The sequence below is a fragment of the Equus asinus genome, chromosome 2, assembly GCF_041296235.1.
Source record: "Equus asinus isolate D_3611 breed Donkey chromosome 2, EquAss-T2T_v2, whole genome shotgun sequence".
NCBI lineage: Eukaryota > Metazoa > Chordata > Mammalia > Perissodactyla > Equidae > Equus > Equus asinus.
The window spans coordinates 41,397,167-41,541,345 of NC_091791.1; the positions used below are offsets into that span (position 1 = coordinate 41,397,167).

Below are 144,179 nucleotides of genomic sequence, written 5' to 3' on the forward strand. Positions count from 1 at the left end.
CCTTAGGCAAATCTCTTTACTTCTGTTGGCGTCTGTTCCCTTATCTGTAAATAGGAATCTTAACATGTACGTTCTGGGATTGTTCTAAGAAGCCTGTGAAAATGCTATGGAAGTTGGTAAGTGAAATGGCTGTAGGTTATGTCCTTAGGCAAATCTCACATTTATGGGCCTCCGTTTCCTTATCTGTACAATAATGGAGATGCTGAAATAGATGCATTTTGAGTTCCCATCCCAGTTTTCACTAAACAGCACACTGTGGCAACAGTGGCCAAACTGACAGACATAGGGCCCTTCGCAATACTGACCTGATCATCAGGAATTCTAAACTGGGTGGCTTTCTTAGCGTCTGATTTGTGTCAGCCTTGGTAAATGGATTTGTTTTAATAGGCACAAATTCTGAGACATGCTGTGAGGTAGACAAGTCACAGACACTTTCATGTACCTGGTGTTTCTGTTTATTAAACTTACTTCCTTCACTCTGTTGGAGCTGTAAGCTTTTTCTTTGGTGGTTTACCTTGAATATCCAAAGACCTGGTACTTTATATAATTCTTTTTATGATCGTAGAATAGGATGGGGTAATACAACCTCTTTAGTGGTTGATGGAATTCATTTCTTCCATAACTAGGTTCTCCTTAGCAGATATATTTATAGGGGCAATCTTAACTAGTTTAAAATACCAGATCAGTATTGGAGTTCTTTACGTGAAAGCAGTCCATTATTATGACAACCTGTGCTCAACTGAACTGTACCTCTGAGCTATTTATGGAAAGCAGGCTTATGCAATAAACATAAATCAAGATTTTTCTTTACCTGGAAGTTTGTGTAATATATTACACTTTATAAGAAATTTCACTTACATGATTTTAGTAAAATAGGTGCAGAGCAGGTTTAAGCTTCTGAAACAAACCAACTATATTTAGGAACTTTACCAAATGAAGTGTGTATTAGTGATGCCAGCAATTACAAACATATATTATGACATTAAAAGAGCTGTGCCCATCAGTTGTTGCTTATTTATTTGAAGGTGATAAAACTGTATTACTTTTTAAAACATTCTATAATTTAGATTTCTTACTCCTTTAGACAGGTGTTCCCTCCAATAAATCCAAATCAGAAGGTCTGTGAAAAGGGTAATAGGCTTGGGGGCTGGGGGGAAGCACCTCGATTACAAAAGATAAGCCATTGAAAACCTACCAGGGCTCACCTCTGAAAGGCTTCTTTCTGAGTTCAAGACTTCCTTGCACCCACCATTCTTTGCTAGCCCTATGGAAAAGTCTTATTTTTATTTTGTCTAGGTTTTTCTGTATCCAACTAAAATGTCCAAACTCTAGCCAGTGCCCCATTTGTTTTTAGTAAAAATTTCAACAAAACTATAAGCAAAACAATTAGGCAGCCCTTTGGAGTGTATATTAGTGAATTGCTTGTATATCACATTTGATGAATGTGTATGATGAGTGGCCCAATAATAGTTAAAATTGACCAAAGAATTAAATGCATCCTGGGGGAAGACAAAAATAAGTGGTTACTCTTTCGATAGCTATAGTCGATTCTTGATAATTTATGCAAGGGGATATTAGGGGATATGCCTGAATAATAGAAACCTGTATCATTCAACTTCATAGGCAAAACCTGCACTATTGTTCCATCAATGCTTTAGACATGAGAACAGTTGATTGATCTGGTGCCCATCTAATTTCTGATAACCAATCGGGAAAGTCTATTGAAGATCAGTGCTAGACCTAAAAGTCAGGTAATAGGAAGATGAGGAAAAAGCAAAAACCAACTTGCTGTTCTCAAGTAACCAAGATATGTTTCTTCTTGCAGGGAATAGGGGTTGGAAAGAAATCTTGTGGCTGACATAAGTGTTGATATATTTGTAAGTCTGCTGTTATCTGACCCAATGATTTACATATGCCTTTCCAGGATTCTCTCACACTGCCCCGTACAGTTTGGCATGCTCCCTCAGCACCACTTACGTCTTCATAGGACTTACACATTTCCTGCCCTTTTTTTGTCCTGCTAATTGTCACTAGGAGCCAGCAAGCCTCTGGGGAGAAAGAGGGAGGGGCAACAAGTGGTGGCTGTGAGTTGGCTATTATACAAGTTTTATTTGAAGTGAGGACCAATAGAAAAACTTCCATGAAGCCTTTAGGACAAAAAGGAGGCAGGCACTCACGGAGGAAAAAACCCAAAACTGCAGGCCTGCCTGAAAGCATGGGTGGAAACAGGTTAGATCCTTTCTGCATAGAAAAGTAGCAACTGCAGAGATTAGCGGAGGTACAGAAGTTGCTGTGGGGCAAAAAACACAACTGCTCCCAACGCTGCTGGTGCAACTCCTTGGGGTCACTGAGAAAAGGGGAACAAGTTAGAAAAAAGAAAAAACGACAGGTCAGATCCTCATGCAGTGAAATCCTGGGGTGAGGTCCTTGAGGACCCCCAGCAACTCTGAAAATATCACTGTAGTGCTTGGCTGAGGCCACGTGTCACTCACACCTACAGCACAGTTTGAAAAATGACACAAACAAGGGCAACAGCCTCTTAATTACGGTCAAAGAAAGCTACTGCTGTTTCTCTCCAATTATACAAAGTCACAAAGCCCTCAACAGTCATGTGGTCAACCCACACTCAGTGTGACAGGCAGAAACGACTCAGCCTTTGTTTTGAGAAATTTATTAAAATAAGAACAAGCATCGGTTGTACATAGAGATGATCATTTGTCATTAAGTGTGGTCCTAGAGCAGAACAGTTTTAAATATATTAAAAAATCACTAAATATATTGGTTAAGGCACTGCATCTCATGTTTTCAATAAATACGCTGTTTTAAAAAAAGGCAGTAATGAGTACCTCCGATCAAATGAATACAGGCACTAAGCTATTAAAGACAGTTAGACTTTGCTGTGGCCATTGTATGTAATTTATTCTCAAAAGAACTTTCATTGGCTAAGATTAGCGTTTTTTTAAAAAAACTGAGAATACGAAAAAAATCACAGTTTTCTCTTTTCAGTTTGTCTCTTCCAGAGAGATCTATGTACAAAAGGTACTGTTTCTTCATATATTCCTTAGCAACAAGGAATTATGCATGAAGTACAAAAGATTGCCTCCCAGGAAGTAAAGTCATCAGAGGTTGGATGTTTCGGAACAGCATGAGTCTTTGGAACAATATTTTTTTCAACTGCAGTAAAATCAGCTGGGTTTAGAAAACTCGGGACCTTTCAGCATCCACTTACTGCTTTGTAAGTTCCATCTGTTCAAGGAGATTTGTTCAGCAGTTGAGGGGAATCAGACCCAGCTCCTGTATTGTACAGTGTAGACAGGGCACTGGACAGGGAGTCAAGTGGCCTGGATGCTCTTGTAGTGCCACCTGTACTTCCTAATAATGCCAGTTTTGCATTTTGTTATAGTGCTCAGCAGCTCACGAAGCACGTGCTTGTGCATCGTCTTAGTTTGGTCACCTGTAAGATGAAAGGGTTGGATTCCATGTTTTCTGCAGTCTTTTCCAGTTCCAGCAGCTCGCTAGTCTGCTAATGTGAATTGTCTTTGGTTACAGCAGACACTGCTGCAGTCAACAGGCACAGCCTCTCCATGGGACCCAATGACCACAGCAAAGAGGAGAAAAATCAACTTTCCACAACATTGCCAGATTGTCTAGCCCTGGGTGCAAATCTTTTCATCAAAGCACTCTATGCTATTTAATTAAAAGTTGCCAATTAACTGGAGTTATCTTATTCACAGAAGGGCATTGACTTATTTTCTTATCAGACAATATAACTTTCACGGCAGAACTAGGTTGCATAGATCTGAGATTAAATTCACATTTTCACACATTTGGTTTCTCCAGTCAAGTCATACTTCAGCACAGAAGAGATTGGCAGTAAGGCTGTATACAGGCAAGGGGTGAAATGTTAGCAAGAATCTTGACGTGTCAAGACACTTCATTTAGGGTGAGAAATCTTTTTTTTTTTTTTTTTTGGTCAGATGTATAGAAAAGCCTCCTCATCTGACTTACTTTATTACTGGTGTACAACATTGGGTGAGTGCTGGTGGGCAAGCTTTTAGCTGGAAAATATGCTTTACTTTTTGGCAAGTAAACTAGACACAAGGTCAAAGCTTTAAGAAATCTGGGACCTTCCTGCTCAGATGCAGTAGAGAATGCAACTAATTTCATCCTGAAATGATGATAATATTGCTTTTATCTGCTAAGATTTGGTCTTCAGTTTGATTTTATATATATATATATATATATTTTGAAGTTGACTTTAAATTGTAAACACAATTTTTCCCTCATTATAAAACACTAAAATCAGTCATTGAGAAGCAATTGGATACAAAGCATCTAATCACAAAAATAGAGAAAGGAATCAAAGAGCACTTCAGAAAGAAACTCTGGAGCCGAAGGGCATTTAGTTGTCCTTCTCCAGGGACCTGTAATAATCTGTCAGGACCTTCCAGGCTTTGGGGGCCATGAAGCCATCAGGGGGATTTTCTCCTTCCCGGGCCAGCTTCCTCATACGAGTTCCTGAGATGAAGTCAAACTCATTGTGCCTGTCACAGGGTAGCAACAAAGAACTCAGTGCAGGTAAATAACATTATACCCCAAAGATTTCTGGAATGCATTTATGGATTCTTAGAGCACATTTTTTCTTTCTGTAAAATGTAGCATCTTCTAGAATTGGGCAGTTTGCTAACTCTTCAGTAAAGGAACTTCCAGAAGAAAAGGGAAATAACGGCAGCTATCCATTCAATATTTACCATGTACCTACTCTGTTCATGGGAAGTGTCTTTCATTGCTCTGCCTACTTCTGTGAGCTCCTACCATGGTGAATGTCCCATAAAGACTCATCGAAATCTTTTCCTGCATTGACTTCCTTTCACTAAATGTGCCAGGCACTCAGTGCACGCTCAAGCAATGTAGGTTGAAAGAGAAATATTTATGGACCATCTACTATATGCAAGGGGCTGTGCTACAACTTTAGGGACACAAAACATGTAAGACCAGGTCTTGGCCTTCAAGGGACTCTCATTCCAATTAGGAGTATGTGGAGATGCACTGGAGAATTTTCCAAAGAGCCAAAATTTTGCCTTATTATTCCAGTTGTATAGATGCTGATTAAAGAATTTTCTTCTGAAAAACCTACCTTGCTGGATCATAAAAGTCCATGATTTTTTTGGCTTTGTTGTAGGCAGCCACTCGAAATGGAATGATTTCCACAGAGGTGAGGCCAGGGGCCATGCTCAGGACCTTGCCCCCATGAGTGGGTTCATACAGGTCTTTCTTGGTCTCAGGGTGGGGCATTCCTGCAGGGTCCCGGCCCACAATGTAGAAATTGGCCCCTGCAATCATCCGGGACCTGCAGTGCCACTGGACCTAGGAAACATTACATAAGGGACATGCTGGTCATCACCGACCAATTCTCTTGGGTCCCTGTTTACAGAGATGCCTTTATTCTGCTTTAAAAGTAATTCAGTGATGTGGATCAACTAATAATTGCAAGAAAGTCAGTGAGGTGTCTGAGACTCCATGCTCTCTTCTTCAGCCTTTGTTACATTGGGTAGGAGAGGAGTTTTAAGATAAGAATCACGCCCCCTCCCCCGAACCTGCGGTTGTATTTCCCAATATCCTCTCCAAACAGGTTAGTGAACCAGAAATGTTCCGATCTTACTGTTCTACAGAACTATGTGAATTTTACTGTCCACTTCATCCCTCCAGAATAAATCAGAGTTTAAAGCAAATTACAAACTCCAACATCTCTTATTATCTGACTGCCAATAATGAGCTAATTATATGCAGACATTGATTCTAGTTCAACACAACACTGGGATTTCAAAATGAATTGCCCTCTTCAAGCTCAGATAGAAGTACAGAGGATGGAGAGGAGAGCTAAGGGCCTGGAACTTGGATCTAGTTGAAGAGAATTAATTTATTAAACTCAGTTTGGGGCATTCCAAAGGGTTGAGACCCTTTCAATTCATTGTACTCCCCGAAAACTTGTTCAAATCTACTCCACTGGTGGTACAGTGGGACAAAGAAAGTCTCTGTGTGAAAGGCTCACTGTGTTATGATGAAAAGGAGTCATTAAGCTTTTAAACACATACTTTCCTCTCTAATATAGCTCACAGCGCATGATGAATCACTTAAGAGTAACTGGAACTTTGGAAATTGAATATTAGGTTAGATACAACCTGCCCTATAATCCAGTTAAGCTGCACTGTTCACCTCATTCACGTGCCAACCTCCATATTCTCAAAGGCAATGTATAACAAGTTTGATTTGAGGTTTCTAGCATTCTTAGAAATACTAAATGGAAAGATAATTAAGTTGGATGAAGAAGAGAGACCAGAAGATTCCAGAATCGGCTCATGAGCAAGAAGGATCCCAGAGACTCATTCGCTCTTCTAAGTTTGAGCCTGCACTTCTGAGTCCCATAGCCCAGCTCAGGGAACTGCTCACCTCTGTGGGGCCAGCATATAACATGGGAGATGGGAAGATGGCAATGATGGTTGACTTGGGATCCAGAACCCCTTCCTCAAGCACAGCTGCATGCTGCTTCATCCTCCAGTCCAAGGGCACATCATCATCCTTGGTCCAGCCACCCAGAGGGTGGAGCAGGAGAACTGGGTTCTTGTAGCCTCTATCCAGGAGCCGGCGGCGGGTGTCCTGCATCAACAGAGCATGGCCATTGTGGACAGGATTGCGCAGCTGGAATGCAAACACTGCATCTGGGAAAGGAACACATAAAAGCCAAGATCAAAGAAATGCACAGTGTCACTTGTCCGCAAGAATAGAAAGGAAAGACGCAGCTATGTTTCTTGTTCAGTGCACTTATCATACTCTCTTGCTTTTGATAATCAGCTGGAAAATCCACCTGGTCTTTAGAGGTGTTCTTCTAAAGGTACCAACCAATGCCAGACTGCTTGGACAGGGACAGGACACAGAGGCAGGAAGCCCTAAAGGGAGCACCTGACTCAGAAATGAAAACGTTTGTTGTGAGGACCTTTCCTGCAAACCAAGGCTCAGGCAGGGGCTGGCATTAATCAGTCCTCTTGCACTCGGCTCCAGTCTCTTCCCCGGGGCGGATAATGACAAGGAACATTTTCTGGGGCCTGTGCAAGACTTTAACAATCTAAAGACGTAAAAAGTATTTCACCCTCACTTTAAAGAAATCTTCCAAACTACTCTGCTGAGTGATGGACTCCTGAGAGGCTTAATTTTTCCTTGTGGTTATGAAATAAATTAATATATATCCATTACGGAAAACTTGGGAAATACAGAAAAGCCAAAAATAGAATATAAAAATCACCTGTAATCCTATCGTTACTTTTTCTATTTTTCAAAATATATAAAGTGAAAATCTTCCCCTCCCCTTGGTCCAAATCATCCCCAAGAAGTAGCCACTGTCATCTGCAGTGTGGTGCACATACTGCCAGAGACTTCTGCTTCTATACACCGAAGTAGGTTAGGGTTTTTAAAATGCATATTTTATTTTGTTTTCTAAAATTATGCTATATATACTGTTCTGAAATTTACATTTTGCTTAATAAGTACACTTTGGGCATCTTTCTATGTCAGTGCATATTTTTAACTGCTGTATAGTATTCCAACAAATGGATATACTTCAACTTTATAAATTATTTCTAGTTCATATCAATAGACATATTGATAGGTGTTTCCAGCTTTTTAAAACTATAAACATACTGATTCCTGATATCCTCAATTCTGTATTCAGAGGATGGTAAGGAGTATTAACAAAAGCATAGAGCTAGCCTACATACCAGCATTCATTTCTTTACATTTCTGTTTAAGCTCCAGAGGTGTCAGGCGGTATTGGTCCAACCCATCATTCCACTTTATTCTCTCCAGCACCTGAAGGTCTCCACCAACCAGCCAATCCCCACTTTCCATCACCATCTACAAAGACCATTATTAAAGTTGTTAGTGATTAATATCGATTTCTATTTTATCTGGAAAAAATTTTCTCATTCTGGACCAATCTTGAGTTACTGTTTAAGAACAGCCTTCAGTTCTTCAGCATTTCTAGCATAGTATTCCTAACTTTTTGTTCTCTCAACCCCTTTATACTCTGAAGGATTATTGAGGCTTCCCCAAAGGGCTCTTGTTTATGTGGGTTATATCTATCATCATTTTCCATATCAGAGAAATTAAAACTGAGAAACTTTAAAAGTATTTATTAGTTTGCTTAAAACTAACAATAATAAACCTATTAAATATTAACATAAATAACATTTTGTTTTCTAGTAAAAAATAAATATTTTCAAAAAAAGATTAAAAAGGCATTGTTTTACATGTTTGAAAAATCTCTTTAATGTCTGACTTAATAGAAAGCCGCTGGATTCTCATATTTACTTCTGCATTTATTCCGTGGCAATATGTTATTTTGGCTGAAATATATAAAGAAAATCCAACTACATGTGTAGGTAGTTGGAAAAAGGAAGCATATTTGAATAACCTCTTTACATAATTCTGGATATTCTTTAATATTACACCAAAACTCAACAATTGCTAGTTTCTTAAGGGTAAATTCCACCAGAATATGAAACCATATCAACACACTTTTCATACTCATTTATGTTAAAATCTATTGTACGTTGAATTAATCTTTTACTCATGAATGATTTTGTGACATTATATATTGCTTAATTAGAAAGTATTGGTTCACTGAGTTTGTAAATCTCCCAATGGTTGACAATATTTCATTTTAGGATATTAAAAAAACCCTCATTTGTTAATATCACTACTGGTCTCATCTGAAAATATTTTAAGTATTGGGCAGCTGCCAAACTCACTGTGGTAAATAAAAGCTTTCCAAAATTTTTTTGCTTGAAAGCTCAGAGTTTATCATTGGCAACCAGTACTCTCAGTTGTTTGCCTTGAAGTGACAGGTTCACTTTGTTCATTTTGAAAAATATCTGTCAAATGCCCAAGTCTGAATAACCATAGTTTATCAGTCATGCTTTCAGGTAAAAATAGTGTTCCATGAAAAAAAGTGGCTGGTTTTTCCTGTAGCTCAGTCGCACAAATACTCTTCCTTGAGACAACCATCGTACATTGTTGTGTGTGGCAGAAGTGGTTTAAAGTGTACTTCCCATTTTGCCACACAAACTATTAAAAAGACATGGTCTCTAGGGTCAGGATTTAATAATCCTTTTTACAGCTTCATCAAGAATATTCTTTAGTGAAGCTGGCACTCTTTCTACTGCAAGCGCATGGTGGCGAGGGGCACAATACGAGCACAGCCAGTTGTCACTGTCTCGAGTCTGAAGTGCCAGCAGTTTTACCCACCAATGTTTTTTGCACCAGCAGTGCCAGTGTCAGCACACTGAAAAAGGCACATAATGTCTTAGTATTATGAACATAGTTCTGAGCTTGGGGGTTCTGTGGAAAGGTCTTGGGGACCCCCAGTGTTTTGTCAATCACTCTTTGGGAACCACTGCAGCATATTCATAATACAGCCTGAGGTATCTTAGACTACTTTCAATAAGGACCCAAAATAGAGGCTCTGGAAAAAAAATCAGACAAATTTTTTTCTACCAGTTAATTACCACTAAGCACAATTTCTATGAAAACTCCCAAAAGAAGCGTCCTTCTTAGTTATCTCTACTTTAAAAACAAATGGAAATGTCCAAAGAGTGGAAAAATGTTGCCAAATCTACATCCAAGGCTAAGCACAGACTGATTAGCTAAAACCCCATTTTTCTCAAATAATCTTTGAGCATGCCAAGGCCACTCAATGGGGAAAGGAGTCTCTTCAACAAACAGTGTTGAGAAAACTGGATTTCCACATACAAAGGAATAAAGTCAAAGCCTTATTTTATTTTATATTATACCATATGCAAAAGTTAAGTCAAAATGGATTAAAGACCTAAATGTAAGACCTAAAACTATAAAACTCCTAGAAGAAAACATAGAAGAAAATCTTCAGGACATTGGACTTGACAATGATTTCTTGAATGTGACACCAAAAGCACACAGGCAACAAAACAAAAAATAGACAAATGGGACTACTTCAAACTTGAAAACTTTTGTCAATCAAAGAATACAGTCAACAGAGTGAAAAGGCAACCTATGGAATGGGAGAAAATATTTGAAAATCATATCTGATAGGAGGTTAATATCCAGAATATATAAAAACTCCTGCAACTCAACAACAAAAGATTAAATAACCTGATTTTAAAAATGGGCAAAAGACTTGAATAGACATTTCTCCAAAGATGGTATACAAATGGGCAATCGGGATATGAAAAGATACTCAACATCACTAATCATCAGAGAAATACAAACCTCACACCTGTTAGGATGGCTACTATCAAAAACAGAAAATAATAAGTGTTAACAAGGATGTAGAGAAATTAGAACACTTGTGCACTGTTGGGATTGTAAAATGGTGCAACTGCTATGGAAAACAGTATGGAATTTCTTCAAAAAATTGAAAATACAAATACCATATGATCCAGCAATCCCACTTCTGGGTATATATCCAAAGGAATTGAAAGCAAGGTCTCAAAAGAGATTTGCACACCCGTGTTCATAGCAGCACTATTCACATTAGCCAAGAGATGGAAGCAACCCAAATGTTCATCAACAGAGGAATGGATAAACAATGGAAGTTGTATATATATATATACAACAGAATATTATTCAGCCTTAAAAACAGAGGAAATTCTGTCACAGGCTACAACATGGATGAACCTTGAAGATATTATGCTAAGTGAGATAAGCCAGTCACAAAAAGACAAATACTGTATCATACCACTTATATAAGGTATCTAAAATAGTCAAATTCATAGAAATGGAAAATAGAATGGTTGTTATCAGGGGCTTGGGAAGAGGAAGGGGAGTTGTTTAATTGGTATAGAGTTTCATATTTGCAAGATGAAAAAGTTCTAGAGATCTGTTTCACAATAATATGAATATACTAAAGACTACTGAACGGTACACTTAAAAATGGTTAAGATGGTAGATTTTAGATTATAAGTTTTTTGCCTAGATAGATTGATAGATAAGACCTATTTTTCACTCACTGAGCATTTCACTGAGGTTAATATTAATACCCTCACTTTTCAATACCCAGTCTCAGTTGAACAAGTGACTTCAGGAAAAAGGTAAGTGAGGAACAAAAAGCATGGAGACCTTTAGAAAGAACCATCGGCACAGTGTCCCACACTTCATTTGGCCCAACTCTGGCCCCCTTGGGTTGTGCTCCTCCTGTCAGGGCAAGGAAACCCTTTGCGGGCAGGCCTACCCAGAATCGGCATCTACTCTCTTGACCATGATCTGTGAAACCAGGACTTTGGAATTCCCTGCCCAGTCAGCCCTGAGCTGGCTGATGGGGTGGGAAAACCTCATCTCCCCACGGTGGACCACATGCCCAGGGTGGTCCTAATTCTTAGGACTGGTCAAGCGAGTGGCATCTGCAGGGGCTGTGGGTAGAGTTCATACATCCAGCCTGGGGTGCCCACAGATGATCCAGAGGACCCTCATGGCATGGGACAAGGCCAAGCATGGAAAGAGAAGGAGAGCTTGGCTGCAGGTCAAGACCAACTGTTGACACACTACCATATTCTGGTGCAGAGCCAAGAAGTCTAAATTTGAACCTGGCCTTCCAGATAATTATCAAAGCATAGTTGTCAAAGTAGAAGGATAAGACATATTTTATTTAACAGTTTGTTAGTTAGGTATGTAACTTTTAAATATGGTATGTGGGCTTACGTTTGTATTCTTGCCCTGGGCCCCACAAATGTTAGAGGTGAGCCTGGTGTGAAGAATGGTCAAAGTAATAAAAAAAGAAAAACATGACAGTTGGATGAAAGGAGAGAAGGTTAGCACTCCCCTTGACAAGGATGGAAGAGGCCCTTGGGCCTGACAACACACATATGGTTAAGGTATTGCCACCTCCTTTGTGGCATCTAATCAGGGTCTCCACGTTGTACACCTTAAACTTATACAATGTTATATGTTAATTATATCTCAATAAACTTGGGGGAAAAAAAGGAAACATGACAACCTTTGTTTTTCTCTAAACTTAGATACATTCCATATGATATTGCAGTGCAATCAATTACAACTTATCTCACAGCCAGTGTCTCCCCTCAACCCTTGAGACAAACATTGCAGAAAGTCTTTGCCTCAGTCAAATAACAGTTCACAATCCTTCCCCTCATCTAATTCCATAACCCTGCCTTTTACATTGTCCAAGAACACTGTGGCCATGGGAAACATCATCAGAAGAGAGGGAGGCAAGAGCAGGGGAGAGAAAGCTGACTGATGAAGGGGTTGATGGCAAACCCCTGGTTCACATTCCCTGTCATGGCCAGATATTGGGGTTTACAATGACTTGCATTCCATAGGGGTTCAAGGAATGAGCCATGGTTCTCAACAGAGGGCAATTTTGACTCTCCTGGTGACATTTGACAACATCTGAAGACAATTTTAATTGTCAAGACTGGAGCAGGGATGGGTGTTCTATTGGCATCTAGTGTATAGAGGTCAGGAAGGCTACAAAATATCCTACATTGCACAAGACAGCCCCCATAGCAAAGAATCATCCAGCCCAAAGGTCAATAATACTATGGTTGGGAAACCCTGGGTAGAGAGAGGGTGATTGTGCAAGGAATTTGGTTATGTTTTCATGGCCCTCTTTGTACACTCTGTGCTCAGGAAAATCACTCACCAAGAACGTTGTCAAATACCCATACCTATACATTTACTTTCTCCTCCTTGTTTAGAGTTAGACCACAGATAAATTTTGAAAGACTTAAGACCCCAAATCCCTGGGAGTGCAGTAACTCATTCTGGATGCTAGGGGTCCACCCTCTATTGTTCTATGGGTGAAGGCAACAGTGAACCAATTTCCTTCACTACCCAGCCTAAAAATGTGTCTGTTTGAAGACCAATGCTGAAACGATGCTTTTGGCCTTTCTGGGATGGCAAGAGACAAAAGGCATCTCTCTCCCCAAGATGGTCCAACTGTCCCCAGAACTGTGGTCCAGCTATCAGGAAGGGAGGTCCAGTGGCTCTGCCTAATTTCCCAGGGCTTTGTGGCCTAGAAGTCCCAACCTCCTTCCAAGCCTCCTGCCAAAGGCAGGCAAGAGAGCTTGCACAGCTAGAGAGTTTGCAGAACTGGACGCACAGAGGGGAGTGAGGATTAGGCTCTAAGGGAGGATAGTGAAGTAGTGAAAGGGGAGTTGGGCCCGGAATCACAGACAACAGGAATGCAAAAAGAAGGGAAGGATGAGCTTAAACACAAGGATGAAGACTAAGGAAGCTATGGTAAATCAGCTCAAAGAGGGCAAGGAGAGGAAGACTGGAAAGAAACAATGTGGAGAGGAACACGGAATGTGCAAACTGGAAAGAAAGGAGCAGCTAAGGGTGGGAAGGTGCAGAGGTGGGAATGAAAAGGGGAGAAGAGAGAAGGGAAAGAAACAAGAAAGAAGGTAAGCAATGGTGGGTTCAGGAATACAAGGTCATGCTGAAAGGGTTCAGAGAACAGAATTGAGGAGAAGAATAACACGTGACACAGGTGGAGAATATATATGCATTTCTGTGATATCTATCATAGTCACGGAATTCTGGAGCTGTAAGGAACCTGTAGGTCACGTGCACGTAATGCCCCCATTTTCAGATGAGAAGGCAGTTTTACAGAGAGGAAGTGGCTGAGTTCAAGTGCACATAGCTGCCTTAAGAAAGCCAGGAGCCAAATCTAGGACTCCTCCAAACCAGGGTCTTCTTCCCACTGCCCCCACTCCCTCTCATCAGTGGTCTCCATGCTGATATTTCAGCAGTGCCTTCAGGAGAATCTTCCATTCCTCCTCCATCCGGTCAGCACTCATGCACTAGGCGCCGGGCTTGCTGCTGGGAGCTTGATGGTAAACAAGATGGATCTAGATGTGGTCCTGGATCTGTTGGTTTGGCAGTCTGAGTGGATTGACAGAAGAGTAAATGGGGAAGAATATCATGGGACAGGTGTGCACAGGACAAGGCAAAGCACTCTGGAAGGACAAAGACAGGGTACCCAGTCAGGCTTATGGGTCATAGGAGTAGGGCCAACTGCTTAAGGGAGGAAAGGAGTAGCAGAGAAGGTGAGGAGGCAGGGGTGGAAGGTACAGTGCCCTAGGGTTGAGGGACTACCATGTGCAAAATTAAGAGAGAGGATGATATAATGACCTGCTGAGAATGACTGGAGGAGAGAATATGTTGATAGTGGTGGCGAGAGGTGATGATATGAAGTCATATCTTTATAAAGGAGTTCCAAAATAAAGCTTGAACAGTTTTCTCTAGCTGAATAATGGTGAAAAGATCAGAAGGGAGTAAGACAAAGGACAAGGAAGAAATGAAATGTCCCAGCCCAAGCTGGAACAGAAGAGAAGTGAACCCATTCAAGCAATACCTGGGAGACAGACTCATCAGGACTTGGTGATTGAATGAACAAGGGAGAAGAAAGAAGCAAGAATGAGATCCAGGTTCTGGACATGGGCCACCATTTGGATGGTGGAGCTGTTCACTGCGCTAGGGGTCACGGGACGGGAAACAGGTTGGGGAGAGGTTGCACACGTTGAGCGTGAGGTGCTTGCAGGATCTATTCAAGCAGAGTCATAGAAGGAACGACTCCAGACAATTATCTAATGCTGTGGTTCTCAACCTTCAGGGTACATCAGAGTCACAGGGAGTTTTAAAAGCCCCAACCCCCAGAACTGACCTCACTCCAATTAAATATGAATTGTAAGGGTAGGATCCAGTTATGGGTAATTTGTTTTTTTTTTGTAAGGAAGATCGGCCCTGAGCTAATGTCTGCTGCCAATCTTCCTCTTTTCACTGAGGAAGATTATCACTAAGTGAACATCTGTGCCAATCTTCCTCCACTTTGTATGTGGGACGCCGCCACAGCATGGCTTGATGAGCAGTGTGTAGGTCTATGCCCAGGATCCAAACCCGTGAACCCCGAGCTGTCAAAGTGGAGTGCACGAACTCAACCACTAGACCACGAGGCCAGCCCCCAGTCATGAGTAACTTTTAAAGCTCCCCAAGTGTTTCTGTTGATCTAATTGATCATAGGGTCTTCATTGCAGAGCTAAATATAAATGCATATATATTCTCCACTCTGTTCTTTTGGTTTCTACATCTGTAAAATGGGAGTAATGATTCTTAGCTACTTCACAAGAGCATTGTGAAAAATAATTACTGTTTGGAATAGCTTTGAAAGCCATGAATGAAAAGCAACAGGACCCGCTAAGCATTGTTTGTACAAGTTTCACCTGCTCCCCATCATGATTTCATCTGCGATCATATCACGTGATTCCACATTAGTGACTCAAGAGAAAGGGTTGGGATGACCTAAATGGGAGGTCAAGGTGACTTCAGTGAGGAGCTATGCAACAGAGGCAGACGATTTCCTTGGTGACTTTTAACAATTTTCCATGCAAATATTTCTCCCAGTGCCACATGGAAATACAAGAAGGCCCATGATTACTTTCGGAAGGAATTACTTTTGGAAGGTTTGAGGTTCTAAAAAACCCTCATAATGAAATATTACTGTGAATTTCAAGATGCTAAAAAAAAGTGCAATGAAGAGTTCTTTTCCCAATAAAACCTGTGTCGTGTGTCTGGTAGTCACAACCTTCAACTCTCCAAGTGTAGTGTACACAGGGTGAGTGACTTTCTCTCTCTGGTTATCTACAGCCCATTTCTCACCATTGGCTCACTGGGGATGTTGATAGAGTCCCTCTAATGACCTATCGGTATAGAGTCACTGACTGCATCGTCAAGGCCGCAAGTTATACCACCAGTCTTCCTGGATTCTAAAAAAATTCTGAACTCCAACTGCCAACACATGTTGCAAGACAAGATGAAAAGAAATAATTGCTTAAGAGCTTCCTTAGTTTTTTTTTCTGTTAGTGATAATCATGTGTACATGGATGTTAGGCCCAAAAAGCAGAAATATCTGAGCTGTCATGATGAAAAGCCACTATTCTTTAAGTCACTGAGTGAAGATAAAATTCCAAACCTATATGATTACGATCAGTAAAGGAGTGAATCAGAGGCATAATTAAGGCCCAGAACACAATTCCTCAAGTAGCTCTCAGTCAGTGTCAAGCAATTTCAAGGACTGTCTGCCAGCCTCTGGGAGAGAAATTGCTCAGATGGCCCTGAGCCGGATGTGCGTTAAGATTAAAGATGCTTATCTGAAGGATGGGGAGTTGTGTCCAATAAATGAAAAGCTGCTTTGCTTGCCCATTGACTTCTTGTGTTCAGAGGCCACCACCAGGGACCTTAAAAACCCCTTCCTACATTGCAACATTCCACAACTGAAAAAAACAAAACAAAAAATAATTTTGCCTGACAGGTTCAGACAGGTTTATTCAAACATCCATTTTACAGGGTCACAGGCCTGGAAGAGATCTCGGAGTTATTTTGAGTCTGGCCCCTTCCATTTATTTATTTATTATTATTTTTTAAAGATTTTGTTTTTTCCTTTTTCTCCCCAAAGCCCCCTAGGACATAGTTGTGTATTTTTTTAGTTGTGGGTCCTTCTAGTTGTGGCATGTGGGATGCCGCCTCAGCATGGCTTGATGAGCAGTGCCATGTCCACGCCCAGGATCTGAACTGGCGAAACCTCGGGCCACCGAAGTGGAGAGCGCAAACCCAAACACTCGGGCACGGGGCTGGACCCCCGCCCCTTCCTTTTATAAATGAAGAAAGTGAGCCCAGAGAGAGGATGTGTTTTCTAGAGTCTCCAGGGCTTTCAACTGTTCTCTAATCCTGTGAACTTTCTGAAAGTTAGTTATTCTGACTAGGGAATGTGACAAGTCAAATTAGCAGTACATATCTTTAAATTTCAACCCTAATGCTCTAATCTTGAATGAATGTTTTTGCATTCAATTTCACATATTTTTCTTTATGGGAAATGAACCGCTACCAGCAATTCCGTTAATACCCTCCAGTCCCACACCGTCACCAAAAGCAATTAGAAGCTGTGAAGGAATCTGAGGAGTTTTAGTCTATTCTGCCTTCAGGGAGGATAGCCTCAAAATAATCCTAATCAGGTAAACACACTTTTCAATCTTAAAAATATCCACTGATGAAAATGTGGTATCTTCCCTCTGGAAACTCAGCCACTATCTGTGCTGATGTTTGTTCACCCAAAGGATGTCAATGACCGACCCCCCCCCCCAACACTGGCCACAGAGAATAAACTCTGTGTCTCTTTCCAGTGGTTGGTTGGACCCACGCTGTATGAAGAAATTGACTTTCCCTGTGAATTTTCAAGATAAGCAAGGCTGCAAGCTCTGGCTATAGTTTTGTGCATAGCTATGACTATGATTTTGGTCCTCTATTCATAATGCTTGACTAAATTCTCCACCCAGTCCAGCTGTTTCCCATTGAGCTGAGGGCAACAGCCATCACAAGAGCCCAGGACTGAAGATATCATCTAGATCAGGCCCTCGAATACAAAGACATTTCTTTGCCTCTTTCTAAAAAGATCTCCAACGCAAGGCCTGCAAAACCTCCCTTAGAAATGCATTCTTCCATGTAACCTCGGTTTTCCTAAGTCATTTGTGAAGGAATTAAAAGGAATTATTTTTGTCCTAAATTGAAAGGGATCAAGAAAGCCTTTCCAAAGATTTTGCAACTTACTTTGATATGGGGGTGTTTTGCACATGTTGTCCCCCACACACGGGAGCAATACTCCTCTTTTCTATTTTCATAGAATTCAGGGTCTTGTAAGATAGCCACCCTCCGTCCACCATGTGTCAAGACGATCTCGCTGCACCCTTCCAGCTGCTTCTTTTCATCCTCAGAGACAGGCAGTACAATGGGAATGCTCATGTTGATCACGCCATCTGTAGAAAGAGCCACGTGATGTGTGAATATGAGATAAAGGTGTGCTGTCCTTTAAGCATGACTCAGATGTACACAATGTCCCTTCCAAACATTTCCTGCAAAAGGCATTAAGACCTAAATCCAACGTGGTGCATTGGCTGCACTGGTTTCTCTAGCGTCTATGATGAGAAGTCCTTAGGGGTCTTCTCAAAGCAGGAGATGCGGCATTTGTGAAAAATGGGCTGAGTTTCAAATTGCAGAGGTGGCTTCAGTAAGCGATCTAATTTGCGGGACCAGGATGGGGGGGCCGGGTGTCTCCCTTCTGAATTCCTTTTTTAAAAATGATCCTGACCTCAATGCATTTGGGAGCTTAGTGTTTAAAAACCCAAGTAACAAAATAAAGGTAGGCAAAACAAACCAAAACAAAAGCCTCCAGTCTTTCTTGGAAATGAAACTTGTAACAAGGTTGGCAAGTCTCTTACTATCTGTTTAGGCTCTAATTTCACCACCAACACATTGAATTGAAAAAGAAAAAAAATCAGACAACTAACATTAACCAACAGAACCCTAAACAAGTGGTCCCCGTGGTGTTGTTTGTTTACTAGGCTCCAGGCACAGCCTCACCTTGAAATATTTTTGAAAAGGGAATCACAAGTCTTGCTAACTCAACTACAATGGGGAACCATCAGTTGAAAAACCCAGAGTGAAAAACAACATAAAGTTTATTTACTAAAGCTCAGGCACTTTCTTTGGAGAGTGAGTGCCTCTCACCTTCATGCTGAGTCTCTTACTTTAAAAGGAATTTAAATCAACTGGGTGTTCTGGTCTCTCCGTATTCAAGGCAACAAATGAGAAGGAGTGGAGTGGAGTGTTCAGAAAAGTTACGTTTTCAGCCTCAAGAAATGTCAAGTGACAGCTGGACAATAAAGGAAGGGACAGGAAGACTGTTTAAAAACACACATTAGAAATGGAGATGGTTAATTTTATGTGTCAACTTGGCTAGGCTGCAGTACCCAGATATTTGGTCTAACATTATTCTAGATGTTTCTCTGAAGGCATTTTTAGATATGATGAACATTTAAGTCAGTAGACTTTGAGTCAAGCAGATTACCCTCCATGATGTGGTGGGCCTCAGCCAATCAGTTGGAGGCCTTAATAGAAAAAGAAGAGGGAATTATGCTAGCAGGTCACCTCTGGACTTGAACTGTAACTCTGCCAGTCTACCCTGCAGATTTTGGATTTGCCAAGCCTCCATAATTGCATGAGCCAATTCCTTAAAAATCTCCTCTCTTGTGCACGTGCACACACACAAACGGTTCTGTTTCTCTGGTAACCCTAATTAATACAGAAACTAAAAATACAAAGTCAGGGGGGTCCTTTAGAATGGGGCCAACAATCCCACAGCTCCCCAATTCTCAGGGTATTAGTACATTAGAGCTCAGCTTAATAACTTGCATAACTAGTGACGATGGAGTCATTTTTTAAAGTTTCCATTCTTTAAAACATTCTTTTTTTTTTTTTTAAGTGAATAAGAAGTTGTTGTTTGGGTATTTTTAGAGGTAAGAACATTTTTTAAATGTTTCTAGATAAAATGGTTAAAAGGTTTAGTTGTTTTTTAGTTTGGAGCTTAAAAGGATACAATTTGGTTCCCTGGAAACATGTAATTTCTTAATGAAGCCAGATAATGTAAAAGAAATTACACACCTGTTTTCCTTCTTTTGTAATGGTGCCCTAACATTCTAACAAATATGTTAGTCTCTTAATTGTACTTACAGGTGAGCAAATGGGGGCACATAGTTAAGTGTATAACACTAACGAATATTAGGGAGATTTTGGGGGAGTTCTCAAGTTCAAGCCTCAGAAGGGAATGAAAGGAAGTTGAATAAAGAAAACATTCAACTCCAGAGGAAACAAATGCTGTGATTTATGGATTTCAGGAAATGTACCATGGATTAATGAAGTCTTCCAAAGCTAACTTTCAAAATCCAACATTTAGAGCACCTCTCATAGAGGTAAAGATCTGAGATCTGAGTTCTATTCCTTTGGAGCAGGGCCAGCCTGATGGCACAGAAGTTAAGTTCACACGTCCCACTTTGGCGGCCCGGGGTTGGCTGGTTCGGATCCTGGGTGTGGACCTACACAATGTTTGTCAAGCCATGCTGTGGTAGGCATCCCACACATAAAGTAGAGGAAGATGGGCATGGATGTTAGCTCAGGGTCAGTTTTCCTCAGCAAAAAGAGGAGGATTGGCAACAGATGTTAGCTCAGGGCTAATATTCCTCAAAAAGAAAAAAAAAAAATATATATATATATATATATATATATATTCCTTTGGACATAACACTCTCCTTAGTAGCTATGAAACCAAAGTCTCCAGGTATATCACTTCACACCTTTCAAATACTTTCCAAAAGTTACTAGGACCTAAAGAATGTCACAGGATATGGACAGCAACCGCCAGCAATAAAGAATGCCTGCCTCTCTTGGGGCTGGCCCCGTGGCTGAGTGGTTAAGTTCGCGCACTCCGCAGCAGGCGGCCCAGTGTTTCGTTAGTTCGAATCCTGGGCGCGGACATGGCACTGCTCATCAGACCACGCTGAGGCAGCGTCCCACATGCCACAACTAGAAGAACCCACAACGAAGAATACACAACTATGTACCGGGGGGCTTTGGGGAGAAAAAGGAAAAAATAAAATCTTTAAAAAAAAAAAAAAAAAAAAGAATGCCTGCCTCTCATGAAATCTTGCAACCTGCTCTGGAACCCTTTATAAACCACAAGTAAGATACTATGCAGAGAGTGCATGGGTTTTGCCATTCAAGTAACTCCTTTGTTTTAAAGTTCGTGGGCAACAAGAGCAGTCCAAGCCCTGTGCAGAGAACACCAAACTCAAAGTCAAGTGCTCTCACATGTACTACCTGTGTTGTTCACCTTCTCTGTGCTCAGTTTCCTCACTTGAAGAAAAGGATAATAAATAATATGTAAATCCCTTGGTTGCTGGGAGGAGTCAGACCGTAAAGCTCTAGATCAACGGAGGTTTATGATAAAAGATCATTGAACCCACCACATAGTCTAGTTGAGAAAAAGGAGGAGAAGCTAACAAAGAATAACATGTTGATGATCTCACTAGAAATCATGCATTCTGTGGATTACTGACCACCCTGCTTATAAGGAGTGACTTTATCAAAACAAAATCAAAGCAAAAGGTGGGCAGGACGCTGGAGGAAGCCTAGCTCTGCCCGCAACATGCTTGCAGCGCTGTTTCCCATCCATTATTCTGGGTTGAAATGCAAGGGATACTCCACTTTCCTGCCGCAATCGCCTCCTTCGGTCCACTAGGACCCTGCCCAGTGTAGCGTCTGATCCACCTTCATCTCAGCCTTGAGTGAAAATCTGAACTGAGGGAACGGCACTCCCTGACAGGTCGTCAGGATAAGAGAGCTAATCTGTGGGATGTTATGGAAAGGAGTTCTACTGAGCAGTAATGCCAACTGATTTCAGACACCTATAGGTAAACTCCCTATGAGTGTAAGCAGATTTCCCGTGGTTTTGTCATCTTTAGTAACTTCCTAAAACATAAACTTATCCAACAATTTAACTCTGTGCTGAAACATTCTCCATGGCTTTAAACATTGATTAGGGCTGTCATTCTTTTTCCATTGTTGCTTCAGCTCTGGTGGGAACCGCCCTGATGATCTGATTGTGGTATATTTCACTTTGGCAAAGAGTAGTGTAGTTTTTTAGGCATGGTTAGTCCAAGACATAACTCCATGTTCAATTGAATAATTTTGCTTTTGCTTTAAATAATTTTCAAGCCTGTCGTTTTAACCTTGTAGATCTGCTCCTCAGTTGTTTGGGACTGTTTCTACACAAAAACTAAATTAGTTTTTATTGCTTAACTAGACTTTTTTCAGGAAAACAACAATGATAAAAACAATACCAAAGATAAATGATATCTTCAGAAATTTACCTTTTCATTCTGGCACAGTGCAGATGTTTACAGTCACGGCAACTGTGTATTTATTCCAAGTTCTCTAACTATCAATCATCATAGCTTGAAATTAAATTCATGCATAATCACACATCACAAACAAATGAAGGACAATCATCCACAATCCAACCAGGTGCATCTACTTTAAATTGCATCTAAAATTGACCTATCCATCATCCATTGAAAACATTTTATAAATGCAATAGGAAAAAAAGGTCCAGATTTGTGAAACTAAATGAGGACCAACATTCAGTAGAAGTAATTAGCAGAAAGGATCATAAATTTTTAAAATCTCGGGAATAAAATGTGCAACAATAATTTAGAAACCAGTTTACTTTTGTCAGCTAAAGACAACACTAAAAACAACAGCTGTGTCTGATCCAGAAATTTTCTGTTTTTTGGACTCCGTCAACAGAAGGATATAGCATTATTCTATTCTAACTGGTTGGATCATGAATTGTTAGCAATTCCAACTGGTTCATTTGGATCTTTTTTTTTTAGTTATGTTCTTAACCACTTCTAATTAATGTAACATATTGAATTACAATAATTTAACTACTTGGAAAGTTAAAGTACATACCAGGAACGACCTCGCCTAGAGAAATACAAGCACAAGTAAGAAACGTTTTCAGCTATCCACCAAAATAATCTTAAAGCAACAATGTCAAGGAACAAATTCCTATTATGAAAATTCACACATACAACAAACGAATATACTAAGATATTTGCGCCTGCTATTTTTAAAAATAGAGAACATCTGACAGGCAAAAGCTGGTGAAACCAGAATTTGTATTGAATATTGTTTAATGCAACCCAAAAGCATCATTCAGATAATTACTTGTTTTATAATAATTGTAACATATGTCAGTAGCCACCCCCCCGCAACTTCAGCAAGAAGCTGTCTCTTACAAATATGTGTTATTATAACTACTGTCAAATGGTTCCAGACCAGACTTTAAGAGATGTAGAAGCAAACTACTCTCGAACATCCTAGAATCCCAGATGTTTAGAGGACGTGAAACTGCCCAGTAGAAGAAGTACAGATACTAGACCCGGGATAACCTGGATTTGAATGCAGGCTTCTTTGAGTGAGTTACTTATACTTTCCAGTGCTTGTTTCCTCATACGGACAAAATATCTTCACAGTGTGTTATCCAGATTCAATGTGATATCCCATGTCAAACGCCAGGGTCGGAATACATTATGTGCTGAATAAATGCTGGCAGTATATATGGAAAGCCCTTAAGTCCTGCCTTAGAAAGCCGTTTATTCTTTTAAACTTTCACCATCTGAATGAGATGGGTATGGTTATTAAATCCCCATTTTACAGATGAGGGAACTGAGGCCCAGTGGGTTTAAGGCCTTTGCCCCAGGTTCATAGCTCATCACTGGCTGTGAACCCAGACCGTCTGGCTCCACAGCTCACTCTTACCCACTCTGATTTCCTGCCTCTGCTCAGGTGAAGAGGGGCAGCATACTATATCCCTGGTACCTATTTTTATTAATTGATTTACTTGGGAGTTGAGGAGGCTTCTGGAGGGTGTTGGAACTTTTGAATCCTAACTACAACTGGGGTTGCATAGACATGTCTAGTGGACTCTGGTTTCAGGGGTAGATGCACAGCACAGAAGCCCTGCAGGGAAAGAAAGAGTCTTGCAGAGAGTCCCAGAAACAGGCCTGAAGGTGGAATGGGGTGAGGGTTATAGAAACAGCATGACCTCTGGTCTTAACCTCCCCTCACATAGCCACACCAGCAACCACAGGAGAATAAAGGCCTGTGTACAGATTACAGTTGTTTCACTCAGTTCTCTAACTCTGTGGGACTTAAGCAACCTGCAAGAGGGTCCTCTACCGGGGTTAGCACAGAGGAAAGGAGCATCCTCCTCCCACTTGAGAAAGAGTCGGTGAACTGCCACAGCCCTGTGGGTACAAGGACTTCAGTGGCTGGAGTGAATGGGCAGGATCTGCACCTCTGTGGGTGCAGAGAGCCACACAGATCCACATGGCAAGTGGTATACGGCTGTGGGCCTGACTCGACAGCACAGGAAACATACTCCTTGAGAACTCCCACAAACACGTGGGTGTAGGCTTTGTTAAGAACTAGGATTTCTGTATGAGCAGGTAGGGGCTGGGAACTAGCGGGATTCAAGTATTAATGGGAAAGTGACCTCATTCATATCCCCAGACTGGTGGGCTTGGGGGAATAGACACCAGATTATGTGGGAAGTGGGAGCAATAATAAGTGTTTCATCCACCTTATGGTAGTGAGGGTCAAATAAGAAAAAGAAAAGCAGTATGTTTTGCAAATTGAAGAACACCATAAAATGAAATTGGAAGGGTGTGAGAGGGAGGCCAAGAGATTTTGCCTAAATTATCCAAATAGAATATCTGCATTAGCTGTTCTTCTTTTTGGATCAAAGACTCCTTTAAAAATCTATCAAAAGCTATGAACTCTTAGCCCAGGAAAATTCCCCTTCTCCCCTTCTTAACACACAGACTATTCTTGACTAGTCTAGGATGTTTTCTGTCCCTTCACTCTGAAGTCCTAGAGCCCAGGTTAAGGACCCTGATTTCCATCAACACTTACTTCTGCAACCACAGCCACTGCCCTGGTGTTTTTCTTTATGGAACAAATACTTGTCAAAGGTGACAGTACTGTGTCTGTAATAAGGTCCTCATTTTCAATGTGGTTCACTTTGTCTTTTTCACAGCTCTGGCCTGAATGCTCATGGTCAACTCAACCTCTTGTTTGTGGCTGGTTGCTGAGTCCAGCGACATTTACTTGATCCAGCTTGTGTTCAGCATGTGTCAAAATTAACACATCAAGGTAAATGTCAGCCTTTCTTGTACACACATCCTGGCTTTCTAGCTTTTATTGGAAAGGACATCAGGAGAGCAGCCTGGTATGGAGGGAGCACCAGGCCAGAAGTCAGGAGATTCTCAACTCTGGTCTTGGACCCCTCACTTATCAATGGTATGAACTTGAGAAAAGGACTTAACCTTAGGTCAGTTTCCTCATCTGTAAAGCAGTATAATAATAGTTGCCTCTCTTCTAGGGCTTTCATAAGGATCAAATAAAATAATGCCTGAGAGAATGCTCTGAAAACAGAGAAATGCTGTACAGATATGCATTATTATTGTTAAGGCAAGCTATAAGTAAATCAGGTGTCTTTTGGAATGTTATTTAATCCAAGAAATGAAGGTCTCAGGTTGTGGGACATTATCAGCCACAGCAGAGGAATAAGGAGAGAGACCTCATTTTGACCAGAGTCCTTGAGTTCTGATTCTGGCTTTACGCCCCATTCCCCAGGCAGAGGCACAGGCCCAGAACATGAATACCTTTCCCAAGAAAGAACATCTGATTTGATTTTTCTTCCTAAAGGGTTTGGAGCCCTGCTCAGTATTACAAATTTAGCACAACTCTACCACCACCCGTTCCCCACTAATCAGTCATTCCCCAAGGTCTTGACATAGACAAGCTCCATTTGATAAGCTGAGGTAGTTCTAGGAAGAAAATGATCATAGAAAGTCCCAGAAGTTTTCTGAATAACACATGCTTCCAACCTGGACCAGATCAGTTCTCTAAAAGCCATTCAGCTTGTGCACAGGAAGCTGCCCTAACAACCCCTGCTGGAGTTTACTGGGTGAAGCCATCCTAATATACTTCATGCGTGGACATGAATATCAACACTTCACTATCCACCAAGGAGAGCAGCTGCAGACCAACTTGGAGGGTGGGAGGCACCCCGCCAGTCAGCAGTGTGCACTGAGTGCATCCTGGCTGCCCCAGGATGGTCCCAGCAGCTGGCAAGTGCTTCTGACTGTCTACTGCCTTCTGAATACCAGGGCCAGCAAAGGGCAGGTGGCGTTGAAGCAGACTTAACCTTCTCTCAGCTTTGTGTGCAAGTTAAACCTTCATTTTTCAGTTCTTTAGTGTTAAATAATCAATAATCCTTTAAGGATAACCAAAAAAATGCTAAAAATGGAGGCTGATACACAATAGAATTGGACGCACTGTAAATGATCTAGATATTTTCACAATAAGATTTACAAACCAAGGCATAACATTTCTTGTTCTTGTGAAGACTTCTGAGAAATATTTTTTTTCTTTAATAATGAAGAGTAAGAAACAAAAAACTCATACCATCTAGCAGGACGCCAAAGTGCAAAACCTGCAAGTACTCCTTCTCTCGCATAAAACCTTTGAGGGGAGTGGCCCAGCCTTCACTCAAAACTTGGACCCACTGAAGATCCAGCTGCAAAACAGGAAAGCAGGTGAACATTTCCATAAGCTCTGTTTTCCAGCCATCTGGCGCCAGGGGAGTCCTTTCTTACACAGTTAACAGGAGAATGAGGTCAGAACCTTTTATGTTTTAAGTATTCCTGTATGTTATGCTGACTCATGATCTAGGGGCCAGATGAGTTTGAGTCTACAGGAGAGTGGTGAAAAGATTTCAAATTGAGATGATCTATTGGAACACTTGAGGCTCTTTCTACCCATATGATGTGCAAGTGTGTTGAAAATTCACTGTTCATTCTTTCTTTTTTTCCGCAATAATTCCAGTTTGGCTATGCTTTTTCACTGAATGTTCTAGTTATTTGAGTGAATTGGGCAAATCATTGACTCTAACATAAAAGTCCAAATTCTCAGCATGATATTGGAAGCCCTTCAAGCTCTGGTCCTTTGGGGCTTGCGTAGGGATTTCTACCCATTCTAACTCCCCACTTGGGGGCCTATTCACCAAAAATGCCAGACAAGGTGTAGTCTAAACATACATGTGGTTTCAGGCCTATCCTCCTCTCCACCTAAAAACTCCTATTCATCCTTTAAATTGCAGCTCATGCGTTACTGCTATGAAGCCTTTCCTGTCATCTCTAGGATCAAAAACATTAATCCTTAAATTATTTGAAGTTCTTCTGTACCTGGCAGCCCATTTTGTTATCGGAACTACCCTTCTACACTGTAATCATAACTAAGAGTTTCTCATCTTCCCGGAGCATTGGAGAACTTAGAATTTATTTTTTAGATTCAGGGGGCTCTGTATATAAATTTGTCATGAGTTCTTAGAGTATGGAGACTTCATGAGCTGAAGCAAGTTCCCAACTTACTCTGTCTCTCATTAAGGTGTCCAAGGTTTTAATGGATAATGTAAAGTTACCAGCGAAGACTTGATCACCTTGTGTGGACCAATTAACACTGACCCATAAAAAGGTCAAGGCATCTGCAGGACAGTGTGTTGGGGTTGCATCTTATATCTTTGGGGTAGTAAAATCAATGCAACCAAAGCTGCTTCCCTCTCTCCTCAGACTGGACCCTCCCCGATGAGGGAAGAGCGGAACTTGCAGAGCAGCAAAAGATCAAGGCATTCATATTATTTTAGGACCGAGCTGTTCTTTGTTTTCTTCAAATTCCATTTAGATTGCCCAAGAAGCACTTGTATTCTGGACAAACTGTTTTCTTAGCAGCTGCCAACAAATAATTTCTGCCTATTACTGAAGGCATAATGACAACTCTGTAAAATTGTCCTAGGGAAATACAGAAGTTACCCTCCTGGTCTGCATCTACATGGCATTGATCAGCTGCCTTGTGGCAACTCTTGGTGACAAATTTGTTTGGAGAACAGATAAAAAAAAAATTGGCAAGATGAAGTGGTTTTCTTTCTGGACATTGCATTTCCCTTATGCATACCTTCCCTATTGTTCAGAGGAACTGTAAACAGATTCTTATGACTGGCATGAAGCCTAAGTCTCCTTTGGCCAGTCTGCACCCTCTTACCTTGGTAATTGATAATGAAGGGAGAGCTTCAGCCTCAGCTTGCACTTGGTCGAGTTTGTTTTCCGGCACAAAGAGTTCATGGATGCCTTTGATTACAGTGTGGGGTACAATGTTCTGAAATGAAGCGGAATTGGTAACAATTGGAAATGAAGACAGTAAAAAGAATGCTTCAGTGAACAGATGATCTCTCACGACTTCATTAAATTAGAAAGAATCAGACAACCAGTCCACCCACCTGCTCTTGCAGAAGTTCCACTACCTGCTGGACACAGTCATCCACTGAGGACAAGTTGGTTTTAAGCACAAGCTCAGGAGTTTCAGGTTTCTCATAATCAGAATCAATACCCGTAAACCCTGCAAGACAGACGATGAACGTCACACCTGCACCTACAGAACAATCTTTTTAATCAATAAGACATAACATATGTGAGAATAATTTATTAAAGTAAGAATTCAGATTATAACAGAAAAGGTCAAACGGCCATCCTTGACCTCTGGCCATAGTAAGAAAATAAACTATATTGTCGAGGCCCCAATTTTCAACAAAATCTGGCTAAGTCCAAGCCCTCTGCAGCTGATTAGAATCAAAAAGGCAGACAAGGAGAAGGAAAAAGTCTGAAACACTCCTTCTACACACTCACAAATCCATAACCATTGGAGTGCTCTGAACTTTATTGCTTGTGGCTGAGGTGACAGTTCATGAAAATTACGAGCCCACCTTTTAATAAGCCCATGAACAAAATGAATATATTATGGTTTGATAAAAACTTGCGTATGCTGTATGCAATTTTGGAAAGCAGTCTTTGAAACTTCAGAGGGATTTCTGGGGACAGACTGAGAGGGACTGGCAGCTAAGTAACTGGCAAGGGTGCCGCTCGCTGAGCTGGTTCTCCTACCTTTGATCTCCCCAGCTCGGGCCCGTTTGTAGAGGCCTTTGACATCTCTGCTTTCACAAATGTTTAGAGGCGCATCCACAAATATTTCAAAGAACGGCAGTCCCGCCGATTCATGGATTTCGCGGGCTTTCTCACGATCCTGAAAGAAAATACGAGTAAGAATGTAAGAAGAGGTTTCACAATGAAATTCATCACAAAACATCGTGTGCTCTGGAATTTTATAGCCTTAAGATAACACTGAGGTTTCTGCAGAGGTGGTGGGACACTTGTCCTTAAGTCCAGAAATTTTGCTCTAGTTGGTAATGAACTGCTGTTTTCTTTAGCAGGCTAAGCATTCTGACTTTTTTAAAGAAATGAAATTACAGTTTAAAGTTTTTCTTCCTTTCTCCTCTGGCCAGATGTCCCTTACAATTGTGAACGTGGAAGGGTTTATGCCAGCTGGTGCCCTGACATCTGGAAATGAAGGAACTCTCTTCATGTAACCAATATTAAATAGAGGAAATGAGGGAGCAGGGGAGGGAAGGAAGAAACAAGTGAGGAAAATTGAAAGTATAACATTCTTTTTCGCCCTCCTCTCCCCCTCCTCATTTTCCTCGCAGTTTGAGAGCACTGGCGCTGTGTGTGGGAGTTACGTGCAGCCAAATCATGTTACCTTTGTGAAAGGAGAAATGAAGCTGGTAATGCAGATCAGACCAGCATCAGCAAACAGCTTGGCCACCTCGGCAATCCGCCGGATATTTTCTTCTCTGTCCCCAGGAGAGAATCCAAGGTTCTTGTTGAGGCCCTGACGGATGTTGTCCCCATCGAGGGAGTAGCAAGGGATGGCGTGGGAGACAAGGTACTCTTCCAGAGCAAAACTTATCGTTGTTTTTCCAGCACCGGAGAGACCTGTTCAGAACAGGCAAGACAAGACTGGCATTGTCCCCGATTGTTTAAGATGATAGATTGTGACTTGGTCCAGTAATTTGTGTAATTACACCCTCATTGCAATCATTTGATTGACCTCAAATTAAAATCTAGAAAAGGCACAGTTTTCTACAACTTAAGTACTTGTATTTCTTTCAAATCTTAAAATAACAATTTGTTCATTATTAGGATTATAGGTTTTCAAAGCTAGCGGGTTCAAAAATAGGGAGACCTGGGAGGCTGCGTATGGTCCTTGATGAGTTCTATTTTGCCTACAGAGTGTTTTAAAGATTAGAAAGTTGTGCATACAAATTCAGACTCTGGCTTCTCTTGAAAAAATCAGATCTGTCAACAGTGTTCTCCTATCTCCCTCTGACAGCAGTCGGCCCCAGGAGACTGGCAGGCCCACCGCCCACATGAAGACAAAGAACCATCCTGTAGATAAATTTGAGTTGCCATTTACTGTTAGGTGTTTAGAGTCTTGACATGAGAACAGAGTTACCTGGTGCCTTTTACCATGGTTTCACAGCACAATGATTGGAACAGACTTTATAATTTGTGTATGAGAGAAACCATAAGGAGAAAGAAATACAACTTGCCAAAATTACTTAAGAGCTCAAAATCTGAACTACCCAGGAAAAGAAGCACTCTAAAAATTCAGTTGTCCTAAAGATCTCTGAACCTGAAGAATATTCCATCATGCCAAGCCACTGTCAGACAGTACCCGGGCACGGAAGAGGAAACGTTAGGGGGGAAGACAAGAAAGTCAAGAAGTTAATACAAAGAAGACAGCAGGAAGAAAGAGGAAAAAGATGGAAAAAGTAAGAGAAGAGCAGGGATGAAGGACAGAGAGGAAAGACAGAAAGGAGACTTGGAAAGAAAGGCAAGATACGAGGCGTAAACCACTAGTTGCCATATTTTTAGCTAGGTTTTAAAGTCATCCCCTTGGCTTTGACAAGGATCATTAGAAGAAATGGCTACACGAAGACTATGTTGGCAATCTTTGTACATCATTATTGAAGACATTGTCTATTATATTACGATGTAACTAAATATCATTTGAATGAAGACAAATGTGATAAATTCCTCTTAAAATTTATGTCTGGTTGTGGGGTAGGAGAAATGGAACTCCTGAATCTCTGGTATGTTCTCTCGCATCACAAAATGAGAGAAATCATAGAAATTTCCCCCAATTTCGCTTCAGCTCTCTGGAAAGTAAGCGCTAAATCACAGTGATCGTATTAAACTAGATTGTTGGCCATGGTTATTTTAATACATTGAGGAAACACTTATTAGATTTCCTGAGAGTTTTCCTACGGGCCAGGCGCTGTGCTAAGTGCACATGTGCATTTAATTCTACCTACACCTCTAGGAGGCAGGTACTATCTTTATTCTCACTTTAAAAATAGGAAAACCGAGATTTAGAGAAGTTAGTTGGCTTGTCCAAAGTCACACACTTAATGTAGGTGGAGCTGGGGCTCAAATCCAAGTCCCTGGATTTGAAGTATTTGGTTTCTTCTGGTCTGCCTGGTTAATATCCTACCTCTGCAACAAAAGAATACAAAATAAATTGGGAAAAGATGATTTTTTTTAACAGGTAGAAAAAGGGTCAGTATATCCTTCAGATTCCTTTTTTTTCTTTTCTACCGTTTCTCTTTTCTTCTCAAGGGTGTTCCACATTAAGAAAAAATGGACTCTGTGTTTATGTCCCAATTCAAAAGTTGGGCAAACATGTGAAGGCAAACATATGAATCAAATACATAACAAGAGGGAAACGTCTGGAACACAGCTGTGATATATCTACCAGAAAACACCACGCCTCTCAGAGGGAGCCGGGGGAAACATTTCAGGAATCACGACAGGTGAATACCACCTGTTGGAATATAGCAGCTCCTTGGCCACTGTCTAACCTCACCCTGGAAACTGTAAAAACTTGTTTTACCAGGAATGAATGGAATCAGGAAACCAAAGCAAGTGCCGTAGGCACTAGGAACAAACTTAAAAAAGAAGAATGAGGCTGATTTAGACAGGAATGGGAAACACTCAGAAGAGCAATGAAAGATGCAAAGCAGGTCCCTCCCTGCGATATTCTTTAGAATTATCTTCAGATAAGTCAGCATTTGTGAGCAGATCATAACACATGAGTTGATTTCATAACCTAGATAAACCTATCTTTGCATCTGAACTCATCTCTATTTGAAATACCATGTTCATGCAATGAACACGGTTTTTCCTTTTAGGTCCAGGCTATGTCAGACTTACAGTCCCAAGAAACAACTTCCTCTACCTTGCACTCAGAGTATAACGTAACAGCCCAGGACTAACTCCAGTTCTGTCACTAACTCTTAGCTTTGACATTCTGTACTATAATAACACAAGAGAGGCCGGCCCAGTGGTGTAGCAGTTAAGTTTGCATGCTCAGCTTTGGTGGCCCCAGATTCACAAGTTTGGATCCTGGGTGCAGACCTACACACTGCTCATTAAGCCATGCTGTGGAAGTGTCCTACATACAAAATAGAGGAAGACCGGCATAGATGTTAGCTCAGGGCCAATCTTCCTCACCAAAAAAAAAATTAGGGGGGGAGCAATCCTCAGCCAAATAGAAATCACTTGTTTTCCTTCTTGTGCAGATTCTTATGTGTTTTTTTTACCCTGAGTGAAACAGTTCCCTAGAATGTTAAAACATCAGAAAATGATAAAGAATAGCTCTAAACATTCAAAACTTTATGGACAGCCAAATGCTTGAGGTCCAATTAGGAAAACTCCATTCATAACTGCTAGTAAATGTGTTTAGCCATGAACACGAGAATTACGGAATTCCTTAGTGCTGAAAAGGAATGTCGTAATCAACTTGTCCCATCCTTTCCTGCCAAAGAGGAGAAAACAGAACTAGAGATGTTCCATAACTTGATCAAAGTCCTATTTCTCACTGATGATAGAGTTAGGACTTACATTCAGGCTTTCTACTACAGCTCTTAGCCCCCTTCTTTTTTTTTTTCCTTTGGTGAGGAAGATTGACCCTGAGCTAACATCTGTGCCAGTCTTCCTCCACTTTTTGTATGTGGGATGCCACCACAGCATGACTTGATGAGCAATGTGTAGGTCTGCACCCAGGACCCAAACCCGCAAACTCTAGACCACCAAGAGGAGCACACAAACTCAACCACTCCACCACTGGGCCAGCCCCTCAGCCTCCTTCTATCATTAAAATAAATACATAATACATATAATATGTTATACTAAGTTCCTCAAAACTGTGTGTCACATGTCAATTTTCAATTAGAAAAAATGTACACATAGCAACATGGCATACCTGTCAGCCACACGGTACATCCTCGGAATCCGCCCCTTGTTCCAACCACCTGCCCTCTCTTGTTCCTGCTCACGTGGTGGGCCTGATAGATGACATTGGTGGATTTCTGCTCGGTCCCCTACAAAACAAGCCAAAATCAAACACAATATTTGATTAATAAAATAATAAATATATAGAAATAAAATAACAAATTATGTTAATAGTCTTCCTTAACTGAAATGGCTCTTTTATAATTGGCATACAGAGTATCATTTACCAATTCCACTACTTTAGAAACAGACTACCTTTAGAATACTCTTCATGACCCTTTGAAAGTATAATTTGAATGAGACAATTATTGCTACAATGTAAAAGTTCTGGTTCGATGACATATAAAACTGTGCACCTTTAGGTAATGGTTGGGTGAATGTCTTTGTTTCTATAAACGCCTGTTCTCCCCAAGTCCTATGGGCATGAACTGAAAAGAACCCGAATATTCCAACCACTGAGGAAATACTAGAGTAAGGCTGGTTGAGACCCACTCTCTAGGGAGCCAGGGAGAGGCCCAGATCACAGAGTAAAGGGATAAAGTCGGTAATACGTGTCTTAGTCCCACCCAGATATGAGACATCAGGGACTTAAGAGTTTAGTTCTCGAGTGGAGGTCGATGCCCTGGGGCTACTTTTTCACAAGCACTGAACTCTGCTTCTACTTTCCGAAGAATCAGAGTATGAACTTTTTAATCCTTCAAAAAGCCCTGCAGAAATGGATGTACCAGTTATCAGTCTTGGAGGCTAATTCAAATCTCTAATGTCTTTATTTTGGCTGTGATAAAACCAGCCCAGCAAGGGCACAAATTATCTGATCCTGATCCTAAACTGGATCCAGTCATATGACCAGAAGGCATATGTCTGATGAATAAAGAAGATAAAATGAACGAATAAATACAGTTTTTGGTGGACACACTCTTAAATAACATGTGATCCAAGGAGGGTAAGGCAGGGGAACCCATAAGAGTGGTTAAATTAAAAGGTTGAGGGGCTGGCCCCGTGGCCGAGTAGTTAAATTCGTGCACTCTGCTTTGGCGGCCCAGGTTTTCACCTGTTTGGATCCTGGGAGAGGACATGGCACTGCTCATCAGGCCATGCTGAGGCAGTGTCCCACATGCCACAACTAGAAGGACCCACAACTAAAATATACAACTAAGTACTGGGGGGATTTGGGGAGAAAAATCAGGAAAAAAAAAAAGATTGGCAACAGTTGTTAGCTCAGGTGCCAATCTTTAAAAAAAAAAAAACAGTTGGGAACTACCCATATATGTCTTTGATGTGATAATTAAAATTCTAATGACAGATGTAATCCACGTCTCTGAACTGTAAAAAGTCTCTGGAACCTTTTAAACGCCACCCGTGTACACCCACCAGAGTTAAGAAAGCACTCATATTCTTTGATCAAGACCCAGCGAGGCTTAGAAAACTCCAGGCCATGTGAGGGCAACTTTTATATTCCGGAGCAAATCAGTTCAACTCTTTATCTGCCTCCTTTGGGGAAAAAAAAAAAAAAGGAATGCAACTAGGACAGTCTAGAGGCTTAAATGAGATAACGGATGTGAAAATGCTCCTTCAATAGCGAAGTTCTCTACCATTGTGGATGCTACTGCTGATTATTCAGTGTATACTCCAAGCAGGAAAGGCTGGAGCCAGCTTGATTAGGATCAGGAAAATGGCTTCGAGACCAAGGGAGAAGGGCCTGCTAGTGAGGCACAGAGCTCAGCAAAGGGGCAGTCAGACAGGGGATGGACATCAGTGTCAGAGAGATCCAAGAGGAAGGTGCTGAAGGCACAGCAGGATCTGCTGGGTTAAGCCACATAAAACCCTCCAAAGCTAGATGTTCTGATCATCCATCAAGCAAACCTGGTCCGAACCCAAGACTTGGAAGGGGTTGGGATAGAGTCCAGAGAATGTGGCAGGTTAGACAGCAGTGGTGGCTTCACCAGAAGGTTCATAAACAGGGACAAATCAGGCTAGTCCATGAGATAATCCAGCAGTATTTCTCCTACATGAATAAGTCCCCTGAAGGTATCCTGAGTCCTTTGTGCCAAGTGTACTTTATAACTCAAGGGTGACATTAAAATTTTCTTTTTTCTATTTCCTTGTTCACCACTGCCATTAAATTCAAGAACATAATGTGTGGATGCACAAAAGGGCCTCAAAGTCAGTTAGTCTATTCATTTGTTGATTCTTTCAGTAAATGAGATCCTACTATGTACCAGAGCCATCCTAGACACTGAAAATACAGTACTAAACAAGGCAGAATGCCTGGCATCGTTTCCAGGGGAAATATAGACAAAAAGATCAAGTGCCTGGGGCCCCACTCCCCAGAGAAAGGGAGGGTCTCGTACATACATCTGTATACCATATGAAGATATACAAAGAACACTGACAACTCAGTAAGAAAAAGACAACCCAATTTTTAAAAATCGGAAAAGATTTGAACAGTCACTTCACGAAAGAAGATATACAAATGGTCAGTAAGCACATGCAGAAGTGCTCAATGTCCTTAGTCATAAGAGAAATGCAATTTAAAACTGAATGAAATGCTACTGAGAACATCTAATGACAGCAAGGACCTACTTTCTTACCTTGATAGCGGAGGTGTAAAGTAGTGCAACCATCTGGGGAAAAAACCTGTCACTTTCTTTCTTTTTTTTTTTTTTAAGATTTTATTTTTTCCTTTTTCTCCCCAAAGCCCCCCGGTACATAGTTGTGTATTCTTCGTTGTGGGTTCCTCTAGTTGTGGCATGTGGGACGCTGCCCCAGCGTGGTCTGACGAGCAGTGCCATGTCCGCGCCCAGGATTCGAACCGACGAAACACTGGGCCGCCTGCAGCGGAGCGCGCGCTGTCACTTTCTAATAAAACTAAACATTTACCTTCTCTACAACTCAGCAATTGCATTCCCAACATCTGCTCAAGAGAAAATACGTACAGGCATATCGCAGAGATATTGCGGGTTTGGTTCCAGACCACTGCAATGAAGTGAATGTCGCAATAAAATGAGTCTCATGAATTTTTTGGCTTTCCAGTAAATATAAAAGTTATGTTTACACTATACTGTAATAGTAAGTGTGCAATAGCATTATCTCTAAAAAAACAATGTACAAACCTTAATTAAAAAATATTTTATTGCTTAAAAAAGCTAACCATGAGCCTTCAGGCAATTGTAATCTTTTTGCTGGTGGAGGGTCTTGCAAAAAAGCAATATCTGTGAAGTGCAATAAAGTAAAATGCAGTAAAATGAGGTATGCCTGTATCCACAAAAGAATACAAGAATATGCTTAGCAACTTAATTGGACAAAAACTGGAAACAGCCAAAAGTCCATCAATAAGAAAACAGATAAAAAATAAAACAAAACAAAAAACTCCAAAAAACATAAACCCAAAACTGTAGAATACTTATATAATGGACTACTACCCAGTAACAAAAGGGATGAACTACCAGTACATGCAACATTGATGAAATTGAATGAAAACACTACACTGAGTCAAAGTCTTACATAGAAGAAACTACATACAATTCCACTTATATGAAAACCTCAAATAGTGAAAACTAATTTGCTAAGTCAAAACAGCCGTTGCCTCTAGGGTAACGGCAGTGTTGGATGTTTTGTTTTTTTGGTGAGGAAGATTGGCCCTGAGCTAACATCTGCTTCCAATCTTCCTCTTTTTGCTTGAGGAAAATTGTCCTTGAGCTAACATCTGTACCAATCTTCCTCTACTTTATATGTGGGACCATATAAAGCTGCCACAATGTGGCTTGACGAGTGGTGTGTAGGTCCACACCTGGGTTCCAAACCCACAAACCTGGGCAGCTGAAGCGGAGTGCACAGACTTAACCACTGTGCCACCAGGTCAGCCCCTGTTGGATGTTTTGATAAGGGTTTGAGGTATATAGGTGTTTGCATTTGTTGGAAGTCACTGAATGTATAGTTAGGATAGGTATCTCATTATACACAAATTTCATTCACCACAGGCAAAAAAGAGCCAATAAGAAAATACATAAGATTCAGATGGTAGAATTATATTGTTCCACACTGCTGCATTTATGGAAGAGGGCTCTGATCCCAATCATAGCATATTTGACTTAAGGGGCTGCTGCGACCTGTGGGCACGAACACCCACCAGAGCTTAATCTGTCCACAGAAATGTTTTTCTCTCTCTTTTGGCTGTTTGTTCTCCCTTCAGGCAGAGATCCAGAATAAACTCCAGGCTTTGTTAGTCCTCTGTGGAAACTTTGTTATGATCTGACTAATTGCCTCCAAACAAGTGCTTGGTTTTCAAAAACAGTTCAAAATCCGCCAGAAGGAACTACTTTAATATAGAACAGTATTTAATAATCTCTGAACCTTTGGTTTTTATTAGCTGCATTTTAATTATGGGTGTTTGTACAGATTTTCTATCACTCCAGCAATAAACAAACAAACCAAATCTTTCCAGATGGCCAGGTACTGGGTTTTTTCGGTTCAGGAGGATATTTTGCTTCTTATTTATCTTGAAATCACCCTTCATTCTCTCCAAAAGACAAACAATTAAAAAAGAAACAGATGTTTTGAATGGCATTTGAACCGTAAAGGGGCAGGGCTTCGGAACAATTTTCTCTTCCTTGCTGAAAGCTTTCCGTCCTTCTACAGGGCATGTGGTGTTTTCTATGTGTCCGGTATTTTCACTATAACCATCTTTGCTGTAGACATGTTTGCCACAAGCACTTTCGCCCCAAATATTTTCACCACATAACTAATTGGCAGTAAGGCAATTTTGCCGTAAAAGATAAAATAACAGAAAATAAAATTAAAAAAGGACATTAAAAAGGACATAATGAAACATGGAGTACATATCTGGACTACACTTAAATGTTCCATCACGTGCCCAGTCCTGACATTTCACCAAATTGTCTCAGCCAGATTCTGTGCCCAAACCCCAAATCCCCAAATTCTGTCCACATCATGTTCTCCATGATCAAATAGCAAAAAATTTTCACCGTTTTCAAGAAACTTATACTCATCAGGAATCATGTAACCATTTCTTTTGTCGGGGGGGGAGAGGGGTACGAAGAAGAGCTCGATTCTTCTTTTGCTTCTAATTTCTAATATTGCAGGATAAATTTGCTAAAGATGGCATTGGAGAATAAGCTGTTGTATGTAAATTAGCTAAAGTATCAATAATTAATGCTGGAAGACCCTTGTGAACGACCAGCCACCCCTTTTATAGTTGTCATAGCTGGGTCAACTTTTGCTTTTGACGGGTGTGAGAAATGACTGTCCTCACCGAAGGATGTGCAAACTGATATGCTATCATTTTCTAGCATAGTATGCAATCCGGCTTTATATTATCTTATTTCATACTTTCAGTAAGTTTTATCTCCATGTTTTCTAGTTGAAACCAAACTGTCAACCAGTTATTCTATCTTTTACGACAATATTGCCTTACGGCCACTTTGTTATGCAGGGAAAATGTGGCAAACATGCTTGTGCCAAAGAAGCTTGTAACAAAAGTACCTAGAACCAGTGTTCTAAGCTTCGGAAAGAAAGTCGCTGTCAGGAAAAGGGTTCTCTCTATGGAAAATAAATAACACACGCATTAAAGAAAAAAATGCTTGCCTCCTTGTGTGTAGGCACAGAGCACACAGACAGCCTTGGCACTTTGTCTAACACTGCCACTTAGCAGGAAGTGGCCCAGAAACCACACAGTTGGTGGCATACCTCTATTCTGGGTCCCTAAGGAAAATTTTGCAAAAATTCCTACCTTCTTCCAGGTCACTGGCCCAGAAAAACTCCCTCCGGAATGCACAGAAGTAGCATGCGTATGGGTTTTGGATTCAAGCCCAAACCTGGATTTGAAACCTGTTTTGAAGCCTACTTGCTTTGCGACACTGGGCAAGTTACTAACATCGAGGAACCTCCATTTCCTGCTCTGTAAAATGGGGCTAAGAATAGTTTCCTCAAAGCATTGCCAAAAGGGTTAAATATAATGATTTCCTATACAAAGTATCAAAGAAAATACAGGACACACAGGAAGATGTTGAATTTGATGAGGCCCAAGTGGCATTTAATCCAGTCTGGAGAAATCGTGGCAGTTTGTCTAAATCACCCAAATTAAGAAATGGTCTAGGGATTTGGGTCCACTCAGAGGCAAGTGTGGGGAGGTGGGGTTCATAATCAAATCAGACAATGGCTAGCACAGCACTTTCTATGGGGTGAAGAGTGAAACACACACAGAATGTACACACACACACACACAGACAAGATGTTGTAGTTGTTATTGCTCTGATTATTGCTATCTTTGACCCAAAGCCCAGTCAGTAAGTCCACCACTCTGAGGTGCACCGGTTTGAAGCCTCCTCATCCTACCCCAGACTCACAGCTCTCTTGCTGGCTGTCTCAGTCATGAACCCCTGCTTACCAGCACAGGGATGACCTTTGCCCCAGGTCAGCCTCATAAGCTATTAGAGTTGGGACCTTGTCATGCAACCTGGGGCTGCAGCATGCATCTCTGCCAAATCCACCCCTCTCTCCCATTGGTGATGCAGAAAGGGGAGTGCCAAAGGAGCTTCTAGAACTCCAGGTCGGGTAGGCTGGGTCATGGCAGACAGCCTCAGCCTTGATTTTGCGTGACTAGAAGAAAAGAAACGACATGGGGGAAGGATGTGGGGCGGGGCATCCCCCAGAGCCAAATGTGAGCCATATGTCACAGTGAGTAGTGTTATGAAAGGCAGGACGATGGAGGAATGAGGAAGCTAGAAGCCAAACCAGAGTCAGGTTATGAGTTTCCTAGGGCTCAAAGGTTTTTTGTTGTCTGCATAATATCTTCAATAAAAAAATGAGCAAGTGGATTTGAATTCCCTCTACATTCTGCTCCCTCCCACGCAGTGCAAACAAACCCACTTTACTTCTCTAATTACACCTCCACTCTGTCCCCTTTGAACTCGGCCCTCACTGTTGCTGGGCATTGGTTTCACTGGTCCTTTTCTGATTAAAAGCGTTCCAAACCTACCTGCTCCTCAGAGTGCAGTTTGAAGATTCATTTGCCAAAAGCAGCCACCTTAATTATTGCCCTCTCAGGCTTATAGTCAGACAGGAATGGGCCTAAGAAACAGGTTCATCTGCAAGGCCCCTGGCCTAACAAGATAAGGCAAGCTAGGAGAAGCACATAGAGGCCACCAAGATGCACATTCCGCAGCCTCCGGACGCTCCCAGGTTTACGCATGCGCCCTAGCACCCGGGAGTCCACAGACGGTGACTTCAGCCCCAACACCATAGTAAAATCACACCCAGGGATGGAAGGTTGGCAGGCTAATGACAATGAATGCATGTGGTGGCACGTCGAACAGCGCAAGCGCAAGGAAAACCCCGCCTCTCCATGCATGACAAGGCCCTCCTCCCCAGCCTTTGCCTAATCAAAGCCCCACAGACTAAGTCCCTAATGAGCTGGTCACCTGCCCCTTTCCTTTCCGCACCGGCTCCCTTGTGCCTCCCCTGTGCACAAGCTAATAAACTTTTACTTTTCTACTCCCTTTTGATGTTTCTCTTGATTTCTATCCTGGGGGACAAGAAGCCAGCGTGCCAGCAACAATAGTAGAAGCTCCACTTTCACATGTATTATCTCATTTGTTACTCAAAACCTGGGAGCTAAGGAGGCTGGGCGTGTGATCCAATATTTATAGCTCTGAAAACTACTGGCCAAAGTCCCACACCTGGAAGATGCAGGACACGGAGCCAGGCTTCCCGACTCTGAATTTCCAGTCCTATCTGCACCACAGCTTACTCATTGAGGACTAAATGAGATAAGTATGTTAAGGCTTCTGACACTACATAAAAATGTAAACAATTTAAAAAATCATTCTCACTTCATTTTCATTACTTAACCTGAGTAGCTTCGAATGTTTTACAATTATAAATGTGTATTTTTATTTCTTCCTTTTAGATTATTTCCATGGGCTGTATAACCTAAAGGGAAATGATTGAGTATTAAAAGTTATGAACAATTTCATAGGTCTCATTATGTATCATCAGTTCCCTTTCCAGAAAGACAAAGCCAAGTTATCAGGCTACCAAAACATACCTGTTTCTAAATATTCTAACTAATTTGTCATGTTTGCAATTTTACTGTTTTTTTCGCTGAGATTACTTTGTACTTATTTAGTTACTAGTAAGAATATGCACTTTTCCGTGTAATAGGAGACTTATGATATTTCTGTGTTTGTCCCTTTTGATATTAATTAACTACACTCTAGACAATGACCTCATCCACTTTTTAAAAATATATCTTGGTTCTTTTTTGTATAGTAAAATTTTTATTAATTATATACTTTTTGTTCGCTTTCTTTCCTTTTGATATGTACTTTATTGTACATCATATATATTACATATTATATCATATTATAGGGTATTTTAAGAATATATTAAAGTATTCCTGTTGTCTTTGATGGCTTCCATGTGATCATTAATTATAGCTGGCCAAATATGCTCTTCAGACTTCTATATATTTTTATATGATTAAGATGTATTAATTTTTTGATACACCTGACATTTTTATAATGTGACATGTGCTTATATGGATCAATTTTATTTCTTTTCCATCATTATATCCAGTGACCTCAAAATACGTTATATCATAATTCATTTCCCTGTTATTTTGAAAATTAATAGCTTGAATCTTTTTCTAGAATTCTTATGTATTTATAATTCTTCTGTAATTATACTTTATGTGTTCTTATGTATTTCTGCAGGAGTTTTCTACTTTTAGTGTAGTCACCTATGTGTTTTGTACAGTAGTCCCCCCCTTATCTGCGATTTCAATTTCCACGGTTTCAGTTACCTGTAGTCAACCTCGGTCCAAAAATATTAAATGGCAAATGCCAGAAATAAACAATTTGTAAGTTTTCAATTGCACTGCCATTCTGAGAAGCGTGATGAAATTTTGTGCCATCCTGCTCCGTCCTGCCCAGGACGTGATTCATCCCTTTGTCTAGTGGTAGCTATGTTGTACGTGCTACTGCCCATGAGCCACTTAGCAGCTATCTTCGTTTTCAGATCGACTGTAATGATACTGCAATCCTCATGTTCAAGTAGCCTTTATATTACTTAATAAAGGCCCCAAAGTTCAAGACTACTGATGTTGGCAATTTATTACAGTATATTGTTATAATTGTTCCATTTTATTATTAGCTATTGTTATTAATCTCTTAGTGTGCCTAATTTATAAATTAACTTTATCATAGGTATGTATATATAGGAAAAAATACTATATATAGGGTTCAGTACTATCTGCAATTTCAGGCATCCCCTGGAGGTCTTGGACCCCCGCAGACAAGGGGGACTACTGCAATACGTTTTCAAATTTTAAAGATAAAAATCTCTTTCTTTAAATTTTTTTTCAATTTTAGTTTATTCTAAAACATATTCTTCTATGGAAATAAAATTACTCAAGTTTTGTCGAGAATATGCAATGTCTAACTATGATTTTCCCTGCTAGTCTTGCTAATCCTCAAAGAAACTCATATTCAGAAAAAGGAATCATTACCCAAAGATGTTCATAGTAAATTACTTTAAATAGTGAGATCAGGGGCTGGCCCCGTGGCCGAGTGGTTAAGTTCACACGCTCTGCTTCGGCGGCCCAGGGTTTCACCAGTTCAGATCTTGGGCGCGGACATGGCACCGCTCATCAGGCCATGCTGAGGCAGCATCCCACATGCCACAACTAGAAGGACCCACAACTAAAAACATACAGCTGTGGGGGGATTGGGAGGATTTGGGGAGAAAAAGCAGGAAACAAATAAAAAGATTGGCAAATCAGAAACAATCGAAATGTCCATCAGTTAAATAGATTACGGTACATCCATATGATGAATATACATATCTATATTTACTGACCTAAAAATACATCATGTTATGTCCAAATGAAAAAGCAGGCCACAGAGTAAATTAACATTAATCCTTTTTTTTTTTTTGAGGAAGGTTAGCCCTGAGCTAACATCTGCTGTCAATCCTCCTCTTTTTGCTGAGGAAGACTGGCCCTGAGCTAACATCCATGCCCATCTTCCTCTACTTTATATGTGGGATGCCTACCACAGCATGGCATGTCAAACGGTGCCATGCCTGCACCCGGGATCTGAACCAGTGAACTTCAGGCCACTGATGCACTTTTAACTGCTGGACCACCAGGCCAGCCTGCATTAATCCTATTTTTAAAAGAGATGTATTTATTTGTATAAGTCTACAGAGAAAAAAATCTGGAAAACAGAGGACAAAATGCTAATCACCTTGAAGGTCAGGTGATTCTAGGTAATTCTTTTTTTTCTTATCTCTAATTCTGATTTTTCTATATTAAATTTGGAAATAAATATATTTTTAAAATACAAAGGATATCTCAACCAGAAAATGGTGAAGCCAAATGGTTTGATGCTCAAAGGGGTAACAGATGTGAGCACATAAGCAAGTCTGGAGGTAGATTACAACCAAAAGAACAATAACCAGACCCAGCCAACAAATTTTAAAAACATTAGCCCTGATATCTTAAGAACAAATCTTTAACTAGTCCCTCTGAAATATACAAGGAAGTACAGTAAACCATAATAGACAACCTTGAAAGTACAGTCCATTCCACTAGATCGCAGTGGTGGTTGTTTTCGGTGTGTAGTTATTCCATTTAGAGAAAAAATGCCCGTGGAGAAGATATTGGGGCTTTTGGAAGTTGATATCACAAATGGAAACTGCTGCTGCCTCTTCCATACATTCTATTTAGTACCGCAGAGTCTGAGTCGGCTGCAGTCACCCATTGGGACCTCCCAGAGAAAGGCACCCTAAGGATATTGGTAAAGTCTGTAAACAGCTGAACAGCAAGAAGGACGTCTTACTCAACTTTGATGCAATCACCACCCACCGGACATGTAAGGTTCAATGCCAGTCTCGTGGTTACTGGGAAGTAGAGAAGTTTTAACTGAAGAAGTATCACTAAAATCAACACTGATACTATGGGGCCAGCTCGGTGGCTGAGTGGTTAAGTTCACATGCTCCGCTTCGGTGGCCCAGGGCTTTGCACCGGTTTGGATCCTGGGCGCCGACATGGCACCTCTCATCAGGCCATGCTGAGGTGGCGTCCCACACTCAACAACCAGAAGCACTCACAACTAGAATATACAACTATGTACTAGGGGGCTTTGGGGAGAAGAGGGAGAAAAGAAGATTGGCAAGAGATGTTAGCTCAGGTGCCAATGTTTAAAAGAACTTATAATATGTCTTAAAAAGTAGTTTATATTGAGGAAAATACGGTTCTAAGGTATTCTGTGGAAAGGGAAATTATGGATAAAGGGAGTTGACATCTGAACACACGAAATCCAAGTCCGTGCATACAGTTTTCACGACGAGACGTATTTACTTCTTAGCATGCTAACAATACCTCCCTAAAAATCACCGACTCCATAGGGTTATACTTCGTGTTCAACTACTCTGTCCAGGGGGCTAGCCCGGTGGCACAGTGGTTAAGTTCGCACGTTCCACTTCGGCAGCCGGGATTCGCCGGTTTGGATCCTGGGTGCAGACATGGTACCGCTTGGCACGCCATGCTGTGGTAGGCGTCCCACATATAAAGTAGAGGAAGATGGGCATGGATGTTAGCCAGTCTTCCTCAGTAAAAAGAGCAGGATTAGCAGTAGTTAGATCAGGGCTAATCTTCCTCAAAAAAAAAAAAAAAAGAAAGAAAGAAAAAAGAAACTACTCTTTCTAAGAGAAATAACCATAGCAGGTAGCCAGTAACAAAATACCAGCTGTGAAAATTGAGAAAAGTGAGTTGACGAATTCCTGAAAAGGGCAAATTAAATCATTTGTCAAAAACAGTTTACTGGACAACACAGAAGAGGCCCAAATCCAGAATTTATAAATTAAAATTGTGATCCTATGAAAGAAGTTTTAGGATAGATGTAAAATTTCTTTCAGATCAAAGATGATCATTTTTTACCAATTCCTACCACAGAAGGATTTATTAAATAAGTTAATGCTGTGAATTTAAGGGGAAAATACACCCACAACTAAGTTGATTTGCCTTTGAGCAGCCACCGCTACTAAATAAACCACAGACTGATGTCGAACGGGCAAGAATTTAAATGCTTGTGAAACAATGATAACAAAAAAGCACACGAGGAGGGCCTAGTTAAGACATCTTTTTAAAAATTCCACAACTTTGCTTACTAAAATATTTTACAGTGTTTCATTTTTTTTCAAAAACATTCATCTGAAAAGCATGCAAATTAATAGGAAACTCTAGATGGCAAATTCAGACAGTTTGCAAGGATCATCCAGATGTTTGCCAAGGAAAAGAAAGGACTCCCTCCTCATGGGCTGTACGTGGTGTTAGAGGTCCCCTAGATTCGGTGCATTTTACGCTAGAGGGCAACCTAGAGACTGTGCAGCAGTTACAAACCCGGCGTCATCTCGAAGGGAAGGGGAGGGGCTGTGGAGTTGCCAGTCGCTGGGGAACAACCCAGCTTTGGCTTTTCCAGATACTATGCAGACAGGTCTATGACACTGGAGAACTTTGCATCTTCTACTTTGAACCATTCTCTCTTCCTTTCCATATTCACAGAATCTTCCCACTCTTCTAAGACATCAGTGATTGTAAGAACATAAAATGTTCTGTGCTTTCGGTCTCGGTTTTACTCATCTGCCCCGGAGTCTGTCCGATTTTCCTTTGACTGCAGCTTCCTGGTGAACTCACTTGCTGGACCATCAGGCTCTTCCTCTGGCTCCAGTCTCCAGCTGGTACCATCCACCGGATCGACCCACCGATACACCCAGTCCCTGGCCCCTCCCAGAGCTCCCGAAGCACAGGCGCGCAGTCGCTCCTGGGCGCCCCGGGCGGAGGTCTGCGTCTGGCTCGGCTGGGACTCCATCTCTCGGAGTGGGAGAGGGGCCCCTGCCGGGGCGCAGGAGGCGGCGAGGGGAGCTGACCACGCGTCCACTGCGGGGCAACGAAGGACCGAGGGAGCCCGGGTGCAAGCGCCGCCCCCTCGTCGCCGCGGTGGCAGACCGAGGTCCGGGCCACCGGGGCACAACTGTTAGGAGTCGCCAATAGAGCAGGGTGCGCACTGGGCGGGCCAAGCAGGAGCCCTGTGGTAGCCTGACATTCATATTGGACATAACCTTGTCGTGTCGTTTCCCGTTCACCAAGAGAAAAACGCCAGTGGAGGGGCATTCTTCAAGATACCTGATCAGTATTCTTCAAAAGCGTTAAGGTCAACAAAAACAAGGACATCTGAGAAACTGTCATTGCCAAAGGCGGGACTTAAGGAGACATGACAACTAAATGTAACGTGGGATGGGATCCCAGAACAGAAAAATAATATTACGTAAAAATTAAGGAATTCGGAAAACAGTATGGACCTCAGTTAATGATACCTTATTTCTGGTTCGTTAATTGTAACAAATGTATCACACTGACGTCAAAGTTAATAATAGAGTAAACTAGGTGCAGGGTATATGGAATGCTGTACCATCTTCTCAATTTTTCTGTAAATCGAAAACTGTTCTACAAAATATCGTCTATTTTTTAAAGAGTGCTTTTTACTAAGACTTAGCAATAAACAAAATCATGAAAGCCTAAACATTTCATAATCACTTTAGCTTCTGCACTGATGGATTCTTTATCCTTCCTGATCATATTTCTTAAAATAGGTGACTCCGGGGCGGGCCCAGCGGCAGCAGTAAAGTTCAGATGTTCCACTTTGGTGGCCCCCGGTTCGCTGGTTTGGATCCCAGGTGCAGACATGGCACCGCTTGGCACGCCATGCTGTGGTAGGCGTCCCACATATAAAGTAGAGGAAGATGGGCATGGATGTTAGCTCAGGGCCAGTCTTCCTCAGCAAAAAGAGGAGGATTGGCAGCAGATGTTAGCTCAGGGCTAATCTTCCTCAAAAAAAAAAAAAAGACAAAGAAAGGAAAGCTGACTCCATTATTTTACTTCTATTTTAAGGATTAAAATTACTTGGAGTTATTTGAGAAATCCTTTTATAAGCACACCATGGGGTAAAGAAGGGACAGAAAAATGAATGGACAAGACATTGATAACAGTTAAGTACATAGATAACAAGTGTAGACATATCCACATTGTTTATGGACATTTAAAAATATTACGACTGAGATTTTCATTTGAGAGGAAACTGATGAGACCTGGCAGTGCCCTCTTCTGAGTCCCTTTCGTCCCTCCAAAATGGAGATTAATTCTCTTTCAGCCTTCTTTATGTCCCCAAACCTCCTCTTATGACATATGTAGCCCTTAATTTTCCATATAGAGGGATCTGAGTAAATAAAGAGAAAGGAGGAGAAAAAAGGAGATCTGAAACTCCCTTGGGGGGAAAAACTCAAAAGGGCTATGTTTTTTGCTTCAGAAACAGGAAAGTGGAAGAGAAGCTATTAGATGAAGTTTATCGAAGCGTGAGAGAGTACATATTTTTGGATCAAATAATCCTGAAATTGCATACTGCCCTAGAGTGGACCCAGGATGGAGAAGCACGGGGCCAGAAGTTGGCCAGAAGTTGTGAATAAATACCTCCCTTGGCCTGGCCTGGTGTTTTGGACCTTATTCCTGGGCACAGGCACCCAGGAACCATGCTCCTTCTGGGTTTCTTCAAAGCTGTAAAGCATCCATTATATGTCATCTTCCCCGTGGCTCAGAACCCCTTTAATGATCTCCAGTTCTATCACTTCCTCTTCCAATTGACAATCAGATTAATTTTCTAAAACACTCATTAATCATGTTACTTTTATATTAAAAACTTTCAATGGCTTCCTATTAACCACAGAATAAAGTCTTAACTCTTAGCTTGGAATTTAAAGCCCTCCATTAGCCAGCTCTATCAACCTTTTCACCCACATTTTCTACTCTCATCTGCAGAACTTCTGTTCCAAGCAGGGTGTCTACTCAAGGTTTCCTGAACACAGCTTGCGCATTCTGGCTTTGTACCTTTTCTCATTCAGCTCATCGTACCCGGAAGAATCTCTCCACACCCTCCACCTATCCGCATATTGCCTGGTCTTCAAGCCACACAAACCCCAAAGGCTCAAGTTGCCTTCCTTGATGCCTCTCCCCAAAACTCCTGCAGCCATTAGATCCTGTGGCACTTACCTCGATGTTTTCGATTTATGTCTAATGTTTTATAGTTATATTTTAGACTCCACTGTAAATCCTCCATGGTGGGGGCCATAGCTTATATAGCTTTGATTTCCTGGCAGAGACTGGCTAAGAAGAAATGATACAGATTTTAAGGTTGCACAGTTTACAGTCAGTTCAAATTTTGGCTCCACTAGAACCTTGAATGAGTTAAGCCTGGTCTCTCTAAATCTTGCAAAATTGTGGGACTATAATTCCTTCTGTTGCAAGGATTAAAAAGAACTAGCAAATATAGAGTACTTGGATTTTATTAAGTGTTCAGTAAATACTTGATGAATAAATAATAAAAGTTTAATAAATATTCCATTGGCTGATTGACTGATTTGGATATTCTTAAACAACCTCTGGTCCTCATCAGCACATCTGCTTTAATATCAGTACTCAGTGAAATGGCATATTTCCAACTTTGGTTACAAGCACTTTTATGTTATGTGCTAACATCTTCTTAAAGAGAGATCTGCTTAAAGAGAGACCTCCTAAGTCTTCTCACAGATGTCACTACAGAACACAGCCAAAGCAGCCCAAACATGAAAATAACAGAGCTCCCATTCACAAATACATTTGTAAAATGTTCTTTGAAATCTACATCAAGGAACCATATATAGCAATTTGTGATTATAGTTCTGATGAGTTTCCCATATTCTTTGAGAATCAATTAAGCTGATGTGACCCGATGCATTTCAGTTGGTGCTGAAATCCAAGTCATCACCTAAATCCAATAAAATATTAAACTGGACACATTTCATGCAGTGCTTCAATAAGTTAAATGAGCCACATACTCTCTGAACATATCCTCATATGGATTATTCCATTGTGTTCCCCCCCCAAATATAACATAAACAATCCAAAGAGAGCCACGTAAAATGTATATTATTGTGAACTAAAAGAGTCCTTCAGCTTGACATGGCCTGAAATCACCATTCTGAAAAGTTTACATCAAAAAGCTGGCACATGCAAACATTGCTTGCTCTCTGCTCAAGCACAATTAAATTAAAAATTCATCTGCTACACTGCCTATACTGTGCACACAGGGTGGCGGATTCCCCAGGATAAGAAAGGTCGCTAAACCCATCACGCTCTGGGATAAACAGAATCACAGAAGTTTAGTGCTGTCATTCCTGCCCAGTTCAAAGACCTCCTTTTGTGTGTAATACTTTGATGATTCAATTAAGAGAACTCAGGAACAGGAAATGAGATCAGAAGGACAGTCTCCCACTCAATCATCAAGAGTGGACCCAGAAAGGCTTCTGCCTCTGTAAGGAAGAGCAAAGCAAAGGGCATTTGTGAAAGAGCCAGATTAATGCCTTTCTGGAGACTCATCGTCACTATTATTAGAAGCAGAGGAATCTAATTCACTGCAATATGACTTCTACGCCCACTGGTAGTTCAAACAGATTAAATGAATTACTGCATGTGAAGTGTTTAAAACAGTACCTTTAGATGTCAGGGTTCTTCTAGTTCTCTCTCTAGCACCCTCTGCTTTTCCGCTGCAGCCCCTTTAGTGACCCACATCTGTTCCCAAGGTTTTGTCTACCATTGACGCTGTGGGCCGCCAAGTCTCTATCTTCAGATATCCAAATGCCTAGCACATCTGGTCCTCCAGAGCCACTGAAGCTCAGCATAACAAGACAGACTTCATCTCCCTGTCATCACCCCTTGCTCCTCTTCCCATATTCCTCACCACTTGCAATGGCCCACACTTCTCTCTATTATCTAAGCTATGAGTCATCCTACTGCTCCTTCCCTCATTAAAAAAATAAATCACTCTATCTATCACCAAGTCCTGTCAATTTTAGCTAAGAAATACCTCTCAAACCATCCCACTGTTGTTAGTCAGCTAATCGCTCATAAGCACCTTCCTGACAGCCTTTCGTCTGGACTCCCTGTCTCTCCCATCAGGCCGTTCTCCTCTTTGCCACCAGAGTAAAATTCTCTTGCTTAAAATCCCTGTGACTTCTGTGAAGTCCACAGACCTCACATTGGGGCCATGACCTCCTTTTCAGCTTTATCAACTGCCCTCCTTGGCCTTTAACTCCATTGGTCAGTCGCAGAAACCCATGCATGAGTCCAGAACAAGCCATTCTTTTTCATGCTGCTAGGCTTTCACTCACATGCTGCTTGCTTGAAATGTCCCTCTCTCTACGTGACTGCTTACACTCACTCTTGGAGGTGTGGCTTATACATTCTGTGAGGCTTTGACTAATCTTTCTAGCCACAGACAGACTTAGCTTCTTCCTCTGCCCCCACAGTATCCTGTTCCTACTGATAGCTGGTTTCCCAAACATACTTAATAATAAGACTCTCAAGGGGTATTTGTTAAAAATACGATTCCCAGGACCCTCCCCAAGAGATTCTGATTCAGTTGGTCCAGGGGAGGGCCCAAGAAACTGTAGTTTGTTCGTTTTTAAAATGCCTCAGGTGATTTTAATGCTTAGGCAAATCTAGAGAACACTAACCCATACTAGAGAAGTTACGTCAATTATGATTATCTGCTTCGCCAGATCAGGAGCTCCGGAGAGGCTGCTCTACCCACATTTGTCTTGGAATCCATGTGCCTGGAATATTGTAGCGTTTAAAATTTACTGAATGACCGTTAAATATTTTCACTCGAACTAATTTGTCATGATCATGATAGTTCATAAAATTTGATTAGTTATTCAAGTGTCTTTTATGGGCGAAGGTGGAGAGAGCCAGGTGCTGAAACAGTTTTGGAAGAACATAGCGGACAAGGTAAGAGGCTCAGGTGATAAGAATGGTAAAAGTTTTTTCCAAATCTTGGCTGAGTTACAGATTTTGGAGGCAGCCATATCTGTTTGTAGCCAGCCCTGGGGGTCTAGTGGTTAATATTTGGCCCTCTCACCACTGCGGCCCGGGTTCATTCAGCCAGGGACCCACACCACCCATCTGTTGGTTGTCATACTGTGGCAGCTGCATGTTGCTGTGATGCTGAAACCTATGCCACCGGTATTTCAAATACCAGCAGGGTCACCCACGGTGGACAGGTTTAGCAGAGCTTCCAGACTAAGACAGAGTAGAAAGCAGGACCTGGCCACCCACTTCTAAAAATTTGGCCACAAAACCCTTATTAAATGGCAGTGGAGTATTGCCTAATATAGAAGGTGAGAGGATGGCGCAAAAAGACCAGCAGGGTTCCTAGGAGTCAGAATTGACCCGATGGCACTAACAACAAAATATCTGTTAGTACTGTCAGATGAATTCAACGATATTAATTAAAAATCAGCCTGCATGGGGCCGGCCCTGTAATCAAGTGGTTAAGCTCTCGTGCTGCGCTGCGGCGGCCCAGGGTTTTGCCAGTTCGGATCCTGGGCACAGACATGGCACTGCTCATCAAGCCATGCTGAGGTGGCATCCCACATGCCACAACCAGAAGGACCCACAACTAAGAATATACAACTGTGTACTGGGTGGCTTTGGGGAGAAAAAGGAAATAAATAAAATCTTTAAAAAAGAAATCAGCCTTCGGAAAAACAGACGCTCTTGCCCCCTACCCCACCTCTCTTGATTAGCTGTATGTTCCCTTGAAGAAGCAGAATGGGATAATGGTTAAGAGCATGGCACCATAGTCAGAGCAGCTGGCTGTGCATCCGGGTTCTTCCAGCTGCTGGCTGCATGCCCTTGAGCGAATTACTTAACCTATCACTTCCTTCATTTGTAAAATGGTTTTCACAGCAGTCACTGCCTTACTGTACTCTTAGGAGGATTAAATGACAAAACATACATAAAACAGCACAAGGCCTAGCCAATAGTTAAGCCCTCACTAAATGTTAGCTAGAATAAGAACACTAGTTGTTATTAATAATTGAAATAGCTATTATTACTAATAAAATAATTACAACAATAATTAAGTGAACGATAATAGTTAAAATTATTGACAGCCCTAGGGCTTCCCGCTGCTCAGTCTTCTGCTGCCATGAAACATGTGGTGTAGAAAGAAATCTAATGATTTCTCTTAAAATTCAGAGGCATTCTCCTTTGTTTACCAGCTGTGAAAGCTCCTCATGGCCTGCTATTTCTAACTCAGCACAGAGCAATCAGCCAATGGTCCTCTCACTCACATGCAGAATGCACGAGTGCGTCCATCTACTGAAGCATATGCAAAAATAGCGGCAGTGGTCAGTCGTTTACCTGCCACAGAAACTAAGTTTTTAAAGCTATGCCTGAGCCTCACAAAGCACAGAGGAGTAAGCACATCTCATCTCGTCCTTTTCACAGATGGCAAAACTGAGGTCAACGACGTTAAGTGTTTTGTGCAAGGTCACACAGCTGGTCACTCAGGGTCTCAAATCCAAGTCTTCTTATTCCAAATCAAGCAATCTTTAGGGATCTTAAAAGCTGAGTTTAGAAATAAGACCATAGAGAACAAAGAAGTTGGCAGAAGCTACTATGGCTTACTTATAAAGATGTGCTTGGGGCTGCCTGGCAAAGGATAAGATTGCATAAATGTTGCCTTAAGGAAGCTGGGTTTTTTTTTTGTTTTCTTTTGGTTTTCAGAAGACACAGTCTAGACTCTAGAAAATGTGTGTCTTGTTTATCTGATGACATTTATTCCTGACCACTACTCCTATCTACTTAGATCTGGCTTCTGGAAATCACCTGGGCATTTCCACCCTAGATCCACTCCTGGGCTGCATGTGGCCCAGTCTCCTCTCCCTCTGCAGGGAGTCTCTGGTACCAGCTGTTCATTCTATGACTTCCTAGAAAGCACCTTTGCTCACCTGGTTGGACTCTTTCTCAAGAACCAGCTCTGACACAATTCAGTGGTTGGCCCTCTGCCATGGTATCTCCTGCATCTTTTCATCTCATCTCTCACACTCTCTACCTTCATATTCTACATACTTGTCAGTCAGAACCCCTGAAGTTCCCCCAAAAGTCCAAGCTGTCTCTTGCTTCTGTGTCCACACACATGCCCTTCTTCTTTTTTATTATTTAATTGCTGAATGAGTAACGTCCACATGATGCAAAATTCATATACACAAAAAGGTACACAGAAGAGTCTTGCTTCCACCCCCATGCCCTAACTCTCCCATCTCCACCCTCCCCAGCTCTGAAAATAGGTAACCACTTCTATTAGTTTCTTGTATATCCTGTCAGTTTCTTTATGCAAATAGAAGTAAAATTTAAAATATGTAGATATTAGTTTAATCCTCCTTTCCACACTGTTACACGCCTTGCTTTTTCAGATCTAGCTTGGTGAATCTTTCTACATCAATACTGAGTGTTTTCTTATTCATTATGATTATGCCCCAGCATAATCTTCCGTTGAATGGACATACCACGATATATTTAACTAGTTCCCTTTTGATAGACATTTGGATGGTTTCCAATTTTTTCCAGTTCAAACAATGCAGCAATGAATTACCTTATACTTGATTCTCACATGTGAAAATATGTCTGTGGAATGAATTCTTAAAAGCGGGATTACCAGGTCAATCAGTGTGAGCATTTGTAATATTGATACATATAATCAAATTGCCCTCCACAGAAGATTTATGCTTCTGGAAAGTATACCAATCTATACTTTCACCGGGGATACATGGGAGCTCCAGGTTCCTGACAGCATTGCCACAGAGTGTTAGCAAGACTTCTGGATTTCTTTCAATCTGATGGATGAAAAATGGTATTTCAATATGATTTTAATTTGAATTTCTATTAAGCATGACATTGCATGTCTTTTATTATGTTTAGGATTGTTTGTATTTCCTTTATTTATTTATTATGAACTCTCATTCATACTTTCTCCATTTTTTGATTGCATTTTTGGCCTTTTTAAAATTGATTTACAGGAGCTGTTTATACATTAGGTAATCTTCCCATTGGCTCTTTGTCCTTTGACTTTGTGAGTGGTGTTATCTATGACTTTGTTTATGGTGTTGCTTGATGTTTTTTAATGTGGTTAAACCTATCAATCTTTTCTTTCAACTGGGACTCCAATTTTTCTGGTTATACTACTGCTTGGATGCAGTATTGGGATTGAACGTGAGGACCACTTCAAGCAAGAAAAGGAAGCAAGAAAAGAAAGAAAAATAGAGGGCTGTTTTGATCAGTCTTACAAAGAAGTCTGAATAAAAAAGAGTGGGTTGGGGCCGGCCTGGTGGCATAGTGCTAAGTTTGCGTGTGCTGCTCTGGCAGCCCAGGGTTCATGAGTTCAAATCCTGGGTGTGGACATACACATTACTCATCAAGCCATGCTATGGTGGTATCCCACAAATAAAATAGAAGAATATTGGCACAGATGTCAGCTCACGGACAATCTTCCTCACCAAAAAAAAAAAAAAAGAAGAAGAAGAAAGAAAGAAAAAGAGTGGTTGGCTTTTGTTCCTTAGAAATTTCTAGAATTCTTCAGGTTTTTCCTCTGAAGAAGAGAGAGATTGTAACTGTATTTACAAATATTATATTTAAGGTCTTTACAATCCTGAGATTAGATAAATTTATGCTTATATTAAATTTACAGGTATGTTTTATCATCATATTTTTTTTTTTAAGATTTTTTTTTTTTATTTTTCTCCTTTTTCTCCCCACAGCCCCCCGGTACATAGTTGTATATTTCGCTGTGGGTGCTTCTAGTTGTAGCATGTGGGACGCTGCCTCAGCGTGGTTCGATGAGCAGTGCCATGTCCGCGCCCAGGATTCGAACCAACGAAACACTGGGCCGCCTGCAGCGGAGCGCGCGAACTTAACCACTCGGCCACGGGGCCAGCCCCTTTATCATCATATTTTAAAAAATAATAAACTCTAACAAAGAACAATGAGAAGTTCCATATGCCTAATTTTTATGCTAGAAAAATACGTTAGTTTTTTATTTAGTGCTATTATAAATGAAAGCCTTATAATGTGTTATAAATTCCCTAGAACAATATAGATCAAACCTACAATGATTTTTACTTTAGAGTAAGGCTGTAGGTTGTACCTGGCTAGTTAACACACATCCGTTTTCCTCTTGACCAAATTCAACCCTGTCAGAAATAAGGGTATTAAAGATATACGGTTTATTTGATTAGAACATTAGGACAAAAGTGTATATGAAGGAAGGTGGAGATGTTATGTCCAGTAGGGCAATTTTAAATCAGATAATTTTAAATATTGCATCAAATTCAGATACGACCATGCTCAATTTCCTGTTTAATCATCAGGTTTTTTCAAAGTGGGAGTAAACTTTCACATATTTCAAAATCTGCTTCCTTTTCCTAAGTGGGCTAGTCTAATAAGTAAATTAACCAGTTAAAATCTAAAACAAGATCGTATTAGTCACATTATCTTTTTATATATGTGAGCTTGTTTTCCTACCTAGGTTATAAGCATCATAAATTCATCATATTCCATACTTCTTTTATTCCTTTGATTAATTTTTTCAAAAAATATTCATTAAGCACCAACTATATGCCAAAGAGTGTGTTAGGAGCTGTGGGTACAATGGTGAAAGAGCCAGCTCCTATGGCTCCTGAGACCACCTCTGAGCCTAATCAGCATGCAGAAAGTACTCAGAAAATAGTCATTGATTAAAATTGTGCTGAAAATATATGAAAACCTTATTAGAGTTACCAGATTTAAAAAATGAAAATAGGGGCTGGCCCCGTGGCCGAGTGGTTAAGTTCGTGTGCTCTGCTGGAGGCGGCCCAGTGTTTCATTGGTTCGAATTCTGGGCGCGGACATGGCACTGCTCGTCAAACCACGCTGAGGCAGCGTCCCACATGCCACAACTAGAAGGACCCACAACGAAGAATATACAACTATGTACTGGGGCACTTTGGGGAGAAAAAGGAAAAAAAATAAAATAAAATCTTTAAAAAAATAAAAAATAAAAATATAGTTTGTCTTATGCAATATTTGGGACATGCTTGTACTAAAAAATTATTTATTTATCTGAAATTCAAATGTGACAGGACATCTCGTATTTTATCTGGCACCCTACAAGGGGTTGAAAACAAGGTCTAGCTTTGCATTTATTACATACATAAGCCATTTGAACACTGAAGATGTTTACTTCTGCACCTCACTCCTTTTTATACTCCATTTATAGAATTCTCTCTTTAGAAATTCTTTTTGAAGGAATGCCCTGCTTTTCTGGTGTCAATCAGTGGGAAAGGAGGGTTCACAGGTCTTGGTTCCAAACTGTTAGTTGCTGAAAACAACTACATTATAGGAGAATAGAATGTGTCGTCTGCAGTTTTACAAGTTCTGAAGTTTCAGACATAATAAGTTTTCAAAGTTGAGATAGTTTTTCCAGCAAGACCTAATGCCCTATATTAAGAACTTAACAGCATTCACACATTACCTTGAAATCAGTGGTGAGCAGGGTCATTGGCCAGGGGCTGACTGAGATGGATTACAGAATTGGGGGGAAGGGCAGGGGGTGTGCAGTGGGCCACAAGGAGGACTGCATGAAGACACTGGGAGGAACAGAAGGCAATTTCAGAATCAAGAAAGACTGAACTCAGACATCCCTAAATTGCTGCATCCTCCTCCTCTATCAACCAAGGAGTAAAATGGGCTTTTTTGGGAAAACTGCCACTCTCCTTGGCTGGCAAGGCTCACAAATTCCACAGTGGAAAGGAGAGCCTGGAAAAAAAGGATGAAGTTCTACAGAGAGCAGCCTGTACATTTAACTTTTATAAAATGCCTTTTGAAAAAAAATTTTTAACCTATTTGTACATACATACACAACCAACTTTGTCATTAAAGAAGAAAATCTTCCATCCAGATTTGTGGTTGTCAAAATCTCTTCTTATTTTCCAAGGAAGGAAACAAAGTGTAGGATCTGCCTTCCTGGGCTGGGAATATCTGGTCTCTGAGAGAAGGAGGTGTGGGCTTCCCCAGTACTCTCTCTCATGATCACACCAAAGATTCCACAAACTTTTGCACTTAAGATCGTCAGGGAAACATGCAGGAGCAGAACCTCTCATTTTCTACTGACAATGGAGTTTGGAAGTGGGTGGCCCTATTTATGTCCTTCCATTTCCATCCAGAGAGAGGACAAGAACTGACCTCCCATCAACTTCCTGGCACAGAGGTCCAGACACAAGGCTACGAAACTGATCTTTCTTTTCAATGTTAGTCTGCATTCATGAAAATTCCCTAAAAAACATAAAATGTGAATTGACATTTCTTTTCCAACAAATAGCTAGAGAAGGCTCAGTACAGGAAAAAGAATTGCTCAATACAGGGGGAAAAAAAAAAAAGCCCCACCAAACAGTTCTCAGGTTTCTTCATATTCCATGTGACAAAAGCGGAGCCTAAACAGTAAAAGCCAAAGATACACTAACCAAATAGCCATGCTAAATCCTCCTCTCAAGAGTCAATTCAGCTTTTAAATAGACTTTCGAAGTCGGGGGCCCAGCCTGAGCATACACAGAATTTACCAGGTATTCAGACATGTCAGATGAACTAACAGGACCACCTGGGAAAGCCCGTCCTCTGAGCACAGTAAACTTGACCTAGGAGCAAAGCTTTAATCTCAGGGGAAGGGATGAGTCTGTGTGTAGCCTAGTGACAGAGATTTGTCTCCTGGTCCAGCTTGCATGGCCTCATAATTGAATCCTTTATAAGGACAGAAGAAAGACAGAAACAGATCAAGGAACTGCTTCACTAAAGAGCTCGTTAGGCATGGTGACATAGTAGCGTGAGGGTGGACAGCATGGGCTCTCAAGTCAGGCTGCCTGGGCTCGAGGCCTGGCTAGATCCCAAAGACCTGTGTGACTTGAGCTAAATGAATACTGAGCTTGCTCAAAGCCTTCGTTTCTCCATCTGTGGACTGAATGAAATAACAGCACCTACCTCACAGGGTTGTTATAAATATTGAAAGACACCCAACTGCCATTCAACGATAGTCTGGTAAATAAATCATGGCGTCTTTACACAATGGAACGCTAGACAGGAACGAGAACAAATGACGACAACACACAATCATAAGAACGGGTCTTACAAATACAATGTTGAAAGAAGTCAGACATGAAAGGAGCACACCCCCTATGATCCCATTTATCTAAAGTTCAAAAAGAGACAAAGCAAATAATCCATAGTGTTCAAAGACAGGGCGGACATCCTGAGAGAGTGACTGTGCATTTGACACGTCACACGGTGAACTGGACCTGTCACGAGCACAGTGAGCTGCTCCCTGAGGACTTACACAAAGCATTAGTAAGCTGGGAGGAGAGCCTGAGAAACGTGGTGTACCTTTGCCACTGCAACTGGAATGACAAACGGTCTACATTTAATCAGCTACCCCGTGGCTGCTTTCACACAGGCAGATGCAAAGAGACTCCCACAACCATTATCCAACTAGTCAAGTCAAAAGCTGAGATCCTGAGGGGAAAGACTAGGATTTTTTTAGTTTTTTTTTTTTAAACAAGATTAACTTGATGGGCTAGCTTCAAAGCTGGTTTCACTCTTCATTGATCATGTACTAAAATTATTATGTAACTCTTTATTTTGCAGACATGTATTGATACAATGTAACTGTAAATGGATTCAAAATGGCTGTGCAGGCTGCATATCAACTCTAATTTTTTGCTACTATGTAGTATATGCAAGATATTTCATCTGAATAAGCAGAAGCAGCTTAAAATAGGTAATCGTGAGCCTGATTCTCTGACCATGTGTTTAAATCTTCAGGAATCCACATGAAGACAAAGGTTTCTGACCACAGTTATGCAGGATCATCATGCACATCCTTACACACTGATGCAAATTTACACCATAGAGCTCTGTTTGGTTCCTGTCACTTGGTGGAAACAGGGTGAATTTTAAGGCATATTCCCTCCTAAGTACACAAGGCGCACTTTCTTCAACTAACGTGGTTCTGGGCCTGCTTTGCATATGCAAGGCTACCCAGTTTGGAATACTCTGCACTGCCCTCCGAATCTGTGGGGAAAGCACAAGCTGCATCTCAGGACTTAAAACCACAGGCTTCCAGATGCTTCACCTTTACTCTCAGCAGTCAGCTGGCTCAGCTCTACCTCTGAACCTCTCAATCTGACATGTTTTCCTCAGGTCTCTTCCTTCTGACTACACCCAGTCACCTCCACTTATCTATGTAGAGGAAGCCAAAAGGGGAGCATTGCAGCCACCCCTCTTTAGTGTTCTGCATATCCTCTAACATCTGCACTGTCAGCCATAGTTTCCTTTGATGCAGATGGCTTGACACTGATGGTGGGACTATTCTTTATCATTTCATTCTTGTTTTTAGTGAATATTTTCTTTCTTTTTTGAATATCTTTTTAGATGCCATGCTTCTTGAACATGCTTTCTTGCCACGCTTCTTCCCATGTTTTCTTGAACACAAATATTCTGTGTGACTGTCAAACATGCACTTTCCATCTTAAGGACTTCATCTTAGAGCTCCAACTCTAGCATGGAGAGCAAGCCCCAGGGAATTAAGGTAGTTTTACAGCCCTAGGAAATCCTCTTGGAGTGTACATTATAAAGATGTCTTGTTTGAATGTTAGCTATTACAGCTACCAAAAAACAAGGGTCTTCTTGGTTTAACTGGAAAAATTAGCCTCAAGGCTGTGCTGACTGGATTCTGTGGACCTGCCTCACAAGACGTCCCTTTGTGCAAGCAAGACCAGGGGAGGCGGGGTGTTATGCCTTGCAGACCCACAAGAACGCGCTGACCGAACCAACCTTGAGCAAACAGAGATCTTTTATGGACATAACCATCATAATGGAAACCTGGTGAGGTGAGCAAAAGCTTTCATTTCTTGTGTTTCCTTTTCTCTCGCTTTCCCTCCCCTGCCCTCCCTCCCTCCCTTCCTTCCTTTCTTTTTTTCATGTATAGGGCATTTGTCAAACTTGGATAGAAATGTAAATTTGAATTTATTTGAATTGACATGATAAAAACATGATTTGAAAAGCATGGATATTGTTAATTTCCCAATACAGGTCCCCTCACTATCCGAAAGTTCACTTTTAGGAAAGACCTAGCTTAGTAGCTGTTTGCACTGAGAGAAAGAAATCTCAAGAGGACTTTTGCTTTTACAAAAAAAGGTGAAAAGCAAAAATGGCGTTGTGTTCATGTTGCAGTGAGCCATTATAGAGGCCAGGCAGTCGAGAACACTGCTGTATTTCAAGCCTTCCACATCAGCACAGCAGACGACGAACCTTGACCTTGGACACAGAGGCAGGCAGACACAGAAGATGTAGATGGTAGCGACCTGCCTGCCCCGATGGATTCAGACAACGATGAGATGTTAATAGAGGCCCCTCTTCCTCTCTCTCCTCCACCCCAGTCTCCTGTACATCCTACCCCAGCCTCCAACGACTCAGCCTCACACCCCATCATCACCATCACCACTTCTCAGCTCTCCAGGGTGTTTGCTGTCTTCTTGATTCTGGTAAGTGAACCCACATGGTACAGACATTACTCCTACTTTACATAGGCTGTGTATTTATCGTATCATTCCTGCTTTTACTATATGTTAGTGTTATTTTAGGTTTTATGTGTTATTTGGTATGATTTTTTAGGTTATATTTTGGGTCTGAGAATGCTCAAAAATTTTTCCCGTATAAATTAATGGTAACTGCTTCTTTTCTTTAGGCCATTTCAGCTTATGAAAGGTTATACAGGAACGCTCTACTTTTGGATGTGGGGGGGGGGGAACATGCATTACACTTTAATTTTGTTTTCTCTGTTACTTACGTAGATTTCACATTTTCCAGCAGCCAGAGTGACAGATTAAGCCTGAATATATATACACTAAAGATGACAAATATTTATTCAACTAAGATTGCGGAATTAAAATTTGAGAATAAGATTTCAAGACAAATAATTCATTTGGGTGCAGCAATGCAGTTGGCTAATGAGTTGTACCAGATGTCCTATTATTACGATCAGTAATTGTACAGCCAACCCACCTCATCGGAGGCACTATAAAAACCTGACAGTTTATTGAATGAGAATGAAGTGCCACTCAATTTCTCATCTAAAATAAACAATTTGATTCATATGAGAGTTCAATCTATAATGTGAATAAAAAGCCAACCACAAATGAGGAGGTTTGGCCATATCCACATTTTGTAAACCATGTTCTTCGGATTGTCTCTTGAGATATTATGGTTTTCTGTGAAAAAAATTAAAAAGCGGTCATAGGCCACATTAGCTTGGGAAACACTAATAGCATTGCCAACAACATGGGTTTGACCTTCTGGTATACCAGTTTAACCTCCTTTCTAGTAAAATGAGAAAAAAAAAACTTATGATAGAAAAATTTATTATGACTTGCTTTATCTTAACTTTTTTCAATAGTTCAGCTTCATTTTGCCCTATTGAGTATATAATGTTGTATATGTAATGCTGTATAAACAAATCCTTGAGAAGGAACTACTAAAAGGCATTGACATCTTTTCGTAATATGAAAAGTCCCTTATCTTGTTTATTTTATTGCAAAGGAGAGGTTTAGTTGCTATGTTAAGAATTTTTGTTTAGTTATATAAAGTGTTCTCCCTTGGAGGAGGGAGCGAGGAGACGGGGAGGAAAGAGAAAGCAGTAGTCAGGATGAAGTGTTTTGACCCTCTCCATTCTCCCCAACCTCTCCCACTCACAGCTACAGAATCATTACTGTGGTCTAATAAAATGAACAGCTTTCATTCCATGAAGCCACGTGATCCCACACAGTTAAATAGATTCCCATTGTTTGAACATCTTCAGTGAAAGGTGAAGGGGCTTGGGTCAGGGGTTCACTACTTTGGAGGCATCCCATTCTACTGGTGTTTGGCACAAATTCACCTCCCATGGATGCAATCCTGCCTCTAGGTAACTCCTTTGGCTCTCAACATCCAATTTCCATATGAGTGGCTTCAGGGACCTTACTTTGTTTAGTTACAGTAAATCCTCACACCTGTATAGAGTGCCTTATGATTTAAAAAGAACTTTCAGGCAACTCCTATATGTGATCTTCACAATCCTATGAGGTACAAGCCCTGACTTCAACCTGAGTTCTCCTTTCTCTACAACATCTTTTAATAATGAATACGCTGGCCCCATAGGTATCTGTCCTTGCAACGATCTGTCCTTTTGAATTATGACTTATTTTACCATGAGATTACTAAAATGAGGCATCTTTATGACTTCTTTTATTGCAACCAAACAATTATGTGTTATCCTTCCCTTTAAGGCAGAGCTTTGCTTAGCCTACTTGTTTATAAAATGTCTTCAAAAGTGCTATAGTCTGTATGGGTAAAAATCAGAGGTCTCTTTTCCCTGTAAAGTCTTAATACTCCTTGTGTCATTCTCTAGTCTTTTCTCCTTCTTATTCTATTTTTTTAAGTGCTCAAAAAATTATCCTTGAAAACGATATAGATCATCTCCTGCAGAATCATGTCCCTTTTTCAAAAGCCTATTTGTATTAGCCATTTACCTAGCTGTGCTTCAGAATCCTCCATGTCCATTTTTCATAACAGCCCCAAACTAGAAACAACCCAATGTCCATCAACTTGTGAATGGATAAACAAACTGTCATATATTCATACAATGGAATACTATTCTACCATAAAAAAGAATGAAGTAATAATACTTGCTACAACATGGATGAACCTTGAACACATTATGCTAAGTGAAAGAAGCCAGACACAAAAGACCACATATTTTGTGATTCCATTTGTGGGAAACATTCAGAAAAGCAAAATATTGGGAGACAGAAAGTAAACTGCTGGTTTCTTAGGACTCAGGATAGGAACAGGAGTGACTGCAAATGGGCACAAAGAATCTTTTTGGTGTGATGAATGTTCTAAAATTAGATTGTGGTGATGGTTGCACAACTCTGTAATTTACTAGGAGTCTTTGAATAGTACACTTAAATTGGGTGAATTTTATGATATGCAAATTATACTTCAATAAAGCTGTTTTTAAGAACCATCCCTCATGTCTTCGTTCTTTGATGAAAACCTTGAGTTAGCCCAATTCATGCTCTTACTCTGGGAATCTCTTTAAATTCTTGGAGTAGTTCCAAAATATACAATTTTTTTCTATGACCAAGACTATACATAATTCATTTTGACTGTAATACTTATCTTAAATGTAAAAACATCTCCTGTTTGGTATTTCTTTATTTTGAGGAGACTGTGGTAGGGCATGGTTTCAAGAATTTCAAAGCCAGGGCTGAGCTGTGTAATGCTCGTGAATGCTAAAGTTGAGGCTCTAAATACTACGTATTTCTTAAATTGTGGTATAGTCACATGATGGAATACTATATAGCAGGGTTTCTCAACCTCAGCACTATTGATATTTTGGGCCTTGTCGTAGGGGGCTGTCCTGTGCATTGTAGGATGGTTAGCAGCAGCCTTTCCCCCGCCCCAAGTTGTGACAACCAGAAAATATCTGCAGACATTGTCAAATATCCCCTGAGGGGCAGAATCACCCCTGGTTGAGAATCACTGCTATGCAGAAATGAGAATGAACAAATTTCAACTACACACGAACAATATGGACAATATGCCAGACTCTCACAAATATAACTTGGATGCAAAAGAAGCCATACACACAAGAGTATATGATGCACAATTCCACTTAAATAAAGTTCAAAACTAGGCAAGACTAATTGGATGGTTACCTTGGGAGAGAGACTTAGTGATTGGAAACAGCTTCTGGGATTCAGATAGTATTCTGTTTCTTAATCTGGATGCTGGTTACACAGTGTGTCCACTTTATGAAAATTCATTGGGCAGTACACTTACGATTTATATCTTTTTCTATATGTATATTACATCTTATACTTAAAGTTTAAAAATATGGATCATTGCCCCTGCAAAAAAAGGGAGCATTCAAGGTGACTCAGGAGGGGCTCAACACCTTGTTTACAGGATGCTAATTCATCCCTCCAAAGATCCACAGTGACTCCTTCTGGCCCACTCAGAACTGTAAGACAGAAATCCAGTGTGTCCCGTGAATGAATGAAAGCTTGTTTCTGGAGTACTTTGTCATCCAGGTGCCAAAGCCAAGAAAGCCACCCCCACCCCCTGCCCGTTTTCAATTCATACTTGCACAGCACAGGCCTAAAATTGATTTCAGTGTGAAATCAAGCTAAATGAAGCCAAACAAAGGAAGGTTCACTCCAGCGAAAAGAAAATAATGGGTCTAGTTCTCAAATCTGAGAGTACCACGAGTGCCCAAAGTAGCAACTACTGTTGTTTGTTACAGTAGCAGAGAATGAGTTGTGCTAATTAATTCATGTTCTCATTCTCAGCTGGGGCCCCTCTTGACCAATAACTTGTCCTTGCAGATAGTGGATCAGGTGCAAGAGTGGAGTTTGTGACCACAGCCTCCCTTGATCTAGGCAGAGTTAGGTGACACCAGACCCAGGCCTAATAATCTGACCAATGACCAGCAAGTTCACACTCCACACAAATTATCTGAAAGTCTCAAAGTATCAGGAGTTACAATCAGCCTTCAAACCTCGTCTATGTATATGCATGCACACATTTACAAGTAAATAAATAAGAGACAGACAATTCTCCATGGGTCTCTTGTGTCTCCATATCTTTTGAGTGGGGTGCTAACTCCATTTATGCTAGACTATCTCTTCAAGGATGTCTGTATAGTGAACAGCTTTGTACAACAGAGATAACATCTCCCTCCAGAGCAAAGGGCCAGGCTGCCTATTGCTCATTGTAAAAGAGTCAGGTTCCCTGCACTTACAGTTCCTCTCTTGTAATGCAACTCACTGCCTGTGTGGATATCCATCTAGAAGCATTCATGCCACCTCAATGGGAGATGGGGGAAGAGAAACCAACACACACGCTGATGTTCATACTGCTCGCTGTGCCATAAATAATAAAGTCTTTTGTCTCTGACCCAGGAGTCTCATGTTTTCTGCCAGCATGCATAAAACTATGGCAAGCTAACTATTAGATTGCAAGTGGGATAAAATTGCAGACCCTTCATAGTTCTTGACTATACCTATACATTAGATAAATAGATATAGTTTTCTGTTTTTGAAAAGTAAATCTCCTAACCAGCCACTCAGTTCTCTCTGCTGGAGGCAACAATACTATTAGCTTACTATGTGTCTTTCCAGAAATATTCTACGCATTTTTATATATATGTATCCTTTTTTCTTTTTTCTCCTAAATGGTACCAGACTATAGACACTGTTTTGTACTATGCCATTTTTTACTTAACAAAATGCTTGGAGATCTTTTCATACTGGTACATTTAGGGGGTCCTTCATTCTTTTTTAACTGTTGCAAATTAGTCTCTACTATGGATATTATAATAACAAAATAGTACAGACAATGTACTTTAACAAGCCTATTGATTGATACTTAGTTTGCAACCCTTTGTTACAAAATGCTGCCAAGAATATCCATTTGCAAGATCTCTATAGAAAAAAGTTCTAGAATTTAAATTGCTAACTCAAAGAACATGTTCATTTTAATTTTTAATTTTGATAGATATTTCCAAACATCTCTCTGAAGATCGTACTGTCGCACATCTCCACAAGCAACATATGTGATGCTTGTTCCTTCACACCCTTACCAATATAACATGTTGGCTTAAGTTTTTACCTATGTCAATCTGACCAGTAAAAAAATTAAATCTCATACTTTTAATTTGCATTTCTTATAAAGAATGAGATTGAGCATCTTTTCATATGTGTAAGAGCCATTTATATATTTTTTGTGAACTTCCATATTCTTTCCTCACATTTTTTTCTACTGGATGGCTGACTTTTTAAATATTGATTTGTAAGAGTTTTATATATTTTGGAAAGCAGCCTTCTGTCTTCTACGAGTCACAAACCTTCCCCCAGTTTACACTGTTGGTCTTTTGACTTAGTTTTAATTTTAAAAAATTGGGGGCATGTAATTTTTAAAATGTTTTTATATTCACCTATTTTTTGTGTGTATATGTGTGTGGTATCTGAGTTTGTGTGTCACACTTAGGTCTTCCTGCTTCTGAAATAGTAAAAGATTCTTATTTTTTCTTGCCATTTTACGGGGTTTTTTTAATGCTTAAATCTTTGCTCCATGAAATCTTTTATTTTCAAAATCAATTCTTAAAATATACATTTAAATGCTTATCTCTATTCATAAGGCTAAATATAGCTTTACAAAAGAGTTTGTTTTCTCAACTCTGTGATCACATTGTTTTAACCTCCATACTTTGGCAGGTGCATGCCTATACGGCCTTGGATATAGAATGGTTTAAAGTACAATCCACATGCATGCATGTGACATAAATCTTATATAGTTAATGTGTTATCCTATAAAGACATAGTGGATGGCTCTCCAGAAGTAACTTGAGAAAGGGATTCTACTCTACAAAATTTCAAAATTATATTGCCTAGGAAAATGAAGACAGTCCAGAAGAGGTACACAACAAGGTAAAATGTTAATTTCTTTTAGATTTAACATATATGGACATATAGCTTTCAAAATAATTATAACCAAACTCACTTCAAAATAAGAAAGAAGGAAAAAGTAAAAGAAAGCTTCTGTTCTAAAGAAACCAACTGTAAATCAGAAAACCTGCAGTTAATTTAAGCATCATTTTAAGAATTTAAGCTTGATGCGTCTAATCTTTTTAAGCCTAAATATTGGCAATAAATGTCTGCTTTTTCTTTTATTTATTGCATTAATAATGAATAATCTCTGTGAAGATAAGTGCTTTTTAAGTCAATGTATTATTAATTTTTTGAACCTAATGAGATAAAGTTGATCAAAACCCATGATCATTAAAGGCAAGAAATCAGCTTGGGTGGAAAAGGCACAAAGATTATAAATTAATTTGATTCACTCTAAGTAATTTTAGATGATAGGTTTGAAATACATAAATGGACAGCATTTCTGCCCCTAAGGTACTTATATATCGTTCCCAGAAATGCAAGAGTTACACTGACAACTCAGAAAGGAAAGGCACTCATTTTTGGAGGGTTTTTCCAATGTGAGTTCTTAATACTCAAGTCCAGCAAATGTGACAAGGGAATCTATTTTGATTTCTTCCCATTGCAACATATCAGGTTCAACAGTGAGGTCTGGAAACTTATCAGGAATCACAAAGTATTTAAAAAAATGGGCCGCTCTCTTAATTGTGATATGGGAATGGGGCAAATTTCCCATAAATAGGGACAAATAGTCACCACAGCCAAGAACAGCTGACTAAGGAAGAATGGTCTTCAGGTTTTTCCAGGAAGCTCTCTGCTCACTAGGTAATGGCAAAACAGGACATGGATGGCAAGCTTTTAAACACTCCAGCTGGAATATTTAATTTTAAATACTCCATGAGGAATGCAGCAATCACAGAAGTCTGCCTTAACTGGTAAATGGCCTAACGTTTTTGAAAAAAATCTGAGAAGGGCAAATAGCATTCTGAAGTAGAGAAAACCAAGCTGTTACTAGCTAGCTAGTGGCCCTCGGGCATGTCACAAGGCTCCACGTTTGTAAGGGAGAGGGACTGGGCTAGGCTGTGGTTCTCAAGCCAGGCTGAACCGAGGGCCTCCCAGGCAGCTTTTAAACAACCCAACACAGAGTAACTCAATCAGATTTTCTGGGAGTGGGGTCCAGGCATCAATATTTTGTAAAGCATAGCAGGGCTGAGAAACACCAGATGAGATCATCAATAAGGTCCCATTCAGATCTTAATAAATTAGGGAAGCATTCAGAATACCAGCATTATGAAAGGAACACAAGAGAGCATAACACTTGTGCAGGTGTAAAGCGAATCCTAACCAGGGACTTACAACACACAAGCATTAGCAGAGAATGATATTCTCAAATGAAACTTGGCTTCCCTATACAGGAGCAGTGAATACTCTTGATTAATCAAAACAACTACAAAACTACTCAAGGCATAGAACAACATGAACTATGTCACTATGACATAGAAGCATGTCACTAACCTCTGGTGGCATTGGTACTTCGTCTCTGCTTTCAAACTTTTGAAATACATACATGTCAAGCTCTGAAAAGTCAAAGACTAAAATCTTTTTCTAATACAAACTACAAATCAAAGAGTATTAAGCGGTAGATTTTTAATTTCTCACTGAAAAACATCAAGAGATGATATGGCAAAAGCCAAGAGAATTATTTTATGAGGATATATACCATCCTTGTTTTATGGAATAAAGAGATAATACTAAATGATGACAGCCAGAATCAATACCATGACGAAGTGGGTATTGCAGATCGATTCCTATAAGTGATTCATTTGAATGGGGCCTCAAAAAATAAAAGAAGATAAAAACCCTTCCTCATGTGGCTGGCTATCTTGAATTTTAGCCAATAGGGCATGGGTTCTTAAACTGCAGATAGCAGACATGGGCTTTGTAGGGGGTCTGTGGACCCTCTGACACTGCATATAAAAATTATGTGCCTGTGCCCGCATGGGTATACCACGCACGGAGGTGTCTTATCCTTTTTTGAGTCAAGAAGCCTGTTGGTAGCCTATGGACCCCTTCTCAGAAAAACATTTTTAAACATATAAAATAAAACACAAAAGATTACAAAGAAAAAAACTAACTACAGTTATCAAAATGGTTTTTAAAAATTACAGCACAGTAATAAATATACTTCTTTATCAACACATTAAATAACAAGATCTAGCTGTTTAGATAGCTGTGACAACTATCTTAATCGTGTAGTAGCAAAGAGCACAGATATTTTTGTGACATAAGCAACAACATAATGTGATAAGAAAATATCTGTCATTTCTATTGGCGACACAATCACAACTTCCTGCTAACACTACTGTGGTTTGTTGTCTGTGTTCATCATGAAAGGAAGCAAGAAATTTCTGTGATAGGTCATAAAATATAATTTCCCCACCCATATTCACAACCTCCCTGAATTCTCTGTACTCTAGATGAAGAATCTCTGATCTCCGTCTGTATCCATCTTGAAGGGATTTGTTTATAAGCCTCCGGGAAAGGTAGAACATTAGACCAGAAAGCACTCAATGAACTGGTTTCAATAAGGCCCTGCGGACACAGAGCCCTGGACAGTCTTAAAATAATAGGGAGAAGGTGAAGGGCTCTCTGAGGAGGGACCATAAGGAGAGCTCTAGGAATTTCTAGAACAAACCTCAGAAAAGTATAACCCTCCTCGTACTAAAACAAGATAGAAATTTCTTCCATGGCTCTTTACAGGGAGACTAACGTGTCATAACTAAGGAAGAATAACCTCAATAACATCATTAAAGGAAGCACAACGAGTTCCACAGAACCTTTTTAAAAATAATATTTTTTTAAAACAAAACAATAGCAACACACCAAACACAACTCAATGGGGACTCATGAAGGAAAGCCAGGTACTCAGCTTTCTGAATTCAGATGTGAGTGACATCCTGACAGGCCACTGACCTGGGTCAGTCAGTCAGAACTGAACACTGGCCCCACGGTCAACAGCAAGAGGTGGCAAACTTTTCTTAAAGGGTCAGACAGTAAATATTTCCAGCTTTACAGACCGTATGGTCTATTGCAAATACTTATCTCTTGTGAAAGCCCCCACAGACAATGTGTAAATGAATGGGCGCCGCCGTGTTCCAATCATCTTTATTTATAGACACTGAAATCTGAATTTCATATACTTTTCACATGTCATAAAATATAATTCTTCCTTTGAGATTTTTACCCAACCATTTAAAAAATGTAAAAACCATTCTTAGCTCACAGGTCAGACCAAAACAGGCAGGGGACCGAATGCAGCCCACAGGATATAATTTCCTAACTCCTGGTCCACAGGGTCGAGGTCCCCCAGACAGCTCCTTGACTCTTGTATCCTTCTCTTTCCTCGAGCCGCTGCCTACATCAAATTTTCAGGTAATTACTAGGTCCACATTTTATATACAACTATACACAAAGACAACCAGCATGATACAACGAAGACAGACGCGGCTTCAGAATTTTCACGCTCCATGGAAATAAGAAGGTAATCTAGGATGAACTAGCAGCAAAGAATGGTTTAGTTCCCAGTCTCTTCATTAAAATAAACACACACAGAAACATACAAAAAAGGGCAGCAAAATTTGAATGTACAACTTTCTCTAGTTCCAGGATCATATGTTAGTTTTTTAGAAGCCTATAAAAATATGTATAATCAGCTGAATCACTTACTTTGTGTGTTGTAGCCTTTCCAGAACTAGAGCTCCCAGTGAAAACGAGGCCGTATCATGTTTCACAGCACACAATTAACTCGGTACAATGCCAGTAAGAAACCCTTCATTCCAAATGTCATTCAGATGTCCCTGAGCTTCTATCTATTCTGAAACAAAACAAAGTACTAGGCCACTGAACTTGGTAAACTTGGGTTGTCTCTATTATTATATTGGCAGACCAGAATGCCCCGGGGAATTTACCGCTGCTCCCTATTTTAGTGTCCTCATCTATGATTTATAATACTTATAACTACCCATTCTGGGGAGCTGCTAGGATAATTAATAAGAATTTGTGAATAAGCCTTACTGAGCATGACGAAAGAAAGGTATTATGCATACCCAGAGGAACCCTGTTATAATTCAGGGAGGTGGCAATTACCCTCATGGAAACACAATGCACATCAAATCAAGTCTCCTAGAAATGTGTAACTGCACTCAGAAGATGCGCTAAACTACATGAGCCTAGTGTTCAACACAGGTCCCAGCAGCCCTTCCAAACGCTGGCTCTGTAAGTGTTCCACCGTAGGGTAGGTTTCGTTACCTCTCTGTGTTTTCTTATACTTTCACAATTGGTTCTGGTAATGAGGCTGTGTATATGACACGGGCTTCTTCAACCATGAAAGATTAAATTCTGTGCTGAGCTGTGGAAATGCCAATGAAACCTCTAGTACATCCAGAGAATAGGCCCGTAGCTTGTGGGGCTTTGGGAACTTGTAGCTCATGAATGCTCGACTGTGCAGAGCTCACATAACGAACAAGGCAAGGTCTAGAGTTACATGTAAGTCACTGCAATTATTTCCAGGGACACTCATTCTTGAGTATATGCATTCACCCACTAGAACACTGAAGCTTTGTATTATTAAGGTGAAATGTTGGGTTCAATTCCAAACACTACTGTTCCTATAACTGGCCGCGGAGCCTCAGCCAAACTAACATTTATTGCCTTTTAATAGCATTTGCTAAAATCCACATCTTCTAAAAATTATACAACATTCCAAAAAAAAACCCTGAGGAAAATCACTTTCAAAGAAACCACATCGTCTTTTTAGTTTCTTCACTGCATTAATCTGCATCCACAAAGACAAAATTAAAATCTATGCTTAAATAATCAGAATAATCTTCTTCATTACGACAGTCATAGTATCCGTTACATCTGTAACATTAAACGAAGGATAAAAAATGATTGAAAACATGGTATTGATGGTTAGGAGGTAGTCATTTCCACTTACGGTTGTTTGTCCTCAGGCAAGTTATTTAAGCTCAATAAGCCTTACAGTTCTCAACTATAAAATGTGGATAAGAACATCAACTACTTCATAGGCCATTATGAAGATGAGATGAAATACTGTATGGAAAGTCCCTAAATAAATGTCTGTTTCCTTCCCCTATTTAGGGAACTGCAAAATTGTCATTTATAAGAAATATATATATTTGGTCATTCAGATGGCTGAAATATATTTCTCAGATAAATTTGGTCTTCATCCACAAGTCCTGGTTCACAGCTCCCCAAATCCTTGGAATTTCCTGAGCGATAAACACAACAGGAGCATCTTTTGTAATAACATTTGGTCTATTGTCCTCAGCTCCTGAAAATAGCCCAGGGCCATAAAAGTGAAATGGATGGCTTGTTTATGTCAGCGAAGGTGATCTGTGGACCCCACCCAAGGGTGAGGGCTAGTTGCCAGGAGAACCGGCCATGTGATCAAAGGATTGGAGCTTTCAGAACATCCCCACCCCCAACCGAGTTCCGGGAGGGGTGGGAGGCTTGAGGTTGAATCCAGGCTCCAAGTTCCATGAAGACAGGAGCTCTTTTGTTCAGGACCTCACCCTATGTATCTCTTCATCTGGCTGTTTATTCGTATCCTTTAATATCCTTTGTAATAAATCAATAATCTAGTGAGTAAATGGGTTCTCTTGAGTTCTGTGAGCTGTTGTAGCAAATTAAACCAGAGGAGGGTGTCGTGGTTCCTGGGAACTTATGATCTATGGCCAGTCAGTCAGGAGCACAGGTAACAAACTGGACTTGAGACAGGCTCTGAAGTGGACAGCGGTCTTGTAGGACTGAGTTCTTTACCTGTGGAATCTGATTGTGTCTCTGGGTAGGTAGTGTCAGAATAATTCTCAGATACTGCTGGCATCCGAGAACACTTGTTGGTGTGGGGAAGCCTATACACACACACACACACACACACACACACACACTTTGGAACTGGGTCCAGGAACCTAAAAAGAAGAACCCAGTTGGATCAACAAGGTACCTTCCTGAACCCTGACGGAGACTTATAATGTCATCAAGAATTAATATCATAGTGTGATGTTTAAAAGGCTTATTAAATCACAGCATCAACACTGAGAAGAAAATGGAAGAAACCAGGTATTTATGATGACTCAGATTTTTCCATTCACTAAATGTGGCTACTGTGCAGAGACAATATGTCCTTTTGACAGAATTTTGTATCCAAGGTGTCTCACCCTGGGAAGGCATGGTTCCCGTGATTTAATTTCTATACTATCACCACTACTCTCTTCACTTAAATAACATAACTCCTCTCCAGTAAAGGAGTCCCATCTCACCTCCTACAATTACACCCAGCCAATGCCACTCTCCTCCACATGAGCAACGGGTCCAGCCTCTCACAAAATGGTCTCCTCAGAATCAGAATCCAGGCCTTTCTAGTGGCCATCACTGAGACTATGGCCCAGGATTGCTAAAAACTTGGACGTTCCTGACCTATAAGTGTAGAATGAGACAACTCCCCAAGATGTTTCATCCAATCATGGAAGGTGCCTTTTACAATCTCCCTATTTCTAGGCACTCCTTATTGGTCCCCAGTGAAATAGAAGCATTATCTGGTTGCCAACATCCTTAAGCCTTGACTTCAAGTTGGGTCAAATGTGAAAAACACATTGGTGGCCCGCTTTCCTTTTATCATCTACAAACCACACTTATCACTTGGTGCAAGTATTAGCAGCTGTGGCGGAAACAAGTCATTCTGTTCACATTTGCTGAATACTGACATGGTGGTAAGGCTAAGCAAGAAAAACTATTACCCACACTTGCTGAGTCTGAGCACAAAGAAAATTTATTTTCCAATTATTCACTTTATGTCACCATAAGGAAAGAAACGTGTGTGATGACGAAGGTAACATGCATTTGCTAGTGGGAGCCAGTCGGTCTTTTTTAAAAAGTGTTGGGGAACGTCTCTAAATAGAATTCATTATTATTATCTTGAGATATTAGCAGTAGGCAGCTGCCAAAATATTTTACAAATGAAGTAGTAAAACATTGCTGTTACCTACCCAGCTGTGTTGGCTACTTGGCCTGAAGTCTCATTGCCTCTGTGAAATAAACAACTTACTAACCACAGAAGAGCTAATAAGATTTTAGCTTCTCCTAAGGGTAACTCTCTAAAGATTTACTTCACTTAAATGAGTTCCTGTCTGACTATTTGTTCACAAACTCGCTTCATGAGATGGTGAGGACTCAATGAGTTAATACGCAGGAAACCTCTGGAACTGTGACAGCCACAAAAGAAGCGCTCAATGCCGGTGATAAGCAAGTCAAAACAGAGGAGTAACTTTCTATCAAAACATGCTCTAAAAATCACAACTCCTGAGAAACATGCAAATCCCACAGTTGAAATTTTAATGTCTAGGTTTTATTAGATCTCTTCTTATTCATATGGCTAATTTAAACACAATGAATGAATGCAAAAATTTTTCCTCAAAACTTTGTTGTATTAGTGCCCAGGGGTCCGAGAGCTGTAATTACTCATACAATTTAAGAAAAGACTCTCTATTGGGACTCAGCAACTTAGGTAGATATATGTGGCAGGACCACACAATTACTGTAATCAACTTTGTGGTACTTCACAAATTTATGAAACAATGGAAATGGAAGGGTTAAGAGACAAAATGGGAAATTCTGAGACCTACAACAACTAAGGCTTTAGTGTGGAACTGAACTTGGCCCAACTCTCGCCTAATATAGTTTTATCTGTATGGCACATTATGCAATCATTGGCATCTTTTTTTTTTTTCATAAAATGATTAAACCTTTTGAGAAGGCTTAAGGAAGCGAGTAAGGTTAGGGGAGTGGGCTGAATTTTCTAAAGAGAAACAGGCTGGCCGACTAAAACTATTTCAAAATGGTAAAGGTACATTTTTCAAAGACTGCTCTTTAGTCTGTATTTTCTATCTCTAGAGTGTCAAAACAAAATGCTAAGGCTAAATCAGGGTGTAACTATGACTCACCGATAATCAACTTGGGAGCGTTTTTTTTTTTTTTTTCTTTTTTTTTAATTTAAGGAAAATATTTCCCAGTAAATAAAAGAAGAAATAAAGCTGTAGAAAATGGGTAGGGCCTCTTTCAAAGAGCATGTGATAAAGAGAAAAGTGCTAAGTGTGCAATTAGGAGGTCAGAGTTCCAGCTTAGGGCCAGTATTGAGAACAGCCGGCCGGGAAGATGGCCCTGGGCTGTAGCAAAGCTCTTAAATACTGTGTATCAACTGTAATATAAAGGGCTTGAAGACAGCTCTTAATTTTCCTTCCAGAAGTAAAATGCTAGGGTTCTTTAAAAAACATATTTTTAAAGTAGGAACAGCCTGAATAAAAAGTAAATAATTTAAAATTTTAACCTAGTAGAAAAAGGAATTTAAAAAATATATAAAAAGTCAGTTGGTATTTTTATTGCTTTTGGCTGAAGGCCACGGTAAGACCGACTGGGCAAAAGGTTGAAAGAATATAAAGGCTGTGGGTAGGGTATTGCAATTAGAAAAAGTAAAGGCTATGTTTAGAATATACTTTAAAACAGAGTTTGAATGGGCTAAAAATCTATAATTAAAGACTATAAGGCTTTGTAGCTATAGCTAATTATGGCAGGCGCAGTTCCTGATTGGGTCATTCAATAAATATTTAGTGAATGAAGTGAACAAATACATAAGTGAGGATTTGACAGGAACTAAAAAGGGAAGGGATTTTAGAGACCATACGGAAAACAGAATAATACACAACAGGACCAGCAGTGGAGGACCAAAAAGTTCATTCAGGGTTTTTATGCTTTTTGGGTTTTTTTGTAAGGAAGAGTGGCCCTGAGTGAACATCTGTTGCCAATCTTCCTCTTTTCGCTTGAGGAAGATCGTCTCTGAGCTAACATCTGTGCCAATCTTCCTCTATTTTTGTATGTAGGTTGCTGCCACAGCATGGCTGCTGAGGAATGGTGTAGGTCTGTGCCCAGGATCTGAACCTGTGAACCCTGGACTGCTGAAGTGGAGCACATGAATTTAACCACTATGCTACTGGGCAGGCCACTCATTCAGATTTTTAATAGTAGGAAAATTATGAAAATAAAAATCATCACCAATATCTTGAGTTGACGATTTTGCTAGAAACTGGGAAGGCATGAATTATCCGTAAATAAATAATGATTGGGGAAGGGTATAGGTGAATGAGGTAATAGGGATAAATCAGACTTTATTGTAGGAAGTTTAAGTCACTGAGTAAGGTCTCCAAATGATTTTTAAGGCACACATCAGCATAAATTAAAAAGAAAAGGTAACTGTGGTATTATTAGACTGGACGTAGATGTTTAGTGGATAAAAATTAATACATTTTTATAACAAAACATATAAAGGAGTTGTTAACTAGGTATTTAAAGCAAATATTAACCTGGCATAGAAATAATCATCTTTAATGATGTAGCCTTTAATATAATGTAGTCATGTAACTCTTTTAGAAAAGCTTTATAACAGGTCACAGACCATATACTTTTATTGCCAAAAATTAGTATTTGGTGCTCACAGACTGAGCTTGTCATGTTTATGACGCAGTCATGCTTCCACAATACTAGTTACAGCAAAATCAACTTCAGGAGTAAATTCGAAATGCAGAAACAATTGCTGATAAGATTTTAAAGGAAGTCACACCAGCGAACTGATGGAAGTCTTTTTATACACTATGTGTTATCAGAAGCAAGCTATATTTCAAGTTTTAATACAGTGGCTCTCTTGCAGAGAGAAAAAATATTTCCATCTGGTGAACCAATTTATTCTAAATTGAAAAAATTGTTTGGCGATCGAAAATGCCAAAAAGAGGAACAAGACCAAATTTGCAACAAATCCAGTGTTGTTGATTAACCAATGAACCTCCTGAAAAGCTGTATTTAATCTTTATTAGAAGCAAAGGGAGCTTAGATGCCAGTGTGAGTCTGAAAAGGAGTGGTGTCCTGTGCCTGGTGCCAGGCTTCCGGAGAGAGGGGACAAAAAGCTTTGGGGGCTCTGAAAGCAGGGGGCACTCAGTGTGCTTCTGATCCCAGAGAGACCCCAGGGGAGAGGAAGCATGGACAGATTCCAGCAGCCCCTGGAGCTCCTCAAAGTCCCAGAATGGTCACATCAGAGAAGGAGCCCAGTTCTCACACTTGTGGGAGCACTGGGGAAGTGTCAAGGATCTTAGCCAGCCTCACTGAGTTTCCCCCAGAGTTGTGCCAGAGCAGCACAGTGACCTTAGAGTACCCAAGGGGAGCACAGAAGAAGCAAGGAGGATGTTGAAACTGAAGGGTGCTTTCATACAGGAATGCACTTGAACTGGACCAACACTAAGGATGAGACAGGACAACGCTCATCTCTAAGGATGCTTGCACAGGCAGAGGCCACCAAGGCATGATGAGCACTCACCACCCCAGGCCTTAGCGCTTTGTAGGGAAAAAGGATTAAATTAAATATTTCTGTCTAGCGATTTGACTTAAGTTTACTTGTTCCTAAAGTGCTCCCTTTATAAGAATGATACAGGTATGGTAAGGTGTAGGTACGATATGAAACGTTAACGGTACACAGGAATCAAGAAGAGGCAGAGATTAATAAAAAAAATGCTGGTTATAATATAAAATAATCCAATTAAAAATATCAAAGAGCTCACAAAACAGTAAGAAACTGCCAGACCAAAATCTTTGAGAAGACAGGAGCCCAAGAGGTAGGCAAGCAGGGAGACACTTGGATCCTGATGGGGGCAGATTTGAACTGAGTTTGACAGCCTCACAGGGGAGGTGAAACAGAAATCAAAGGCAGAACCCACCCAAGTCGGGAGAATAAAAAGGCCTTCCTTACATTAAGCTGAGGCTCCTAAGAGTCACACCCTCAAAATAAGAGGGAACCAGAATAAACCCACTTCCCACCCGAGAGACTGCAAGGACAGCTGCCTTGGCATTGAAAGTACATGTAGGGGGGTGGGGTCCCTGAGAAGGTGTATTCACAAGCTGGCCCTTGTGTGCAAAATCGCAGCTCCAATTCACATGACCTGGGTCGTCTAAAACACGTTCAGAGGTAAATTTAGTTTGAAGTGGTCCCAGACTAGCAGTGCCGCCACACACCTGGCAGAAACAAAAGCAAATCCTCTGGAAAAAAAAAAGGCCATTCATCCTAAGCCTCAAAGAATCTCTACAAGTAATTTTTCAGTGGTCATGACAAATATCCAGGCAAAAATAAGCGAGCATCCAAAAGCACAGATAAGAGAGGAGAGGAGGAAACCTAAGAAAAATATAGATCCCAAAAGCAAATTCATTCTCTAACGAATTCGGCAGCCATTTATGCAACAATGTTTATTGAGTAGCTACTCTGTGCCAGGCTGCGGGGTGCACATGCCATTTCAGCCGTCATCTGCACAAATCACCCAGGAGATGAGAGGTTAGTTGAACTACCATTATGTTTATTTACCTTTAGTTTCTGTACTTTCCTAAGGCTTCAAACGCAAGGACAAATGAGTGCCCATTATTATTTAGTGATAGATTGTGAAATAAATAGTAATCTCCTAGGACTGAGATTGACATCGTTCATTCCTTTCCCAGACTCTCATTCCCTAAAGGTTCCACGTTCAAGTTAAGTCTAATCCCCTAAAAAACCACAGAGCCACGTGCATTAACAGAAATGTGATGGAAGACAAAGACTATCTCAGAGACCTAAAATGCAGGTTAACATTTATCTTCAATTGTAAATGTTCAAACAGATGATCTTGGAATAACAGCACGAACTAGGACAACATTTTTTCAGGTAGATCTGGAAAGCTGAAAGCACAGGAAGGGTGGAGAGAAGTTAGTCCAATATTGACTTATATAGGGATTGTCTTTCCTGGGCAACATCTTGACAAAATCTTACTGACATTTGGGTTACTCTGCTGCGTCCACACCAATTATCAACCTTTGTCTTCTCTCCAGCTTTTCACAATAAGGATCCAAACTGTCAGCTCTAGACTTCTGCATTTGTTCGCTCTTATTAGATATTCTGGTAGTTGCCAGTTTCTGAATCATCAGAATGGTATGACCTGCGCTTGCTTTCTTCTCCTTGCTTGCCAAATCATGACAGTGATTTGGTGTAATCAAACACACCAAATGTGGTGTAATAATAATGATTACAACAGCGACTGCATAGACGTGACTTCCTCTGCACCTGGAACTGTATAAGCCACTTTTTAGGAGTTATTTACTCCTCACAATGATTTTAAGGGGTAAGTCATTATTACTACCATCTTACAGAGGAGCAAACTATGGGCCAGAGAGGGTACATCCTGAAGCAGAGATATAGGGGGAGCAAAAGCATGAGCTCAAAGATGGACAGATCTGAACTTAAATCCTGCCCTGCCCCTGGCATTTCTCTTCCCCTAGAAGGAGACTCAGTTTTCTGGGGTGAAGGCTGCCATAGGAAGGAAATGAAATACAGCGTGTCTGAGGGCCTGGCCTCTGGGAACTGCTTGTTTCTCCTTCCTTCCAATGGTTACTTATCTGGAAATTCATGTCTGGCATTTGGCAGCATCTTCAAATAGTTTTAAGAGTAGTTACTTCCAGGAAAATAAGGTAGTATTGTCCAGAATTTTTAAAATGATAAAAAGGTAGATAATCTCTTACATTTATGGAGAGCTTTAAGTTCTCAATAGCCTTTCACTCCTTCTCAACCATTGGCTTGTTTGATCCTTTGGAAAATATTTAATATCTCAGTTGACTTTTTGGACTGGTTATCTACAGGACATAATAACATGGTCTGTGGGCCTTGAAAAATGCTAATCCAGGGAACAATGCAAGAAGAAAGGATCAGGTCTCTGCCTTTCTTTCCAGTCGTTGAGGAGACCTGCCCCTTTCCTTCTCCTGGGTACCTATATGTGTGTGGGGGTGGGAGGTGGCCAGAGCTGGAGGTAAGTCAAGGGCAGGAGGGAGGAATGCAACACGTAGCTGTCAGGTTGCCATGGTCAGGAGGCCTAGCACAGAAGGAATATGCTCCCTTCCCTTATAAAAGAACATTGCATTTTTTCTCAAGTTTGTGATAAAATTATCCTACATTCTCTTATTTAAACCAAAACTATTTACTCTTCTTAGAGTGGTCTGAACTTAAAGTTATATTCATCCAGATACTGTGGAAAAACCCCTGGGAAAGGTGTATTCAGCCCGGTAGACTGCCTGGCACACAGTAGGGCTCAGCAAAGATCTGAAGTGACTGCAGTGACTGACGCGTGTCCTCTGTTGACAATGGCAGAAAATAACACGACAATTCTCCGTGAGGCCCTGAAAAGGTCAGCCCAACCTTGTTTCTAAGAGAGCTTCCTAGATTGGCAAAACTCACTTCTCAAACAATTGGTTAGTTCGGAGGTTACACGTCTGGACAGATTTTGCTTTGGCCTACAAGATTTCAAAATACATTTTGAGTTAACATTTAATGGTTGAGAAATTTCATACGCATTTACAGCTGGCTTGCTTTACCCCATAGTATCTTTCTGGACCATTTGGGAACTCGTGGTGGTGCCTGGATTATAATCATGTTAGCTAAATAAAAGTTCAGGAGTCCTGTTGGCTGTTTCAGGTGTTAATTTAATCCTATACAGAACACACATACACCCCAAACAATCAACAGAAGGTTCAAAATGTACCAATGCCAAAAACGAACCCTCTGGGCCTCAAATTTCTCACTCTCTGAGAACTGACTGTGCGGTTCCCACAATCATTTTGTAAAGTCCTGTTCTCAAACCCTCCATTTCACAGGCTCTTGCTGACTAGAGGCATGAAGGGGAAAGAGCACCAGCCCCTTTATTACTAATGCTTGAAAAAGCCCCCCCTCCCCCCCAGAACTGGAAAGGAATTCTTGATGCAAGCAGGGAAAAATAATTAAAACTCCACCGATACAAAAAGCCACTAAGTGCCACAGCAGCTTGTCATTTAGAAGACATCATTTAGAATTTTACTGAAATTAAATGAAATAGGAATGTAACACAAGTGATTTTCACTTGACTATATTTTGAAATATATTACAATACTGAGAGTCTCCCACTCTCAAATCCCTCCTATAGAAGGTAGCTGGACCCCTACCATTCTCCCTTTTCAAATTGATGCTGCCTTCCTCCCGGCCCCTCCTGCTGGTCCAGTGTGGTCCCCTGAAACCACAGAGCCCTCACTCCCTTTCCCTTGTGCTCAAGCCCACACTTCTAGTCCCCGAGGATACCGCCACTCTCCCTCCCAGTTCTTGTTTTTTTTCATCTCTCCTCTGGCCCACCAAAATACACTTCAAAGATATTTTAGTGCTAAACATTATAAGATAATAGTGATAATACTATTACACACACTACAAATGCATTACATTACTAATACATTACTCGTAATAATAGGTGCTCAATAAATGTTTATTACTATGTGCCAAGCACAACTATTTGAGAGAGGTCAGCCGATTCCATAACCACCATAATCTTCTGAGGCTTGCAGGGTGGTGTTAAAGAGGAGTGCTCAGCAGTCAGACTGCTGGTTGGGATCTTAACAAGGCTTGCAGAGCATCTTTGGTGTGGCCCAAATGCTGCCTACAGGGCGCCTTCCAGCTCTAAGAGTCTGTGATTACTGCTTCCATTGTTAAGGATGCAAAATTTATAGGAGCCCCTATTGCTAAGTAGGAAAGGAACTTTTCTTTTTGGCAAGCCCTCTGTTTTCCATAAAGGGGATGGCTCAAATTCATTCCGAAGAGAACAGAGCCCTCTCCAAACAGTCCCCTCATCTCACTCCCCCAAGCCGAGTCGTCCCCCAGGACTGAACTTGAAGTGCCACCCGGTGCCAATAGGGAGCTGAACGAAGCTAGAAGGTTAAATCCTGCCAGCGTAGAAATTCAATTTCCTCCTGTAAGTCTAGATAATTGCCGTTTCCTCTATGAATGTCTGTCATTAACGTCCACTCCAAGGAGGTTCCGTGGACAAAACCCCAATGACTGTCGCTGACGTGTGCCCAGCGACCAGACCTGGCAGATCCTTGGTCAGCTCAACCCACCACCCGCTCGACCTGCGAGGAGATCATACAGGAGAAAAGGCGGGTCTGGAAGAGCTCTTGGGGAAGAAAGGAAATTTCCTATCTCTGGTCCTTGCTCTTTATCGGGACCCACTTTGCAAGCTCTGGGGGGTCTAACCCGGCGTGACGACTCAGGAGCGCAGGTTCCCAGAGGCGCGGGGTGGAGAGAGACCTGCCAGGAGAGGGCTGCCCGGGGAATCCCAGCCGAGCCTCGCCCTCCTGCTCTCCCTCCGCCGCGCCCTCCTCTTCCTCCCGCTCCTCCTCCTCCCGGCGCCCGAGCCTCCGCGCCGCGGCCGCTCGCCTCCTCCCGGGGAGGGTGGGATCCAAGTGCCCCGGCGGGGTCGCCGCCGTACGGTTGGAGGGGAGGAGGAAGGCAGGCGACTCGAAGCCTACCGTCTTCTGCTTCTTGAGCCCCGACATACTGGCTGGCTGCGGCTGTACCCGGCGAGCTGGAACTCGGAGCCCGGCTCCTGGGAGCAGAGACGCGAGGACGCGCAGATGGCGGTGGCGGCGGCAGCGTCTGCTACCGAACTCTGGGGAAGGAGGTATAAAAAGGCTCCGCAGACACGTCGCACTTCCCTTGACCAGCCCCCTCCTCCTACTCCTCCTCCCGCCGCGCTCCTCTCCGCCCCGTCGGCTCCGCCAGCAGCGCCCAGCCCAGGGGACCCGGCCGCCGTCTGGGCGGGGTCCCCGGCGCGGCTCCCTACTCGCGGGAGCTGCTCCGCCAGCCCAGGTCCGAGGTAGGACCTGGCGGCCCGAGGGGCGGATTGGCCTGCCCCGCGCACACCCCCGGGTCAAGTTCACCCTCACCCTTCCCACGCCCGGCGGGTCACAGCGTCCCCTTCCTCCCACCACCCCCTCCCCCCCACCCCCGCCTCTTCAAGGAGGCCTTCCTGCCTCTGGGACTTAAGGGCTTAGTTGGTTAAGAGCAAGGATGCTTGAAACTGCCAGGCTTGTTGGCATGATCCTCAGCGAGTACCGACGCCCAGCTCGTCTTCATTCGCAGTAGTAACAGCGACGGTTAGTGAACATTTATTGATCCTCACTCTGCGCCCTACTGAGCTTGCCTTAAGCCTCATGCGCCCCCCCCCCCCCCCCCCCAGGCATCAAGTCCTGCTTTCTCCCCATTTTACAAATGAAGCAAGTGAGGCTTTCAAACTTTCTCAAGGTTATATTCCACCTGAGGGGATTCAAACCCGGGCTGTCAGCCTCCACAGGACGGGCTTTCTGCACCAGTGTCATCATACATGATGAAGATAAAATCACGAGGGTAGTGCTTGCCTGCGCCGTATGCATCCGGCACGGTGCTCAGGGGTTACATGAATTCACTCGTTTGGAGCTCACAATATTTTCCTTATGTTACAGATGGGCCAGCTGAAGCACTGCCCCTCCTCACGAAGTCAATTAAGCAAGGCCAGCCCCAGAAAATGACCGAGGGCAGCCCAGCGACTTGTTTCAGTCCATCCCCCAAGTACTCTTGTAGTACGTCTGTGTGTTCAGTAACTAGGATGGGCGCTGTGGGGAAAGGAAAAAGGAGGCCCAAGTTGAGGTTCACAGCCTAGACCATGGGGCTGCAAGGTTTTATCAGAGGACAGCGTGAGGCAACTCTCTTAAAGAACCCAAATGTCTGGGACAAGCAGAGGTAAGGAGGAGAGAGCCTATGCTTAGTGACAAGCACCTTGAGGGCAGTTACTGGGGTCTCACACCACTTTGTACCTTAACTCCTTGCATAATGTCACAAACAGATCAATAGGCCAGTACAGGCAAAAGGTCCATGAAGATGCACAAGGGCCACGCTGCTCGTTCCAGTTTGGTCTTCCTTCTGTGAAAGGGCTAGAAAAGTTATATGCTAAGGAGGTGAGGGATGAAACATTTCTTTCTACCTAATTGTATTTCTGGAAGACTGCCAGGTTTCCAGACAGCACCTGAAGATCTGAGTATTTGCTGACCGCCCTTCTCCATGGGAAGGTGGGAAAGGGAAATAACCAGGAGTCAAAAAACTTAAAAGGCAGCCTGCCTGTTTGTACAGTCTTGGAATGTGAGTATATTTATTTTCCTACTCATTTCGAATAAGGTGACGCCACTCCCTTCAACTGTCAGCAGCTAGGGGGCAAATACTGGGTTTGAGTTGCTGTTCTGCACACAAACTAACACATTTTGAATTTATGTGATGTTTCAACAGTAACATCCCATTGTAATTTCATTGGAAAAATCCTTTTGTATCGATTCCAACCATATCTTGGATCCTGCCAGATCCTGCCAGATCCTGCCCTAAGAGGGAAGGTAAATTAAGTGTGGATAGAGACATAGCAATTTACGTGACTTTTTTTTAATAGTGCCTCTAAAAACGCTGTGTTCTTGAAACAGTAGGAAGTTATGGGCAAATCCCCAAAGGCTACTTCCTGGAAAAGAAATATATGATTGTTTAGACCTGGGAGAGGTTTTGAGATAGTTTGTCCAATTTCCCTACCCCTTTATTTTACATATGGGCAATGTAAGACTGGGCTGAGAGAAGGGAGGTAATCTGACCCTAGTCACTAGTTAGGGGCAGAGTTGAGACTCAAACCCGGGTCAGCCAACTCCCCAAATGCTCTCTGTCCACAAAATCAGCCTCCAGGTCAACTATTTCAAGACCCCAGGATTCTTGTAAGCTGGGCTGTTTATCTTGCTTTAGATTTAATTAATCCTCAAATAGTGCTTCAGAACAGATATCCGTTTACGACTTCCAAAGGCTTGTGAAATAGGAGGCCTCAGCTCCCCTGAACCCAAGCTGGATTGCTTAACACCCTTAACATCATAGATCATCAGTTTAGTTGTAATTCAGCAGGGCAACACTCTGAAAAGTAAAATAATCATTCTTTTTGTATTTTCCCAGGGTCTTTCTTTTAAAGGCAATGTCTTGAATTCTTTTTCAGCTCATTACCCTCTCGCTCCTAGGAGGGGACATTCCTTCTGAAAAGACAGGAGCAACTAGCAGCTTAATTTTGGGAGTCTGATGCAAGCACATCACAAGTGGGAGAAGATTCACTCAGGGGAAGGGAGGAAGGATTGAGGTCTGTCCACTCTGCACACACTCTCCGTAACTTTCTCCGCAGTGTTTCCTCCAAGACTCCACTGTAAAGCACTGTGGCCGACATTGTACCAATTTATAATCCTTGAGACTACTCACAAAATTTGCATGAGGGTTCTTTCTTCTTCCTTATTTTCTTCCTTCCAGGAACTGGCTGGGCTTTAATAATTAGCTTAATGAGGTGGTGATTACTACTTGGTCCTTTTATTGTTTAGATAAGATAGAATCAGATAAACAAGAGAAACACAAATACAAAGAATGCCAGTGTTGGTGAGATGTTTATGCCACAGGATCTTCAACACAGTTTGGGAGGCTTATCACATTTTAGGGGATCTCACTTGGAGGAACCTCCCCTGGATGGTCCTTCCCAAGGAATGCAGCTACATTGCCCCCTAGTGGCTGTAATGCCTAAAAGAGACCTAATTGTTGAAGCCCCTCAGTACAAAAAAAATGCAGCATTTCCCTTGGGTCAACAAGCCCTTAGTGAAAGTCCTGTAAGATCCAAATACTCTTCCCAGGCACAGGTACTACCAAGATGAGCAAGATGTGGTCCCTGTCATCAAGAAAGTCACAACTGGGCTGGCCAGTGGCGCAGCGGTTAAGTTCACACGTTCCACTTCAGCAGCCTGGGGTTCACTGGTTTGGATCCCGGGTGCGCCCATGGCACCCCTTGGCAAGCCATGCTGTGGTAGGCGTCCCACATATAAAGTAGAGGAAGATGGACACGGATGTTAGCTCAGGACCAGTCTTCCCCAGCAAAAAGAGGAGGATTGGCAGCAGTCAGCTCAGGGCTAATCTTCCTCAAAAAAAAAAAAGAAAGAAAGAAACTTACAATCTAGTGAAGGAGACAGACTGCCCCTCGCTCCCACCCCAATCATTTCAATGCAACACATGGCTTCGACAGTTAAAAACAATACATGCGTGCCTTAGACATTTTATTTGGACTTAAAAAACATGCACTTCAATAATCTTTGATGTAGGGCTAAAAGCTTCTATTGTGCTATGAGTATGCTGATGGAGTTCCAAAAACCACTCTCATAAGGCCTCCTGAACAATTTCCAGTATGGGGTTTTATTTTAAATTTTTTTTCCTGAGAAAGATTCACCCTGAGCTTACATCTATGCCAATCTTCCTCTATTTTGTATGTCGGTTGCTGATGCAACATGGCTTGATGAGTGGTGTAGGTCCGCACCTGGGGTCTGAACCCATGAACCCGGGGCGCCAAGGCAGAACACACAGAACTTTAAGCACTCCACCACTGGGCCAGCCACCAGTATGGGATTTTAAAGTGGAGTTAAAAATTAAAGGCACTTAAACAATCTGAGAGGGGATTCCTTCAAGATTTCGACATACCCCTCCCCCATCTTTGTTCTCTTGCCTACACCTAATGCAACAGTACAGTTTTTAGCAGCTTATCTTTCCAAAACATCCATCCGTTTTCATAGAAAACACAACTCTTTCTTTTCACTCATATGCTATTCTGTAAGTTACATCTAACTAAATTACTTTATTACACTAATGGGTACAACTAGCAAAAATAGGTTTGGGAACAAACACATTGGACCTCAGTAAGCATCCAACTTAAGGAGTGGGGGTACAGAAGCGTGTGGGCATTCCAGTGCGTCCTCCTGTTGAAGAACATTCATTTTGCTGTGGGCATCGGTCATTATCTTTTCCGGAAGAAATGGAGAACATGGATTAAAGTGGCCCATCAGTTAAAAGAAAGGATCTTGTGGTAGCAGAGAGGAGGGACATCCTGTTCAACTTTGGGAGGAGGGAGAATGGAGACAGATGGCAGGGTTTCTTGGGGAAGAAGATGCTGTGAACTGAGACTTAAGAGAAGGGTAGGGTTTTGCCAGCCCTCCCCTCCCCAAAGTGGGTGTGTGTATAAATTTGAAAATTTAAAGGCAGAGAGCTGCACGAAATAACATGGTATGTTCAGAAAATTATAAGTATCTGTATTGCTGAGTTTAGGAGATATATAGAAGAGGGGGAGAAGTTGTAATAGAGGACATGCCATGTACAATCAGGCAGCAACGTGATTTTGCGTGTCCTTCATGCTCATCAGAGTACTTAGCAATGTGGCTGGCCTTCCATTTGTTCACTAGTCATCACGGGACACTTCCATATCTGAAGATGAGAAGTCACTGTCCTGAGGGGTCCATAGTCTGATGAGGGAGATGGAAACATACACAAATAATTCCAAGAGAATGTGATAAATGTCGGGATCAAGGGATATTTGAAATAATAGGGAAAAATGCACAAAAAAGAAGCAACGACCATGGGACTATGAAGAGATTCCAAAGGGTGGTGACAATTTAACCTGAATTTCAAGGATAAAAGAAAGCTAGATAAGAGGTTGACCTGTCACCCTACTGGTGGCCCAGGCTGCCTGGGCTGATATTACTTACTGCATAAAACATTCACCTCCTACCCTGCCATTCCTGAAGTGCCCCAGCCTGTCACTAAAGTCCCAAGTAGACCAGAGAAAAGCTGCAGACAGCCAGACTGCACCAGCAACACCGACCTGATCACCAAAAGGCTGCCCACAGGGTCCGACCCATGGCCGAGTGATTAAGTTTGCGTGCTCTGCTTCAGCGGCCCAGGGTTCCTTGGTTTGAATACTGGGTGCGGACATGGCACCACTCATCAAGCCATGCTGAGGCGGCATCCCACATGCCACAACTAGAAGGACCCACAACTAAAAATACATAACTATGTACCGGGGGGATTTCGGAGAAAAAGGGAAAATAAAAAAGTCTAAAATAAAGGCAGAGTTTAGGCAGCCAGAGGAAAAGCCCATACAGCCAGGCAAAAGTAGTGCTCTTCTGCTATTTCTTGGGTGGAATCCAGACTAAAGTTTTTGTCTACTCTTTGTATTAGTTTAAAGAGAAGTACATTTATTAGTATATGTGCACATTATGCAAAATAGAAACAATGAGGATATTTAGGGAAATTCACTCCAAAATTCAACAAACCTCAGTGCAAACAAATTCCATTTGTTTAATGTCAGGCAAATCAATTACTTCAGTCAATTAATTGGCTGAATTTCCAGCCTTCAGTAGGTTCTTTTAAAAGATGTTTAGCAAGATAGAAGATAATCCATGTCACTTAGAAGTTTTTAACAGTTAGAAAAATATCCAACTAAACTTAACTATTAACCAATTAAATTATTTAGCTTAAACTTTAAATTATTTAGAAAATATGCAACTAAGCTAGATTTTAAGACATTTTAAAGGAAGGAAGGAGACAGGAAGAAAAAAGAAAAGAAGAAGTGGAAATTGTGATATTTGGCCTAAAATTGAGCAAATATCACAAAACATGACATATTCAGAGAAATTAGTTATAATTAGAGAAATTTATCTTTAATTATGGAAGGATAGAAATATCCCATTTAGAAATAACTTATATGGGATTACATAGTAAGTGCTCTATTTTCCAGTATAACTGAGAAATGCAGTGATATAAGAAATCTAACATTATAATTATTAGGTAATATCATAGACACCACAAATGGGTGGTTAATTTGCAAACAATTGGAATATAATATGTTGAGCGTAATTTAATGTATTAGTGGTTCCTACTTCCTGGAAGGATTTTATAAATTTGGGCAGTCACGTCACGGAAAGATAAGTAGTGAAAAATCAATATAATCTCTATCTCTTGAAGACAAAAGTATAAAAATTCTTAATAGTCCCCAACTTATGGACCTGAGGCCTCCTGAAAGTATTATAAGAGATTTTATATGGCTACTAAGCATTTTCTGAAGAAGTAATAGTTCTCCATATACATTACTATTTTTCAAATGTATTTAGGTCTCACAGTGAAAAATAAAAGGTATATTCACATAAAATGTTATCAAATTCATTTCCTGATCTTTATATATTTCCAATCATCAAATTTAAAAACATAACTGCAATCATAGGGGTAATCTGAGTCTCCTAAAGATAAATGGGGCGATGGCCCCATTATAATAAAATCATAAATATTGGCTAAAACTGTTGTATGCACTGCTAAAACAAATTTATGATCGCACCTTGAAATCCCCCTATTTGTAAAATCCTGTCTTTTCTTCGTTAACCTTCTCCCCCACCCCAACCAACAATTGTTTTCCTTTTCTTCACTTTCAGATTAGGAAGACAGTTCTGCTCTGAACAGGGGAAGCTCTTCTTCTGAAGCCCCAGAGGTTCTCAAACCTCGTTGTATATTATAACCATCGGGGTAACCACCAACCTGACTAATTAAATCAAAACCTGGGGGTGGGTCCCAGGCATCTTTCTCAAAAGTCAGGGTGCATCAAAATTACCTGGAGGGCTTATCACCTTACAGACTGCTCCCCTCCCCCCATGCAGAGTTTCTCATGCCAGAGGTTTAGGGTGAGACACAGAATTTGCGTTTCTAACCAGTGCCCAGGTGATGCTGATGGTGCTGGTCCAGGGACCCCGTTCTGCAGATCATTGCCTTAGATACAGGTCTTCCAACGCACCTACACGTTTTAATGTTTTTATAAGAAATTTAAAAAAATAGGTAAAGTAGAAAGTGAAGAAATAGGTGTGCTGGGGAGACAATCTTGGGTAATATTCTTAACCATCATCCCACTACACTGGATAAAGTGTCTAAGCCACAGGGTGGATGGGGAAGGCAGTAAACTTTACCAGGAGTTCCCAGCTCTGACTAATCGTAAAAATCACCTTGGAAGCTTTAACAACAGCAAAAAATTCAGCTGCCTGGGCTTCCCCCCTCCTCTCAATCTACACATCTCTGGGATGGGGCCTGCGGCAGAACAGGTTACACCCTTGGGGTGATTCTACTCTGCAGCCAGGTGAGGAACCACTCATCTAGCCCACAGGTTCTCCAATTCCAGCGTGCTTAATCCCCAGGGGTGCTTGTGAAAACACGCATTCCTGAATCTGACCCTTGGAATTCCTCCGTGAGATCGTTTAGCTCTGACTCCAGTTGAGGGTTTTTCATTAGGCCTTGGTGCTTTTTCTCCCACGTGCTTTGATTATTCCAAGTTCTTTCTTTTTCTCTAAGGGCTTTAGGCTTTACAACACCAAATCCAGGAGAAAACTCCACTTATCTTTTCTCTTTTTCACCTGGAGCCCAGAGGAGTTTTGCTTGACTGGTGGAGGGCCAGGATGGGGAAATATTAGGTGTAAAAATCAGTTCACACTGTCGACGAAAATAATCCTTAACCAATCTATAAATGAAAATTTGGGTGAGTTTATTCTGAGCTTAAATCTGAGGATTATAACCCGGGAGAGTCTTTCCACAAAGGAACAGAGCACTCCAAAGAAGTGGGGGTAGACAGGGTGGTTATATACCCTCAAAGAGTATGTTTCACATATGATTGAAATGTCCCTTTTACAATAGTCACGAGGCTGCTCTGTCGGCACAACGATTGATGGAAACAGTAGTTAGGCCTGCTGTCTCAGTGAAACCCACAAGCTGGCAGGTCTGTTGCCTCGAGCTGGGCGGTCACAGATGAGCACTGCAATCAGTTTCCAGCCTAAAGAAAGATGCTTAATCTTTAAGGAGATGCCAACGTTGGGAGGGGAAGGGAAGTTGCACCTTTATCTCAAAATGTCTAAGCAGATATACATTGCATGCTCAAGGGCCACAGTCAGGCCCTTTTGGAAAAAAGAAAGTCAGGCCGAATTAGGTTTATACCAAATGGCTTCCTCATATACTCCAATATATCCTATTGCTTGCCATTTCAATTTGTCAACACTTTAAAAATGTTGTCCCATAGTACCATTTTTTTCTAACATTGTTTACTGAATAATTTATCCATTCTCCCATTGGTTTGTGGTACTTCCTCTATGATGTCAGTTGGCAGGGGTCTCCCCTAGTAATAGTTGAGTAATAAATAAATCTTTATGACTCCCCACTACAGAGCCCCTATGAGAAGCAGCTTAATTACAAGTTATAACTTTGAACTTTTTTGCCCTTTCAGACTAATTACTGAATTATTTTATTAAGCTCCCTGCCCCCTAAAACTGTATAGGGCTTCTGTTAAATTGTTAGTAAATAAATTATACATTAATTTGGGAAGAATTGATTTAATGGTCAAGTTTCCTCTCTTGCACGTGGTATCTCTATCTAGTCAGCTTTCTTGAATCTCATACATGCAGTAAAGTATTTCCCATGGCATTATAAATGAAATTCCTCACCCTGCCCTCCTTCTATCATTCTTGTTTTGAAGGAATGCTATGGATTACTATATTTAGTTACTTTTTAACTTAGTTATTTACTTAAAATAATAAAACCACATACCCTTTTTTTCCCCCTACAAACATAGTTCAGACCATACTTGGAGAAGCTGTGACCTGAAGAGTGGAACCAGAGGCGAGTGGAAGGGTCCTTCTGGGGGGTGTCAGTTCCTTCTGAGAGCCATCAGCCTGAACAGGGCTTTTACCTGCAAATGGTCTTTCACCAGCTCTCTGAGCTATGACACAAGGGTGGGCCAGCTCTGTGAAAGAGTTGTGTACAGGATACACCAAAAGAATCCTAGGCTTGGAGTCAGAAGACCTGGATTTTTGTCTAGCAGTTTCGTTCTTCTGTACCTTAAGGGTAGGCCTGGGACCTAGGCTGTGTGTATTAGGTCTGAACAAATAGGTAAATATATTGCAGGTAATGAGAGCCAACTTTCTTACTGTCAGTGAAAAAAATTACAAATGAGGAGGGGAAAGTTAGAATGAACCTGATGGTGTTGGGTTGGAAACAGAGATATCACTATGAACTCCTTGGCCTTTACTATGCATACATATAGGTAGATACAGAAATATAGATGTGTATGTGAATATATTAGTGTGCATGCTTATATCTCCTAGCTCTGTCCACTGAGAGAGTCTGAAAGCAGTGACATCACAGTAGCAGTGAGCACACCTCATGCCCAGATCTTGCTTTCTAAATATCATTCTCCAATAAGAGAAACCTGTGCTCCTTGGAGAAGTGACTGAATCCAGAGCTGATGCAGGAAGAATACAAAAATGAGGCTTGAGCATAATGTGGTGCCAGAAAGTAAGCTAGTGCTCAAAAAATAAAAAAGAAAGAGTGAGGGCATGCCAAAAGTGCATAGGAGCCCACTTGAAAGAACTCTCAAGGGCCAAACTGAAACAATTTGAGCCAAAAAATCTGTACTGATAATATTGGATTATAAGCCATAAAAATATATATCTAAGAGCCCATACTAATATAAATAAATTATTGAATAAATAAATAAATGGAAGAGAAAGGAAAAATATTTCTTTCAGAGAAATTCCAATTAATAAATGTAGGAAGAATAAAGGAAATAGTAAATCACCATTGCAACATCACAACAATATTTGTTGCAGACAAGATCCACCAATGAGTGCTTAAATTAGTGGGTGGAAGTTCAAGAAAAAAACAGGATATTTGTATAGTCTCAAAGTTTCTCTTCCAACATACTTATTAATTACAAAGGGAGAAAAATTAGTAACTTTACAGTGGACAAACCCAGCAGACACTACCTTAACCGTATGATCTAGGTTAACATAAGTTATAAAACACCAACATCATGTACCTTGTGATCTGATGCAGTGAGAAGGGCACATTGTTTCTGTGATATTCTTGCCAAAAATGCATAACCTCAGTATAATGGTGAGGAGACATCAAACACAATTGAGAACATTCTGCAAATTAACTGATCAGTACCCTTCAAAAGGGTCAAGTCATGAGAGACAAGAACAAGCTGAGGAACCTTCACAGACTGAAGGAGACTGAGGAGATGTGGTGGACAGGCTTTGGGTGGCCCCCATAAATCCCGCTTCTGATATTCACACCTTTGTGTAATTCCCTCCGGTATGAGTGTGGGCAGGACCTGTGACTTGTTTCTAACCAATGGAATGTGGTAAAAGTGATGGGAAGCATGTGATTCTGATTATGTCCATGTGGTTACATAAGATTGCAGCATCTGTCTTGCCATAGAGTCTCACTCTCTTCCAGCTTTGAAGAAGCGAGCTGCCAGTTATCCTACAACCACAAAAAGACGAATTCTGCTATCAACCTGAGGGAGCTTAGAAGGGGATCCTTTCCCAATTGAACCTCCAGATGAGAACCCAGGCCCATGGGACACTCAGGCCATCAGCAAGCACAGTCAATCTTCCTTTTGTTTTTCAGTCTTCTCCCCAAAGCCCCCCAGTACATAGTTGTATATTCCAGTAGTGAGTGCCTCTGGTTGTGCTGTGTGGGACGTGGCCTCAGCATGGCTTGATGAGCAGTGCCATGTCCGCGCCCAGGATCCCAACCAGCAAAACCCCGGGCTGCTGAAGCAGAGCGCACGAACTTAACCACTCAGCCACAGGGCCGGCCCCAATTTCCTAGTTTTGATTATTGTATTATGGTTATGTAAGATGGTAACATTACAGGAAGGTGGATGAGGAGTACAGAGGTTCCCAAACTTACAATGGTTTGACATGATTTTTCATCTTTACAATGGTGTGGAAGTGATTGCATTCAGTAGAAACTGTACTTCAAACTTTGAAGTTTGGTCTTTTCCCAGACTAGCGATATGTAGTACAATACTCTCTCATGATGCTGGGCAGCACAGCTCCCAGTCAGCCACGCGATCATGAGGATAAACAACTGATACATTTACAACCATTCTGTACCCATACAACCATTCTGTTTCTCACTTTCAGTACAATATTCAATAAATTACATGAGATAGTCAACACTTTATTATAAAATAGTCTTTGCGTTAGATGATTTTGCTCAACTATAGGCTAGCGTAAGTGTTCTGATCACGTTTGAGGTAGGTTAGGCTAAGCTATGATGTGCTGTAGGTTAGGTCTATTAAATGCATTTTTGACTTAGGATATTTTCAACTCATGATCGATTTATTGGAACTTAACCCTATCATAAGTAGAAGAAAATCTGTATTCAGGAAATATCTGTACTACTTTTGCGATCTTTCTGTACGTCTAAATTTATTTCAAAATAAAAAATTAATAAAAGTATATCACTAGTAGTATTCCTTGCTATAACCATCTTGGTAAGGGTCATATTTTATTTTGTTATTTGGAGTCTAAAAGGGAAAGAAGAGATAGAAAGAGACAAAGGAAGAGAAAGAAAGGAATGATTAAAAAGCATGTTTCCATTTTCTAATGAAAAGGAGAGATTATGAGTTGGAATTAATTGTGCTGTTAGCGGTGACGGAGCATAAGGACTGTGCTTAGCTCTGTCCACTCTCACCCTGAGTGCAGAGGAAAGGACTTAGTGGAAGTTTGAGGTCCGACGTGTCTGCACTCTCAGAACTGCATTTTTCCACCAGCCCAGGGCAGATTGCTGTGAAGAGGGCTAGGCAACTGCTACAAATTTGGAGAAGGCGGAAATTTAAATGTGAGACAGAGAGGAACTTAGTATTGGCAGCAGAAGCTGAAAGACAACAAATGAAGAAAAGCCAGTCAGCAGATGCCATGAGGCAATGGAATCCAAGAGAAGCACAGACACAATAGAAGTAGAGACCTAGAAAAACTGCTGCGGGAATGTTGGATTCCCTCAAGCAGGGAACAAAGGACACCTGATGCTGGGCTACTAGAGCTGCTGGGATCCAAAGCCCTGCCAGTGTGCATCTCAAAAGAATCCATGTAGGGGCCGGCCCGGTGGTGCAGCAGCTAAGTGCACACGTTGCGCTTCGGCGACCCAAGCTTAGCCTGTTCGGATCCTGGGTGCGGACATGGCACTGCTTAGCATGCCATGCTGTGGTAGGCGTCCCATGTATAAAGCAGACGAAGATGGGCATAGATGTTAGCTCAGGGCCAGTCTTCCTCAGCAAAAAGACGAGGATTGGCAGCAGTTAGCTAAGGCTAATCTTTCTCAAAAAAAAAAAAGAGAATCTAAGTAGACTTTTCTGTCACCCAGCAGCCTCCTCAGATCAGAAGCTCTGGTATGTCAGCAAGATGTCCTTTCACCTGAGCCCCACGAGACATCAGTCAGCTCCTTCCAAATGTAGGCTCCATACACCTTGGGAAGCTGTCTACCCAGAGTGTCATTGTCACTTCTGCGACGCTGCACCAGGTTACTTCACCTAGCTCAGGCTTTCCTCAGGCTTCAGGCTGGGGCATCTTCTGAAATAAGCCTTTGAGTGTGGAACTCATCAAACTCTACTTGAAGACATGTGAGGGAGTTGGTGCAATGGTTTCCCTCTCTGAGGGCTGTGCTTGCTGATGGCCTGAGTGTCCCAGAACCTCTCTGCCCACGTCATTCAGCACTGCCAAAACTCTGGAACTTTCCTCATCAGTGCTCAGGAGTTTCCACCAATTATTGTTGCCTTTAGCTTCCTGCCGTGCCCCATGCAGACTTGGGAAGGAATGGGGTTAAACTGAGGCCTATGCCTTCCATCGGGAGGTCACAATTTACAAGTAATATCAAATACTCATACTCTCTATTGTAAATTCCACAGAGTCAATTGATTCTCATAGAATGTTTTCTTGATTTTTGCCAAATTCTTTAGTTTGTAGCCAACCTTTGGGTATAATTCAAGCATAATTTGATAAATGGGATTACATCCTAATCTGCTAGCTCTTTTCCCAAAATGTTTATGTTCATTAGATCCGATATGTGATCCACTGTTAAGCTATTTCTCACCCTCATACAAATTATATTCATTAACGTGAAGCCTCTTTCAGCTTCAGCACTACATATGCCAGAATCCTTTACTTGTTCATCCACGACATGAGCATCTTCTTTGCTGAATAAAAGTTTTCGAATAGCGGAAAAAGTATTTCCTCAATTTTTTGCGTGTTTTTCACATCGTAACAGCCACAGACCTGACTCATTTTTAGGTTTCATTTTCATGATTAACATTTTCACTGTTACTATCTTAACTCTAGAGCAGAGATTAGCAAAATATGGCCTGCATATTTTTGTATGGCCCAAGCTAAGAATGGTTTTTACATTTTTAGATGGTCGAAAATAATCAAAAGAAGAAGACTATTTCATGACGTGAAAATTATATGAGAGTCAAATTTCGGTATATATGCAGTTTTATTGGAACCAAGCCACGGTCATTCATTTATGCATTGTCTAGGCCTGCTTTTGACAGCAATGGCAGAGTTGAATAATCGCCTGCAAAGCCTAAAATGTTCATTCTCTGGCACTTTCCAGAAAAAGTTTCCTGACTTCTGGTCTGGGCAATCAACAAAACAATAAAGTGAGCCTTGATTTGTAGCATTTGCCAATTTCTATAGTGCAAATGCACCCACCAGCCTCAACTGGGACTCCAGTCCTGGTCTGTGCTCCCGTCCTCACTCCATCTGCCACTACTGAGTGGCCTGAAACAATGTCATATTGTTGTAATTGTTCTAATTGTTCATTTCTAATCGTAGGTTCCTGACGTGGCCCCTTCTACTCCCCTCAGGACATTCTAGTAGCCGTTAGCAATGCATCAGATTAAGCACCTTGGATCCATGAAATTATGAGACAAATTACTCCCCTTTGCCTCTTGGGCAAACTATTAACTCAGTTTCTATCTACACTTGCATTCCTCGCAATTTCATTTGCATGGTTCTTTCAGAAGAACAACCCGTTTTTTTCAACCAGGTGAGGATTAGGACATTGAGTTGGTTTTTTTCTAGAAGAAATCCATCACTCACATATTCTGAGTTATGAGCCAAAGATGTTTCCACATATTTAAGTGGTTGAAAAAAATATTATTTCAAACTTGCAGCCTAACCAACTGGCTCACCCCATATTCAGTGTGAGTAAACCTTACAGAATAAACAGAAAAGTGAGAGCACTTGTAGGAATTGTGATACCACCAATATTCATTCCATCCTGAAATGTTACTGCATTCTGAAGTGCAAAGAGGGCTTTCAGAAGATGCCATCCTGGGACTGCTATCTAAATCAATTATTAAATGCTTTCTATCCATACTCGCTACGAACTTCTCTTTTCATGTCGGTATGTGAAATTTTTGTCTCTATTAAAATGTCAGCCAAGTTGGGAATGTTTTTTGAGCAGAACTAAAAATAAAACGCTAATAAGTTGAACATGAGTGTACTTTCATCATAGAAAAAGCACTTGTGTCTCATAGGAGTTGTGAAATGATTACCTTCAAAACCTTAAAAAGTTATTCTAGGGGCTGGCCCCGTGGCTGAGTGGTGAAGTTCGCGCGCTCCGCTGCAGGCGGCCCAGTGTTTCGTTGGTTCGAATCCTGGGCGTGGACACGGCACTGCTCATCATACCACGCTGAGGCAGCATCCCACGTGCTACAACTAGAAGGACCCACAACAAAGAATATACAACTATGTACCAGGGGGATTCGGAGAGAAAAAATAAAATCTTAAAAAAAAAAAAAGTTATTCTAATAGGAAGCAATTACTTTAACTCATTTGTCACATTACAAGCCTGGCAATGTTGACTTAGCTAGTAGATTCACACAGGATACAAACATTCCAGAAAATGATGGACATATGAGGTCTCTCAAAATAATTCATAGTGTTCTTTTCAAGTAAGTTTGGGGCAAAAAAAATCATCTGTGGGATTCTGTAAAAGTATTCTCAGACTTAGTCCTAATTATCCCTTCCATTCCTTCATCCACTTGGCCATGGATACCTTTCTTCATATTAGAATTCTGCTGAGAAAGCATTAGCTTAACCCATCCATGGTCTAATGATTGGATTGTTTTACAAATACAAATTCCCAAGGTGGTGCAAAAAGATGAGGCTGTTGTTAAGTTTAATTTGTTGCTTTAGGCCCAATGCCTAGTTGGCTAAGTCACGACAATGCAGCTAACGCACATAGCACTTGAGTTCTTCTAAGTGCTTTACGATATTAACTTCCTTAACCTTCGTGACAACCTAGGAAGCAGGTGATACCGCTATGCTCATTTTATAGAAAAGGAAATGAGGCACAAAGAAGTTAAGACCTAGGTCAATAGCAGAGCCAGGATTCAAACCCAGACAGTCTGGCACCACAGTCCATGCTTGTAACAACTATGCATGCAACCTCTCCCGTGCCTGTGCATGCAATATTTTTTTTTTCTTTTTGAGGAAGATTAGCCCTGAGCTAACTGCTGCCAATCCTCCTCTTTTTGCTGAGAAAGACTGGCCCTGAGCTAACATCCATGCCCACCTTCCTCTACTTTATACGTGGGACGTCTACCACAGCATGGCCTTCTGAGCAGTGCCGTGTCTGCACCCGGGATCTGAACCGGCGAACCCCGGGCCGCCGAAGTGAAACATGCGCACTTAACCACTGCGCCACTGGGCCGGCCCTGCAGTATTATTTTAAAACCATATTAAACAGAATAATGTTCATTAACTTGGAGTTATTAGTAGAAAAATCATTCTGCATACGTGAAAAGAGGTGCTTAAACGGTTTTAGAGACATATCAACATTTTCATTTTTTCATTTTAATGCTTTGAAAGAAATTGTTTTATAACTTTTTTCAAATACCTCCAACAACAAAAACTAGCTCCCAGCTCCTGAACTATGTTTCCAGACAGAGACCTTGCTAGGGAAGGGGCATTTGTGTTTACTAGCTTTGCTCACACATGTTCATCTGGTGAACTTTAAAAACAACTTGTTCTCTTAAGTGGGTTTAATGAGTCCATGAAAATGTGTTCATAATGTCAATTTGCTTAGCAAACTCTTCACTGGAGATGGCATGGCTTGATGAGTGATGTGTAGCTCCGCGCCCAGGATCCAAACCCGGGAACCCTGCACCACCGAAGAGGAGTGCGGGAACTTATACTATACCCTCCGGTTACGGGACTTTTACTCCATAGTAAAAGAGCTTTAAAATCCCTGGAACTTCTCTAGCTGAGCTGGAGGGAGGAGCTGACGAGGTGGGGACTTGCTGAGCTTGAGTTTGATGTAACCTTGCTGAGTCAAGAGGTTTGCAGTGTGGTCTTGGCTGTGCCACGAGACAGAAGCAAGGCTCAGAGCAATCTCTTCTTTTTTATTTTTTTTAAACAGCTTTATTGAAATATAATTCACATACCATAAAATCCACCCATTCAAAGTGTATAATTCGAAGCGTTTTACTATATGCACAGAGTTGTGCTGTGCATCCATGACCAAAACCAAATTTAGGCTATTTTCATTACCCAAAAAGAAACCCCAGACTCCTTGGCCATCCCCTCCACAGTTCTCCCATTCTCTAGCCCCTGGCAAACATTAATTTACTTCCTGTCTCTACAGGTTTGCCTATTCTGGAGATTTCACACAAATAGAGTCATAGCACGTGTGGCCTTTTTGTCTGGCTTCTTTCACTTGCATAGTATTTCAAGGTTCATCCATGTTGTTGCAGGTATCAGTACTTCATTTCTTTTCATCACTGATAATATTCCATTGTATGGAAATATCACATTTTCTTTATCCATTACTGATGGACATTTGAGTTGTTTTCACCTTTTAGCTGTTGTGAATAGTGCTGCTGTGAATACTCATGTGTGAGTTTTTGTGTAGACATGTGTTTTCATTTCTCTTGTATGTATATGTAGGAGTGGAATTACCGGGTCACAAGCTAACTCTTCTAACTATTTGAGGGAGTGCCAGACCACTTTCTGAAGTGGCTGCGTTGTATTACATTCCCATCACCAATGCATGAGTGTTCCAATCTTTTCACATCCTCATCAACACTTGTGATTGTCCATCTTTTTTGTTATAGCTATCCTAGTAGGTGTGAAGTGGTGTCTCATTGTGGTTTTGCTTTGCATTTCCCTGATAGCTAATGATGTTGAATGTCTTTTCATGTGTTTATTGGCCATTTGTATAACTTCTTTGGAGAACTTTCTATCCATCACATATTTTGTATCTGTTTCAGTTTCCACTCTAATGGGGAAAAGTATTGCAACACAACACTTCATCACTGGCTCTGTTCATCTTGGTACAATACACAACGCCTAGCAAATCATGAAAACGGATTTATAAAGCACATGAATCAGTCCATGAGTGCTTGCATTATCAAAGTATTGATTTTAATAGAGCTTGAGACTTCAATAAAAACTCAAATAGAGAGCTCAAAGTCCATTGCAAGTGGACTTCTCTTAGTTCTAATAGACTGATCTTATCCAAAGGCTCCATTTTTAACCTTCAGGCATTACTTTTGAGCCTATCACTCAGAACAAGGTCCGGTCATGGACTATACTATCAGAGGAAGTATTCTAAATAGAAAGATCAACGAAATAGGATGGTCTCATCATGACTCAAAGCCTTTCAACCCAAATAGGGTCAATGGCAACTACCATTTGCCTGAGATTGTCCTAATTTTATTTTATTTTTATTTTATTATTTCTTTTCTTCTCCCCAAGGCGCCCCCCAGTACATAGTTGCATATTCTAGTTGTGGGTCCTTCTGGTTTTGCTATGTGGGACACTGCCTCAGCACAGCTTGCTGAGTGGTGCCATGTCTGGACCTGGGATCCAAACCCCAGGATCCAAACTGGCAAAACCCTGGGCCGCCAACGTGGAGCACAAGAACTTAACCACTCGGCCACAGGGCTGGCATGGATTGTCCAATTTTAAAAGTGAAAGTCTCAGGAAACCCTTTAGTCCTGGGTAAGCCCAGTTGGTTAGTCACCCCAGATCCATCCTCATCCTCTCAGTTGTGTAGGCAATAGAATTATAAATGAGGACCCAGTAAAGAGCAGAGGCTGTGTATTTAGGCCTTGCTGCCAGCGTAGGTTTGAATTGTGTCCCTTCCCCTTATTTATTGGCTTGTGAATTTTGGCATGCTACTTTATATCTGTGAGCCTCAGGGCAGTTCAGATGAGATACAGTGAGGTCTTATCTAACATGGTTGAAGTTCAACTATGATAAGGGTGCAATTCATATTTAGTCAACAGTAACCTTGAAAATCTTTCAAATACAAAACCAAGTACAGTTCCAATACATGGTTTGGTGTGGTCAATGTTGAAGATAATCTTGCTGATTTTCTAATTCTTCATTAATTCCTCTCAATGAATTCCTCACTTTCTTCCATCACCACTCTTATACCTACCACCAGGAACAATGATTTCCATTTTCGAATCAAACCCTTACAGTCACCCACATGGTCTTTCCAGTTTTCAGCCAACAACTGTTGCTGGTTTCAGGCACAACTGTGCTGACTTCTGAGTGCATGTTCATTGGGTAGACTAACAGGACCACACACCACATTATTTGAATTCTTTTTCTCTTTTTGCTAAGGACACATAATAGAACTCTTGCAAAATAAATGTGTGTACAGTGTGACTCCCCTGTGAAGTATTTAAACCACTTAGAAGAGGGCACAGTACGCCCTCAGACATGTCCAAGGAAAGGTCAAAGCCCCCAAAATCTTTCTGTGATTGAGGTGGCAGCTCCCCGGTTTCCTCTGCCAAGAGAAGAGTAGTGTGTCGAGAGTTCATACCCCAGTTCACATCTCTGGAAGTCGTCCCATTTTGATGACTCCACAGTAGCAACTTCTGAAAATCCAATCACGTGTGCCCCACCTGGCCTATTATGTTACACACAAATCGCGGTTGGCATTCCAAAGGTCAGCCGGGTGCCCAGGAGAGCAATTCAGTTTAACCTAGTTGGATCTAGAGTGTCAAGGTCTGCTCTGGGGGAGTAGCAGGGTCCCAGAATTTAAGGTTGGTAATGACGTAAGGCAAGAATATAACACCCCTCCCCTTACCATCCAACAGGAGTAGGTGAGAATAGAGTGTGAGGACAGAGGTACCATTTGCCAGGAAAACTAAGGCATTCAGAACTTTACCTGGCACTACCAAGTGTTACTTTGCCAGTGCCATGGCATTATGTTTTTTGTTATTTTTATTTATTGGTTGGGACATTCCCCAGTGATGCCTTTTCATAAAAGGCAAAAACTTTGTGTCAGCTGAAGCAGATGACCCTTATTGGTGAGGTAGCAAAAGACCATAACAACTTAAATGCCCATCAGTAGAGGAGTAGTTAAGGAAATTATAGTATATTCTCATATTAGAATACCAGGAAGTCATTAAAAACAATAAGGTGGAGCTATCTGTTCTAATATGGAACTCTCTTTGAGACATATTAAGCGAAAAAAACAAAAAGCATAAGAGGTACATTGATCCTGCTATTTGTGTAAAAAGTGAAAGGCGAGCTATGGAGACGCATACATATAGATATGCTTATATTTATAGTATTGCATATCTCTGGAAAGATACGTAGAAAACTATTAGCAGTGGTTGTCTCTGGGAAGGGGAATCGGGGATAGAAGGAAGACTTGCTTTTCATTGTATGTTCTTTTGTACTGGGTAAATTTTTTAATATGTGTTTGTATTAAACTTAAAAAAAGTAATAACATAGAAGTCCAATCATTAGGAAACTAAAAACCCCTGCCTCTCGTCTGTATTAAAGCAGAGTGGTGAGCAATGGAATTCCTGCTGCTCTTTGTTTTTCTTTTTTTTTCTGGCAAAAGAGTTTTGCAATCATTAAGTAAAATACTAGTCCATTTTTGAGTTGTACTGTTCCCATATATAGTCATGTATGGCATAACGATGCTTGGTCAACGACAGACTGCATACATGACAGTGGTCCCACAAGATTAGTACCATATGGCCTACGTGTGTAGCAGGCTATACCATCTAGGTTTGTGCAAGTACACTCTATGATGTTCACACAACGACAAAATTGCTTAACACACATTTCTCAGAATATATCCCCATTGGTAAGCAATTCATGAGTGTATTATTGAAAGAAATGTTCCAACAGTCTTTCAAAGACACGGTGTAAATCAGTTGGTTCCTTCAGGAGAGACTGGCCTTGAACCCTTTCTCCCCATAACCTCCCCCAAGCACAGGTACAGGAAGGGTACCTGGCATATTCTAAGCCCCTGGCCACAGTGCTGTTCATGGGACTAAAAGATAAGCAGATAGGACTCTTGTGGAGCTACCAGGAAGATGAGGGTCTCCCTCCAATAAAGGCTGAAGCTGTGAGAATGTGAGGCTGCCAGTAGCCTGACAAAAAGGCCAACAAAAACAAAAGTAGACCTGAGAGAGAAAGACTCTGGGGACCATCATTTGAATATTAGATCCAGCTACACCTGAAATGGATCTATCTCTGAACTTCCTAGTGCTAGGAACTGATAATAATTCGGTTTTTTTGCTTGTCAATGTGAGTAACATATTTATCACTTGAAACCAGAATGCTCCTAACAAATAGAGGAACTACAAGACTATTCCTTCTTTTAAGGTGTTCCAGTCCTTTGGGGAGAGGCAGACACATAACTGAGAATGAGTTATCTCATGATGGGTGCTGTGACAGGTATGTACCTGGTGCTGTGGAAACACAGAAAGGGACAGATGATGTGGTAAGACATCTTAGAGTTGTAAAGGATCTTAGAGTTTATCTGAACTAATCCTCTCATTCAAATAGAGACTCTGAAGCCCAGACTTACCCAAGAAAGCAAAGTGGCTAAGAATGGTTCTGAACTATGTTCCACCCCTCTAGTGAGAAAGCAATTTTTAAATAACACTTTTTCCTGATAACCAAAAATTATGCATTTTCATTGAAGAAAATTTAGAAAATATAAGACAAGCCAAAGAATAAAATAAAAATCACCCATGATACTCACTAATCAAAGGTATCCACTGTTACAGTTTTGGTCAATACCCTTCCAATCTTTCTCTATGAATTCTTTAATTTTTTTTTTACAAAAATAGAATCACACTGTTTTGTAAGCTGCTTCTTAAATTCAATACTACATTATAACATTTACCTGTATTATTAGATATTCAAAAAATATTTAACTGGTTGCATAACGTATTTACCTTATCTCCTCTTGGATGCTTAGGTTGTTTCCAATTTTTTTTATTATATGCAATACAAGATGCATGTCCTTACAGATAAATCTTTGTGGCCATTCCAATTATTTCCTTAGGATAAATTCCCATCCATGGAATTGCTAGATTAACGAGTTCAATTTTTCTTTCTTTTTTTTTTTTTTTGCTGAGGAAGAATCATCCTACGCTAACATCCATGCCAATCTTCCTCTATTTTGTATGTGGGCTGCTGCCACAACATGGCCACTGACCGGTGGTATAGGTCTGCGCTCTGGAACCAAACCCGGGCTGCTGAAGCAGAGCACACCAAACTTAACCACTAGGCCATGTGGCCAGCCCCAAGAGTTCATATATTTTAAAATAAAAACTCACGCTTCAATTTTAAGCCAAATAAGTAAATATTTTACAGCACACACCTAACCTTAAATAGAAGGGGCAAAAAACTCAAGTCAGTTGTACACAAGAAGCTACATGTATTAAAATTGTAGGTATTATCTTTCTAATGAGAGAGGGAGGAAACAATTTCACCGAGTCAGGAAGCCTGTCTTCTGAGAAAGGAAGAAGGGCGTGGATACACAACTTGTACCTGTTAATGTGTAACGCGCTATCAAGTCTAAGCAGTAAGGTATTAAGAACAAAAGTTATAATCATAAAGAGTGCTTTCCAACTTTTCCCTCTTTAAATCTGTCCATTACACTGCCTGCCCCTAGAGTCACTGACCCGAAGCACAAATCAGAACCTGACATGTCCTTGCCGAAATTTTTTCGTGGCTCCCTACTGCCTCCTGACTATGGTTCTTTTTTTTTTTTTTGGCTGAGGAAGATTGACCTGAGCTAACATCTGGAGCTAATCTTCCTCTGTTTTCTATGTGGGTCACAACCCCATCATGGCCATGAGTGGTGTAGGTCTGCTCCCAGGAAGCAAACCTGGACCGCCAAAGCAGAGTGTGCTGAACTTAACAACCATGCCACTGGGGCTGGCCCCTCTTGACTACCATTCTTTATGGAAGCATTGAAGTCCCTTAAGATATGACTCTCAGGCCATGTTTCAAGACTTATCACCCCACAGTCACCTATCCCAATGCATCTAATCCTGTAGACATGGCCACCATTCACTGAGGGGACCCTACCCTATATGCCTTGGCGTATGCTGTGCCCATTTCCTAGAACGACCTTCTCCCTCATCTCTACCAGTTGAAACCCTACCATTTTTCAAGACTTAACTGCCACCTTTCTGCGCTTAACCCAGTAAATCTCTCCTTCTTTTAGCTTAAGTTGTAGTTGACTGTGAGGCACCACATGCTCCTGTGCCCTGTGGGCCCCTTGAAGGCAGGAACATGTCTCACTGAGCTTCTTCTCATCAACCAGCTCTGTGCTTTGCACATACGCATCACTGATTAAATGTTTGTGGAATAGTATTTTTCAGGCATTAAACATACATGAAATGGCACAAGGTTTACTAATCTAGCAGGATTGCATTTAATTGAGTTTTCTCCTTTCACTATGTTATTATATTAGCCATTCTGTTCTTGATCCCAGCCTTCCTAAGCAATCAAAAAGAGGCTCATTCTTGGTGGGTGGGGTGGTGTTTGCAATGAACTTCAGCTAAAATACAGACTTTCAGCTATTTACTGCAGTGCAGAATTCTGTGTTATGCTTAGAGAGATTCTGGAAACTGATTTGAAATTAGACATTATAGTTTATTTCAGGGAAACATGAATAAGGGTTGTATTAAAAAAACTGGACTAAATAGACATGTTTATGTCTCCCCCTCCTGCTCTCCCAACACACACAGAAATATGTGTGTGAAGTGCCATCCTTCCCTTAACAGAACCCCAGGAAATGAATCTCTAGTGTACAACTTGATGAAACAATTTTGAAAAGCATTTTAGAACAGCTTGACTTGGTGCTGAGACCTCAGGACAAGATGAACCAAGAGAGCCTTGTCCAACCGTTGAATTGCTTTTTATGCACTTCACTCTGCCAGAAGCAGCTGAAGAATGTAGCTCAGTGTGTTTCATTACACACTGCGGGTAGTTGGTATGAGTGAGGTTGACATCGGATACTTGCCAATAAATAAACCTCCAGTACATTCCCTAGGCTGACTCAAAATGTGTGATGTGCAGAAATGCAGGTACATTCAGAATATATGGGTTTTAAAAGCTAAAGTTGTCATTTGAAACAGTCCCCCAAAAAAGTGGTCCATCTGTATCTCAATGAGAAGCCCAGGAAGCTCTTTCACAGGTCACTTGTGCTCACCACCTCTTGTGGTTCAGGCTTTGAGCTGGATGCTGGGACGTGGAGAGCGATCACACACATCACTGTCCTCATGGTGCTGACAGTGCAGCGGGGAAGGCAGACATCTACGTAGACAACTGAATTCTGTGTAATCAGTGAATCCTGTGTTCACACGGAGGTAACAGAGGAAAGCTGGGGGACTCTGGGACAAAGCAAATAGAAAAGACTTCACAGGCTTCACAAGACACATGACACATGAGCTGGATTTGGCAGGATAAGCAAAATGTTGCAAGTAGACAGCAGGGCAAAGGGCAGCCCAGGCAGATGGAGCAGTGTGTACAGAGAGGCACAGCAGCATGAAAAAACCTGCTTGGTGTGGGGAATTACAAGGGTTTCAGGGAATTACCATGGAAACATAAAGTGGAAAATAGGGGGGAGGCAGGAGGCAAGGCTGGTGAGAAGGAAAGGGCTGAGGTCACAAAAGATGTGGCCGTGTGGGCCAGGAGCTTTGCTCTATCAGTGATGGGGAGCCGGTGGAAGGTCTTAAGCCATTAGTAACAGCCAGATTTTTACTTTGACAGTGTCTCTCGGTGGAAAAGTACCCTTTGGTGCCGGATCATCTTGATTCACCCCTCCAGAACTACTCTCTCCTCCCTACTCTCTGCCCCAGGAGGCCGACCTCTACAGAAAGCATCCATGGGCTCCCTTCCCCCCAGCTTGGTTGCATTTGGCAGGCACTGGCAAGAAACCAAAGGGTAGGAGGAGAAAGAGGTTAGGTAGCATATGATTCAAGGTTCTCCAGAGAGACAGAACAAATAGGATGTGTGTATATGTAGTTACATACTTATATATGTGTGTATATGTAGTTACATACTTATATATGTGTGTATATGTAGTTACATACTTATATATGTGTGTATATGTAGTTACATACTTATATATGTGTGTATATGTAGTTACATACTTATATATGTGTGTATATGTAGTTACATACTTATATATGTGTGTATATGTAGTTACATACTTATATATGTGTGTATATGTAGTTACATACTTATATATGTGTGTATATGTAGTTACATACTTATATATGTGTGTATATGTAGTTACATACTTATATATGTGTGTATATGTAGTTACATACTTATATATGTGTGTATATGTAGTTACATACTTATATATGTGTGTATATGTAGTTACATACTTATATATGTGTGTATATGTAGTTACATACTTATATATGTGTGTATATGTAGTTACATACTTATATATGTGTGTATATGTAGTTCTAGATATATGTACATATATATGCACATATGCGTGTGTGTATATATATGTGTGTATATATATTTATGAAAGATTTTAAGGAACTGCCTCACACAATTGTGAGGGGCTGGCAAGTCAAAAATCTGCAGGGGAGGCCAATGACTGGAGACCCAGGGAAGACTTGTTGTAATCTTGAGTCCAAAGGCAGTCTGGAGGCAGAATCTCTTCATCCTTGGATGACCTCAGTCTTTTTCCTTCAAATGACTGGAAGACGCCCACTCATATTATGGAGAGCAATCTGCTTTACTCAAAGTCTTCTGATTTAAATGTCAATCATATCTAAAAAAATCCTTCATAGCAACATCAAGATTGCTGTTTGACCAAAAACTGGGTACCATGGCCTAGACAAGTGGACACATAAAAGTAACCATCATAGGTGCTTATTTGCCTTTGCTCCCTCCAGACCGGGCTGTGACTTGGTACTGGCTGCCATCATTCCTGTCGGATGGCCCTGACCTTCAGCTACAGCTCCATCCTTGGCCTTCAGACAGTGGTAACAGTGTCCTGTTGTTGCTAGTCCTGGCATTCTCTTAACCCTGTCCACAACTTTGTAAACAGTCCCTTCATTAGATTCTCCTCAACTATGCCACTTCAGTATTCTATTTATTTCCTGTCAAGATCCTGACAGTGACTCTATGTATCCTCAGGGTTTATAATGTTTGAAAAAAATTAAGCAGAATGCATAACCCAATCAGACACAAATCTTACCTTCACTGGACTGTCAGCTCCACAAGGGTGTGGATTATTGTTTTGTTCAGGGATCTATGTGCCTGTTACATAGGAGATGCTCAATAAATATTAATTGAATTAATGAACAAATATATCTCCAACTTTAGGAAAACAAATGTTAAAAGTTCATAGAGAAGACTGATATGAACCCGTGGCTAGAAACTCCCAAAGAGAATAATATGTTCAACAGGGATGGAAGGTTCTAAAAACTAAAATACTAAAAATAAAACTGCAAGTGAGTTCAATGAGAATAAACACAATTTTCTTGACAGTTCTAAAGAAAAAAACGTGGCCATATAGGTAGCTTTCTGATGAGGGGATACTTTTGAAAGAACATGCACAAGAGAAACCTAGAAGAGGCAAAATGTATTGCTTAATTAAGGACAAATCCCAGAAACTCACATAGCCTTATCTCAAAAACATAGGGGAGACTATAACCCAAATAGAGTGGAAATAGTAAAACAGAAAGATTGTTTCAGCATGATGCTGGAACAAGAGAGAACAAGGAAGGTTAAAGTGGTCAACAGAATCGCTCAAGTACCCTTTTGCAGTTTTCTTTCCAACGGTAGTCTTCAAGTGATGTGTGAAGAAGGGAATTGATGCTCCAGGTGGTCAAGATAAAATGAGGACACTGGCCATTTTAAAGGAACTCATTCTCTAGTATCCAGACAAAATATAGACCAAAGGCTGAAAGAAATGGCGGCTGTGATTTCAGAGATGTTACTGGTCATCTCTTTCATCTTAGTGCTCTTCAAATCCTGTCCAACTGCCTGGAAGAGTATGCAGCCTTCTCACCTATCTAATCTAATCTTACTGGTCCCAAAGGTCACATCTCCCTTAGGAAGTCTTTATGGGCCCTCAGGACTGCTAAGTGCCTTACCATCTGCCCTCCTATTGTGGTTCTGCTCTGAAAATGGCCCTCGAGGTAGGTATCAAGCCATTCATCACCACCATCCAGGCACAACTCCAGGCTATAATCTTCCTGAGGGGAGAGACTGGGTTTTGTTCACCACAGTCTCCCCAGTGCACAGCCTAGTGCCAGCATTTGATAATAATAATGGTAACAACCATAACTATACCTAAGATACTGTATTAGTTTCCTAGGGCTGCCATAACAAAGTGTCGCAAACTATGTGGGTTAACACAACAGAAACGTATTGTCTCACAGTTCTAGAGGCTAGAAGTCTGAAATCATGGCATTGGTAGGGCCATGTTCCCACTGAAACCTCTAGGAGAATCCTTCCTTGCCTCTTCCTCGCTTCTGGTGGTGGTTTGGAATCCTTGGTGTTCCTTTGCTTCCAGCTACCTCACTCCAATCTCTGCCTCTGTCATCACATGGCATTCTCCTTGTGTATCTTCACATGGCATTTTCCTGTTCTTACAAGGACACTGGTCATATTGGACTAGGGCCCACTTTAATGATCTCATATTAGCTTGACAACATCTGCAAAGACCCTACTTCCAAATAAGGTCGTATCCACAGATACCAAGGGTTAAGACTATCAATATCTTTGGGGGGTCATAGGGGGACACAATTCAACCCAGAGCAGATACACTGAGCGCTTAGTGTGGACAGGGACTGTGCTCAGTGTTTCAGGTGTATTAACTCATTTAATCCTTACAGTACCCTTGTGAGGTAGGCATGATTACCACCCCATTTGATAGACAAAGGAGTTGAGGCTAAAGAGAGGTAAAATAATTTCCCTAAGCCCAAATTTCAAATAAACGGAGGAGGCAGGACTTCTCTTTTTCTTCCTCCCTCTCTCTCTCCTTCTCCTTCTTGTCCTTGTCTTCCTCCTTCTTCTTGAGCAATTAGAGAGTTAACTTGGAATGAACTAGATAGTGCTCTTCAAACTTCAATCTGCCTACAACCCACCTGGTGATCTGTTCCAGTGTAGATTCCGATTCAGTAGGTCTGAGCTGGGAGAGGAGATTCTGCTTCTCCAACCAGCTCCCAGGGGCTGCTGCTGATCTGCAGACTATGTTTTGATTAGCAAGAGCACCTGGTTCCCACGTACTAGTCACAGCAGAATGATTGGAATGCTTTTCAAAATTACTAGTTCTCATCACTCACTTAGAACCTATCGACTCAGAATCTCTGAGATGGGGCCCAGGATATTGTATTTTAAGGGAGGCGATTCTGAAGGGGAACTGGGTTTGCAAACTACTGGCCTGGACAAACTAAACGTTGATTTGAATTGGCCTGTTAAAAAGTCTTTCCTGCTCACACGGTAACTAAGATCAAGACATCTGAGCTAAATGATGGTAATTAGGACATGCAAACTGGTTGGGCAACTTTATCCAAAAAGTATGTTAACCCAGAGGCAGTCCCTTAGATGAGTGGTCTGATCTTGCCCTAGGCAAGATATATGTGAGCAACTTTGATGAAATCAGAAAAAGTATGCTTATCAAGTTTTCAGATTGTAAAAGGCTAGGTGGGAAAACTAATGTGATTGCCAAAAGAAACCCAATATTTAATAAGCTAAGACACTGAGCTAAAAACAGTAAGACTTGAAGTAGTAATTATAAGGTAAAGTCCTACATTCAGGTTTATAAAATGAATTGTAGAATTAAAGGATGGAGTACACTGGCTTGATAATTTCTGGTATGAAAAGGACCTAGAGAGTTTAGTTGATCTAATTTAATATAAACCAATAGTATAATGCAACTACCAAAACATCTCAAACAATCTCAATCCTTATTTCTATTAATATAGAAAGGTATCCAGAACAAAGAAGGTGACACTTAGAGCTCCCTGCCTGGTCAGAGCAGAGCTGGGGTACCATGTTCACATTGGGGAGCCAAGTATCATTAGATTAGATTAGATAGATTGGAGTGTCATTAGATTGCGCCTGTGGGGAAAGGTCAGGTTGGTGAAGAGTGTAAATCACAGCCCCTAGAGCATGGAGGGAAAAATATCTACTACCTTGTAATACAGAAGACAGAAAAATACTTGATCTCCATCTAAAAATACTTGGGAGCTTGTCTGAAAAAGAACGACCTTGTTCTCTTAGCAGTATCTCTTTGAATACCATGTTTCCTCAGGCAAGGGAAACAAAAGAAAAAATGAACAAATAGGACTATATCAAACTAACAACCTTCTGCACAGCAAAGGAAACCATCAACAAAACAAAAAGACAAACCATCAGCTGGAAGAAAATATTTGCAAATCGTATATCCAACAAGGGGTTAATTTCTGAAATACATAAAGAACTCATACAACTCAACAACAAAAAAACAAACAACCCGTTCAAAAAATGGGCAGAGGGTATAAATAGACATTTTTCCAAAGATATACAGATGGCCAACAGGCACATGAAAAGATGTTCAACATCACTAATTATTTGGTAAATGTAAATCAAAACTATAATGAGATATCACCTTATACTTGTCAGAATGGCTATTATTAAAAAGACAAGAAATAACAAGTGTGGGAGAGGATATTGAGAAAAGGGAACCCTCAGAAACTCATGGTGTGAATGCAAACTGGTGCAGCCACTATGGAAAACAGTATGGAGATTTCTCAAAAAATTAAAAACAGAACAACCATACAATCCAGCTATTCCACTTCTGGGTATTTGTCCAAAGAACATGAAAACACTAATTCAAAAATATATATGCACCCCTATGTTCATTGCAGCATTATACACAGTAACCAAGACTTGGAAGCAATACCAGTGCCCATGAACACATGAATGGATAAAGAAGATGTGGTGTGTGTATATATATATATATAATGGAATACTACTTAGTTATAAAAAGACAAAATTGTGCCATTTGTGATAACATGGATGGACTTTGAGGGTATTATGCTAAGCAAAACAAGTCAGACAGAGAAAGACAAATACCGTATGATTTCACTCATATGTGGAAGATAAACAAACAGAAGGATGAGCACAGATTGGTGGTTACCAGAGAGGTAAAGGATGGAGGGAGGGTGAAAGGGTAAAGGGGGCACATATGTATGGTGACGAATAAAAACTAGACTGTTAGTGGTGAACACGATGCAGTCTATACAGAAGCTGAAATATAATAATGTACACCTGAAATTTAGACAATGTTATAAACCAATGTGACCTCAATAAAATAATTTAAAATTTAAAAAGAAAGGGGCTGGTCCAGTGGCACAACAGTTAAGTTTGCATGTTCTCCTTCAGTGGCCCGGGGTTCGCTGGTTCAGATCCTGGGTGCGGACCTATGCACCACTTATTAAGCCATGCTGTGGCAGGCATCCCACATATAAAGTAGAGGAAGATGGGCACGGATGTTAGCTCAGGGCCAGTCTTCCTCAGCAAAAAAAGAGGAGGCTTGGTGGCAGATGTTAGCTCAGGGCTAATCTTCCTAAAAAAAAAATTTAAAAAAGAATCACTTTCTTCTAAATAGCTTCAAGGAAGCAGAAGCAGGATCAATGGATGGAAGTTGCAGGGAGGCGATATTTTAGTCAGCGTATACGGAAGAACAGTCTTAGACTTGATATGATTAATGACAGAAAGAGACGCTTGATGAAAGATTCAACTCCATGTTCCTGAAAGTGTTTAAGGAGCTATGTTATAAAAATGATTCTTTTCACTGTGTGAAAGGCTGGGCTGAATGGCTTCTTAAATGCTTCCAGCTGAAAAAGGTTTGTGATTTTGATAATGTGTAGAAAAAGATACAGTCACATATTACCAAGAGTTTGCCTCATCTCCCAGAGGGTTTTGTTTTCTTTTCCTCTTCTCAAAAGTAGAAATACTTATGTCCAGATTTTAAATCCTTCTTTTAGGGTGGTTTGATGTTGCTGAAAATAATATCTTGACATAAGAAGAATATTCATTGTTTCATTCAATATATATATTGATTAAGCATCTAATATTGGCAATAATTAATAATGATAGTAACTAACACATATAATGCTGTGTGTCAGGGGCCGGCCCTGTGGCCGGGTTGTTGAGTTCATGTGCTCTGCTTCAGTCGCCCAGGATTTCGCAGGTTCGTATCCTGGGCGTGGACATCGTACCACTCATCAAGCCATGCTCAGGCGGCATCCCACATGCCACAACTAGAAGGACCCACAACTGAAAATACACAACTATGTACCAGGGTGCTTTAGGGAGAAAAAGGAAAAATAAAATCTTAAAAAAATAATAGTGCTATGTGTCAGTCTTTGGTTTTAGCACATATTAGCCCATTTCCACAACCCAATAACTAGGTGATACTATTATCCCTTGTTATACAGATGAGGAAACTGAGTCACAAAGACATTAAATAACTCCCCTGAGGTGACACAGCTAGAAAGGGGCAGAGACAGGATTCAAACCCAAATAGCCTGGCTCCAGGATTACTACTGTTAACCGCTATACGAAACTACCACTTTTATGCTACATTGTAAGATATAGTCTCAGGGCTGACTGTCCATTAGGTATAATTCCTACAACCCCACAATACTTTTAGAGGCCAAGCTATTTTCTTTTAAAGTCAGAAGAAAAAAATGAATTTAGGGTCAAAGAAAATATTTCTTTTTTTCTCATCCCCCCAAAAAGGAAATTTTAGGGCTCATGAAAATCCATTATGGTGGGAGGGGGCCCATGCTTAGGGTCCATGAAAGTCGATATGGGGCCTTGACAGTTCTCCCTGCAGGAATTTTCAAAACACATTTCTTGGAAAAAGTGGTATTTTATCTGTTTCCCCCCTTTGTCCCCACATCCTTCTACGTATAATTTGTGCCCTTCTTTTTGAATGGCCTGCTACCAAGTTCAGCTGGTGACTGGGTACAAAGTTGCGCCCCTTTCAACTTCTATCTGCCAGCCTGGAGCACGTGTACTGGTTAAAGCTGGACATGTGGAGTAACTTTGTGTTGCTTTTCTTATACTCTTATGAAAGGCAAATGGCCACAATCACGCTTTCAAAAGGGTAGTACTTTAACTCGACCTTGTGATTAAATTGGTGCTCCTCTTTCTTTGAGGTGACATGAGGGGAAGGGGAGTGACGGAGAGGGAATTCCAGGTGCAGGCAGGCACATGATCAAAGGCACGGGAGCAGGGAGACAGGGGAAATACTAATCCATCATGGTTGTGGGAGAAGGTGAGTGTTGCAGGTCAGAGATAGTTTACTCACTCTCCTTGCTGCAAGAATTGGACCTGTAGATTTGTAGTGGGAGAAGGCAATTTGAGTTAGGGTAAAAGAGTGCGAAACCCATTTTGTACTGGAGAAGACAATCTTCTCTGGAAAGGGAAAGGATTTCCATAGAGACTGACGCACAGAGCCTCAGGAGGTGGAAGACATCCAAACTGCTAGGAAAGGAACGTTTACCAGGGGCTGGTAAGTGAGAAGGAGGCAGGACTGCTATTTTGCAACACAGATATAAAACACTTCCTGGAAATGGCAATAACACAGGCAAGGAAACATATCTTCCAGGGCAATTTAATCTGTTTAGTATATAAAAGATTCTAGAAGAGGATTTGCAAGTATGAAAGATCTTAGGGCATACGATTGAAAGTCTGAAAGCTGTCTAGAGGTTAACAACTCAAAGGATTAGAAAAGGTGAAGATATTATAGCACAGATTTTAAACATCTCTTCCTCTTTTTGCTGTACTCAGCTTTCTAATTTAATGAGCCTATAGTCACAGAAATCCCAAGGGCAAGGAATGATGCGTTTAGAATTCAACAGTAAAGGCAAGCATTTTTGAAAGAAACTTTTTTTGATAGTGGTACCTTGGCAAAAGCCAGCCCTGCCCCTTAAGGCCCCCACACTTTCAGTGCCTTTCTTTTGTTTTTTGGTGAGAAGATTGGCCCTGAGCTAACATCTGTTGCCAATCTTCCTCTTTTTGCTTGAGGAAGATTGTTGCTGAGCTAACATCTGTGCCATTCTTTCTCTACTTTTTGTATTTGGGATGCTGCCACAGAATGGCCTGATGAGTGGTGTCCAGGTCTATGCCTGGGATCTGCACCCATGAACTCTGGGCCACCAAAGCTGAGCGTGAGAACTTAACCACTACACCACTGGGCTGGTCCTCTTTAGTGCTTTTCTTGAAATTTTCTAAGTCCCTTTTGGTCTGGGACCCAGACTGGAAGCCATTTGGCCATATATCTATTTTTTCCTCTGTGGAGTGTTCTCTGGCCTTCCATGCCTGCAGGATCAACCAGATGCCCCTAGGCTCTGGGATTCACACCTATGAGGTCCTCCCAGGGCCTTAGGGCCTAGCTCCAGTCCCAGAAGGGAGGGCTGAATTGTTCCTGCCTGGGTTCTTTCATGGGATCACGCCAGATTGGACCTGGGACCGCCAGAAGAGTGATGGGTGACTTAAAAAATTTTTTTTAATGGTTTATTGAGATATAACTCACAGACCATATATTTACCCACTTAAAGTGTACAACAAATAGTTTGCATAAAAAATATTTGCCCTAGCCCTACATATTCCAGGGATGTTCTTGCTTATAGCCCAGGAATATTGAAATGAATTTGCAAATGGAGGCAAAACTGCTTATTCTAAAAAGATGGAGCAGGAAGTCAATTAGACTTCCAAAAGACAAGACTGAATTTGTGTATCTATAGACAAAAATTATGTTGCCTTGTGATCAGTTATCTACAAATTATAGAGTTTTTAAAATTGCTCCAGTAGATTCATAATCAGATAACGCAGACGGGTGTCCTCTACAGTACAGGATACACTCTCAGCACGCTTTGATTCTTTGTCAGCATTTCCTTGTAATACTGATAATGATGATGATGATGATGATGATGATGATAGCTGAATGTCCACTAAGTGCAGTCACTATACTAAATGCTTTAAAAACATATTTCATTTAATTCTTACTATAACTCTGTGAGGTAGTTATTATTATCTTCATTTAACAAATGATAAAACAGAGAGAAGGCAAAATAGACAAGATTGAAAATCCAGCAAGTGGCACAGGAGTCAAAGCTAGACCTGATTCCCAAGCCCTTGCTTTGGTTGCTTCTGCTGAAAAACCACTGCCTAATCCGAGATTGTGAGCTTTACACCTGTGTTTTATAGTTTTAGCTCTTATGTTTAGGTCTTTGATCCATTTGAGTTAATTTTCGTACATGGCACGTGATAGGGGTTCAACTTCATTCTTTGAATGTGGATAGCCCGTTGTCCCAGCACACTTGTTGAAAATACTGTTCTTGCCTCTGTTGAACTGTCATGGCACCCTTGGCAAACGTCAACTGACCATAAAGGCGTGGGTTTAGTTTTGGACTCTCAGTTCTATTCCACTGATCTGTATGTCTCAATACTTGGTTTTTAATGTATGGCACAGCTGAAAAAATAATTCACAAAGATTCTTGATCAAATGGGAAAAAAATTCATCATTGGCTTCTTTTGCTAATCATTTTCTATCACATGCCACAATTATGCAAATGTTTGGCTAAAGATCTGCCTTGTGAGTTTCCATCTTTTCAGATGTCTGTGAGTTGTTCTTGCAAACTAGTAGTAAGGTATTGCTATCTTTTTCTTTTTAACACATAGATACAAAATTCATTAAAAGTCTTCATTTAGAAGATTTTTAAAACAAGTTAGCAAATTCCTTTTCCAAGTTTTCAAAAGTGCAACTATGAGAGTTTTTAAAAGGTGTTATTACACCTTTGTAATTTTAGGAACAAAAACTGTGGGATGATGAAAACATTTTTGAAGGTTCATTTACAAAATGATCTTTCCACAGTTGAAGTTTGTTAGCTTATTTAAAGAGGACTTAATATCTTTGTGAAAAAACTTCTACCAGGAAGTGTGAGAAATGTCAGCTCTTCCATTTTATTGTTATTCACTTGTGTTTACTTTATTAATAAAGTATTCTCTTCCATCTACGGGGTTTTTGCAGTAAATATTTTTAAGCTACATGTCTATGTTAGTTAAAACAACATAGTAGAATCTGTTGAGTTTTTTTCTTTTTATCTCATTAGTTACTTCATCTACTTTAATTATTTCCTTGTTTCTACACTTTTAGGGGTAATTCTGATATTTTTTCTTGAACCTCTTACGTTGGATGTTGTTAATTTTTTACCCTTTCTTTTTTTTTTCTAATGTGTTTAATTTTTCCTCTAAGAGCTGCTTTATTTGCATCTACAAGTTTTGATAATATTGTTATTATCCTTCACTTTCAAGTATTTTTTAATTTCCGTATAATATCTACGTTGATACATGAGCTATTTAATGATGTGATTTAAAAATTCTCATTTGCGAGAGGTCTTTATTTTTTGTTTTTATTGATTTTTAAGTCAGACGCATTGTTGCCAGAAAAAGTGATCTGCATACTACTGATTCTCAAACTTTGTTGAGACATATTCTGTAGCTTAATACCTGGTAGATTTTTGTAAATGTTTGCCCAGAAATAGCCACACTACAAAGGTTGAGGGCACAGTCTCCACACAAGACTGCCCTCACTTCGGACACCAACTATAAGGATTTTCAGCCAACTACAAAGTTAAAAGGAAGAGCGCCTAAGATTGTCCTCACTTCTGACATCAACTGCAACTTCAGGGGGTTCCCCAAACCACCCTCAGGCTCCATAACATGCCAGAAGCACTCACAGCACTCACTGAAGGCTGAGTTATGGTTTATTACCTGACGGTTATGGTTTATTACCATATGATTTATTACTTGACAGTTATGGTTTATTACCATAAACCAGGGAAAGGATACCGATTAAAATCAGCCAACGGAAGAGATGCATAGGACAGAATTCGAGGGGTACCAAATGCAAGGCTTTGCATTGTCCTCACCCATGGAGTCAGGATGCATTACCCTCCTGGCATCAATGGGTGTCAGTGCACATGGAGTATTGCCCACCAGAGAAGCTCATCTGAGCCTCATTGTTAAGGGTTTACACTGGGGCTCCATTATGCAGATATGATTGATTGATTGATTGCCCACACGGTTGAATTCAGTCTCACGTCAACCTATACTGTGTGACCCATGGCCCCCCACTCTACATCACATGGGCAGTCTTTGCAGCATGGCTAGCCCCGACCTGAAAACTATTGGCTGTGGCCAGCTACATCCACCCTAAACAAAGACATTCCTATGAGGTATGGCACAGGGAAAATCAAGGGGAAAGGCCAGATCTCTCTTTGGGAAGGCCAAATTCTTTAGTACACAGTGTTCCTTATGTTCATGAAAAGAATGTGTTTCCTCCAGTTGTTAAGTAAATGGTTCTATATATGTCTATTAGATAAAGCTTGCTAAGTGTGTTGTGCAACTCTTTGATATCCTTAGTAATTTTCATCTGATCTAGCAATTATTGAGAAAGGTAGGCATTAAGATCTCTCACAATAATGGTATATATAGCTATTTCTCCTTTTAATTTTGCCAACTTTTACTTAATATATTTCGAACCTAAATTTATGTCATCAGGTACAATACATTTAGAATTATTGTATTTTTCTGGTAAATAAGACTTCCATCATTAAATAATTACTTACCAGCAACATTTTAAAATTTTATCCTGTTTTGACTGCTATTTACATAGCCACACCAGCTCTCTCTTGGTTAGTATTTGCTAGGCTATTTTTTATCCATTCTTTTACTTTCTACTTTTCTCTATTCTGCTGATTTTGTTATGTCTGTTGAAAACAGCACATATCTGGATTTCATTTTTTATAGAGACTCTTAGACTCTTTAGTCTAAGAGTCTATGACATTTAACTGAAAAGTTCATGCCACTGACCTTTTTTGTGATTATGATTTATTTGGATTTATTTTTCCCCCTTATTATTTGAATATATTAAATGCTTTCTATTTGCCTTGCTTTTTATTTTTTCATGTTTTCTTTTTCTTTTCTTGTCTTCTTTTGGAACAATTAAAGTGTTTTTTCTCATTTTATTTTTCTGTTCCTTATCAGTTTGAAGTATACACATTTAATTTCTATTATTTTGGTGGTCACCTTTAGAGTTTTAACATACATACTTAAAGTATAAATTTAATCAGTATATTTCTCTTTAAAAAGCACCGTAGAAGGCCTGCCTCAAAACAGCCAGCTCCAGGTTACATACTATTGTTGTCCAGCCTTTTATTTCTCTTACTATTTTTATTCTTAAAAGGATACATTAATTTATATTTACCATAGGCAATGTTTATTTATATTTATCCTCATGTATTTCTGCTGCTTAGAATTTAGTGAACATTGTAAATCAGAGTTATTCATGACTCCTGACAGAGTTTCAAGCTTTATTTCTTTGAATATTTCCTGTCCTCCATTCTCTCCGTTATTTCATTCTAGAAATCTGATAAGACATAAATCAGCCTTCCATGCTACCCACCACATCTCAACCTTTCTTTTCTATGTATTATCTTTGTCTCTCTGGGCTGCATTCTGAGTATTTTTTCAGATCAGCCTTCTAGTTCATCAGTTCTCACAAGAAAGGGACTGAATACACAAAGGACAATGGCCAAACCATTCATCATAACAGAACTCTGACCCATATGAGAATCCCAGGAAGCCAAACCACAACCTCTGCAACTATCCATCCAGAAGAGTCAAGACTTGGTTGGTAACTGCCAACTTTCCTATTTTTTGCTCTGGCTTCCAACTCAGGACCAATCAGAGAAAGCCAAATATGCTCCCCAAAATAGTCACATAAAAAAGTCACGTCTAGTTAGCCTACTTCTTGGTTCCCTGTGCCAACAGCCTCCAATCAGAGGATACCTGAAGCCTTCCCTGTTGTCACTATAGAGCTTTTCCACTTCCTGTCTGCCTTTGAATCTCTGCCAGGCTCAATCAACGATGGCTGACTCCCTTGCTATAGCAAGATCTGAAGACATGGCTTGTTTTCATTTGGGTGGCCTTTGTTTCAGCACCCATTAAGGCTACTCAGCAGTTTCATGCTTCCACTTGGTTTTTTATTTCAATTTTTATATTTTTCAGTTTTAGAACTGAAAAATTCCATTTGATTCTTTTTCAAAGCTGCCTGATCATTCCCCCTCCTCCTGAGGAAGATTTGCCCTGAGCTAACATCTGCTGCCAATCTTCCTCTTATTTTGCTTGAGGAAGATTGGCCCCAAGCTAATATTTGTGTCAATCTTCCTATGTTTTGTGGATTCCCACCACAGCGTGGCTGATGAGTGGTGTAGGTCTGTGCCTGGGATATGAACTCGCGAACCTGGGGTGGCCAAACTGGAGCCTGTGAACTTAACCTCTATGCCATCAGGCTGTCCCCTGCCTGATCATTTTTATATCTTCTTGCTCTTTTACCATCTCTTCTATTTCTGTCAGTATATTAAACATTTTATCTGATGATTCTAATATCTGAAGTCTTTATGGGGCTGCTTTTATCACTTGTTGTTTCTACTGTCTCTCATTCAAGGTAGCTTATTTTCTTTTTTTGGAGATTGGCACCTGAACTAACAGCTGTTGACAATCTTTTCTTTTTTTTCCTCTTCTACCCAAAGCCCCCCAGTACATAGTTGTATATTCTAGTTGTAGGTCCTTCTGGTTGTGCTACGTGGGATGCTGCTTCAACATGGCTTGATGAGCGGTGCTAGGTCCGTGCCCAGGATCTGAACTGGCAAAACCCTGGGCCGTGGAAGCAGAGTGCGTGAACTTAACCACTTGGCCACAGGGCTGGCCCCAACGTAGCTTATTTTCTTGAATGTTCTTGATTTTTTTTTATTATTATGAGCCCAAATCTGTTGTGCTTTCTGTGAGAGTTGCCTGAGGTCTGACATGAGGGCACATTCTCTAGGAAAACATTTGTATTTGCTTCTTCTGGGCACCTGGAAACCTCCAGTTACTTAAAATGAAGTTGTTGTGTTGGTCTCAGCCTACCGATAGTGATTCTCTGGCCTAGGAATGTCCGAGGCACTCGCATGGGCCCTATTTACTCGGCGCTCTCTATAGACACCCCCTTGTCAGGGCCAGTGGTGTAGCTGGACAGGCCCTTCTGGTTCTTACTATGATTGCAGGGTGCACCTCAACGAAACCATCAGGGAAGTTTGAAGAACGATATTTATTACTCACGGGTCTTATAGGGTACATGGCACAACCGAGAGCCACACAGCGAGGTTGCAGGTAGAGAGAGAGGGAGGAAGCACAGACCTGGGGCTCTGTCTCTATCAGAGTTCGAGTGTGGGGTGCCTAGGGTTTCACAGGTTCATTCTTTATTAGCAAATTTAAAGCATAAAAGCATAAGGGAGTGGGAGGGGACAAATAGGATTGCTTAAGCGGTGAGTTACCTAGGTTACTTAGGGCTTCCTAAAAGGAAAACTTCATGGGTGGGGTGACCTGGTTCCCTATCCACTTGTTTTCCTACTGACTGTCATAAAGTTGGCAATATGTTTATTCGAGATAAAAGTCTCTGAAATAGATGCCTCGGTAATCCAAAGCTTAATGTCAGGCCTTACACTACAGAAGTTCTTGGAGTTTTTCTATCCACATTGTGGCATATGTGCCTACTCCCTTGGAGGAGCATGACATGTGAGTGAAATACTGTCACCGTCTTTGTACAAATTTGTACAAATTTAAGAATCAAATGGGTTAGTAATAATACGTTCAAACTGAGGAAACAGTCAGACATTGACTATTTCATCAGCATCTTCTAAATTCCTAAACAAAACTTAAAAGAAATTACCCTCTAATATATAAGAACTGATTATAATACAAGGAAAGTATGTTTTAACAAACATAATAGAACTTATTGTCCCCTTTTGTAGAATCAAAAGCAAGTTTAAATGAGTCTATATTTTTTCTAGCTCTGAAAACATTTTTTTAGGGCCAGCCCCATGGCCGAGTGGTTAAGTTCTCAAGCTCCCCTTCAGCACCTCAGGGTTTCGCCAGTTTGGATCCTGGGCGCGGACACGGCACCACTTGTCAGGCCATGCTGAGGTGGCATCCCACATGGCACAACCAGAAGGACCCACAACTAAAAGTACACAACTATGTACCGGGGGCTTTGGGGAGAAAAAGGAAAAATAAAATCTCTTTTTTAGGAAGATTAGCCCTGAGCTAACATCTGCTGCCAATCCTCCTCTTTTTGCTGAGGAAGACTGGCCCTGAGTGAACATCCGGGCCCACCTTCCTCTACTTTATATGTGGGACGCCTACCACAGCATGGCGTGCCAAGCAGTGCCATGTCCACACCGGGATTCAAACTGGCGAACCCTGGGCCACCAAAGTGGAACAGGTGCACTTAACCACTGCGCCACCGGGCCAGCCAAAAAAATAAAATCTTAAAAAAAAAATTTAAAAAACAAAAAACAAAGAAAACCTCAAAAAACATTTTTTTAAAAAAGAGACATGGATTGCAGAAATTAGGAGCTAAGCCAGAAAAATTTGCACAATCTATTCCCTGCTTCTTCCAAAATATATCTTTAAATTGTGTCACACATTTAATTTCCCTGTTTTATCCTAGAGTTCAAATTCTTATAGAAACCCCAGTGACTGAGTATAAATTAAATTTGTACTGACAGTGTCTTTTTCTTGTTCCTGCCAGGCTTCTGTATTTCAAAGCTCCAGTTCACTCAATACAGTAGTTATTGCTCTGGATTAGGCTGTACAGGGGATACAAAGATGAATAAGGTAGGAGCTCACAGTCTAGTGAAGAGTAAATAAAAAGCCCCAAAAGAAAAACAGATTTTGATAAGTGTTCTAACCCAGAAACAGAGTTTTATGAAACGTAAAAGGAGGAGGGAATCATTCAAACTGAGGATCAGAGAAAGAGCCACAGAAGAAAGTATCATTTCAGGTTTGCTGGAAAGCTAAAAAGAATTTGACACAGACTGGCTTTCCTGACAAAGATCCAGTTTCTTTATTGATCAGGCCTATGAAAGAGAGATCTGCCCTCAAACTGAGAGTAGTTAAGAATTCAAGAGACTTTTCACCCTCTGGGGAGAATGGGACCTGAGCCAGGAAAACTTGGGCTGTATTCAATTGGCTAAACAGAAGTTTCCAGAAATGAGAAAATTCCAAGACTTAACACCTAAGTTTTACTCTTATCGTTTCACAGAACCTGTAGTGAGAGGGCTTGAGGTCACACAGTGTAGGTTCACCTGGAGACTGAGTTCAATTATGTCTACATGAAGACGCCCCAATAAAAACTCTGAACACTTGTTGACTCAATACATTGCACACCTTAAACTTAAAGAAAAATTAAATAAAAAGAAAAACCTCTGAATACTGAGGCTCAGATGAGCTTCTCTGGTGGGCAATACTCCATGTGCACTGACACCCATTGATGCCAGGAGGGTAATGCATCCTGACTCCATGGGAGAGGACAATGCAAAGCCTTGCATTTGGTACCCCTCGAATTCTGTCCTATGCATCTCTTCCGTTGGCTGATTTTAATCGGTATCCTTTCCCTGGTTTATGGTAATAAACCATAACTGTCAAGTAATAAATCATATGGTAATAAACCATAACCGTCAGGTAATAAACCATAACTCAGCCTTCAGTGAGTGCTGTGAGTGCTTCTGGCATGTCATTGAGCCTGAGGGTGGTTTGGGGAACCCCCTGAAGTTGCAGTTGATGTCAGAAGTGAGGACAATCTTAGGCGCTCTTCCTTTTAACTTTGTAGTTGGCTGAAAATCCTTATAGTTGGTGTCCGAAGTGAGGGCAGTCTTGTGTGGAGACTGTGCCCTCAACCTTTGTAGTGTGGCTATTTCTGGGCAAACGTTTACAAAACCCTACCGGGTATTAAGCTACAGAATATGTGTCAACAAAGTTTGAGAATCCATAGTACGCAGATCACTTTTTCTGACAACAATGCATCTGACTTAAAAATCAATGAAAACAAAAAATAAAGACCTCTCGCAAATGAGAATTTTTAAATCACATCATTAAATAGCTCATGTATCAACGTAGATATTATACGGAAATTAAAAAATACTTGAAAGTGAAGGATAATAACAATATTATCAAAACTTGATACAACTACAGCAGCTTTTAGAGGAAAAATTAAACACAGAAAAAAAAGAAAGGCTAAAAAATTAATAACATCCAACTTAGGAGGTTCAAGAAAGAATACTAAAATTACCCCTAAAAATATAGAAACAAAGAAATAATAAGGGTAGATGAAGAAACAAATGAAATAAAAAGAAAAACTTGGGGCCGGCCCAGCAGCATAATGGTTAAGTTTGGTGCTCCGCTACAGCGGCCTTGGGTTCACTGGGTCGGGACCTGGGCGCAGAGTTACAAACTGCTTATCCAGCCATGCTGTCTCAGGTGTCCCACATACAAAATAGAGGAAGATGGGCATGGATGTTAGCTCAGGGCCAATCTTCCTTGGCAAAAAGAGAAGGATTGGAGGTGGATGTTAGCTCAGGGCTAATCTTCCTCAAAAAATAAATAAATAAAAAGCAAAACTTAATAGATTATATTATGCAGTTTTAACTAACATACTCTCCAAATAGACACGAAGCTTAAAAATATTTCCTGCAAAAACCCCGTAGATGGAAGAGGATACTAACAATGTAAACACAAGTGAATAACAATAAAATGGAAGAGCTGACATTTCTCACACTTCCTGGTAGAAGTTTTTTCACAAAGATATTAAGTCCTCTTTAAATAAGCTAACAAACTTCAACTGTGGAAAGATCATTTTGTAAATGAACCTTCAAAAATGTTTTCATCGTCCCACAGTTTTTGTTGCAAAATTACGAAAGTCTAATAACACCTTTTAAAAACTCTCATAGTTGCACTTTTGAAAACTTGGAAAAGGAATTTGCTAACTTGTTTTAAAAATCTTCTAAATGAAGAATTTTAATGAGTTTTGTATCTATGTGTTAAAAAGAAAAAGATAGCAATACCTTACTACTAGTTTGCAAGAACAACTCACAGACATCTGAAAAGATGGAAACACACGAGGCAGATCCTTAGCCAAACATTTGCATAATTGTGGCATGTGTTAGAAAATGATTAGTAAAAGAAGCCAATGATGAATTTTTTTCCCATTTGATCAAGAATCTTTGTGAGTTATTTTTTCAGCTGTGCCATACATTAAAAACCAAGTATTGAGAGGGGCTGGCCCCGTGGCCGAGTGGTTAAGTTCGCGCGCTCCGCTGCAGGCGGCCAGTGTTTCATTGGTTCGAATCCTGGGCGCGGACATGACACTGCTCATCAAACCACACTGAGGCAGCGTCCCACATACCACAACTAGAAGGACCCACAACGAAGAATATACAACTATGTACCGGGGGGCTTTGGGGAGAAAAAGGAAAAAAATAAAATCTTTAAAAAAAAAAAAAAAAAAAAACAAGTATTGAGACATACAGATCAGTGGAATAGAACTGAGAGTCCAAAAGTAAAGCCATGCCTTTATGGTCAGTTGAATTTTGCCAAGTGTATCATGATAGTTCAACAGAGGCAAGAACAGTATTTTTAATAAGTGTGCTGGGACAACGGGCTATCCACATTCAAAGGATGAAGTTGAACCCCTGTCACGTGCCATGTCCAAAAACTAACTCAAGTGGATCAAAGACCTAAACATAAGAGCTAAAACTATAAAACACAGGTGTAAAGCTCACAACCTTGGATTTGGCAGTGGTTTTTTAGATACGACACCAAAGAAACAAGCAACCAAAGAAAAATAAGATAAATCGACTCCCTCAAAACAAAATCTTTTGTGCTTCCAAGGCCACTATTAGAAAGTGAAAAGATAACCCACAGGATTAAAAAAAAAAGGTGTAATTACATATCTGGTAATGATCTAAGGTCTAAAATATATAAAGAACTCATTACTCAACAACAAAAAGATAAATAACTCTATTTAAAAATGGACAAAGGATTTGAATAGATGTTTCTCCAAAGAAGATCTTCAAATTATCAATAAGCACGTGAAAAGATCCTCAAGAACATTAGTGATTAAGGAAATGTAAATCAAAACTACAATGAGACGCCACTCATACTCACGAAGATGGCTATAATATAAAAACAGACAATAACAGGAGTTGGTGAGAGTACGGAGAAATTGGGACCTTCATAACACTGCTGGCAGGAATGTAAAATGGTGCAGCCACTTTGGAAAACAGTTTGACATTTCCTCAAATCGTTCAACAGAGAATTAGACCTGGCAATTTTAGGTATATACCTAAGAGAAAATGAAAACAAATGTCCACACAAAAGCTTGCACACAAACATTCATAGCAGAGTTATTCATAACAGCCGAAAAGTGGAAACAGCCCAAATGTCCATAACTGACGAAGAGATAAAGAAAATATGGTATATCCATATAATAGAATATTATTTGGCCATCAAAAGGCATGAAGTACTGATACATGCTACAACACAGATAAACCTTAGAAACATCATACTAAGTGAAAGAAGCCAGGCACAAAAAGCCACATATTGTATGATTCCATTTATGTGAAATGTCCCCAATAGGCAAATCCATAGAGACAGAACATAGATTAGTGGATCCTAGGGCCTTGGGGAAAGAGAATATGGGGAGTGACTGTTAACAAGTATAGGATTTCTTTTAGAGGTGATGAAAATGTTCTTAAATTAGATAGCGGTGAAGGTTGCACAACTTTGTGAATATACTAAAACCCTCTGAATTGTATACTTTAAAGAGGTGAACTTTATAGTACAAGAATTATATTTCAATTAAAAAAAGATTAAAAGAAGACAAGTATTGTAATAAAATAAACTAGTCCTAAATTTTGAATCCAGTATCACAGAGTCACAAATCATGCTTTTTTTAAAAAAAGAAAGAAATATATTTATTTATTTATTTTTTAGGATGATTAGCCCTGAGCTAACTGCTGCCAATCCTCCCCTTTTTGCTGAGGAAGACTGGCCCTGAGCTAACATCCATGCCCATCTTCCTCTACTTTACGTGTGGACACCTACCACAGTATGGTGTGCCAAGCAGTGCTATGTCTGCACCCGGGATCCGAACCAGTGAACCTTGGGCCGCCAAAGCAGAACGTGTGCACTTAACTGCTGCGCCACCAGGCTGGCCCCAAAAGAAATATATTTAATCATATTGTTCTTATGAGCAAAAGCAGTGGTTTTTATACTATGCTAAATAAAACATAATTTAAAAGTACTTTTAAGATAGTGCAATCTTTATTTTATCCTTTAAAATTTTATTCTGGTCTATTTTATATTGTACATTAAATATTAATGCAGCATCCAAGGATATAATTTCTAAATACCTAAGTATACATATATTGGAGATTAATGCACACGGGTTTTTAGTGAGGGGAGGACACAATCAACAAAAGTTAGAGACCATTGCTTTGATGTCTTATTAGATGACAGTCAGAAAAATCATTAAGGAAATTGATATAGGAAAATCAACAAGAGGTACTGACATCAAATTTTAGCTTATAGTACGAATACTGAAGGTTACATTTTATAGACTACAGTAAAGCCTTTGACTGCGTGGATCATAAAAAGCTATGGGCTGCTCCGGAATAAAAGGGTGTGCCTCAGCACCTGATTGTCCTAACGTGCAACATGTATTGTGGTCAAGAAGCAACTGTCAGGACAGAATATGGCAAACAGAACGGTTTCTTCTCGGCAAAATTGTCAGACAAGGGTGCATTTTATCTCACTCATCTGTTTAATTTGTATGCAGATCATATCATAGGAAGAACTAGGCTGACTCAGATGAAGGAGGAGTGGAAAACTGGTAGAAGACATGCAGATACCAGATAAGATATGCAGGTGACACCGTCTTACTGGCAGAAGGCAGTGATCACTTGAAATGAGTTCCAATGAAAGTGAAAGAAGAAAGTGCCAAAGCAAGGCTGCATTTGAACATCAACAAGACAAAAATCATGACTACAGAAGAACTACACGACTTTGACGTAGACAACGAAGACACTGAAATTGTTAAAGATTTGGTTTCACTTTGTTCAGTCATCAATTTAAAAGGAGACTGCAGGGCCAGCCCTGGTGGCGTATGGTTAAATTCAGTGCATTTCACTTTGGTGGCCGAAATTCGATTCCAGGGCGAGGACTTAACCCCACTCATCAGTGGCCCTGCTGTGATGGTGGCTCATATACAAAAAGAGGAAGATTGGCAACAGATGTTAGCTCAGGGTGAATCTGCCTCAGCAAAATAAATAAATAAACAAAAATAAAAGGAGACTGCAGCCAAGAAATCAAGAGGAGACTGACACTTGGAAGGGCAGCAATGAAAGAATTAGGACAGCTCATCAAGGAAGTGTCATTAGAGACAAAGGCCGAGATTATCCACACTTTTGTATTCTCAATTGCAATGTACAGGTGCAAAAGCTGGACAGTGAAGAAAGCTGACAGAAAAAAACGATTGATTCATTTGAAATATGGTGCTGAAGGAGAGCTTTGCAGGTACTTGTTTGCCAGAAAGACAAACAAGTGGGTCCTGGAGTGAATTAAGCCTGAACTATCGCTCGAGGCAAAAAAGATGAAACTTAGGCTGACCTTCTTTGGGTATATCATGAGAAGGCAGGATTCTTTGGAAAAGATAATAATGCTGGGAAAAGTAGAAGGCAGCAGGAAAAGAAGAAGACCAAATATGAGATGGATTGACTTCATGAAGGGAGCCATAGACAAGAGTCTACAAAAGCTGAGTAGGGCTGTTGAAGACGGGACATTGCAGTCATCACTCATTCACAGGGTCGCCAGGAGCTGGAGCTGACTTGTTGGCATGTAACAACAAAGAACGCCAGGCAATTTGTGTAGATGATTAAAACAACGACATATCTGAGGGTCTCTACGGAAAATTCTCTGAAGTTATGTACACGACTTATGAATTTTAACTCACTTTAATTCTTCGTCGTGTGGTGGCAACTTGGTACTGAGCAAATTTCCATTCTGTGTTGCTCCACAGAAGAGGGACACACCTTAGATACTGCATACTAAAAATACATCCTTCAAGAATAATAACACTACAGTTCTTTCTTCCATCATGTCCTTGACTGCTAGCCAGGCATTGGCATGTTTTACCAATTCAGCTGGTACCGCAGACGTTGTCTGGTCCAGCATCCAATTTCTTTTCCCAGTTTGCCCTGGAAAAAGACAGTAGTGTCCCTGTAGTCTGTGATCTGTCTCTTCAAATGTTTGCCTGACCTCACTATCGAGAACACTGTGTAAATGTAGTCTGTGACACAGCACTGAGTCTGCGAAGGAACAGGATACTCCCTTGAAAGTAACAAAGCAAAATAGAATGATCTGTCTAGCCAGGCTTGGAAAATACAGTTGCCAGGTTGCTATTGGTTTAAAGAAAACTCATGAGCAATTTGCTGGCCCAACCCTCTGTTCCTGAAACCCTGCTGTGAACACTTTGGTAGAAGAACCAAAAACTAAGAGGAAAGCCCGCCCCTTTGCTGGCATACCTGCCCACTAGCTGCTCCTCAGGAAGTGCTTTACACTTTATGAGTGGTCACAAAGCTCAGAGCAAGGCTGCACCGACCTTCCCCAAGTGCCAGCTAGTTGGCGTATAGAGCAAATGTCCTTCCTTCCAGCAGGGTGACAGTGTGGGAAGAACTCCCAGAAAACCTGTGTTTGAATTCCAGGTCTCCCACTTACTGGCCTTGGGGAAGTCGCTCAACTTCTCTGATCCTTGGTATTCTCATCTGTAAAATGGAGATATGATAACTACTGCATTTGCCTGTTGTGCAGCTGAAATAAGAGAACACATCTAAAAACAGCACAGCATCTGGCTCACAAGTAGATACTCAGCAAATGTTAGATTTCTTTTTTGCAAGTCAAGGATACAGGATCTGGGCTGGTTTCTCTTTATTATCCCACAAGCATTATGGCTGACACTGTTTGTGTTGCTTAACCAAAAGACAAACAGCCATATGCCCTTCTTCTTGGTAGGAAACCCTGATTTTATTTGGATGGTGTTTGAGCTTGGAGTCTCCTGAAGGCAGAGTCTGAGGCAAGACTAGCATGTAGGTGTTCATTTAGAAGGTGATCCCAGGAACCAGGAATGAGGGACTTCAAGGAGTAGAACAGAGAAGGAAGAAAAGCCAATAGAAGTGGATGTTATCAAGGTCTCTGCTGCAGGCAATGGAGTTGGGTTTCACCAGGACCTTCTAAGAACCATGCAGGATGCTCCTTGAAGGATGAGACACATGAGGAACGTTTCTCCATTGGGTCCTTCCTGAACTGATTAAAGGTTGGGGACGTCAGCCACCCCAACCTTCCAAGCTATTAATGTCTGCTAGCTAATTGAATGCACCTACTGGTGCCTACAGTTTTGGAGAAGCCTAGGAGAGAAAGCAAGTTTGTGTTTGAAGCAAGAGGTTATTAGGGAGAATTGATTCAAGGCCTTTGTGGAACTGTCTGCCTCAGCCAGGACTGGCTAGATAATTTGTGAGACCCAGTGCAAAATGAAAAGGCAGGGTCTTTGCTTAAAAATTACTAAGAATTTAAAGACAGCAACAGAAGAGCATTAAACCAAGCACATAGCCCTTCTAAATGAGGGGCCCTGTACAACTACACAGGTCTCACACCCACAAAGCCAGCTCTGACCCCAGCTGTGGCTGGAATTAGAGACTAGGCCAAGAAAATGTGAGTACAGGCACCATAGATGTCAGATAGAGGTGGCTCTGTGCCCAACCTGAGAGACTGAACTAAAGTTGGTCTAAGCCCACTATGGCGATCTCATTCCCATTCTACAGTAATTGGTTTAAGATGGCCAATAAGGTGTTAAAGGATAACACTGAAGGGTGTTGGGCAAAGGGAGGCAAGCAAAGTGAAAGCTTGTTTGCTCTCTCCTCTCTCCTTTCTACTAAAGATTCTGTCCTGTGAGGACATAATTCTGGGAGCTGCTGCAGCCATCTTGTAGTTATGAGGAGGAGACACTGCTGCCACACTGAGGATGGGGTCCTTGAGGACTTTGGTGAGCTTCTGGCCCCACCCTGGGCCCATTCTTTGGGACTTCCTGCTCAGTAACAACAAGTGTCCTATGGGTGGATTCACCAGCAGCCAGAAGCATTCCTAACTTATACAACCCCTAAGAAATATGTCTTGTCTCTTTGGCCCTCCATTTCCCATGTTCTTTGAAGCAGAGCAAAGGCTGCTCTCTGTAGACTATGCTTTGATCAGGCCAGGACAGACAAAGAATTAGATTAAGGAAGTAGCAGTTGCTTGCCATTGACGGGGTAGAGGAAAGCACCTCTAATCTACCCTCCCTATCTGTGCCATCTGAACCCTTTGCCTCTGGCTACTCTAATTTTCACTCACTGGGAGAGGTGGTAAGAGGGAAAGTAACACTTGGCTCCTCCATGCCCACACCAGTGGGGAGTTAAGCCGTACCAGATCTTCTGTTTTAGGATTAAGCTGTTTGCACTGTGTAGAGGTCATCATTGTGTTTGCCTGCCTGGATTCCCTTCATCTGGTGGATTCCACTTTACTTTAGAGAACAGTCCAGCCTCTTTGCTTGCAGTCTTGGTGAGGCTTTAAAGTCAAGGTGCCTGGCCCTCCCTTGGCCAAGGTCTGTGCACCTAACCCAGAGGCCAATTTGGCTCTGTCTCCAGGAAACTTGAATCCCAATGGCAATGCCCTGAATGGATTAATTCTTGCTGTCTAGATTGTAGGTGTTCTGGGTTCCTGTCCTTGCTGAAGCTCATCCTTAGATTCTGTGAGCCATCCCATATTCTTTATGGATATATTTTGCCTCTTAGCCACAATTTCTACTGCATGCCACCAAAGAATCAAAAAACCCAAACTTCAAACCTAAAATTTAAAGGACATGGAAATCCTAAATACAAACATCATTATTCAGCTTATAAATGAACTCCCTTACTTTCACATATTTTCTCACATTAATTGAGGGCCTATGTAGCAGCATGATTGCAAAACTGGTCGCAATTATCAACCCTTCCAGCTATCCATACATTTTGCCATATGACTTTATAGCTCCTCCCACCATGAGGTGGAGCCTCTTTCCCTTGAATATGGGTTGGTCTTGTGATTTGCTCTGGACAACAGAATGTGGTAAAAGCGATGATGCATTTGCTCCAAGCCTAGGTCTTAAGAGGCTTTTCCTGCTTTTGGTCTATCTCCCAGAACCCTGCGACTGCCAGGTGAACAAGCCCAGGCTAGCTTGCTGAAGGATGAGAGACTACATGGAGCAGAGCTGTTTCATTCCAGCTAGGTCCATCCTAGACCAGCACAATACCTATGAACAAGCCCAGCCAAAGATCAGAATAGCTGCCTACAAAGGTACCAGGGCCGACTGCAAATAGAGCAGTGAGTCCAGCCACTACCACAAGAACCATTTAGACAATTAATAGACTTTGAGCAATAACCAATGGTCATTGTTTTAATCCACTGAGTTTTGGGATAGTTTGTTATACAGCAATAGCTAGTTGATATAGCCTATAATGCGTAAGGCACTGGACTGATATTCAACCAATTATTGTTATATGCTTAACAAGTGCCTAGCACTATGCTCACACAGGATGGCTTATTGAGATTTTTATGGTAAACCCATACTTTTTTTATCTGTTTGTTTGTTTCAAAAATAATGTGGTCCCTCTGTCCCTAGATATTTTAGAAAGGCAGAGCTTCATATGACTATACTGTCTAAATGGTAATTGGGAAATTTACCTAATACCAGGATATTTGTTTTTTACCTAGCACTAGCCCAGTCCATCATGTTGCCAAAACCAATAGGAGACTGTTTCAAGGTGTTATGAGAGGTTACTATGGACTCTAGGCAGGCACTGTTTTCCTTCCATCTCTCTCCCCTCTTCCTGTAGCACAGTGTCTGGTACATGTTTGAAAAATGGAATTGAATATTGAAATCTGACAGGGCAAGCATGGTGGCTCCAGTGAAGACCAGAGTAACCGCAGGTTTGTGAGCCAAACCACAAAACACCTCTAGTCCAATGTACTCAGAAAGCTTGAGTCAGTGCTGTGATCACTTTTGGAAAATTTTAAAGCTGACTAACCGTTTGGAGCCAATGTAGAACAAGGGGATTTGTTAGAAACAATGAAGTTTCAGTGAAACAATTCACTCATGGACTGGAAGGAGAGATTTGGGTGATGGGCATATTTGATTTTCTTAGGCTTCAAAATAAATTTTTGGAAAGCTGTGTTCTCACCTGGTGCACAAGGCCAGTGTTTGGTGTAGCACAGTGGTTCACTGAAGTAGAGGAAAAGTTTAAATATATTTAAAATATATCCATCATTTTTACTGTACAAGGAATTTTCTAACAAAATGTAATTTTGAAATATCATTAGTAACTTTGATTTGTCGTTCCAAAGGATCTAGAAAATGTTTTTGCTGATTCATTTGGCACAAAAATTCTCCCCCAAACACAATGAAAATCCTCTGGTAAAACAGGTTTTCCAGTGAACAAACATATTTTGATAGTGGCTCTGGTTATAATGGAAAGCAAGCTTCTGGATTCTTGATAAATTTGCTTTTTCTACCATGATGTCTTGACAGAATAATTCTTGCAAGAGACACATAGGAAAACAAAAACAAAAACTACTTAAGGCTGTCATTTAACACTGTCAATTTCTTATTAGCAAAATGCATTACTCTTTGAAAGTGATGCAGGAGGTAAATTACCCAAACAATACACAATCTAAGAAACTCCTGGGCTGGCTGCATGGCCTAGTGGTTAAGTTTTGCGTGCTACACTTCAGCAGTCCAGGTTTGGTTCCTGGGCATGGACCTATACCCCTCGTCAGCAGCCATGCTGTAGTGGTGGCTCTCACACAGAATAGAGGAAGGTTGGCACAGACGTTACCTTAGGGAGACTCTTCCTCAAGCAAAAAGAGGAAGATTGGCAACAGATGTTAGCTCAGGGTGAATCTTCCTTAGCAAAAAAAGAAAGAAAGAAAGAAAGATAGAGAGAGAGATGGAGGGGCTGAGGAAGGAAGAGAGGGAGAGAGAGACAGAGAGAAAGGAAGAAAGAAAGAAACTCCTAGTGATCTAAACAGTTCAGTGGTTTTCCATCTTGCTCCATGGTATTTTCAAGTTGTCAGACAACATTCTAATTTATCAATGATTATTTCAAAATGTCCTATCTCTGACAGAAGAAATAAATCAAACCATAAGTAAAACAAACTTTACAAAGTCAAATACCATTTGGGGGCATAAGGAGAAATGGGAAATATAATTAGCAATGATGAAATTATCAAAGCAACAGTTCATTTTATTTTTGTGAAATTAACCTGTAGTAGGATGCTTCCACATTAGCAAGGCTAAAGATTCATTCCACCTCGTCAGAACCATTTGTTTTGTGTTTTGTTTTGCTCCATATTGAGCAATGATCAAGCAAATCTCAAGGCTTCTCAGTCTAGCCTTAAGAAACTCAAATTACTTAGCCCTCCCAGCAAAGTTCAGGTTTCAAACTATAATTACAAAGGGGGAAAAGCTCTCTTCCAAATCCAGATTACAACTTTACCTGATCTCAGATTTCCAGTGTTAAAGGCAGAGTTCACTCTCACTTCTTGTAACTGGCTTGGTGTCACTGTTAAAGCTTCAGATTGTAAACTCGTGCATACCAAGAGTCTTGGGTATTGTGATTTTCTGTTTGCTGTGTTAGTCTGCCTTGTCATGATATTTCATCTGCAAACTTTTGATCCTGACAAGCAGTCTGAGTTTACGAGTCCTTTGGACTTTTTATCCAGGTTTGAAGGGGAGAAAAAGGAAAATAATTTCCTAGTTCTTCTCTGGAGGAATATAATTTCTGGTAACTATTTCTAAGTGTGTCAAATGCATTTTAGAAAACTTTCTATTTCATTCCCACACGCTATCATTTGAGAAGATGGGAAACAGAAAGAGAGGAGAGGAGAGTGTTCTTGGTTCTCCCTCTCTCAGAAACTTTTATCTCTTGGGACATTTCTCTCAATTTAATCCATCCATAAACTTTTATTGTTCAGTGCCTATGAGTACAGGGGTGGAGGGTGAGCTCTCCAGCGGGATATTCTCAAAATCCTCAAAGAAATAAATGTAGGTGGGAATAAAATCCAAAAAAACAAGAGAAAGTTTGAAACCAGAACTAGAATCAATTAGAAATGTTAAAACAAAAAACTCAATTATTGAAATAAAAACTCTGGGGCTGGCCCAGTGGCTGAGTGGTTAAGTTCGGCGCTCTGCTGCAGGCGGCCCAGTGTTTCGTTGGTTCGAATCCTGGGCGTGGACATGGCGCTGCTCATCAAACCACGCTGAGGCAGCGTCCCACATGCCACAACTGGAAGAACCCACAACGAAGAATATACAGCTATGTACCGGGGGGCTTTGGGGAGAAAAATGAAAAAATAAAATCTTTAAAAAAAAAGAAATAAAAACTGTAATAGATAAGCTTCTTAGCAGCTTGTTTACTGCTGAAGAGTGAATGAGTAAACTGGAAGGTCAAACAAAGTTTATCTACCAAAAAGCAGCTCAAAGAGATAAAGAGAATGAAAATATTAAAGAGAAGTTCAAAGAAAAGAGGACAGATGCAGACCCTTCAATGTATATTTAATAGAACGTCAGAAGCAGAGAACTGAAGGAATAGTAAAGAAGTAATAGTGAAGAGATACTAGCAAGAATATCCCAAAACTGAAGGGAAAAACAATGAGTCCTTAAATGGAAAATTCCCATTAAGTGTATTGCAGAATAATTAAGGACACACTCTTAGATCTATCTTGTAAAATTCCAGAGCATCAGAGGTAAAGTGACCATGCTACAAGCTATCAGAGGGAAAAGACAAAATTTACAGGGAATGAGAATGAGATTATCAGCAACATTGGAGGCAGAAGGTAATATGCTAAAAGAAAGTAATTTTGGACCCAGAATTCTATATCTAGCCAACTTATCATCCAAGCGTAAAGGCGAAATAAAGACAACTTCAGATATACAAATATTTAGAAAGTTAACTATCCAAAGATTTTCTCTGAAAGAACTACACTAGGGTATACTCCAGCAAGAAAAAAAGTGAGTTTAAGGCAGGATGCAAAAAGCCAAGTGAGCAAATAAATCGTTAAAAACGTAATTGTAAATTAAAATGAATAATAAAGTTTTAAAAATATGTGTTTAAAAACAAGCTGGAACCAACATTTCAGACAGTAGTAACATCGGAGTTGAGAGGAAAAGTGTGGAGAGAAGTAAAAAGCTTAAGCATCTTATCTTTTTTGTTTGGAGAATAGAGATACTGTTTAAATTTAGACTTTAAAGTTTAAATTTAATTATGTGTTTAAATATTTAAAAGTAGCCACTTATACACATAGATGCACATATAAAACAGTAGAAGGTGGAAATGTGGAAAAAAGAAAATTGTAATCAATACAATAAAAGGTAGGACCAGAGAAGAAGGAAGGAAAAAAAGAGTCAAGAGGAAAAAAAAAAAAATACATAGCTCTAGTGACTTGTCTGAGCCCTGGATTCAGCCTTGCCTGAAGCTAGATGCACTCCTGGACTTCTTATCTGCTTGAGGAAATAAATCACTCTTTTGGCTAATGTTAGATTAGATGAGTTTGTACCACATGCATCCCAAAGCATCATGACAAATAGAGCCTTCATACTCATCACTCATATTTTTGCTTCACTTGCCTTCCCTTTCATGCTGACTTAAATGCTCACACATTTCCATAATGTGTTAAAATTTATTTTTGTAAACTTCCAAGAGAAAAAAAGAACCAGAAAAAAAAAAAAAACCATTCACTGCCTTGCTAGATCCCTCACTCCCCCGACCTTTCAACACCCTGACTTTGCCATTCATTCCCCAGCCCTGCATAAAGATGCTGTTTATTTTTCCACTTCAGTTTCTCGCCCACAAGATCCTTACTGGAAAACATATCACTTGCTTCCACTACAGATTCACACAATTCAAACTTCTTGATCCTATTTTCTACTAGATTCACACACAGCATAAATGTGTGAAGTCTAGTGGTTTAACATCTGTGAGCTTTGGTTTCACAAGTTGCTGAACATCTGTGAACCTTAGATTCACATCTATAGAATGATGTAATGCTTGGCCCCTCTCATTAACGCAGAATGCTCCGTGTCCTGGACAGACCCTCCCCACAGTTGTTTTGGCCTGTCAGGACTTCTTGCAGATCCATTCACCTGTTTGCCAGGTTTATTAGTTATCTATCGCTGCATAACATATGACTCCAAACTTTAGCAACTTAAAACAAAAACCTTTTGTTTTCTCATAACTTCTGTGTGTCAGGAGTCGGGGCATGGCTGAGCTGGATGCCTTTGGCTCAGGGTCTCTTACAGGCTACAGTCAGGGCGTATACTGGAGCTGCAGTTATTTTAATGCTCCACTGAGGGAAGCTCTATTTCTAAGCTCACTTATGTGCTTGATAGCAAACCTCAGGTTCTTGTTGGCTGTTGGCTGGAGATGTTAGTTCCTTGCCATGTGGGCCTCTTCACAGGGATGCACACAACATGGCAGCTGGCTTCCCCCAGAGTGAGAAACCCAAGGGGGGAGGGAGAGTCCAAGACTGGAGTCACAGTCTTTTTATAACCTAATCTCAGAAGTGACATCCTATTATTTCTGCCATATTCTTTGCAGAGGCAAGTCCCAGGTCTAGTGCGTACTCAAGGGGAGGTGATTACACAAAGGCATGAGAACAAGGAGTACAGTCGGGGGTACTCCAACAAACCTCTTTATTACTGAAGAGTGATTGAGTAAACTGGTGCCATCTTAGGGGCTGCCTAACAGGCCAGGCAAACCTATACATGTCTGGATCCCAGTGATGAGCACAGCTTAGAGCCCCCTGCTACAGGGTGGCTGGCAGATTAAATAAGAAAACTTGTGTATAACACTCTATCTTTATGTCGTTACTAATACTCTCCCCTGTCCTTGGAGCACTAATCCTGTATCCTCTCATCGTCTGTCAAAAACGTATCCATCTTACTCTTTCAGCTGCTCCCTTTTCCTGAGACCTTTTTTGAATGCCTTAACCATACGTAAATGTTTCCTTCTACAAACTTGTAGCATTTTGCTTGTGTAATTTTCATAGTATTAATTATTTTCTGCCTTGTATTTTAATTTTTGCATATTTGCTTCTCATTCATATCTGAATTCCATAAACACCGCCTAGCCCTTTGAGGCACAATGCCTTCATTTTCATTAAGAGATGAATCTAATGGTAACAGAGCAAAGTACACAGGACATCCACTCTTTTCAGTTCTTCAGGAAATCTGGGAAAAGGTAACAGAAAAAAGCCAGCCAACAGATTCTTCCACAAAACCCCATGTCCCCCTGAAAATAATGACCAGGACATAGAGGGGCGCTGGGATATGAAAATACATGTGGGTGCTTTAAAGGTCAGGACTGAAGTTCCAACCTGACCAGGTGAGTGAGGGAAACCACAAACAGGGAAGGGAAGGTTGAAGGGAGCTGCCCTGCAGGCAGGTGAACTGTAGACTTCTAGGTTACATGGAACCAATAATGGAAGAGAGCTAAGAGGGTGCCAGAAAGACTCAGCGCCGGGCATTTACGTAGTACAATAATGGTATTCACAGCTACCCTTTATTGAGTCCTTACTGTAAGCCAGGTACACTAAATGCTTTCTCTACATTGTCTCATTTAATCATCACAAGTTAAAGAAATTGAAGCTCAGACAGACTAAACACTTCATTCCAGGTCGACAGGCAGTAAGCGGCTGAACTGGTATTTGAGCAGAGGTCTGTATGACTCTCAACATCTGTGCTCTAGGCCTCTGCTATCATTCATTTTCAGCAAACCAGATAAAATGAAATAGAGACTGTTTCAAACCCTCCTAGACTGTGGCTCTAGGAAAGGTGATTTTTTTTTTATGTATGTATGTATGCACTTATTTTACTTTCCATTGTTTTTTTCTGCCTTATTCCCATGATCTCTTTCTTGCCTTTCTCTTTGCTCCCATATAGGACTTTCTCCTTCCACGTAAGAATTGGAGATACTGCTTTAAAAACAGACTACACTATCAGGAGAGTGAAAAGACAAGCCACAGGATGGAAGAAAATATTTGGAAATCATATATCTGATAAGGATATAATATCCAGAATATATAAAGTGTTCCTACAACTCAATGAAAGACAAACAACCCAATTAAAAAATGGGCAAAGAGGGGCTGGCCCCAAGGCCGAATGGTTAAAGTTCTGCATGCTCCAATTCAGTGGCCCGGGTTCATGGGTTTGGATCCTGGGCGCAGACCTACACTACTTGTTAGTCATGCTGTGGTAGCAACCCACATACATAATAGAGGAAGATTGGCACAGATGTTAGCTCAGGGCAACTCTTTATCAGAAAAAAAAGAAAAAAGGGCAAAGGACTTAAATGGACATTTCTCCAAAGAAGATAAACAAATGACCAATAAGCACAAGAAAAGATGATCACCATCATTAGTCATTAATCTAATTATGGTAGTAATTTGAAATATAAGTCGGTTCATTTCTTTTATTCTACTTTGCTTTATTCTTCACCCTCTTCTATTTATTTTTTAGTAGGTAAAAGATAACATAGTCGAAACTATACAAATAAAATACTCATCTCCCCATCTTTTCTACCCCATTCCCACATATTTCGCGTAATTAAGCAATCTCATTAGTTTCTGATTTATTCTCCTTGTGTTTCTTTTTGCTCCAATGCAAATCAAAACCACAATGAGAAAACGTTTCACAACAAATGGGATATAATCCAAACAAAAAATAAGTTTTGGTAAGGGTATGGAGAAATTGGAACTGTTGTACATTGCTGGTGGGAATACAAAATGGTTCAGCCATTGTAGAAAAACAGTTTGGTGGTTCCTGAAAAAGTTAAACATAGAATTACCATACGATCTATTAATTCCACTCCTAGGTATACACCCCAAAGAATTGAAAACAGGTACTAAAACAGATACTTGTATGCCAATGTTCACAGCAGCCCTATTCACAATAGTCAAAAGTTGGAAACAACCCAAGTGTCCATCAACAGATGAACAGATAAACAAAATGCAGTATATACATACAATGGAATATTATTTAGCCATAAAAAGGAAGGAAGTTCTCATACACACTACAACATGAATGAACCTTGAAAACATTATGCTAAGTGAAATAAGCCAGACATAAAAGGGAAAATATTGTGTAATACCACTTATATGAAATATCCAGAATAGGCAAATTCATAGAGATAGAAAGTAGATTAGAGGTTGCCAGGTGCTGGGGGAAGGAGAGAATGAGGAATTATTGCTTAATGGGTACAGAGTTTCTCTTTGGGTTGATAAAAAATCTTGCAAATAGTGGTGACAGCTGCACAATATAGTGAATGTAATTAATGCCACTGAACTGTACACTTAAAAATGATTATAACTGCAAATTTTATGGTACATATAAATATATATATATATATTGGTGTATGCATATATATTTTTCTTTACCACAATAAAAAAATAGTTTAAAAAAAACCCCGAGACTATATTCTTATAAAACAAAGACTAGATTAATAGCCTATCTTTAGCAAAACAGCCTTGAGTCTATTGGAGAAGACAGTCTGGTTTCATTGGTTAAAAATCTCTGTGGGAAACAAGAGGGCTGACTCCTTCCCTTCTTGTGGTCCTGGCAATTTCAGGCCCTTCCGTTTCAGCCTCTCCCATTTCCCATGAGAAGAGAACCAAGTAACACTAGGGCCTCCAGCCTTCTACAAACAACGTACTTGACAACACCACGTGTTCCTTCGGATTAGTTCCCTTCTCTCTCCCGTGATATTCTCACCCTCATAATAATATGAAGCAGGTACTTCAAGCTGGACTGAAAGCTTCTTGGTCATCTGTAGAAAAAACTTTGAGACGTAAGGTAAAACCTAGAGCTGGATGAAATTGGTTTGGAAAACTAACCTTTTGGCCTTCTCAAGTATACGTTGCCTGATCATTTTTAGTGTGGGTGGCATTCGTGATTTTGAACTGGGTCCCAGTAAATATTTGGTTGATTCGAATCCTGAAGCCATTAAATTACTACTATCAAATGTTACAAAGCACTTTTTCCAGAAAAAGTTAGTATAGATCCAAGCCGGTAATGCACTCGCTGCTTCATATTTGAAGAGGAAGACCCACAATTAATGGCCTCTGAGCAGCCACCTCTCCACACGTCTCCACCTTGAAATTGTACTGAAGTTTCACTAATTTCTCCTCCTCACTAGGTCACTAATGAGTGTCCAAGAATGAATGAGTCCCATGTAGCTGCTCTGTACCTGTGAGTGCGAAATCAGCTGTCCCCTGTTGTCTTTCACTGGAATAACGAGATGAAATTCTCTGACATTTCACTCTAAGGATGCAAAATTAAAGCAAAAATCAAACATGGGATATGCTGTTTATACAGTGTTTTCATATCCAGTTTGAGCTGAGACAATGGCTTGGGGACAATTAAATAGACATAAAATAAATCAGCCTCAAAGATTCTATTTTCCAGGTCTAACATCCGTAAGATTTCCAAGTGGAGAATTTCCTAATCTGTTTTATTTACACTGGAAAACACTTCCAGTAAAACTTTTCCCTGCTGCCCTTACCAGCCAGGATTATCTCCTCATCATACGGAGAAGGAAAAATACCCCTGCGTGAGTCACTCTTTCTGTTTGGAGAGAACTAGAGGCTTTTAAACATTCCACCCCCAGCATTTATCTCACTGTGGTGTGACTGTTGGTTTCCCTCTCCTGTTAGATTTTTGGCCCTTTTGGCCAGAGGCTGTGTCTTCATGATGTTAGTCCCAGTGCTTCGCTCAGGCCAGGTCCCCAAATGTTGCTCAGTATACATTTGCTAAGTGGAAGGACCGGACCACATGCTTTTCCCTAAACAAGCCCTTGTGCATTCCAGCTTCTTGCAGAGGGCACCTCTGTGCAGATCAGAAAAGCTGCCCTCTCTGGACAGATGTACGCTGAGGTGCACCAGGGCCCATGGCTCTGCGGGCAGAGAACAGCCTAATCTCTGCCCTTATTCACCCTGTTGACTGCATCCCCTTGCGCAGTGAACCACCTGCATAGCCCGACAAGGGGGCCCTGACGCAGAGCCTCCTTCCCGAAGCAGACCACACGTGGGGCAGGGACTTTGTTTAAACTCCCCCACTTTTAAATCTTTTTTTTTTTTTTTTTGAGGAAGATTAGCCCTGAGCTAACTACTGCCAGTCCTCCTCTTTTTTGGTGAGGAAGCCTGGCCCCCTGAGCTAACATCCATGCCCATCTTCCTCTACTTTATATGTGGGATGCCTACCACAGCATGGCTTTTACCAAGCAGTGCCATGTCCACACCCCGGATCTGAACCGGCGAACCCCAGGCCGCTGAGAAGCAGAACGTGCCAACTTAACCGCTGCACCACCACCGGGCCTGCCCCTAAATATTTTGTTTCATTTTAAGTCCCCCTTTATATTCCCAGCCTTTATCTACCATATTCTCCATTCTATGTGATAATTAGCTGTCGTAGCTGCTGATGGTTATTATATTAATTATATTAATTTGCTCATTTTGCTAGTTATTAGGTTTCTGATGAAATAGGATGATGGAATGAAATACTGATATTATCTGAAAAACAGAGACAAAATTATTGTGAAGCAAGTACACCTAATTGCTTTTTCTAACAGCTTTATTAAAATATAATTTGCATAATATAAAATTCACCCTTTTAAAGTTTACAATTTAGTGGTTTTCAGTATATTCATAGAGTAACGGAGCCATCAGCACCATACAACTTTGGAATATTTTCCACCCAAAAAGAAACTCCATATCTATTAACATTCACTCTGTTTTCTCCGCTCCTTCCAGCCTCTGGCAACCACTAGTCTTCCTGGATCTTTGTCTATTCTGGACATTTCACACAAATGCAGTCACACAACATGTGGTCTTTTGTGACTGACTCCTTTCACTCAGCATAATGATTTCAAGGTTAATAAACATCGGAGCATGTTTAAGTACTTCGTTTCTTTTAAGGCTGAAAAATTGATGTATGAATTTGTGTTTGAATTTACCACAGTTCATCTGTCCCTTCGCCAGTTGATAGATATTTGGGTTGTTTCCATTTTGCAGCTATTATGAATAATGCCGCTATCAACATTCATGTACAGGTTTTGTGTGAACATGTTTCCAATTTTCTTGGGTATCCACCCAGGAGTGGAATCCTGGGGCACACGGTAACTCTATGCTTAACTTTTTGAGTAACTTCCAAACTGTTTTCCGAAGTGGCTGCCACCATTTTACAATCCCACCAGCCATGAGGGTTCTGATTTCTGCACACCCTCACAGGCACTTGCTATTGTCTGTCTTTTGGATTATGATCATCTTAGTGTTTGTGAAGGGGTATTTCACTGTGGTTTTGATTCGCAAAACTAATGACTAATGCTTTTGAGCATCTTTTCATGAACAATCAGACTGAAGGTAGTATAGGGATGCAGTGAGGCTCAGAAACAACTAGAGGCAGGGTCACAAATGCAGCCAAGACTTCTTCCCTCACTTTCCATCACTCGCTCTGCTTCTCTCTGCAGGTGAGCTAAGCTTCCTTCCTTCTCACCGCAGACCAACTTCTTCCACAGGGCTGCTGCCAGCTCCTGCCATCAGAGAGAGCCCGATTCCCTTTCTTGGGAGTTCTTATTTATCTGCCTTGAGTCAGGCACTCAGGAAAGACTGATCAATAGTGAGCAGGAAATCAAGGTAAGATAAAAACATGGCAGGGGCCGACCTCTGGGCATAGTGGTTAAGTTCGCATGCTCCACCTCAGCAACCTGGGGTTCACAGGTTTGGATCCTGGTGCTGACCAAGCACCACTTGTCAAGCCACGCTGTGGCAGCATCCCACATAAAATAGAGGAAGATTGGCGCAGATGTTAGCTTAGGGACAATGTTCCTGACAAAACAAACAACATAGCAGCTCCCAAGGGAACCACAGGATTGGAATGGGGAAGAGGAGAGTAATTCCTAAGAACAAGGATGTGTCATTCCCAGTAGAAAGAGGAGATACTAGTAACATGAACTAGTATGTGTCCACATCACTACTGAGTTTGAAGAGCAAATGGCATTAGATTTCTGGTCTCCAAAAGTTTTATAATGATGTTTGGTCAAAAGCCTTAAAGTTTTTTACTGACCTGGACTATTGCCAAATATAAAGGAATATTTAGTTATGATCTTAATAATGCATATTAGTGATATTCTTGGTGTTGGCTGTCTATTTAAACAATAATACCCTGGGGCCAATTTAAAGTTATAATGAAGTTTTTGAAGGAAACGCTATTGCAATAAACTACAGCATCATTCTGTTTATAGAGTAACTCTCATTAACCTCACCAAAAAGGATTCTGATGAAAGACTTGACGCAGAGGTCACAATCTGGCAGCCCATAGACCCGATTTCACCTTTTAATATTCATTTTTTGGCTTACACAGTATTTTTTTTAAAGTTTGACTTTCCCATACTAAAAAACCTGGAAATTTCAAATAGAAATATGGATTTCTAGCTTGTCTTGAAAAATCAAACTATTTGGTGGCATTGGGCCCAAGTTCCCTCACAGAGACAGTGAGGAGCTGATGCTGAGGAAGGATTACTACCTTATTTTGTTTTATTTTATTTTGAGGAAGATTAGCCCTGAGCTAACATCTGCCTCCAATCCTCCTCTTTTCGCTGAGGAAGATTGGCCCTGAGCTAACATCCATGCCCATCTTCCTCTACTTTATATATGGGACATCTGCCATATGGTCGGACAAGCAGTTCGTAGGTCCGCACCCGGGAAGCAAACCGGCGAACCCTGGGCCACCGAAGCTGAACATGCAAACTTAACCACTGTGGCACTAGGCCAGCCCCAGCGATTACTACCTTAATCAGAGTGTTCATGCTTCAGTTCACAGGCACTTCCATTTGGCTCCCGTTCCTTTGCAGGCATGTGACTTTGTAACCCTGATTTGAATTATTTCAATCACTAGTCATTAATTGTCTCTGAGGA

At 40.8% G+C, this 144,179-nt stretch overlaps 2 protein-coding genes, 1 non-coding gene and 1 pseudogene across 4 annotated transcripts; 2 read left to right on the plus strand and 2 right to left on the minus strand.

The window, feature by feature from the left end:
- Positions 1 to 2,655: 2,655 nt before the first annotated feature.
- On the minus strand, positions 2,656 to 82,143 carry PAPSS2 (3'-phosphoadenosine 5'-phosphosulfate synthase 2). Of its 2 annotated transcripts, XM_014864354.3 has the most exons (13): positions 81,702 to 82,143; positions 32,716 to 32,833; positions 29,149 to 29,384; positions 28,497 to 28,635; positions 27,836 to 27,954; positions 27,601 to 27,714; positions 25,969 to 26,080; positions 22,405 to 22,419; positions 17,650 to 17,855; positions 7,773 to 7,908; positions 6,451 to 6,719; positions 5,138 to 5,367; positions 2,656 to 4,544 (listed from the first exon to the last, which is right to left on the minus strand). In XM_014864354.3, exons 1-13 carry the CDS (start codon positions 81,726 to 81,728, stop codon positions 4,403 to 4,405), a joined length of 1,863 nt encoding a protein of 620 aa, XP_014719840.1. In that variant the 5' UTR covers positions 81,729 to 82,143; the 3' UTR covers positions 2,656 to 4,402. The 2 variants fall into 2 exon arrangements, with proteins under 2 accessions (XP_014719840.1, XP_014719841.1); XM_014864355.3 differs by lacking the exon at positions 22,405 to 22,419 and having other exon boundaries at positions 81,702 to 82,098.
- Positions 11,815 to 11,940, plus strand: LOC123283650 (U6atac minor spliceosomal RNA). Its single transcript, XR_006524326.1, has one exon. It is a non-coding gene; the product is annotated as a U6atac minor spliceosomal RNA (small nuclear RNA).
- Positions 44,983 to 45,782, minus strand: LOC106845896 (diphosphoinositol polyphosphate phosphohydrolase NUDT4B-like; annotated as a pseudogene).
- LOC123290349 (uncharacterized) lies at positions 81,807 to 82,559 on the plus strand. Its single transcript, XM_044781203.1, has 2 exons — positions 81,807 to 82,048; positions 82,412 to 82,559. Exons 1-2 carry the CDS (start codon positions 81,807 to 81,809, stop codon positions 82,557 to 82,559), a joined length of 390 nt encoding a protein of 129 aa, XP_044637138.1.
- The last annotated feature ends 61,620 nt before the right edge of the window (positions 82,560 to 144,179 follow it).

Bases quoted from the DNA above. Each gene is read 5' to 3' on its own strand.
- PAPSS2 (XM_014864354.3), bottom strand. From the start codon at position 81,728: ATGTCGGGGCTCAAGAAGCAGAAGACG. The intron at 32,834-81,701 runs GTAGGCTTCGAG...CTTGTTTTGTAG, and splicing joins GGCTCAAGAAGCAGAAGACG to GGGACCGAGCAGAAATCCAC. The intron at 5,368-6,450 runs GTGAGCAGTTCC...AATGTTTCCTAG, and splicing joins TATATGCTGGCCCCACAGAG to GTCCAGTGGCACTGCAGGTC.
- LOC123290349 (XM_044781203.1), top strand. From the start codon at position 81,807: ATGGCGGTGGCGGCGGCAGCGTCTGCTACCGAACTCTGGGGAAGGAGG. The intron at 82,049-82,411 runs GTAGGACCTGGC...CCCCCCCCCCAG, and splicing joins TCCGCCAGCCCAGGTCCGAG to GCATCAAGTCCTGCTTTCTC.